The sequence below is a fragment of the Staurois parvus genome, unplaced genomic scaffold, assembly GCF_062004578.1.
Source record: "Staurois parvus isolate SC_StPar_1 unplaced genomic scaffold, SC_StPar_1.0 ptg000230l, whole genome shotgun sequence".
Classification (NCBI taxonomy): Eukaryota; Metazoa; Chordata; class Amphibia; order Anura; family Ranidae; genus Staurois; species Staurois parvus.
In genome coordinates, this window is record NW_028318026.1 from 105,055 (window position 1) to 249,233 (window position 144,179).

Sequence of the window (144,179 nt, forward strand, 5' to 3'; positions counted from 1 at the left end):
CCCGCCTGCTCAGTGGTGGATCAGTGGAGAGATCACCTACAGATCTAATCAGTATGCTCCAAGTGAAAGGGGCCTTAGCGTTGTCACCTGCACATGAATAGAGGGAAAATCTTCCAATGAGGACATTAGTTCTGGGAGAACCTGTGATTTCCCTCACTTTGGAGAAATTTCCACCCACTTCCCATTTTGCCTATGTGGCAGGAAATTAAATCTCCCCAATGGTACACAATTGGCAAAGAAAACAAAACCTGTCAAGAGTTATACCCCCCCCCCCCCCCCTTATAAATGGCACAATAAAACGTTTTGCCTTTATTCTACCTTTAAGGCAACACGCAGATGGTTCTCCCCCTACATGCGCTGTGGTGCGATGCAACATACAATGCCCATGGTACAGTGTATTCCTGCCCCAAACATATGTGGACAGAGTGGGAGGTGTTCTTGGGTGTTCCTCCCACTGGCTGATCTCACACCCCCATACTGGAAGCACTCCTGCAGGAAAACACAAGAGAAAAAAAATACACCCCCGTGACCAGCACATTCAGACACACCCTGCCCCCACACTGGAAGGACCCCCCTCCTCACTTGCCAGCACTGAGCCCCAACTCTCTCCTGCTGCACTGCCCTTCCCTCTGAATACTTAGCATGACCCCAGACAGTATTTCCTGCAGCCTCAGCGAACCGTGGTCGCCATGGAAGTGCTGTAACGGAGCTAAGGACGAACAACCTCAGTCACATTACCGGGAATATACAGAAGGCGCAGCTCCGTACTACACTGTGAGCACAGCCAACTCAGTAATGGCGGCGCAGGGAGGCGTGGTGGGCAGCACGCATGCGCCGCAAGGAAGCGTGGCAAAACAGCCCTTCCAGAGAGAAGGGTCGGGCTGCAAAATGGAGCTCCATTTTAAGACAGGAAACATGTGATCTCCACTCCCCCCCTTTTTTTTCTTTTTAGTAAACTTTATTGTAACAAACAAGCAGAGGCTGGTGAGTGGATCTCCATTTGACAGGAAACGTGACCTCCACTCCCCCCCTTTTTTTCTTTTTAGTAAACTTTAATGTAACAAACAAGCAGAGGCTGGAGAGTGGATCTCCGTTTGACAGGAAACGTGACCTCCACTGCATTTTATTTATTGAACATTAATGTAATAACCAATACACCCAACTGAAGGAAGTGGAGGTGGCGTGTCCTGTCATAAATATGCTTTTTATACTTTTCAAGGGGGGTCAGGCTGCAGACTGGAGCTCCATTTTGGTCATGAAACTTGTCCCTCCACTGCAACTTTCTTTGTTTTAGCAAACTTTATTGTAACAAACAATCTATGGTTGCAGAGTGAAGCTCCACTGAAAAAGAAATACGTGCCCTCCACTCCACTTCTTTTTGTTTAATGAACTTTTAAGTAATAACCTATGGATTCAACTCAAGAGGGGTCTGGCTGCAGACTGGAGGTGGAGTGGAGGTCACGTTTCCTGCTGAGTGGAGCTCCACTCTGCATCCTCTGCTTGTTTGTTACATTAATGCTGTAGTACAACCAAACAAAAATGAATTATTGTGGCGCCAATTGATATGTGTTAGTACATTAACCCCCTAAGAGTGTTTACAGCTGCCCCTAAAAAGTGAATGTGACACTTGCAAGTGAATTAGTGATGAATAGATAGGCGCTGTACTCAAATGGAATATGTAGCATAAAGTGTATACTGTATATGCACCTTATACTCCCCATATAATAACTAAATAATGAGTTTTGTGAATAAATATCAATAAATGAATATCAAACAATTCAGAAACCAAACACAAATAAGGAATATAAAGTGACTGAATAGTCCTAATTGTGGAAAACGTCCTTATGCTTCCACCAAGTGCTGGATGAATTCAAATTGTGACAGTCCTTCTTAGACCTCTAAACTTGGTGACATAGAAATCCATGTGTCCACACCTCAGTGCAAATGCAAACGAATGGACCACTCACCAGACGTATATGACCCCATTACAGCGGTCATATATCGCATTGATTGTTATAAATCTCTGGAGGTTCCTCCACGTGTATCACCAACACCCAAACTTCCAGGTTGGATGGCTAGAGGAACTGATGTATGGTTTCCAATAAATTCCGATTCAGATAGATAATCCTGGCTTTCTATGCCATAATACTCAAAAAGAATCACAACAATAATGATGATCTAAGTGTACTATTTAATATGCCAAGACTAGGAATACGAACAAACTGAATACACTCACATGATAAAATGCCTGAGATACTCAGATTAACCCCTTGGCGCCGACACCCCCTGGCCCTTTAGGGTTTCAGAAGCTGCAAGGCAAGGGCAGGGTTTAGGGTCACGTGACCGCCATGACACGCCGTCATGGCGGTCAAATGATCGGAAAAGGTCCCGATCAAAAGAGGAGATCGGGACATTACATCAAGTTTATATAGCGCCAAAGGGTTTGCTCAGCGCTGTACAATAGAGGGGGGGGACAATACATGAAACAGTACAGCAACTACAAACAGCACACGAGGGGTTAGAGGGCCCTACTCTTTCGAGCTTACAATCTAGGGACCTTTCCGTGTGTACCGGACATGTGTGCTGGGAGCACGCAGGGTGTGCGCTCTCAGCACATATGTTTTTCTTAATTGCACGCAAATGTGCGGCCGCTTGGCGTCAAGGCCCAGACGTCGGGAGGCCACACATTTGCGTGCGGCAGGCGCCAAGAGGTTAAGATGACCGACGTGCATTCCAAGCCTCTTCCAAAGCTGTAGTAAACCGCAAAAAAAAAAAAGTCTCCTGCAAGGTAACGTCATAATGTGCTAGTAAGCATCGCATACTAGCACATTATGTAAAACGCACCTTAAAACAAAGTCCTCCAGTGGCACGCTGTCACCGCTGTAGAGGCTTCCATCTTTACCCGGTCTTCCTTCCTGGTTTGCGATCTCCAGCTGTCTGACATGCCGGGCTGCGATGACCTCACTCCCGTACATGCGTGTGGGAGTCGCGGGCCACGGCACACAGCTCTAAAGGAACAGTACGGGTATACCATTCATTCAGAGGGTATGCACCAGCTTTAGAAAAGAGAGAATATCTCCTAAATGGTGTACATTTAGGAGATATTAATTTTACCTACAGGTAAGCTTTATTAAGGCTTACCTATAGGTACAATTTTAAAAAATGAGTTTACTACCACTTTAAAGTTCACTAGAAATAAAAAAGGGGGAGTGGAAGTCACATGTTTCCTGTAGAAAATGGAGCTCTATTCTGCAGCTTGTCCTCAAACTCCCCCCGGAGCTCCTCCTTCTCCCGGTATGTCACCGCCAGGCCTGATGTAAGGTGAGGTCCGGTCACCATGGAGATGGAGTGAGGGCCACACCGCCTGCTTCAGGGATGCTGAGAGTTGTAGTCCACCCTCCGCTCTGTACCCATATGTAAGGGGTCTCTATAGAGTGGACGGTTTGTTACTCGGTGCAGTGTAGCCCTCAGGCCCGGAGAGGGACCCTTGGTGAGCTTCTCAGGCTCTATGATGGAGTCGGGGGGGAGAGAGACCAATGAGATCTGTCCTTATATAATCCACAGAGAGTCCAGCCCATACCCATACATCCCCTGTGACCCCCCCCATATCCAGTATTGGATAGACTGGAGAGCCCCTGCCGGGTGTTTATCATCATCTGTGACCCCCTGAGTATATTTCACTTCACTTACTGTCCTGGTGACACCTTTTGAGGGGAAGACAGCTCCGTCCATGCCAAGCAATACAACCCAGGCTGGAATTCCATTATGAGGGGCTACAGAACAGGCCAAGGGCTGCATCAGGTTCTATTATTATGAGGGTTTCCATCAGGTTCTGTTATTATGAGGGTCTCCATCGGGTTCAAGTATTATGAGGATCTCCATCAGCTTCTATTACTATGAGGGTCTCCGTAAAGTTCCATTATTATTAGGGTTTCCCTCAGGTTGTAATATTATGACAGCCTTCATCAGGTTCCGTTATTATGAGGGTCTCCGTCAGGTTCTATTATTATGAGTAGAGATGAGCGAATTATTCAAAAATTCGGTTCGGCTGATTCGCCGAATTCGCTGAATAAATTCGCTTCGAGCCGAATATATTCGCTGCGAATTTAACTTATAAAAAGGGTGTTTCTAGGCTTCAGAGAGCCTTTATATTAGTGCAGAACACTGTACCTTTAATTTAAATGCCCTTGGAGTCTGCTGGGGAAGAGAAATAATACTGTCAGTCAGTATGACATGCAGATGAGTGCCGTCGATCTTAGAATCACCGCACACTTCACTTATTTGGGCAGTCACGGGGCCAAAACCAGAGTGTGGAGTCACAGTGTGGCGGTGGAGGCAGCAGCAATGGGAGGCCATACAGCACCCTATGACAAAATGGAACCCACCAGCAGTGTGAGGAGACCTGAAAGTGGCACATGGCAGAGTGTGGCGATGGAGACAGCAGCAATGGGAGGCCGTACAGGGACCCATGACACACTCTGGACCTGGCAGCAGCATGAGGAGGCGGTACAGGGGCCCATGACAGATTACGGGCCTGGCAGCAGCATGAGGAGTCGGTACGGGGGCCCATGGCAGATTACGGGCCTGGCAGCAGCATGAGGAGGCGGTACAGGGGCCCATGGCAGAGTGGCGGAGCGTAAGCAGCTAAAATTGAAGGCCATACAGAGGCCTATGTTAAAAAGTCCCCCCAGCAGCAGCGTGGGGAGACGACTATCAAGAGTCCAATGGCAGAGTGGCGGAGCAGAAGCAGCTTCAATTGAAGGCCATACACAGGCCTAGGTTTAAAAGTCCCTCACAGTTAATTCCAATAACGAACTCTACTCCTCCGTGCAATCTACTTACGAGACCCTGGGCAGGTCTGGGTCCAATTTGTGGTAGAGACTGGTTTTGTTCAGCCATGCTTGAGCGAGTAATAACAGGTCTGTGCTGCCCTTTGGTGTCTGGCTTAATGCGCACAACACTGAACGTCCCAGCGTTTGTCAACGATTTGCCGTTAAGTGATGCAAACCCGCTGAACCACGTTCATGAGGAGCCGGTACAGGGGGCCATGAATCAGTATGGACCTGGCAGCAGCGTGAGCAGACGACAGAGGCACATGGCGCAGGGTGGCGGTGTAGGCAGCATTATTCTGAAGCCATACACAGGCCTAGGTTAAAAAGCGGAAGCCGTCAGCAGCGTGAGCAGACGACAGAGACACATGGCGCAGGGTGGCGGTGGATGCAGCAGTATTCGGAAGCCAAACACAGGCCTCGGTTAAAAAGCGGAAGCCGTCAGCAGCGTGAGCAGACGACAGAGGCACATGGCGCAGGGTGGCGGTGGAGGCAGCAGCAATGGAAGGCCATACAGCACCCTATCACAAAATGGAACCCACCAACAGTGTAAGGAGACCTGAAAGTGGCACATGGCAGAGTCTGGCGATGAAGTCAGCAGCAATGGGAGGCCGTACAGGGACCCATGACACACTCTGGACCTGGCAGCAGCAAGAGGAGGCGGTACAGGGGCCCATGGCAGAGTGGCGAAGCGTAAGCAGCTTAAATTGAAGGCCATACAGAGGCCTATGTTAAAAAGTCCCCCCAGCAGCAGTGTGGGGAGACGACTATCAAGAGTCCATAGGCAGAGTGGCGGAGCAGAAGCAGCTTCAATTGAAGGCCATACACAGGCCTAGGTTAAAAAGTCCCCCCAGCAGCAGCGTGGGGAGACGACTATCAAGAGTCCAATGGCAGAGTGGCGGAGCGGAAGCAGCTTCAATTGAAGGCCATACACAGGCCTAGGTTAAAAAGTCCCCCCAGCAGCAGTGTGGGGAGACGACTATCAAGAGTCCAATGGCTGAGTGGCGATCCGGGAAGTCAGCGTTGTGATTGCAGATTCAATGCAGAAATTCTACGAAGTAATGCCGTGGGTGCGAAGAAGATCATATACTGTCGTACTTCCATTCATAAGACGGAACAACCTGCGAACCGGGAGCTTTATTGCCCTGACCCACTGAGCAGCTTCTGGGATACCCAAGAGGCCCATGGCAGAGTGGCGGAGCGTAAGCAGCTTCAATTAAAGGCCATACAGAGGCCTATGTTAAAAAGTACCCCCAGCAGCAGCGTGGGGAGACGACTATCAAGAGTCCAATGGCAGAGTGGCGGAGCGGAAGCAGCTTCAATTGAAGGCCATACACAGGCCTAGGTTAAAAAGTCCCCCCAACAGCAGTGTGGGGAGACGACTATCAAGAGTCCAATGGCTGAGTGGCGATCCGGGAAGTCAGCGTTGTGATTGCAGATGCAATGCAGAGATTCTATGAGGTGATGCCGTGGGTGCGAAGAAGATCATATACCGTCGTACTTCCATCCATAAGACGGAACAACCTGCGAACCGGGAGCTTTATTGCCCTGACCCGCTGAGCAGCTTCTGGGATACCCAAGAGGCCCATGGCAGAGTGGCGGAGCGTAAGCAGCTTCAATTAAAGGCCATACAGAGGCCTATGTTAAAAAGTCCCCCCAGCAGCAGCGTGGGGAGACGACTATCAAGAGTCCAATGGCAGAGTGGCGGAGCGGAAGCAGCTTCAATTGAAGGCCATACACAGGCCTAGGTTAAAAAGTCCCCCCAGCAGCAGTGTGGGGAGACGACTATCAAGAGTCCAATGGCTGAGTGGCGATCCGGGAAGTCAGCGTTGTGATTGCAGATGCAATGCAGAAATTTTATGAGGTAATGCCGTGGGTGCGAAGAAGATCATATACCGTCGTACTTCCATCCATAAGACGGAACAACCTGCGAACCGGGAGCTTTATTGCCCTGACCCGCTGAGCAGCTTCTGGGATACCCAAGAGTTTGGCTTCTGTGGGGAATATGGTTGAAAACTGAAACTTAAAGGCATGTTGACGGAAGGGCACCAGTGTCAGTGCTCCGGAGGGAATATAGCTTCAAAGCTGACACTTAAAGGTATATCGACGGTCAGAGACCACAGGAAGTGGAGCTTGCGTCTTAAATCGACTGAATGTGGCAGACGTGAAACGTCTACAGGCCGTATATGAAACGGGTTGTTCCTCTTTCTGGAATAAGTGTTGGAAATGGCCACTCTTTTTGGTGTGGCGTTTTGTCTATTTAATTCAGATAACGGACTCTACTCCTCCGTGCAATCTAGTTACGAGACCCTGGGCAGGTCTGGGTCCAATTTTTTGTAGAGACTGGTTTTGTTCAGCCATGCTTGAGCGAGTAATAACAGGTCTGTGCTGCCCTTTGGTGTCTGGCTTAATGCGCACAACACTGAACGTCCCAGCATTTGTCAACGATTTGCCGTTAAGTGATGCAAACCCGCTGAACCACGTTCATGAGGAGCCGGTACAGGGGGCCATGAATCAGTATGGACCTGGCAGCAGTGTGAGGAGACCCGAAAGTGGCACATGGCGCAGGGTGGCGGTGGAGGCAGCAGTATTCAGAAGACATACACAGGACTAGTTTAAAAAGCGGAAGCCGTCAGCAGCGTGAGCAGACGACAGAGGCACATGGCGCAGGGTGGCGGTGGAGGCAGCAGTATTCGGAAGCCATACACAGGCCTAGGTTAAAAAGCGGAAGCCGTCAGCAGTGTGAGCAGACGACAGAGGCACATGGCGCAGGGTGGCGGTGGAGGCAGCAGTATTCGGAAGCCATACACAGGCCTAGGTTTAAAACTGGAACCCAGCAGCGTGAGCAGACGACAAAGACGCACATGGCAGAGGATGGATCTGGCAGCAGTATGAGAAGGCGGTACAGGGGCCCGTGGCACAGTGTGGTGATGGGGGCTACAGCAACTGGATGCCAGAAAGTGGCCGATAGGGCTATATACTGCATGGAATTATAAAGTTGTAAAGACAGCGGCCTATAAGGCTATACACACTATAATAATCATGACTTGATTGACCATTGGCCTATAAGGCTATACACAGCATGAATATCATGACTTATTCTGAGAGTGGTTTGGAAGGCTATATACAAAAAGTAATTCATGAGCTGTCCGGACAGCGGACAATAAGTACATATATACAAATCAATTCATCAGCTGTCCAGCCAGCGGCCTCAAAGGCGACACTTATAGAAAGCAATTCATGAGCTGTTCAGACAGCGGCCTCTAAGGCGACAGATATACAAAGCAATTCCCGAGGTGTTCAGGGAGCGGCCTGAACGGCTAGGTTATTACTAAATATATTTTTGTGGCCAAACATCGGCCTATAAATAGATGTCTACACAGTGACAAAAAATTATGTCGCCAGACAGCGGCCCCTAAGGCGACAGATATACAAAGCAATTCCCGAGGTGTTCAGTGAGCGGCTTGAACGGCTAGGTTATTACTAAATATATCTTTCTGGCCAAACATCGGCCTATAAATAGATGTCTACACAGTGACAAAAAAATAGGTCGCCTTACAGCGGCGTATCCTACAAATTGACATTATAAGAAATGGTTTAGACCAAAAAAAAAAAAAAAAACTTTGATGCGATGCTATACCTTAGTAGATTGTGGAAAGTCGACAAGTCAAGCGTAACTGTGTACATTACAGAAAATCTTAACAAGACAACCAAACATGTGGCCAAACCGTGACCGATACAAGTTAACAATGTAAGAAACAGGAGGGGGCCAAACCGTGGCCAATAAATAAACAGTCCACCTCATTGATGAGATGGACAACACGTGTCAAATAAATATTTTAAAAAATTGCTATTCCATCGGTCTGGAACTGGTCGACTATAAATAATTAAAAAGTTTAAATTCATGTGACAGTCGTCCAGCGACGTATAAATAATTTAAAAACACCAATTCATGAGGGGCCCGACCAGCAGAGTATAAGTCATTAAAAAGGTTCAATTCATGTGACGGTCGTCCAGCGAAGTATAAATAATTTAAAAACCCCAATTCATGAGGGGCCCGACCTGCAGAGTATAAGTCATTAAAAATGTGCAAAACATGAGTCGGCCGACCAGCAGCCTCTCAATAAAATATATATACAAATGTACGGATCAGGTGGAGGTCTTCCATTTGTCCCTAATAACATGTTTGGGGCATGATTCATGGCGGATTTAGTCAGTTGTGTCAGGAACTGGTGGTTTGAAATCCAGACTAATCCACGCCTGATTCATTTTCACAAAAGTGAGTCTCTCCACACTTTGGGTGGACAGTCGTGTCCTCCGCGGAGTTACAATACCTCCTGCCGCACTAAACACGCGCTCCGATGCCACGCTACTGGCCGGGCATGACAGCCTTTCAAGGGCAAATTCAGCTAGTTGGGGCCAAAGGTCAAGTTTCGTTGCCCAGTAGTCAAGGGGATTGTCTACCTCGGTTGGCAGGGTGCTGTCCAAGTAGGCCCAAGCCTGTTGTTTGAGGTCCTGCTCCAGGTCCACCTGATGCTGCTGCTGCTGCGGCTGGTTAGTAGTTTCCTCACTGCGCTGGTGAAGAAAGCTACTCATCATCGACTGCAGACTGAGGCAGCCGCTGCTGGTGGAGCTGCCACTGCTCCTACCACCCCAACCCTCCCCTGCTGCCATGGCAGCGGACCGCGAGCGCACAGGGCCCACAGTGTCTGAGGATGGACGTTGGGGCAGAAAGGCAGAGACCAACTGACTACATAGGTGGTTTTTATAGTACTTTATTTTGGCCTCCCTCTCAGCAGGTGTGAAAAAGGCCACCATTTTTGAACGGTAGCGAGGGTCCAACAAGGTGGACAGCCAAAAGTCCTCCCTCTGTCTGATGGTTATTATTCGGCTGTCGCTACGCAAGCAACCGAGCATGCTATGGGCCATTTGTGCCAAGGAATGCGAGGGACTCCCTGCCTCCATCTCCACAGCATACTGCCACGGTGCGTCTGGGTCCTCTGTCTCCTCCTCCTCTACCAGATGCTCCTGCTCCTCCACTCCTGTCCGCTGAGTGGAAAAACCACCCATTTCACTCAATAATTCCTGAGCACCAATGTCCTCCTCTACCTCCTCCTCTTCTTCCTGTCCTGCCCCCACAGGGGTCATGTGGCGTTGAGATCTGTGTGCCACGTCTACCGCACCCTGACCAGCCATTGTTAACAGCATTTGTTCCAGGACGTGCAACAGAGGAATGACGTCGTTCATCCCATAGTCCTGCCGACTCACGAATAGCGTGGCCTCCTCAAAGGGCCTGAGCAAGCGGCAGGTGTCACGCATGAGCTGCCAATGGCTGACATCTAAGTTACACAGGGGAGTACCTTTATCCGCTTGTAACATCAGGAAATCGGTGATGGCCTTTCGCTGTTCGTAAAGGCGGTCTAACATATGTAGGGTTGAATTCCACCTTGTTGCAACGTCGCAGATCAGGCGATGCTGTGGAATTCCGTTCTGCCGCTGCAGCTCAAGGAGGGTGTACTTTGCGGTGTAGTAATGGCTGAAATGCATGCAAAGTTTACGTGACATTTTAAGGATGTCTTGCAGTGGGATGGTGGATTTTAGGAACCGCTTGACAACCAGATTGAACACGTGAGCCATGCATGGCGCATGGCACAACCTTCCTTGACGCAGAGCAGACACCATGTTCTTTCCGTTGTCGGTCAACATGGTTCCAATTTTCAGTTTGCGCGGAGACAGCCATCTGTCGATTTCTCTGTTCATTACACTCAGAAGTTCCTCCCCTGTGTGACTACATTCGCCAAGGCATACCAGGTGCAGCACAGCGTGACACCGTTGCGCCCTGCACATGTGATATGCCGGTCGGGTAATGGGACTTGGCACGGGGGTGGCGGCTGAGGACACGGCGGAAGAAGAGGTGGTAGAGGCGGACATCTTTGCTGGACCAAGGACGTGCAAATGTGGAGGCAAAAGCGGCGTGACCTGTCCAAGTTGCTGGTGCGGCTGTGCCGGCACCACGTTCACCCAGTGGGCCGTAAATGACATGTACTGTCCCTGACCGTAGTTACAGCTCCACACGTCGGCGCTGCCGTGCACTTTGGCAGAGACCAACATGCTCAAAGACTGGCCCACCATCTCTTCTACATGTGAATGCAGGGCTGGCACTGCCTTTTTGGCGAAGAAATGCCGGCTTGGCACTCTCCACCGCGGCTCGGCACAAGCCATCATTTCTCGGAAAGGTGCTGAGTCCACCAATTGGAAAGGGAGGGACTGCAGCACCAGCAACTTGGACAGGAGGACGTTCAGCTTCTGCACCGTCGGGTGCGTGCTCGCAAACTGTTGTCTCTTGGAAACGGATTCCAAGAAAGACTGCTGACGGAATCCGTGAAGAGGAGTAGCAGGAGAAGGAGCATCTGAACGAGCGGAAGATGCCAACGAGCGACAACTCCCCTCAGCAGAGGTGTTGGAGCCTTGACTGGCTGATAGAGGGCGATTGACGTCGGGTGACGGAGCAAGTAACGGAGCGGGTGATGGAGCGGGGGCTGGGGCAGGCAGAACCGCCGTATCTTTATCACGGTTTTCCCAGGCCACCGAATGGCGACGCTGCATATGCTGACGCAACGCTGTAGTCCCAACATTGGCCCCCTGGCCACGCTTGACTTTCTGGCCACATAGTCAACATACGGCTATGTTTACTTCCTCGGGCGGCTTGACGAAAAATTGCCACACCGCCGAGTAGGAAACTTTGCCCCCGCTACTCCTCACTGGCTGACTGCTACTTCCTCCGTGCACACCGGCACCACTACTGGCCGTGGTGGTAGGCTGCACTGCTGCGACCCTGCTGCCTCCTGGGCAACCCACCGACTGTTTTGCTCGCTGGCAAGCTGGCACCCTCTTCTCCTGATGATGCGGAAGCAATAGCCTGATGACGACGAGGCTGCCAAGTGCGATCAGCCTCATCATCATCAATTAGGGTCTCCGCGTCACTACTAGCCCCCTCGGCTGCGTGTGGGTCAGGAGACAGACCTGTCTCTAGACCGGCTACCGAGCCACTCTCCTCGCCACACATGTCGCCGCCATTTTTGGGAAAATTCGATTCGTGCATCCGAAGTTTGCTAATCTTCGGATTCATCGCGAATAGAATTTTTCCAAATCTTCGGAACGAATTCCACTTCGTCATGTTCGATTCGCTCATCTCTAATTATGAGGCTCTCCATCAGGTTTCAGTATTATGAGGGTCTACATCAGGTTCTATTATTATGAGGATCTCCATCAGGTTCTATTATTATGAAGGTCTCTGTGAGGTTCTATTATTATGAGGGTCTCTGTCAGGTTCTATTATTATGAGGGTCTCCGTCAGGTTCCATTATTATGAGGGTCTCCATCAGGTTCCATTATTATGAGGGTCTCCATCAGGTTTCGTTATTATGAGGGTCTCAGAGTCCACTATTATGAGGGTCTCCACAACACACCTCCCAACTTTATACTTGACAAAGAAGGACAAACCTTAAAGGGACAGAATGTAGTTTGTATAGCGCAGTGCAACGAGAAGTGGGTGTGGCCATGTGTGCGTGGTTTACGGATTCCTGCAGCAGCTGTGATATGAATCCCCCCGAGACTGGAAGATGTATAATGAGGATGGAGACCTCCGGGAAGGTAATGCACAAAAAAAATGAGCGCCAGAACACACAAAAATGTGCGTTTACATGACGTGCAGATGTGAGTGGGGCCTAAGTCTGTTTATTGTGCAGCAACCCAGCAGCCCCTGCAGAGGATACAGCGATAAAAGCCAACAAATGTACAGTATGATTTCTATCACACAGGGCTCAGTGTGTGCGTATTTACAGAATGCATTATAATGTGGATCTCTATCAGGTTCAACTAATATGAGGGTCTCCTCCAGGTTCCAGTGATATGAACGTCTCCTCCAGGTTCCAGTAATATGAGGGTTATTATAAAGATCTCCACTAGGTTCCATTATAATTAGGGTCTCCATAATGTTCCAATATTATGAGGGTCTTTATCAGATTCCCTTATTATGTAGATCTCTATCAGGGTAAAATATTATAAGGATCTCCATCAGGGTCCAATATTTTGAGGGTCTCCATTAGGTTCCAATAGTATGAGGGTCTCCATCAGGTTGTGTTATTAGGAGGATGTGCATCAGGTTTTAATATTTCGAGGGTTTCCTTAGATTCCAATATTTATGTGGATCTCTGTCACATTGTGTTATTATGAAGGTCTCCATCGGGTCTCCATCAAGTTCTAATATTTAAAGTGTCTCCCTCAGGTTCTATTATTATGTGGATCTCTATTAAGTTGTGTTATGAGGGTCTCCACGAGGATCTAATATTTGGAAGGTCTTCCTCAGGTTCTATTATTATGTAGATCTTCATCAGGTCTTGTTGTTATGAGGGTCTCCATCAATCCTGAGCCTGACTGAATGGAGTCATCATGTGTTGTTCTCTACAGAATTATTCCCATGGTGCCCCTTCTATCAGAGTGGTACAAATATCGCAGTAACACATCGTGCACATATTTATGCATCGCAGTGCCAGTCAGTATATGGCAGCCCAGCGCAATAAGGGAACACACCCACCGTGCGTTACTCGAAAATTGCACGCCTGATTTTTTGTCCATAGTGCTGCGTTGATAGCCCTTACACATACAACATAACACATGGCGATCCATCGTCTTGGTATGAGTGCCGCCTCAGGCATGTTCTATGATTACTGGGATGAATGAGGCACCACATGCCATCAATCAGTTATTGATGATTCATCCATGACACCATGGCTCTGGTGAGGACCGCTCGACAAAAAAAATGAGCACCCCATAAATAGGTGACCCAGAGTTTAAGACCCAAGTATAAAAAGTCTAATGGGAGCTCCAGACCAAAAGTCCCAAATCTTTTCACATTGTTGTTAGCCCATAACAAGACTACATGGAACAGGCAATGCCTTTTAGGGGATAAAAGTTCTCCTTCTTCAGGTCTCAGATCTTATACGTAGTTTGGAGCACTCAGAAGTGGGTGACCAGTAGGTAGGTGTGGGTGGTCAGTAAAAGTAAGAAGGTTCCCCTCTGTTGGTGGTCAATAGAAGGGATGCGGTCAGTAAGGAATGTTCCTTTATGGGGGATGTAAATAGAAGGAAGAGTGTCCTGTTACATGAGAGGTTAGTAAATGGAAGAATGTCCCTTTACATTGGTGGTCAGTAGAAGAAATGCTAACTTGTGCTGCTTGTCAGTAGAAAAAAGAATGGTGACTTACCTTGGTGGTCCATAGAAGAAAGAATGCTCCTTTAGATATGTAGTCAGTTGGAAGAAGAATGCTTCTTTACATATATGATCATTAGAATGAAAAATGCCCTCGTGGTCAGTAGGAGGAAGTAGAATGGCAGGGCAAAATCAACATTAGACTAAATGCTGACCTGGGCCCTGTCTGGTAGGATTAAAACATGGGGCTTCCTGTGGTGTATTCACCGGTCATCGAGAAACGGCACACTCATCCTAACAGCGAAGGATCAATACAAGGAGCTAGTGGAGTACTCTATTTCCCCTGATTCACATGGTACTCTTGTCCCTTGCCAGTGAACAGTGTCGCTAGTGTGACCTAGCCCTAACACACTCAAATATTTCTACACATGCACAATAAACACACTCCAGCATACACAGAAAAGAAACACATATACAAATCACACACATACATACACACACGTGACACACACATTTCTTAGAGCTCATTCACACTTGACTGTTTTACCAACGCTTGCCAAACGCCCCTATAGCGTTTGGAAAGCGTTGGTCCAGAGTTTGCGGAGCATTTTTTAACACTCAGCAAACGCTCCGCAAACACCGCATGCGCGGTTTAGCGGTGGTTGCTAGGCCTTTACCGAGCGTTAAAAACGCCCCACAAACGCCTATAATGAAGTTTGAATGGTGTTACCGCTCCGCAAACGGCTTTCTGTCGCGTGTCTCTGTGTGTCACATGGGCATGGAGCAGAGAAAGAGCAGCAAAGAATTGTCTGAGGATTTGAGAACAAAAATTGTGGTAAACCATGGACAATCTCAAGGTTACTAGTCCCTCTCCAGAGATATTAATATTCCTGTGTCTACTGTGCGCAACATTGTCAAGAAGTGTACAGCCCATGGCACTGTAGCTAATCTCCATTTAATCCCTGTAGCTAAAATTTACCCGAGGAAGCCAAAATCCTTTTGGGAGAATGTGCTATGTACAGATGAAACAAAATTACAGCTTTTTGGTAAAGCCCATCATTCTACTGTTTTCAGAAAAAGCAATGAGGCCTTTAAAGAAAAGAATATAGTCCCTACAATCAATCATGGTGGAGAGTCAGTGATGTTTTGGGGTTGCTTTGCTGCTTCAGGCACTGGATGTCTTGACCGTGTGCATGGCATTATGAAATCTGAAGACTACCAGTGACACCACTACTGGTGACCTGCTGATAGGTGTGTCCAATCACAGCCCAGAGCACTGTGTTGACAAACAACACAGGACTCTTTACAGAGGGAATGATCTTTGCAGGGATGAGAAACAAAGAGGTCTATTAGTAAAAGCAGCACATATTACGCATGTTACACATGTTAGGCACACAGTTAACTCATTGATCACCCCTAAATGTTTACCCCTTCCCAGCCAGTGTCATTAGTACAGTGACATAGTTACATAGTTAGTCTGGCTGAAAAAAGACAAAAGTCCATCCAGTTCAACCATTACAAAAAAAAAAAAGTTGGGGGCGTTAGTGAGGAGCACATGAGGAAGGCCGTTTGATAGCCACGCTCCTCCACCACCGGGCACATTAGGTCTCTTCTTTGCCTCCTGGGGAGCCCGTTCTGTTCCCCACCCTTGCCCTCATCCTCCTCTGACCCCCCTGCCACCTATGGGGAAGAAATCCGTGGTCTCCCACGCCTCAGGCGCTCGATTGCTGGGCCGGTCCGGCGATGCAGCCTACTCCAGCTCCAATCCAGGTTGAGTACGGTTGGATGGGTAAGCTTTTTTACTTTTCAGATGGCTTGATTCACTGCCGTGACTCTCCGCGTTTCTGATGGGGCGGAGACCTTGACTGGCCCTTGTTGGGCAAATGTTTTGTATGTTTTGTATGTTGCTTGTTTTTAGTTTTACAGTTTGAAATATTCTTCTATGCAATACTGGTATGTACTGGTGGTGATCCTCGTTCCCCGCTGGCTCCTCGCGGTCCAACTTTGAGTTGAATTTTTTTGTGGTGTAGGCGATATGTTTGTAAGCTTGTGTCCTATCCCCTTGTTTTTTTTTTGTTTCTGCTAATTTTACTGTTATACCAGGATTTTGTTTATGTGGATCCCTGGCTCCCGCCGGCTCCTTGGGTTTTTTTTTGGGGGGGGGGTTATTGTACCTTTTTATATATACTGGGGGTCTTCCTGGCTTGTGGTCCCTATGCCTTATATGGTTGGTGCTGGCTTCCGATCTAACAGGGCCGTGACCTGGGAATGCCTCATCTCTATTGTGCTGATATGTCTGTGTACCTGTTTACATTTTCTTCATATATTATGGTGTCATATTATGCATTTCTTAAGGTAATGTACTTGACGTCTTTTTGCCTGTTATGTCCCCCCCCCTTTTCTTTTCCTCCCTTCCCTTCCCCTTTTTTCCCTCCTTTTCCTTCTCCTTCCCCCTTTCTTCCCCTCCCCATGAAGGTTCTTTTTGTATTATGTTGTTTATGACGCACCCATGTGCCCAGTGGTAGAGCTACCCCCTATGAGTGTCCTTGCGGTTGGGATGCAATTTCCACTGATTGTGGTTTCATTACACTACCTTAGAGCGTACATTTTCTTCTTCTGTCTCTTGTTTCTTGTCTGTTTTTTTTTTTCTCCTTTCTCACGGATTCGGGGCAGCCCAGGGTAAGGTTGCATTTGAGGATTGGACTGTTATTCCTAGCATACTTTGGCAGCTGAATTCCCTTGACTTAGTATGGCTTTAAAACCTTTGAAGATTTTTTCTCAAAATATTCATGGTTTTAATTCGCCGACCAAGCGTTCTAAAGTGTTCCATCATCTTAAGTCTCAAGACGTGGATGTAGTCTCTCTGCAGGAGACAAGGTTTTCTCAATCCTCTGTGCCACGCTACCTCTCTCACCATTATCCGACCTTTTTCTCTGCTTCAGCCCTTGAGAAACATAGGGCGTGGTGATTGCTTTTAGACGCAATCTGCTGTTTACTTGCAACCTGGAAATAGCTGATCCCACCAGCAGGTATTTGCTCCTCCGGGGTACCCTTTGGGACCAGGAGGTGACCCTGGTGGATTATTACGCGCCAAATAGATTTCAACACAAATTTTTTTCTCACTTGAAGTTGATTTCGCACCACCAACGTGGTATTCTCTTATTGCTGGGTGATTCGAATGTTGCTCTTAATTCCTCTGTCGATCACCGTTACCTGACGGGAGGGACCCCTAGCCACGACCTTTCTCAGGAATCTAAATTGCGTGATACGCTGCAAGCTTATGGTTTGGTTGATGTCTGGCGGGAAATGCATCCTACGTCGCGGGAATACACTTTTTATTCGGCCCCACACCTGAGCTTTTGTAGAATAGATCTTGTTTTCATTTCCTTCCAACGTTTATCTTTAATTCAAAAGATTGTCATCTCGACCTCACCCTGGTCTGATCATGACCCATTGGTTTTTTCACTGTGTCTTTCTGGTATGGCTCGGCCCTCTTTTTCTATGGAGATTCAATGAATCTCTGCTCACCACTCAGGCTTCTTGCTCCCAGGTTCTTTCACACATTCAATCCTATTTTACGGACAATGTGGGTTCTGTATCCCACGTCTCAATGTGGGAGACTCATAAAGCCACCATTAGAGGTCACTTGATTCACATTGTCTCGTCCAGGAAACGTGCCAGAGAGAAGGGGATGTTTGAATTGACCTTGAGATTGGCCGTGGTAGACGCTACTTGGAAAGCCTACCCGACTACTGCCAATAGGACAGCTCGAGATGTGGTGGCTGCTGAACTTGATCTTCTTTCCACTACACGAGCTGAGAAGGCCTTACGTTGGGCCGGACATAGGTTTTATACATGCACCAATAAATGGGGGACAATGTTGGCAAAGAAACTTAATTTGGTAGGTCGCACGCATAAACCTGTTCAACTCCGAATGAGGGGTGGTGGCCTTCCCTCGGACCCTGTGAAGATTACACATAGATTTGCGGATTTTTTGTCCTCTCTTTACCAAAAACCGAACACCTTTGTCGCTGAACATGCTGATAGTTTTTTTGCTGAGTTGCACCTACCCTCTTTATCCGTTGCAGCCTGAGATGCCCTGAATGTGAATATCTCTGAATCTGAACTCTACCAAGCCATCAAATCTTTGAAGGCCTCCAAGGCTTCAGGCCCAAATGGGTTTTCTCTACTATACAAAATTTGCCACCGTTCTGGTTCCTCACTTGACGGCCTTCTTTGGAGTCTCTTCAGGCGCATATTACTATGTATCACAGACCGGGGGGGGGCATAGTCACAGATGGAGGCCAGTTTTCTGCGTGAGTGCTGTTTTTGATGGAGTGCAAAGCAGCAGTTGAACACAGCACCCTAATCATGGCTTCCCTGCTTTTTCACAGGTAAATCGCTGCTGTCATCTGCTCTCTCCACTCTAAACTGCAAATTCAACAACGCATGGTCTTTCTGAAAATCTCAGAACAAATAGTGTATATATTTTTGTCTGTGTTGATTCTCACCACTTGTTGCATTTTTTATGACTGTGGCCTGTGCCTGGTCTGTGTTTGAGAAACATCCCCCCCAATTCATGTGATCCTTATCAGTTCCTAATTGGGGTGGAGAAGAATCCTCATTTGACCATCTCCCTATAAATTTAGATCAGCTCATGGGGGGTGGTCACAGACCGGGGGTGGGTTAGGCATAATCACAAATGGAGTGCAGTTTTCTGCGTGAGTGCTGTTTTTGATGGAGTGCAAAGCAGCAGTTGAACACAGCAGTTTAACTAAAGCAGGATAACTCAAGCAGCAGGAAGATACAACAACAATAAACTATACTGCATGCTGGAAAGACTGCAAGCAAACACCCTGGGAAACATCTACAAGTCTGAGTCCCACACCACCTACCTTTTAATATGCCACCTCTACTCCTCCTTTTCATATTACTATCCTGCATTCCCAAAATCTCATTTCTTTACCCCTCTGCTCCACCCCAAAACTTATACATCTCACCCTCACTGCTACCATCTCCCTAATACTGCTCTCATCACTTCCTGCTAATACTTCACTCTCCTGCTGACTCAAACACCAGGACTGGAAGGCATGTACACTCGTGTACATCCCTCTCCCATGTTACTTTCCTCACCCTTCTCCTTCTCCTAACTTCTGGGGATATCTCCCCAAACCCTGGTCCTCCAGTATTTCACCAGGCATCCTCTTTCTTCTGGGAATAGCCACAATCTCCTCAATTTAATATCAGTCCCTGTGCTCCCTAAAACCACCCTCCCTTTTTCATGTGCACTCTGGAATCCCTGCTCTGTCTGTAATAAGCTCACCGCTGGCCATGACCTTTTTGTCTCCCGCTCCCTTAACCTACTAGCAATTACAGAAACCTGGCTTCAAGCAGCATATTCTTCTTCTCCCGCAGCACTTTCCTATGGAGGCCTCCTCTGGACCCACTCACCCAGACCCAGTGGTCAGAAAGGAGGTGGGGTTGGTTTGCTTCTATCCCCACTGAGCACCTTTCAAGTCCTCCCTAACTCTCCCTCTCTACCCTTCTCTTCTTTCGAGACTCACTGCATTCAGCTGTTTTCTCCCATTTCTCTGAGGATTGCAGTGATCTACCGACCTCTTGTTCCGCTTTCTTTATGATTTCTCCGCCTGGCTACCTACTTTCTCTCTTCTGAACTACCCACTATCATTCTCAGAGATTTTAACATCCCTATTAATGTCAACAACCTGGCTACATCCCAACTCTTCAACATAACCTCATCTTTTTCATTAGCACAATGTATACAGTCCTCCACTCACTCTGATGGGAATACATTAGACCTTGTTTTCTCCCATCTTTGCACTGCCTACAACCTCACAAACGCCCCCCTTTCCTCTCTCTGATCACAATCTCATCACCTTCACAGTCTCCTCATCTTCAAACACCTATCCCTCCAAGCAGCAAACAATTACCCGCAGAAACCTTCACAACTTGAACCCTGCTCCTTTCCACTCTGCAACTGACCAACTCTATGACAGAATCTCTCCCCTGTCCTGCCCTGACTTGGCCACTGCTGTCTACAACAGTTCGCTTTCATCCACATTAGACTCACTTGCTCCTCTAACAACATGAAGCATCAGGCCCCGACCATTACAACCTTGGCAGACTGACGACACCAGAAATCTTAAACGACATAGTCGTGCGCTGGAGCGATTGTGGCGTAAAACCAAATCTCAACAAGCATTCACCCTATATACATCTGCATTCTTAACATGCAATTCCTCCCTCCATGCTGCCAAACAAGCCTACTTTGTCACTCTTATTAATACCTTGTCATCCAATCTTCCTCATCTCTTCTCTACTTTTAACTCTCTACTTTCTCCAGCTCCACCCAGTACTTCACTCACTGCTCACGAGATTGCAAATCATTTCAAAAACAAGACTGACGCAATTCGTAGAGGCATGGCCACTGCACAGACATCCATCTCACTTAGCATACCTTATACTAAACCTCCCTGAACACTTTCCTCTTTTGACCTTGCTACTACCAAAGAGGTCACTAAGGTTTTCTCAGAAGTTCGTCTCACTACCTGCACCCTGGATCCTGTCCCCTCACAACTACTACGGTCACCCTCTTCTTCCATCCTATGCTCTGTCACTCACATCTTCAATCTCTGCCTCTCTAACGGTGCCTTCCCCTCCCCTCTAAAGCATGCACACATCACTCCCATACTTAAAAAGCCCGCCCTAGACCCCACCAACCTGAACAACTTAAGACCCATCTCCCTGCTGCCATTTACCTCTAATCTCCTAGAACGCTTAGTCTACAATCGCCTGAGCTACCACCTCACTGACAACAACCTTCTTGACCCTTTACAGTCTGGCTTTCGCTCACTCCACTCCACTGAAACTGCCCTACTAAAACTCACTAATGATCTACTAACTGCTAAAACCAATGGCCACTACTCCGTACTCTTACTACTTGAACTCTCTGTGGCTTTTGATACGGTTGACCATCCCCCCCTCCTCAAAAAACTCCACTCTCTTGGCCTCCGAGACTCTGCTCTCTCCTGGTTCTCCTCCTACCTATTGCAGCACTCCTCCAGCGTTACTTATAACTCTGCCTCCTCCTCTTCACTCCCTCTTTCTGTAGGGGTCCCTTAAGGTTCTGTCCTTGGACCCCTACTCTTCTCCATCTACACCTCCTCCCTTGGTCACTTGATAAACTCCCATGGCTTTAAGTACCATCTCTATGCTGATGGCACACAAATCTATCTTTCTACCCCTCACCTCACCCCTTCAGTCTCCTCTAGCATTACTAACTTACTAAGCGACATATCGGAATGGATGTCACTCCACTTTCTCAAACTTAGTCTTTCCAAAACTGAGCTCATACTATTCCCTCCAGCCCGTGCCCCCCTCCCCTGACTTCTCCATCAAGATCAATAACACAATCATCAGTCCCTCCCCTCATGCCAGGGTACTAGGTGTAATCCTGGACTCCCATCTGTCCTTTCAGTCCCAAATTCAATCACTGTCCAAATTTTGTAGGCTTCACCTCCGCAACATCTCCAAGATACGCCCGTTCCTAACCTCGGAAACCACTAAGCAACTTATTCACTCCCTTGTTATATCTCGCCTTGACTATTGTAACTTCCTCCTCATTGGCCTACCTAATCACAGGCTATCCCCTCTTCAGTCTATCATGAATGCTGCTGCCAGACTCATCCACCTTACTAACCGTTCTGTATTAGCCACCCCTCTCTGCCAATCCCTCCACTGGCTTCCCATTGCCCAACGGATAAGATTCAAAATATTAACAATAAAATATAAAGCCATTTATAACTCTGCCCCAAATTACATCACTGATCTTGTCCCCAAATACCACCCAAACCGTACTCTCCGCTCTTCGCATGACCTCCTGCTCTCTAGCTCCCTTGTCTCCTCCTCCCATGCTCATCTCCAGGGCTTCTCCAGAGCTTCCCCCATCCTCTGGAACTCTCTACCCCAATTTATCAGACTATCGCCTACTCTGCTCACTTTTAGGCGATCTCTGAAAACCTATCTCTTAAGGTAAGCCTATCCTGCCCTCAGCTAATAATGGAATCTTCTACTCTTCCAACCAGTCCATCCCCCACAGTTACTACCTTTTGTACCACTAGCCCCTCCCTCCTAGATTGTAAGCTCCAAGGAACAGGACCCTCCTATCCCTCTTGTATTGAACTGTATTGTTGCTGTATTGTCTCCTGTTATATTGTAAAGCGCTGAGCAAACTGTTGGCGCTATATAAATCCTGTATAATAATAATAATCCCTAAGAAGTCTGAAGATCCCTTTGAACCGCAAGCTTTCAGACCGATCTCGCTGCTAAATGTGGACTTGAAGATTCTGGGAAACGTTCTGAGCACCCGAATTCATAAGTATCTACTCTCACTTATTCATCGAGATCAAGTTGGCTTCGTTTCGGGGCGACAGGCTGCTGATAACATCCGTAAAGTCATCCATCTCATTCCTATCTTACATTGCCGCAGGATACCGGGGGTTTCTTTTATCCCTAGACATTTATAAAGCGTTCGATTCGCTTTCTTGGGAGTATTTGACATATACGCTGTCTAGTTGGGGGTTTGGTGACGCATTTCTGGCTTGGATCTCAGCTTTATATTCGTCTCCCTCGGCCTCTGTTAAATATGCAGGTTTTATTTCCTCATCTTTCCCTATTTTCAGGGGCACGAGACAGGGATGCCCATTATCACCTGCTCTTTTTGTTCTCGCTCTAGAACCTCTAGCTGCAGCCATTCGAAATCACCTGGATATTTCTGGTGTCCCCTATGTCGGCACTCAATACAAGGCCAACTTTTATGCGGATGATGCTCTTTTGGTTTTAACCAATCCTCTCATCATTCTCCCCAAGCTCCAGGTCATATTGGACCGTTTTTCGACTATATCTGGCTTTCGCATCAATTTGTCTAAAACCACGGCATTGAATATTACGCTCCCTGCCGACCTGGTTGAATGGTTGCAGACACAATTTCCCTACCGTTGGGCATCCCATTCCCTGGCTTATAAATAGATATTAGCAGCTGACAAGAGCAGACCTGCCATAAAAGACGGTATATAACGAATCCCATGCGGAGTAATAATTCACTATTGTGGATGCAATTATTTTTATTAAGATCACATGGATCATGGAAAGGTAGTTATTTATATCATGGTGAACACATTGTCAATCAGGAAAATAAAATCAGAAAAATAAAAACAAAAAACAAAAAAACGTTCTGCGTTTTCACTTAGCTACATGTATGGCAAAAAAAAGCCAAACTTGAGTGGGCAAAGACTGCTTCTGTATTCATTAAAGGAAGTCCATATATTGAATCCAGATATACCATATTTTTCGCTCCATAAGTCGCACCAGAAAACAGGAAAAAAAATATTCTAAACCAATGGACTGCAGACATAGTACAGGAGATGACCAGAGACTGCGGACATAGTACAGGAGATGACCAGAGACTGCGGACATAGTACAGGAGATGACCAGAGACTGCGGACATAGTACAGGAGATGACCAGAGACTGCGGACATAGTACAGGAGATGGTCAGAGACTGCGGACATAGTACAGGAATGACCAGAGACTGCAGACATAGTACAAGAGATGACCAGAGACTGCGGACAGCACAGGAGATGACCAGAGACTGCGGACAGTACAGGAGATGACTGCTAACCTTTGGGGATTGGGGGGAGCGGGTACCTGAATTTGACAGGTACCTGCTCTTACTTCCGCGGAGTTGTTCTTTGGTTAGTGTCCTCTCTGCAGTGGGACCTTACCTGTTCCTCTATCCAGCGCCGCGCTGTCTTCATATTCTAAACCAATGGACTGCAGACATAGTACAGGAGATGACCAGAGACTGCGGACATAGTACAGGAGATGACCAGAGACTGCGGACAGTACAGGAGATGACCAGAGACTGCGGACATAGTACAGGAGATGACCAGAGACTGCGGACATAGTACAGGAGATGACCAGAGACTGCGGACATAGTACAGGAGATGACCAGAGACTGCGGACATAGTACAGGAGATGACTAGAGACTGCGGACATAGTACAGGAGATGACCAGAGACTGCGGACATAGTACAGGAGATGACCAGAGACTGCGGACATAGTACAGGAGATGATCAGAGACTAAGGACAAAGTACAGGAGATGGTCAGAGACTGCAGACATAGTACAGGAATGACCAGAGACTGCAGACATAGTACAAGAGATGACCAGAGACTGCGGACAGTACAGGAGATGACCAGAGACTGCGGACAGTACAGGAGATGACCAGAGACTGCGGACAGTACAGGAGATGACTGCTGACCTTTGGGGATTGGGGGGAGCGGGTACCTGAATTTGACAGGTACCCGCTCTTACTTCCGCGGAGTTGTTCTTTGGTTAGTGTACGCTCTGCAGTGGGACCTTACCTGTTCCTCTATCCAGTGCCGCGCTGTCTTCCCGGCTTCTGTAGTGTGGGCGCTCGGCTTGACAGCCGGGTGCCCAGTGCGCATGAGCGAGAAGCGTTGCGCTTTGTGATTGGTCCGGCGGCTTCTGGGACCTGTCATGTGTCATGCGCTGGATAGAGGAACAGGTAAGGTCCCGCTGCAGAGCTGAGCGGCTGGCCCTGTATTCTGACACGGCGGCGGTGGAAATACCGGACCGGCTGCTCCATATTCGCTCCATAAGACGCACTGACATTTTCCCCCCTTTTTTGGGGGGAAAAAAGTGCGTCTTATGGAGCGAAAAATATGGTATATAAATCTTCAGTATTCTTAATCTGTATATTCTATCTTTAAAGGTATCAGAGTTATTGCTTCCATTGTTCATCAAAATGTAGTGATGTAAACATGAGTTGTAGAAATCCTGAAGAATAAATGTATAATGAATACAAAGAACCTAGAATAATTGCTAGAAGCCTGTCATGAACTTGCAGTATCAAGATAAATCCTATTTGTGAATCATATGGCCTCTAATAGAGGAATTAAACATGATAAAAAAATTTAATAAGAAATAAAAGTTTGGCTTTTTTTGCCATACATGCGGCTAAGTGAAAATGCAGAACTTTTTTTGTTTTTATTTTTCTGATTTTATTTTCATGATTGACAATGTGTTCACCATGATATAAATGTCTACCTTTCCATGATCCATGTGATCTTAATAAAAATAATTGCATCCACTACAATAGTGAATTATTACTCCGCATGGGATTCGTTATATACCGTCTTTTATGGCAGGTCTGCTCTTGTCAGCTGCTAATATCTATTTATAAGTTGTTTGGTTTAATAATCCACACCCTAACAGTGGTAAGTCGGGGAAATGCATATGCACAATGGGTGGTTACACCCTGATTTTTGGCACTTTTTCTTTTTTGTACATTTCCTGGCTTATCTTGGCGTTACACTTACTTCCTCCTACTCTGCCTTATTTTCAGCTAATTACCCCTTATTGTGAATTGGTGCCAAAAACTGAACTGCATATTCCAGATGAGGTCTTACTAATGATTTGTACATAGGTAGTATGATATCCCTCTCTCTGGAGTCTATACCCCTTTTACTGTAATACAAGAGAGGATTTTGCTCACTTTAGAAATCGCAGCTTGGCATTGCATGCCATTACTAAGCTTGTGATCTACCAGAACCCCCAGATCCTTCTCCACCATTGATTCCCCCAGTTGTACTCCCCCTAGTATGTATGATGCATGCATATTCTTAGCCCCCAAGTGCATAACCTTACATTTATCAACATTAAACCTCATTTACCACATAGTTGCCCAATTAAACAGTGCATTGAGGTCAGCTCGTAAGTTGGAGACATCCTGTAAGGACATTATTCCACTGCACAGCTTGGGGTCATCTGCAAAGACAGAAATGGTATTTTTAATCCCAGACCCTATCGTTTATAAATATATTAAAAAGTAAGGGTCCCAACACTGAACCTTGGGGTACACCACTGACAACCCTAGACCATTCAGTGTATGAATCATTAACCACTCTTTGAATACAATCCTTTAGCCAGTTTTCTATCCATTTACATACAGATTTTTCCAAGCACATAGATTGTACCTTGCGCATTAGCCGTGTGTTGGGAACTGTGTCAAACACTTTTGCAAAATCCAAGTATACCACATCCACCACCACCCCTCTGTCCAAGGTTTTGCTCACCTCCTCATAAAACAAAAACAAATTTGTTTGACAACTTCTGACTTTCATGAATGCATGCTGTCTGTTGCTTAAAATATTTTTTTTATATTAAATTCCAGTATTTTCCAACTGTAATTACTTGGTAAAGATTTTGACCCCTTTTTAAATATAGGCACCACATTGTGCTTACGCCGCCAGTCCAGTGGTACTATGCCAATCATTAAAGAGTCCCTAAAAATTAGAAACAATGGCATTGAAATGACAGAGCTCAATTCTTTAAGGACCCATGGGTGTATGCCATCCAGTCCATGTTCTTTATTCACCTTTATTCTGTCTAAATATTTTTGGATTATATCAATTGTGAGCCAATGTGAATCATCGGGAGATGTGTCAATACCATGCCAATATGGACAAGAACTCCCCCATGCTCCTTTGTATACACAGAGATACAGTATCAGTCCCCCCCCAAGTGTCAGATAGCGTCAGACTGGCCATTGTGCTATCACAGCCCCATTATAAGTCACTAATCACCACCATTACTAGTATAAAAAATAAAAAAAAATCCAGTATATATCCCATCCACTGTAGATGCTATAGCTTTCACACAAACCAATCAATATACACTTATTGCAATTCATATCCCCTGGTGGGCACACCCATGTCTACAAACATGCCCATGTGTGTCCCATGTTTCAGAGTCCACCCCATGTCTCCTAGTGCATACCCAATGTCTTCAAGTGTCCCCAAGTTACATAAGTTGAAGAAAAGACACAAATCTATTTAGTTCAACCAGCAGTGAGTGTCTAAGTACCCCTGTGTGACCCGTATCTCTGGTAAAACCCACAGTTGTCTGGCCTACTATGCTGCATCTACCCTCTGTTGCCTCCCTACCCTCAGGTACTTTCCTTAAAGTGATTGTGAAGGTTTGATTTTTTTTTTTTAAATACCAAATATGTTATACGTACCTGCTCTGTAATGGTTTTGCACAGAGCAGCCCTGATCCTCCTTTTCTGGGGCCCCCGCTGGTGCTTCTAACCCCTCCCCCCTGCTGAGTGCCCCCACAGCAAGCGGATAGCTATGGTGGCACATGTGCAGGCCCAATCCTGAGTTGTGCTCTGTGTGTACATTGACAAGCATACTGTGGCTCAACCCCGCTCTCTGCTAACTGGCTGTGACTGATAGCAGAGATAGCCAATGGGGCCCACTACTGTCTCTGAGCCTATGAGGAGGGAGAAAGCAGAGAGAGTCACTGCTCTCAGGCACAGGGATGGATCAATATTGGGCTCAGGTAAGTATTTAGGGGGTTTTCAGTTTAAGAGAATATGGATTTATAAGGGGTGTACAAAACAATCAAATCCACAAATTTTTGGAAAAAAAACTAAACAAATTATAATTTTATTTATATAGTACATCTGTGAAAAAAAGACATTAATAAAATCACTGTCTGTGTCACATGGTCTCTTTTGTCATCATTTCCATCATATTCTCCTTTAAATTTAATATTCTTGCAAAATGGGATGTGGTGCCTACTTACCCTTCCATCTGCCACCCATATAGAACAATTGTATCCTAAATAATTAGGGGGGCTGGAGGGGGTGGGGGTGGGGGTGGGAGCTTAACAAAGTTTTTTACTGTAATGCAGAGAATGCAGTAAGGTAACCTTCAGCCTTTAGAAGCACTTTCAGTCCCCAGCATTGTCCTTCCCACTGTGGGCGGGCTCCAGATTGTGACATCTGGATTCTTATGTCAGATTTCAGAGATCTCCCCACCAAAATCCCTTGTTCTTCCAAACCAGAAGTCTTTAGAAACCCAATGAAGGTGTCAGAAAATGCCTGGGAAATGTCGGAGATGTCTGTGTCACATTTTTCATCATCAAGAATACAGATAATAATTTGATTAATGATAATTGCATAAATGGTTTTCCAGTAAGTAGGAAAATAAAAGTTAGCTTCTTTGCTGCACAGAAACCTTCTTTCAGATGTCTGGACAGTGAATTGGGTTCAGGGATTGATGCGAACACCTTATTCTATAACAGTCCAGAGAATCATTAAGGGACTGTGAGAATGGCCCAGTCACCTGCAGGAACACCACAATCACAGCTCTTCTACACTAAATAACAGAAATAGAAAAACCAAGGATATAAAACCTGCACATGTACCCAAATCCTAAAGACCCATTTTAATGATTATCCCCATGAACGGCACATTATATATACCTGGGGAGATACTCCCAGAGCTGCCATCTTGTGTATTGAGAGGCCCAGCGGCTTCAGGAGAGGCGGGAGGTTCTGTGTGCTCTGTCTTGCTTGGTTTCTCTGTGGTTCTCTATGTTGCTGTCTCGCTGGTCTTTTCTTCTGTCTGAGGTTTATATTAACAGAATATTAAATGATTATTTCTAAGAAATACATAAAACCAATCAGTATCCCTGCTCAGGAAACAATGTAACAAAAAGTGGCAGTTCTGATCTAATCCACCGCTAATAGGTTCCAGATGGTGATTACATGACTTTCTGGGCAGGTATGCTTTCCAAGCTGACATGATTTAGTGCAACTAACCCAAACACCATAGGTGGTGAACCAGGTGAATGGACAACACTGTGGAGATGAGCAATGGGTGCCTGATGAAAAAAGACCACTGAGTATATTAACAATGGGTGTCTGGTAAATGGAGAATAACAAGGAGATGAGCAAAGGGTGCCTGGTGAATGGAGAACATTGAGGAGATGGGCAATGGGTGTCTGGCGAATAAAGAATACTGATGAGATTGGCAATAGGTGTCTGGCAAATACAGAATGCTAAGGAGATGACCAATGGGTGCCTGGTGAAAAGAGAACACAGAGTATATTAGCATGGGTGTCTGGTGAATGGAGAATAAAAAGGAGATGAGCAAAGGATGTCTGGTGAATGAAGAACATTGGACAATGGGTGTCTGGTGAATGAAGAACAGTGAGGAGATGGGCAATGGCTGGCTGGTGAAAGGAGAACACTGAGGAGGTTGGCAACAGGTGTCTGGTGAATGGAGAACATTGAGGAGATGAGCAATGGGTATTCTTTGAATGGAGAACACTGAGGAGATGAGCAATGGGTGTCTGGTGAATTGAGAACACTGAAAAGATGGGTAGTGGATACCTGGTGAATAGACAACACTGAGGAGATGGGCAATGGGAGTCTGGTGAATGGAGAATACAGAGACGATGAGCAATGAGTGTCTGGTGAATGGAGAACACTGAGGAAGTGAGCAATGGGTGTCTGGTGAATGGAGAACACTGAAGAGATGGGTAGAGGGTAGTATCTGGTGAATGAAGAACACAGAGGAGATGGGAAGTGCATGTCTGGTGAATGGATAATACTGAGGAGATGGGCAGTGGGTATCTAGTAAAAGGATAACACTGAGGAGAAGAAAAATGGGTGTGTCATGAATGGAGAACACTGAGGAGATGAGCAATGGGTATCTGGTGAATGGAAAACACTGAAGAGATGAGCAATGGGTGTCTGGTGAATAGAGAGCACTGAAGAGATGGGTAGTGGGTGTCTGGTGAATAGAAAGCACTGAAGAGATGGTTATTGGGTATCTGGTGAATAGACAACACTGAGGAGATGGGCAATGGGTGTCTGGTGAATGGAGAATACTGAGATGATGAGCAATGAGTGTCTGGTGAATGGGGAACACTGAAGAGATGGGTTGTGGGTATCTGGTGAATGGAGAACACTGAGGAGATGGGCAGTGGGTATCTAGTAAAAGGAGAGCACTGAGGAGAAGAACAATGGGTGTGTGATGAATGGAGAATACTGAGGAGATGAGCAATGGGTATCTGGTGAATGGTGAACACTGAAGAGATGAGCAATGGGTATCCAGTGAAAGGAGAACACTGAGAAGATGAGCAATAGGTATCTGGTGAATGGACAACACTGAGGAGATGAGCAGTGGGTGCATGGAGAAAAGGGAACACCAAATAGATTAGCAATGAATGTCTGGTGAATGGAGAATAACAAGGAGATGAGCAATGGGTGTCTGGTGAATAGAGAACACTGAAGAGATGAGTAGTGGGTATCTCGTGAATGGAGAACACTGAGGAGGTGGGCAATGGGTTTCTGCTGAATAGAGAATGCTGAGATGATGAGCAATGAGTGTCTGGTGAATGGAGAACATGGAGATGAGCAATGGGTGTCTGGTGAATAAAGTTTACCAAGTAGATTAGCAATGGGTGTATGGTGAAAGTTCAATAATAAGGAGATGAGAAAAGAGTGTCTGGTGAATGGAGAACACTGAGGAGAAGAGCAATGGGTATTTGGTGAATGGAGAATACTGAGATGAGCAATGGGTATCTGGTGAATGGAGAGCATTGAGGAGATGAGCAATGGATGTCTGGTGTATGGAGAACACTGAGAAGATGGGTGTATGGTGACTGCAGATGTGCAGTGGGTGTTTGGTGAATGGAGAACACCGAGATAAGCCATGGGCATCTGGTGGAGAGGATAGACAGTTGGGGGTTTATTTACTAAAGCTGGAGAGTCCAGAATCAGACTCCCTTCTGCATAGAAACCAATCAGCTTCCAGGTTTCATTGCCAAAGCTTCATTGAACAAGCTGAGGTTAGAAGCTGATTGGTTTCTATGCAGAAGGGAGTCTGATTTTGGACTCTCCAGCTTTAGTAAATAAACCCCATGGTGTCTGGTATATGGAGAACACTGAGGAGATGGGCAAAGGGTGTCTGGTGAATGGATAACATTGAGGACATGAGCAATGGGTGGCTGGTGAATGGATCACACTGAGGAGATGGGCAATGGGTGTCTGGTGAATGGATAACAGTGAAGACATGAGCAATGGGTGTCTGGTGAATGGATAACAGTGAAGACATGAGCAATGGGTATCTGGTGAAAGGAGAACACTGAGGAGGTGAGCAATGGATGTCTGTTGAATGGAGAAAAATGAGGAGATGAGCAATGGGTGCCTGTTGAATGGAGAAAACTGAGGAGATAAGCAAGGGGTGTCTGTTTAATGGAGAAAACTGAAGAGATGAGCTATGGATATCTGGTGAAAGGAGACTACTGAGATGAACAATGGGTGTCTGGTGAATAGAGAACAGTTCAGTTTTATCAGACAACAGCACCACTGTAGCATACATAAACAATCAGGAGGACATGAGAAGCTCATGCTTTCAAATAAAAAAAAAAAAAACGTAGAAAGAATTTTAGAATTGGCGGAGGGCGGAAGGCTCCCAGAATGTTTGCCTTGGTGGACGTTCGCAGTCATCAGCTGATTTGTCAGGAGGAATGGGCCCTCAACGTGGACGTTTTATCTTGACTTACAGATTTGTGGGGTCATTCAGAGGTGGACCTGTTCACCTTACACACAAGTACAAAGATTCCAAGATTCTTCTCTCTGAATCCAACAGGCTAGGCAATAGCCATAGATTGCTCCAGCGAGTCAATGGAATTTCAAACTAAGTTAAGCTTTTCCCCCATTCAAACTCATTCCAGTGGTCCTCCAGAAATTCAAGAAAGAGAGATTGGAAATCATTCTTCTGGCTCTTTTTTTGGCCGAAGCGAGCTTGGTTTGCCCTCCTGAACTCCTTAGCGGAAACTCTGCCAGTGTTTCTTCAGGAAATGAAAGATTTTTTTTTGTCATAGTGGCTGGTTCTTTATCCAAAAGATAAATAAAGCGAATCCCCCTGCGCTTAATATGAATCTATAAATAAAGGCAGCAGCTAACACCCAATCCTATACCTACAGGTGTAACATAAAAAATAAATAAATAAATGGTGTAGCGCTAAGCAATTTATTTATTTTTTATGGTTTTCTATCCAGATTTGGATATGTTAACCTTGGCAGCATGGTATCTGCAAAGCAGATTTTAAAAGACAAAGGTTTTTCAGATAAAGTTGTGAACACTTTGCTCAACTGCATTAAACCAGTTATCAGAGCAATTTATTTCAAGGCGTGGAGGAAGTTTAATGCATGGATAACCAAGCAGGTCAGCCAGAGCGAAACATTCAGTGTATTCTGGATGCAAATGGAGAAACAGAAAAAAGGTGCACCGACCTAGTGCATTATCGTTTAAAATATTTATTGAAGAAACAAAGTAAGTATCATACTCACAATAGACATAAAAACACAGGCATGTCAAACTGAACAAGATGTATGATCCAAACAACATCTGAGTCCATAAAATGGAACCCTGGATGACCAACTGGCTCTTCGGTTGGCTCTGAGGAAGAGGTTGTGTCCTCAAAACATGTTAGCCAGGTGGTCATCCAGGGTTCCATCTTATGGACTCAAATGTTGTTTGGATCATACATCTTGTTCAGTTTGACATGCCTGTGTTTTTATGTCTATTGTGAGTATGATACTTACTTTGTTTCTTCAATAAATATTTTAAATGATAATGCACTAGGTCGCCCTTTTTCTGTTTCTCCATTTGCATACAGTGTATTTGGACCACCCCGGTCTGTTGAGGGCAGCAAGCAGTACATATTCCAGAAAATTTCAGAACATCCCTATTGGGTCTACTGAGTCTTTTCCTAGCGCAGGAGAAAAGTGTTTGTTGTGTTGGATTCAGTATATTCTGGAGTTTTTCCAAGAGGGAGTGGACAAAGGATTGTCTCTCAGCACTTAGAAGGTACAGGCTGCGGCCTTAGGGTCCTTTATGAAGACATCACTTCTTGAAGACCCTATGGTGGCCAGATTTTTTTTTAAGCAGCAGCTAGAATGAGGCCTGTTTTGGTCAAGTCAAGCCCCACTTGGGATCTCTCTCTAGTCTTACAAGTGATGGTTTTGAGTCCTTTTGAACCCTTGAAAAAGGCCTTCAGTAAGCTGTTAACTTTGAAATCACCATTATCTCAGCTCGCAGAATAAGTGAATTGCAATTGCTCTTTCAATATGGGAGCCTTTTTGTCAATATGGAAGAAAGGATAATCCTTAAAATAGATCTTGTTTTATACCTAAGGCAGTCTTGTCATGTCATAGGTCCCAGGACATCGTGCTGTCTTATTTCTGTGCTTCTCCAATGGGAGAAAAAGAAACAAGTTTCAGTCTGCTTGACATTAGAAGATGTTTGTTCGACTATGAGATGTCAAAACAATTCAGCTAATCAGATGCCTTATTTGTCCTTTTTTCGGAAAAACAAAGATGCTCAAGTATCGAAGGCCACTATAGCCAGATGGATTACACAAGCTATTTCTGTTTGTTACCAAGCTAAGGGTTTAGCTATTCCATTTATAAATCACATTCCACAAGGGAATTATCAACACCTTGGGCAAAAGGAGCTGGTACCTCCCCTGAACAGATATGTAAGGCCGCAACATGGTCTAGTTTTTCAACCTTCATCAAGCACTATTGGTTGGTCCAACCCTAGGCTAGTAGGTTCTTGCTTATTGACTTGTGGGCTGTCCTGGAGGATGACCTGGAAGATGACTTGGGAAAACCAAGGTTAGATTTACTGGTAACTATTTTCAGGATTCCTCCAAGAAACATGGATGCCCACCCTTTACTTGCGATTATGTTCTTCATGCTTTTTTTCAGGTTGGCTGTTGGGTTTACTGAAGCAGGGGCCTGGAGGACCACCTTTCATTCTCTGAGGGGTAACATTTTTCCTGTCACAGTGGGAGGAGCTCTACATCTCATGAGCTGTCCTGGAAGACTCCTGGAAACAGAGTTACCAATAAGGCCAACTCTGTTTTTTGTTTTCCATACTGTGACCAGACCAGTAGTGTCACAATCATGACTCTGTACTACTCTGGGGAGGTGATCAGGATTTTTTTTTTTTACACTAGAATTGTTTTATACAATGATCATCACTTTATATAAGGAATTATTTTTTGAATTGCATCCATTCATGTGCCATTCTGTACTATTGTGATAGCTGTGATTGGCACCAGCTATTACATAGTAAAAGTCCACTGTGATTGGCCTCTGTACCATGTTATCACTGTGACCAATCACAGAAACCACAATAGTACACACAATGGCTATGAGAGAAAGCCATTGTTGACAACTGACGTGATTGGTTACAGTGATCACGTTATCAGGGCCACGTACAATGATCTGTGTTTCCTGAACACGGCAGGTTACCGATTGCATTGCTCCATAGCCCGTTGGGCATGCACGCAGGAGGAAGGCATTTGCTTCACTGCAAGGGAGGATTCATACTGTCCTCCAAGATGGGCTTTAAAGGGTTAGTTCACCTTTCACAAAAATCTGCCTATATAGGTGAGGGGTGCCGGCAGATGAAAAACTGTGTACTGTGATGAAAGTTGGATAATGTTCCTATTATAGGTATATGTAATATACATACCTCCTGGAGGCTGGCTGAAAAACTACCAGAGATGGCATTCCCATCCTGCCTTACTGTTAGAATGTTGCGAAGATGATACCTGTCATTACTGCTTGCCCCCACCATCACATAGAAAAGTGATGGCAGAAAAAGACAGAATGGTCCATAGAGTCCGCCCATTTTTTTTTTTTTCTTTGTCAACATTTTTGGCCGAGTATAGATCAATCAAGCTATTTAAACACTGATTAGCTGTGCTCTAGCTGTGGCAAAAGTGAAGTCTCAAAAGTAAAGTCTGTCCAATTTAAATCCCTGGGCATGTACACTCCCCTCTTCCCTGCTGCAGTAGCTCTAAACTCTGTGCTCCTCTGACAGAGGTGACAGCAAACCATGCATACACAGGGGTCATCTAGCAACAAGGTAGAATGGGGGAACTCCTCACCTGCATAGGCAGATATTGGGAAAGTGAACAAACCCTTTAAGGAAAGCAAAGGTCAGTCGATAAAAGTACACCTGCGAAGAAAGCACAATATAGATTATCACTGCTGTCCTCTGACTGAGAAAGACAGTGGTCTGGCTGTGTCTGCCTTTAAAAGCACAAAGTAAAAAAAAAAAAAAAAAATCACATTCACTGCTGCTTCACTATCCAGCCTTGCCCCTGCTGCATGTCTTTTTTTGTGTCCTCTGTGGCTTACCTGCAATGCCCCCAGTTTTTGTCTCCTACACTGGTCAAAATTACTGAATGCTATCAGCAGACCAGGACTTCATGATAACCTTTCCCTGCTCTCCTAACCCAAGATCTTCAGCATTTTTCTGATATTGTGGTTGCGATAACAAGAGAATACCTCTGGTCATCTTCTAAAGGTAAATTAACTTGCCTATTCTACTGCACAGGGATAAAGAATATATTTTGAGGCAGCCGAGCCATAGATAAAACCATAGATAAAACCAAACCTGTAGCTTATTACCTTATGTTCAGAACTGCAACTAAAAAAGAAAGACCTGCGTCGAAAAGGTTAGTGCGCGCAAGCAAAAGTTATGGTTAAAAGGAAAGAACAATAACCTCAATAGAAAGCACAAGTATAGCAAATATTTTATTATTGTGAATTTCAGGTATAATACATATACACATTAAAAAAAAAAAAAAATCACATATATATTTTCATAGAACACATACCAAATACAACTCATACAGTAATATAAATAAGTGATAAAATACATGACAAAGAGGCCAGCTGAACTACAACAGTAAAGCACGACCTCACCCAACATGCGTTACAATTTTTAGAGAGGACTGGGGCAGTGGTCGATCAGGGCCTTCCAAATTTCCTTTATGTGTGTTTTGGGCGAAAGCTAGAAAGGTTTCTTTGTACCAATGGAGAATCTAGCTTGTGGTGGACGACATCAGTTTTGCATCGGAGCATAGCAGAATAAGCGAGTTTCATCGGCATTGTAGTACTGCCAGAACTTTGTTGTTGGAACAATATGACGGGTTAATATTTTACAGTCTGACTACAGAATGCAGAAAATATGTTTATTACTATAGTTGCTTGAACCTAATCTGATGATTCGGGTATTCCCTTGTTCTTGACGGCAATGACAGTATATTCTGATACTAAGGCTACGTTCACACTAGCCTTGTGTGCAGGCGGCAGAGAGGCGTTTGGGAAGCGTTTTTACCGCTTCCCAAACGCCTCTGCCAATTCTGCACATTACAGCACATGGTGCTGTTCTAACGGGAGCGTTTGCGTCACGTCGCGGCAAAACGGACGCCTCTGGATGAGTCAGGAGGCTTTGAAGCCTCCTATTCTCGTCTATGGTGCCGCTCCGCAAACGCCCGGCTGGCGTTTGCGGTGCGGTTGCAACGCGGTTGCGGGGCGTTTGCGGAGCGGTAACACCACTCAAACTGCATTATAGGCGTTTGTGGGGCGTTATTAACGCTCGGCAAACGCCTAGCAACCGCCGCTAAACCGCGCATGCGGCGTTTGCGGAGCGTTTGCCGAGCGTTAAAAAACGCTCCGCAAACGCCGGACCAACGCTTGCCAAACGCTATAGGGGCGTTTGGCAAGCGTTGGCAAAACAGCCTAGTGTGAACGAGCCCTAACATTTCCTACGCTCTCTCTTTTCCCTTACTGTAAACCATATAAAAACAAAGGTTGATAGTACCATAGTAAATGAAATATCAGCATTTATATAGTTTCCTAATACTGACTGAACCATATGCTTTTAAATACATCCAAAGCCTATCTTTTTAGACAGAGCAAAAAAGGTTAGAACTTATGCCAGGTTTTTACTGCTCTGTTAAAGCAGAAAGTTTAATTCCCTCCCAGGCTGTATGCATATGACCAAGACCACGAGCTAGGTTAGGAAGGATCCAAAGCAGCCAGTGAGGCCAAAGACAGGGCTCCAGGGTAAAAAGTGGAGGATACACAAAAGCTAGATTGACTTACTAAAGCATCACTTTTGCTTTTTTTCACCACATTTTCAGTAGATACAGCAAACTCTCCTTAGACTCGATCTCCTAGTGCTGCCATGGTTACAGGCATACAAAATGGAGAGTGCACATTACATTTCAAAATTGTCTACCTTCATCCTTAGTAGCATAAATTAATGATTTTTTTTTCTTTACAGATGAACTCCAGCATAAAACAATCCCCGAGTCAGTGTCATGCAAGTGAAGTGATGTGCATTTCATCTGTCAACAATCCAGAACTCTTCGTGTGTCAAGTTGGTACAGCATGGAAGTTTAGTGTAATGCACATTATGACACTTTTAGACCATGTAACATGGGTAATACAGTTACAGAATTAAAACAAAAACAATCCTATTGTTCCATTGAGCTACTCTGTCACTACTCAAACTAGCATTTTGTTGCCCACTCACCATTCCCTTGCTAGTGACTGAGTTTTAGCATAATTGGCTAATGAAGGATCTGCTTCCTGGAATGAGTATTAAGCTGAATTTTAGTGAATCCGTTGCTGGAAAAGGGTTGCCATGGTCCTAACTCTGATTTAGTCTATTTAAAGTAGTTGTAAAGGCTCAAAGTTTTTTTTACCTTCATGCATTCTATGCATGAAGGTAAAAAACCTTCTGTGTGCAGCAGTGCCCCCCAGACCCTTGAATACTTAACTGCGTCTCATCGCGATCCAGCTATGTGCACAACAGCCTCAGCTGTCCCGGGTCTCTGCCTCATCATTGGCTGAGACAGCAAGTGGGAGCCATTGGCTCCCACTGCTGTCAATCACAGCCAGTCAGCCAATGAAGAGAGAGGGGGCGGGTTCAGGCCATGGCTCTGTGTGAATGGACACATAGAGCAGCGGGTGCCCACACAGCAAGCTGCTTGCTGTGGGGCCACCTGACAGGAGGGAGGGACCAGGAGAGCCTGCGAGGGACCCGAGAAGAGGAGGATCCAGGCTGCTCTGTGCAAAACCACTGCACACAGTAGGCAAGTAGAGCATGTTTGTTATTTTCCCCCCAAAAAAAGAATCTTTAGAAGGATATTTCTTACCAATGTGCAATTATGTTCAAGGGCACATTTTATAAATCATTTCAAATTTATCTGCAGCATCAGAAACAGGCATTCACCAGTGAAAAATACGATTTTAGAAAGGTTTTAGGACCTGCATGGAAACCGCAACTAGCCAGACATTTACAGAAGTGAAAGGCTCACAGCTGTTGTCTGTATAGTTCCTTTAGGACATGGAAGCAGTCCATTATTGCACACTTCTCTACGTTTTGGCAAGAAAATGTATATAGGCAATACTTATAACTCCCAAGTGTAGTTTTACACCCCCTCTGTAGGACTAGAACACTGAGGTATAAGATTTTAAGGCACAGTTGAATAATTTTCACCCAAAAATAGACAATGCAGTCTGTATACCTTCAAATAAATACTACAAAGTAGAACTTAAAGGGTAAATATTTAAAGTCCTATATCCCACCCCTCTGCTGCTGTAAGTTAAACTACAGATCTCAGATGCAGACTAGAGGCTCTTATAGCTGCATTGTCTTTCAATCTCGTAGCACCCTGTATTTCAACCAATGTGCATGAGTTGGCCCTGAGCACAGAAAATAATTATCCGCCTGCAACAACCCTAACACACCTATTATTCTATCTTGTCAAGCTTAGTGCATATGCACTAGTTGGAGTACAACCTGCAGAAGAACAAGCCATAGTAAAGGTAGAAACACTGCTCAGCATTAAGTAACTAAAGATTCTAAAAACTTGAAATCTATCATTTCCTTTACCATTTTCATAAGGGAAGTGATGTAGGAGATTTGTTTTTACAGTTTATTTCCCCTTTAAGGCTAAAGAATAATAAAAAAAAAAAAAAAAGAAAGAATCCCAGGGTCTGCACATACACAACTTTAGGATTCCTCCGAAATAATAATAAAATTAAAAAAAGCACAACAGTGAATATATTTTTCTAAACTGCACCACTCTGGACAAACACCACCATATTTTAAAGTAGAAGAGAGCCAAACGTGCCTCTAAGTGTAGACAGACAAAAGTTTAATTGCAATAAAGGTAAATTGGCAACTCACATTCATAAAAGAATGGCAAGCTCTGAGTATTAGTCTCGAGCGGGATGGCAAAAAGTCTTCACCGCTAATATCTGTGTCCTCTGCTGTGCAGCAATTCCCTCATCTGTCTCCGGTGTATGGAAGAGAAGCCAGGTGGAGGGCTGGACATGGGGCGTGGTGTAAAGCGTGATGACATCACCGGACGTAGTAGTGACATATGTTTCTGAGCATGCGCACTGCGGTGTCCTGTCAGGCGCGCTCCTTTCTCAAGCCAATTTACCTTTATTGCAATTACATTTTTGTCTACACTTAGAAGCACCTTTATCTCCTTTCTGTTTACATGTATTATCTGGAGACTGCTTCCACTCCAATCAGAGGCTTGCCCTAGGTGCTACAGATGCTCACTGCATTCTGCTGATCTCCCTCTTCCAATGGGCTTTGTTTATATGGACTTTTATTAGGAGTCATACCTATTGCACCTTTTCCGAACTCTTTTTATATTTTAAAGTAGGACTATAGGCAAAACTTTTTTTTCCCATTTTGGATAGAGTAAGGGAAGGTTATAACCCCTGTCAGTTTATTTTTTGCCATCTGTGTCCCATTGAGGAGATTTACCTTCAATTCCTGTCCCATAGCTAAAACAGGAAGTAAGAAAATCTCTGCAAATTAACAGAATTCTTTGGAGACCCCCAGGTCACCAGAACTATTGTCCCCATTGGAAAATTTGTCTCTTACTTTTGTGGGGACAACACAAAATTTAGGATTTCTTGTACTTTCACTTTCGATGATAATGGTAAACAAGACAAATAAAGAGGGGTAAATTCCCCCAACGGGGGCACAGACAGCAATTAAAACCTAACAGGTGTTGTAATCCATTTCTACTGTATCCAAAACTAAAAAGGTTTGCGTTTAGTTATACTTTAAGCAGAATGGAATGTCTATTGTTAAGCTGACCCAGAAGGTACAAGTCTGTAGTGTAGATGAAGATATGATCTCAGATCATCTGTATTGTAAATGAAGATCTCACATTTTGCCATTTTTTTTTATATACAAAACAAGCCAGCTGTCTCTCCCCCACACCTTAAAAAAAGTGTAAAAGAAAAAAAAAAAAAACATGGGATTTGGAATGATGTCAGTTTTCCTCTTCAGTTGACCCATCGTCATCATCCTCATCTATGTCATCCTCTTCTTCTTCTTTCTTTTTGTGTCGACTCACTGAAGAGTGCTGTAATTAAATGCAAACATATTCAGAAACTTTATGCAGGAAAACATGAACTTTTGGTATGGCATATAAAGGCAATGTCTGAAGTTTATTAATAGGCAACTACTGAACTTTCATGATCGACCATCTGATAAAAGTTAAAACTGTACTATATGGACTTCTCTTCTACACTGGGGACAAAGCATGCTCATGTGGTATATGCCCTGCCTACTGAACACCAAAAAGTTGCTCCTTCCTTGTGGACTATACCCCTTGGTCTCTGCATGTTCACTTTAGCCTTTGCTTAGTGTCTTTAGGATGTAGATGGTAGTAGGTCTTAGTTCTCTCCAAGTGAAAAACCATGTGTCGTTAGACTTTCATGATCAGATGGATCCAACTATAACTTCTACCATAAAAAACAAAAAACAACACACAGTATGGGTTTTACGACCAAACCTCTTAAAAAGATTCCAAGCCCAGTGAACAAATGCTCTCCTCAAACAGGCAATCAAGTTATTCAGAAGGGTTTATGTAGTTTTTTAATTTCCTAACAATACTGCTTGAATTAAAGACCACTTCATGTCTGGGGCAATTTTGTAATTTATCACACACTCTGCATTTTTTGGTAGAAAATGACTTAAAACCCCCACACAAGTCTATATTTCTGAAAGCAGAGGTTTGTAGAATAAAATATGGGTAGTTGAAATTTTTTTACATTTTTTTTTCTTAATTTTGCACGATATTTGTGCAAATGTTTATCAAACATATTTTCAGTAAAAAAACAAAAAAACATTATAATACCCAATTTTTGGTAAATCAAAAAAAGATGATGATGATGCATTAAGTAAGTAGATATTAAACAGCCTTACAGTACTGGACCCTGAGTAATGGAACCGTGTGCAGCGTTTGCTCTGACCAAGGTGCTTTCCAGCAGGGTGCTATACAGGTATAGGGAGTTGGACTCCATATGCAACGGGGACCAAACCCTTGAAGGTCTTTTATGACAGAGCCTGCCATGATGGGTGAAGGTTGTACTCCTGCTATGATTCAGTCTCGTAGTGGGTATGGTAAGGGTACATTTACAGTGTTTCTTTGAAAAGAAAAAAAAAATTCTCTCTGGTCATTTTCCTAGAGGCCACTAGGGGCAGTGTGCCATTTGGTTTGGCAGGGCCATGCTCTGTGTGTATCTGAAGGAGTGTTGGGCTGCAGTTTTCTCCTCCAACAACCAGGGGGCTCTGTATAGCCTACTCTTGTGCAGAGGAGGCAGAAAGTAAAAGGGAGTCCATTTTGCTTATAGTTGAAGTCACACATGGGCTGAAGGATCAGTGAGGCTCCTGTGAGATAGCAGGGACTCGGAGCAGTCTATGGCTGGATAATGAGGTGTGAGAATGACCTGTGGGGGAGCTGCATGACCAGAAAGGCCACGATTATACAGTGCATTAGTCTGCATAATATGGGGGGACTTGCACAAATGTTTTCTGATATACCCCTGCACAGGTTTCAGTGCACTTAAAGGAGTTATATCTCCAGAGTAGCTTGCATTTGATCTGCAGGAGTTTACATTTTAGCTGCATTCAGGCTGTGTTTGATGTGTATGTGCTTGGCTAGTTCTGCAAAACTAGTATGAGAGCAAGCAAAGTTAATTTTGACAGTTCTTTGATGAAGCAATACGCTTATAGAAAAGTGGAGTGGGGCAGGTGCAACATAGTATTATATTATTGCATGCATAGCTGCATAATTGTAGAGCTGCATAATTGTAGAACTGCATCCTTACATGAACTGCATCCTTGGATAAACTCTATTCTTACATGCATACTTGCATAAACTGCATAAACTGCATATTTATATAAACTGCATACTTACATGTACTGTATACTTGCATTGAACTGCATACCTGCATAAACTGCATTCTTGCATGCATACTTACATAAACGGCATACTTGTATAAACTGAATATTTATATAAACTGCATACTTACATGTATACTTGCATAAACTGCATACTTACATAAACTGCATACTTACATGTATACTTGCATAAACTGCATACTTACATAAACTGCATACTTACATGTATACTTGCGTGAACTGCATCCTGGCATGCACACTTGCATAACCTGCACACTTTCATAAACTACATATGGGCATAACTGGGTACGTGTATACTTGCATAAACTGCATACTTGCTTAAACTGCACAAATGCATACTTGTATAACTGCATACTTGTGTACCTGCATGGCTGCATATCTGCACGCTTGCATAGCTGTAGACCAACATGGCTATGTACCTGTATCCCTGTGGGGATGCATAATTAGGTTTTGGCAAATACAGTTGCTACATTATTTACCTGTTATACAATTTCAATGGTCCCAGAAGGGGGAGACAGCCAGGAGGCAGGTGCACTGCCCTCAGGTCCAGTTGACTAAGGGTGTAATTTGGCGGAGTTCACAATTCCAGGTAGACCAGTGGAGTTAGGTGTATCTGGGCCACTATGTTTGTCTGGCTTTGCAGCTATTCCTGAAGGTGACATTGGCAGTTGCAATGGACTGCGGTAGCATCACTCTGAACGCATATGATCTCTCCAGAGCTTGGAAGATAAGCAGGGTCGGGCCCGGTTAGTACTTGGATGGAAGACTGCCTGGGAATACTAGGTGCTGTAAGTTTTTCCTCTTCTGAGTCTGAGGCTGCTGTGTTTTGAGAAGTATCTCGGGCCAAAGGATGCTAGGGCAGTCTCTGAGGTGGTTCACTCCATCTTTAGCGGCAGAAAGCTGATAGGTTAAGGATGCCACTTTGGGACCTTTTGGGTAAGCCACAGAATTATCAGGCTTTTGCATTGCTTTTCCTCTCAGAGCAGAAGTTATGGGCTCATTATTGTAAGACACTTGACCGGTTCGGGGGCCCAAAACCAAACGGGGATGCGAGCTGTATCTTAGATCTCAAGGCACTAAACACATTTCTAAATGGCCTTATGTTTCGGATGGGATCAGTCCAATCAGTGGCGGCTTCTCCTCTGCAATAGATTTCTAGTGTCCATAGTCAATAATTATGCATATCTTCACAGGCAAATTTTTTCCAGGCTTATGAAAGGTTTCTGCAATTTGCAGCAGAGGGTTTACAAAGCTCCTAGCCCCAGTGCTGGGCTAGGTGAATACACATGCAGTGTCAATCTCAGGATATCTCAATGATCTTTTGCTCAGGTAGCAGTCTCTTCCAAGTTTAAAGTGAAATATAAGCAGCAAAAGGTATCCGTTGTTACATCTCTGCATAAGGTTGCTGGGGAAATGATTTCTACATTAAAGCGGTTCCCTATGTACAGTTCCACTCCAGGTGTTTTGTAGAGGAACATTCTGTCTGGAACAGGAAGGTCCAAACATAGGATTGCTGAAGGGCTCTGTCCCTGGGGTATTGCAGAGTTTAAATTGGTGGTTGATTGTTCAGCATCTTGAGAATGGGAAATTTCCCAAGTGAAACAGAAGTTAGCAACCACCGATGTCTGTCTCTCCGGTTGTTTTGGGAGGTGGCTACAGTTGAGGGGATTTGGTCTCCACATGAAAGAATACTGCCTATCAATATCTTGGAATTTTGAGCAGTACACCTTGCTCTGGAATATTGGATGAACCAGTGGCAGGGGTTGTGGTCAGGCCTCAGCCCAACAATGCCACGGCAGTGGCGTATATCAAACACCAGGGGGGCACCAGGAGTCGTGCGGCTGAGAAAGAGAGGAACCACAATCTGTCTGGGGAAGAACAACATGTGCTGTCTCTGTCGACAGCACATATATTCCAGGTATAGACAGCTGGCAGGGGTCTGTTTTCCCAGTCATCAGCTAATACTGACACAGTGGTCCCTGCATCCTGAGACATTCTCAGCAATCTGCCAGTGTTGGGGAACTTTAGATGTGGATCTACTGGCTTCCACGTTCTACAAGTTGGAAAGGTTGTGTTCAGGACATGAGTCCCACTGGCAATAGGGGCAGATGCACTGATAACACCTTAGGGATCACTTCTCCCTAATCTATGTCTTCCCCTTGCTCAGCATCCGGGAGGTGGTAATAATGAGAATAGTGATAGCCTGGCCTAGCCCAGGAGGGCTTGGTACACCAACATAGTGAATCTGGCGGTGGACACTCCTTGGACACTTCCAGTCCGGCCAAACCTATTGCCTTGGGTCCTGTTATCTCTGTAATGTTGAACACCAGGAAGCCGGCTTTAGGGAGCTTCCATTACAGGACCTTGATATCTTATTTTCTTGGTGTGAAGCCAGGAAGTAGCACCTGCAGAAATATGTGTTTGGGAGATTTTTGGGACACTTTCTCTAATCTGGAGGGGAAACGTTCAGTACCATTAAAAGGTCAGATTTCACCTCTATCCATTTTTTTTACAGAGACTGTTTCTCACTCCTCGATTCGTACTTTGTGCAGGGCGCAACAGGGTGAATAATCCTGCCTATCAGGCCACCCTTCTGTCCTTGGGACTTGAACTGAGTCTTGGCTGTCCTTGCCTGCCCACCATTTCAACCAGTTAGAGAGAATATGTTAGTCCTTTGACTCAGAAGGTGGCTTCCTTGGTTATGATCACTTCGGCAAGAAGAATGTCAGAGCTGGTGGTTCTTTCATGTAAGAAGCCATTCTTGGTCTTGCATCATGATAACGTGATGTTGCATCCTCATCCATATTTCTTGCCTAGAGTGGTTTATAGTTTTCCTCTGAATTAGGACAGTGTCTTGCCTTTCTTTTTTTCCATAGTCCACAGTCTACAGGGGAAAGATCGCTGCATACTCTGGTTGTAGTTCGGGTGGTCAGTTTTTACTTGACTTTGTTGGCACAGGTCAGGAATCCTGGTTTGTACAGCCAGAAGGGCCCAGGAAGGGCAGGCAGCATCCAGGTAAACTATTTCTCATTGGATCTGCTAGTTAATCATTCAAGCCTATGGTTTAAGAGGACAAGGTTCCACCCTTTCGGGTGAGAGCGCACTGAACCAGGAGTGTGGGGGCATCTTGGGCTATCCACCATCAGGTGTCAGTAACTCAGGTTTGCAAGGATGCTACATGGTCGTGGTTCATACATTCACAGGGTTTTACCAGGTGGATGTCAGAGCTGTGGAGGATATTGCCATTGGCCGCAGTGTATTATGAACGGCAGAGTAGGTCCTTTGAGAATGATGGTGGCGGTTATTGTTGTGTCCCCCACCCCTCAGCTTTTATTGCTTAATAATATAACATACCTGTTCTGGGTCAGGTACTTGCAAAATAATAAAATAAAAAGAAGGGTGACTGCCTAGCTTGCACCTTCAAAAACAAGTTACAATGTGATTTAGGTGTGTTTTAAAAACACACAAAGAATATCATGCCACATGTAAGATTTAGCAGACTCATCCAGACATATCAGAACAAATCACTACAGTACATTTACATTCTACTCCAGTTTATTAAAACACCTTAAAATCTCACCGATAAGGAAGAGGACGTTTGTTTCATGGATCCCGCTCTTGAGTTGGCACGTACAACATCAAGTCGGGACTGAAAATCTGGTGGGTGCAGAGAACTTCTGAAAACCTAAAAAAAAAAAAAAAAAACTACGTATATAAAAAAGCCAAATGCCAGAAAAGAACTGTTCTAATTATTTATCATTTTGCTATAAGTTTGCAAAATTATAAAACAAATATAAGATATTTTGTTACCTCTAGATCTTCCTCCTCATCAATATCTTCAATATGATGAAAGGCGGCAGTCAGTACCTCCAGAGCTTTCGCATGGAACACCATTTCAACAGTAACAAATTCGCCAAATATTTTCTATATAGGGGGATAAAGATACAACTATAACAATGGGTATAATTTATATAAATAAGCAGTGTACTTCAGTATTTTTGGAAGACTCATGTTTAAAAGCAAAAATTAAGTCATGCAATCTGCATACCCTGTGCAAAAAACATTAGTACCTTTTAATGGTAGATCATGTACTTAGCATAGGCTGGGCTGTACAGGGCATGTACAGTTTATACATTTTGAAGCCCTATACAGCGGTTAAAATAAAAAGTATTGAACACATCACCATTTTTCTAAGGTAAATATATTTCTAAAAGGTGCTATTGACATGAAATCTTCACCAGATGTTGGTAACAACCCATGCAATCCATACATATAAAGAAACCAAAACAAATAAGTTTAGAAATTAAGTTGTGTGTAATAAAATGGAATGACACAGGGAAAAAAGTATTGAACATGCTAACTGAAATTTATTTAATACTCTGTACAAAATCCTTTGTTGATAATGACAGCTTCAAGATGCTTCCTGTATGGAGAAACTAGTCACATGCATTCCTCAGGTGTGATTTTGGCCCATTCTTCCACACAAAAGTCTTCAAATCTTGAAGGTTCTGTGGGCTTCTTCTATGAACTCTGATCTTTAGTTCTTTCCATAGATTTTCTACTGGATTCAAGTCAGGTGATTGGCTGGCCATTCTATCAGCTTTATTTTCTTTGAAACCAATTGAGTTTCCTTGGCTTTGTGTTTGGGATCACTGTCTTGCTGAAACGTCCACCCTCATTTTATCTTCGTCATCCTGGTAAATGGCAGCAGATTTGTCCTGGTACATTTTTCCATTGATCTTTCCTTCACTGACATGAAGTTTGCCAGTACCGTATGCTGAAAAACAGCCCCACACCATGGTTTTTCCACCTCCAAATGTCATTGTTGGGATGGTGTTTTTGGGGTGATGCGCAGTGCCATGTGACCTCCAAAAATGGTCTGTATTATGTTGTGCAGCAAACTTTACACTAGCTTCGACTTTTTCTCCAGCAATGGAGTCCTGCATGGGGAGCGTGCATACAGGCTATAGTGGTTGAGTGCATTACTTATTGTTTCCTTTGAAACAATTGTACCTGCTAATTCCAAGTCTTTCTGAAGCTCTCCTCAAGTGGTCCTTGGCACATGGACAACTCTCCTAATAATTCTTTTCACTCCTCTGTCAGATATCTTGTGAGGAGCACCTAATCGTGGCTCGTTTATTGAGGAATGATGTTCTTTCCACTTCTGGATTAAGGCCCCAACAGCGCTCACTGGAACATTCAGAAGTTTAGAAATCCTCCTGTAACCAATGCTATCAGTAAGTTTTGAAACAATAAGGTTCTGGAGGTGTTGTGGAGGTCTTGAGAGAGCGCTTTGCTTTTACCCATCATGAAATGTTTCTTGTGTGACACCTTGGAAATGAGATACCTTTTTATAGGCCATCAGTTGAGACTGAACCAGCTGATATTAATTTGCACTGACAAGGGGCAGGATTGCTTTCTAATTACTGATAGATTTCAGCTGGTGTCTTGGCTTTCCATGCCTTTTTGCTCCACCCTTTCTTCATGTGTTCAACACTTTCCCTGTGTCATTCCATTCTATTACACAACTTTATTTCTGAACTTATTTGTTTTGGTTTCTTTGTATGTATCGATTGCATGGGTTGTTATCGACATGTGGTGAACATTTCATGTCAATAGCACCTTTGGAAATATATTTACTGAAAAAATGGTGACATGTTCAATACTTTTTTTTACCCACTATAAATGCAGGGTGGCAGCATACTTAAAATGGGGGAAAGGGCCTTTATCAGGCTGGCTTGTTGTGATTTACGCCAAACCTGACGCAGACTCTCTGTGTCGGTCCCTCCCAATCTATCTTCAACTACTTGACCGGTCTTTCTGCCTGCATACACATCACCAAAAGATGTAAATGCTGCCCTATACACTGATTCTCTGTAAAAAGGGGTACAACTTTTCCTTAATGCAGAGCTACAGTTTTGCTGGCTAGTATATTATCCTTTATGCATTTTTAGACTGGAGTGATTCAATGCTGTTGGGTACGCTGCTTTGGGAAGTTAAAGTGGAGTTCCACCCAAATGGGGAAGTTCCGCTTTAATGCTTTGTCCCCAGCTCCCCATTAAGGATTGGCACCTTTGGGGAGCGGGTACCCGAATTTGACAGGTACCCGCTCCCACTTTGATCGCCTAGGTGTTCGGAAGCAGAAGTTGTCCTCCCTCCCCGTAGTCTTCTTGGACACGTGACAAGTCCCAGAAGACTACGGGCCATTCAAAGCACAGGGCTTCTCGCGTAGTGGGCACCCAGTTGTGAAGCCACAAGCTGTCACAGCCGAGTGCCCACACTAAAAATGCTGGCGTCAGGGAGAGAAGATGGCTGGTGAAACCAGTGGTGGTGAGGACACCACTGAACTGAGGGACAGATAAGTGGCTGTATTTTAAAAGTCAGCAGCTACAGTTTTTGTAGCTGCTGTCTTTTTATTTTTCAGCTGGAACTCCGCTTTAAGCTGTGAGCAGTTACTTGGGACAGCTGTTATTGCTGAGAGAAAGCTGAAGAGATTCATATGAATCTTGGAACTTAGCTTTAGCTGTGGTTCATTACTCTAATTTTCTCTCAGTAGTTGGTCTCCCTTCCCTTGGTGTTTCAGAACTATGTAATATATACTTGAAATGGCTCTTGGGTTCCTATAGGAGCTACTGAGGATTAAACTGAAATATATGTTTATATGAGAACAGTTTCAGCTCCTAACTGGGTCTTTATTTCTGCCTGTAACTCTACTGGTGGGATTGTCCCTCTCCACTGGCCATATCATTCTAGCTAGGGCTATGCTGCTTGCTGAAAATCCTGCTTCTCCACTCTGGAGGGGATTCTCTATGCATTCCTCTGGCTAAACCACTAGGGAGGGGGGGAGGGGGGCAGCGAACAATGTCATGCCATGAAGAAAGCCAAGGTCTGTGCATAGTTAATCAACTTGCAACCCAGCCCCAATTAGGTAAACTGTCTTTTAACAAGGACACAGACAGGAAAGCTGAACTATGGGAAAATTTCAAATTCTTCCTTGCAATGCAACTGTGCATGCACTGCGGGGGTTAACTGCTCATTTAAGTCTAGCTAACTTGGAAAATCATAAATAAAATTGAATAAAATCAATGCTGCCCTGCTAATGTGAAATATACATACCAAATCATCAATAAATTAAATATGCATATAGCATGCATGAATCAAGACAATATAATGTCCTTAAAGACAAGTCCACGTGAAATATGAAAAAGGTGAATAAACTTTACATCAATTTTCTTCACAACTTCATATGATTCCTCACCTGCTCATATAACCAACACCATCTCTTGAAGTGCTGCAAGGCATGCAGGTTGTGCCACCTCAGTGCTCACAGAACTCTCACCTTAAGGCAATTGAAATGCGACTGTATATGGTGACTCCAAATGATTTTCAATGGCGTTTTTTTATTCTTATGTACATGTAAGTATATTTCTTTTAATAAAATCTACTTGTTATAACATACTGCACTATTGGAGTTTCCTCTGCATAAGTGTAGAAGTTTTTGACCCCAAGCCACCCTGAAAGGGATTGTTTTTCTCTGGTTGGGTGATCAAGGGCAAGGAAAGAGGGCACCCAGTGGTTCTAAATGGTGAATGACCAGGAGAGTGGAGGAACCTCTATTTATTTATCATAAAGCGCATTTCAATTGCCTTACGGTGCGAGTTCACGTGAGGAATCATGAAGAGGTGAAGACAGTTGATGTAAAGCTTTTCCACCGGTTTCATTTTTCACATGGACTTGTCTTTATGGACATTATATTGTCATGATGCATGCATGCTATATGTATATTTAATTTATTGATTTGGCGTGTATATTTCACATTAGCAGCACAGCATTGAGTTTATTCATTTTTATTTATGTTTTTGTTGTGTGAACACAATTTGTGATGCTAGCAGCAGCTCCATACATTATGATTTATTATCACATTGAAGTAGCGCAGCAGTTTATTCTTGGACAATTACTTTTACTTACCCAATCCTCTGCTCCTGCAAGCTTCTCTGTGGTGCTAGACTGGGCTCTGCAGCATCTTCTCTCCTTCACACCGGCAGTCTAAAGTCCTTTGATGTCAAGAATGATGCAGAGCACCACAGCGCTGCACTGGATGTAAGGATGCTGAGGGAAAGTCCACCGTCAAAGCATGGGGGAGCTCGGAAAAGTAAAAATGTTTTTCCACCCCCTAGACTAAACAAGCAGTTACGGTTTGCAGTGTAGGGGCAGCCCAACTACTAGGAAGGATTTTTTTATACTAAAGCTGAACTCCAGTAAAACACATTTGCTATGCACCAAAAAATTACCTCCAATAAGTAGTCCCATATGTGTGTGGCTGCTGTATTAATTAGAACCCTGCGTTTCATTCATCCCCAACGATGCAGTGAATGCCAAACTTCTGACTGACAGCTCACAGGTCCAGTTCTCATAAGGTGCATGAAGTAAAGCATAGTGGATCACTTGCACTCCTCACCCATTCATAAAGCATCTTGTATTATACAAGGTGTTTTGTGATTGGACAAGGGAACTATGTCCTCTGCCCTTTTCCACATCCAATCACAGAATGCCATGCCTTCTATGAAACGAATACAACATGTTGTATGAATATATGAGATGGAGTGAGAGCAACCCCTCTATTCTTCACTCTATGCACCATACAAGAGCTGGAACTGTAAAATTGTCAGTGCTGGAAGTTTGGGGCTTACTGCACTGTCCGGCATTAATGAAACTAGTGAGTTATAACTCAGGCAGCAGCCATCCACACACGGCCGTAAAATAAAACGTTAGTAGTTGCAATTTTTAATGTTGCACAATATTTGTTTATAAACCCATATTTTCAGGAAAATATAATAAAATACACTTTTAGTGCAAACACACACACACTCTACAAAACTAAATTTTCTTGTTAAACTAAAAAAGATAGGGTTGCATTGAGTAAATGGATAAAACGCTTTAAAAGCCTTTACTGCAGAACAGTTTAGAGATAACTGTGAGCTATGTTGCTAGAATTATTGCTCTCACGCCAATGTCCATGGCAATACCTCACATGTATGGTGCAATTGCAGTTTACATATATGTGCACACCTCATGCACGTGTTTGCACATGCAGGTGTATGCAGGGCAAGGTTACATTACATTTTTAAAAAATGTTATTAGAATTTGATTTAAATTTACCTTTATTGCTATCACAAGGGGTGAACAAACTCCCATGTGATAGCGCTGGGCAGGCGACAGGTACAGGAACCACACCAACCTCACTGTTAAAGTCAAATGAGCACAAGCTTATGGTTGCTACTGCAGCCAGAAACCCCTTCACTCTCTGGATGTGTCATGTACCTCCAAAGAGTTGAAGGGGTTAAACAGCTTCTTCAATTTAAAGCTGAAGAACATTTTCAGTTTCAGTCTTTACAAGCATGTTCATAATATGCAGATAATGGAAACTCTCCAAGATTTCCATTGTTCACACATCAACATCTTTATGGATTCCTGCCTAAACACACCATGGCCCCATACAGACGTTTCTATTGTAATGAAACCTATATAAAGTAGATTTCTCAGTTCTGGCATTCCCTGCACAGCTACTACTTTAGCTAATGGATAAAACTCAATAAGAAAAATGATTTAACTTGCCTTTATGTCTTTAATTTTCAGCTTTTCAAAATTGTCAATCGTTTCCTCAAGCTGGCGGCTTATTCGTGCAGCATCCATTGTAGCCCTCTGTAGCTCAGTCTCAGCCTTAAATTTAGAAAAAAGGTAAATTATAGGGTAGCAAGCACATATTTTGAGCTATTATCCATTAGTGGGAACTTTTTATCAACTCTTTGACAAGGTTTTACAGAGCCTCTTTGCTTAAAGTGTATGTTACCTTAAGCATTTTTTTCTGTGTGTGTGCTCACGTGTATTTTAGAAATCAGAGGTACAGGACACTGCGCATGCACACAGCATGGCTGTATTGGGTAGTTTGTTCAGTCACTATGAACCCCTGACCTACCACAGCCTGCCTCTGGCGCACGCCCCCTCCCAATTACTGCCTGTCTCTTGAACACAACCCCTACATCTTGCCTCAGGCTGGGGAGACTATGGAATACAGGCACAATGAGTGTCTGCAGTGTCCTGTTACCACGCTCCCCCACTATCAGGAAGAAGAGATGCATGGTCACATGACAGAACTTTTTCTTAAAATCCAAGGTAAAGCAGTTATAGTGCCTTCATAACTACCGGTATCAGAGAGTATTTTACATTGTATGCTCAAAACTACTTTAAAGCTGCACTCCTGACAGATAGCTGCATGCAAAATAAAATTATATATATAAGGAACAGATCTTTCTCTAATACAGTTTCACTTTCATTTACAGGTCCCCTACCCACCCTTTGAGAATTCTGTAAAATGAGAAGCAGCACACTGATGAGCTCATCTCTCTGTCACTCTTGTTTCTACTCTGTTATTAGTATGTTCATTGCACTGTAGCACAGCTGACTGCCTCCTTATACCATTACCCCCTCCCTCTCTGAGCTCTGCTGTACAGTAGACTGCAAGAAACTGCTACAAATTATTCAAATTGTATCTGCACTATTTGCATTTAGAAAAATACATTTATAAATATATTATTAGAGCTGCATTCATTTGTGTCTTTTATGTCTGCCTGGTGTTCACCTTTTTCTAGGCCCTGTCTCCTAATGACGCCATCAGTGCAATCCACTGACCAGAAGCAGGAATAGGCCAGATATGCCTCTGTTGATCCTATTAGGTACCTGTGAGGCCTTAGGAATACAAGCTGCCAAGGCTGCTACTATTCTGCTGCTAATCAAGTATATGTTCACTGTATACCACTTAGGCAACATATTTATGAGCCAGTAGGCTGACACACACACTTGCATTGAGCAGCATGACCAAACAGGAAGCAGAGCCTGGAAATATAAAAGGAACAAATATGGCTGTAACATATATATATATATAGTTTAAATCTTTGTGTAGTCTTTAAGATGAATTCCAGGTACAGATATTTTATACATCGTTACACTAGCCCAACTTGTAAGAATGAATTTACCATACCTGACTGATATCTGATCAGATAAAGGTGCAGAGCAGGACATCACTACCCCGCCCTCTCCGACTAGTCCAATCAGAGAATGCTTTACATTCCATGAGAAAATGCAAAGCATCATGAATGGCGCGTGTGCGGAGCGGCTGACCTCCTGTGTTCAGAATGCAGGTATGGGACCTGGATGCAAGTGAAGATCACTGGAGTAGCGGTGTCTACTTCAGGGATTTCCAGCTTTTAAACCTGTCATTAAAAAAATGCAAACACTCAGCTCTTTATTACAGAAGAGACATGCTATTTATCTTCTGCAATTAGACAAACTTACCAGCATGTTTGCAAACTTCTAATGAATATACAATGAGCTGCATAAACTCAGCACACATTCTCGGCATGGAGTCAGTGTGCTAGGACGGATTACTCCTATGCGCATTTATGTGAGTCACATCATCCCTGCTGGCCAATTTGGGTGGCAGTGGTGGTGGGGGGGTTGAGAATGTCAGTGGCCAGTGAGGGGTCTAATGGTCACATTGCTGGAAAGCAGAGGAGTATTCTGCAGACTTTAGTTCCGATTTAAGAGAAAAACATGTCCTGTTGATGAGGGCACAAATTGGCACAAAGTCAAGTTTTCAAAGGTTTGCGAAGATCATCTAACAACATTGTGGGACCTGAGAATTAATCCAGGGAGGGAAAATGTTTTTATGTAGGATACATAAATACACACACATTGTCTAACTATTACACTATAATGTTTTTCATGGGGGTCTGGAGCTGGTCAGTTCTAGCCATAGATCACCAGAGCAGTGATTTATTGCTGCAGGGACACACTGCATAGAGCGAAGACAGATCTGTCTCAAAGGATTGGAGAAAGGATTAGAGCTGGGTCCTTTGTCACAGCCGCTGGGATCCGCAGGAACCACTGAGACCAGCTGCCCTAATATACACTCACTAGCCACTTTATTAGATACACCTTCCTAATGCCAAGAAAATATCCCTCACACCATTACACCACCAGCAGCCTGAACCATTCATACAAGAGATGGTATTCTGCATACCATCTCTTTCTATCATCTCGAACTAGTATGCAATCAACAAGTTTTTTGCGTCCACACAACTGACGCTCACTGGATATTTTCTCTTTTTCGGACAAATCTCTGTAAACCCTACAGATGGTTGTGTGTGAAAATTCCAGTAGATCAGCAGATTTTGAAATACTCAGACCAGTCTGTCTGGCACCAACAACCATGCCACATTCAAAGTCACTTAAATCCCCTTTCTTCCCCATTCTGATGCTCGGTTTGAACTTCAGCAAGTCGTCTAAGCTCGAAAGAGCAGGGCCCTCGAACCCCTCGTGTATTGTTTTGTTACTGTACTGTCTCATGTACTGTCCCCCACTATAATGTACAGCGCTGAGCAAACCTTTTGGCGCTATATACTGTATAATAATAATAATAATTTACTTTCAGAATCAATATTTTCTATGGGACACTATACTACAAAATACTCCCACAAATGCAGGCCATTGATTGCAACCAAGATTTGTTTAACCACTTGCCCTCCAGAGGATTTACCCCCCTTCCTGCCCAGGCCATTTTTTCTGATACAGCGCTGCGATACTTTAACTGACAATTGTGCAGTCATGTAACGCTGTACATAAATGAAAAGTATGTCCTTTTTTCCCCACAAACAGAGCTTTCTTTCTGTGGTATTTGATCACCTGTGAGGTTATCTTTTTCACTATAAACAAAAAAGACCAACAATTTTGATAACTTGACTTTTTGCTATAAAACATTCAGTAAAAAAAAAAAAAAATTCATCATAAATTTAGGCCAAAATGTATTCTGCTACATGTCTTTGCTAAAAAAAAAAAAATCCCAATACATGTAAATTAATTAGTTTACGTAAAAGTTATAGCGTCTACAAATGGCGGTATAGATACTCAAATTTTTATTTTTTATATACTAGTAATGGCAGCAATCAGCGACTTATAGCAGGACTGCGGTGGGCATTCTTACACTTGGGGGAATTGACTGACTGCCACTGACATCCCAATGACACTAATACGGTGATCAGTGCTAATAAAAAGCATGGATACTGTAGTAATGACACTGGACAGGAAGGGTTTAACAGTGTGCTGTTTTATATGATGTGCTATGTGTGTGTTACTAGGGAGACGTACTGCTGTGTATTTCTCTCTCTCGTCCTTGCTGGCAGGAGAGAGACCTGTGTTGTTTACACACAGGTCTATCCCCTGTCAGTTCTACATGGTGATCACTAGGTACTGGCGGGGAATCTCTGTCTGGAACCCGGTGATTGACATGCCTAGCTGCCAATTGTGGCATGGGTATGTGGCCTGTGTGCCCCCTCTCCGGAAAAGCAAATCATGTGTATATATACACATGATTCAGCGCAGCCCTGCCGTCCTGTAGCAGTAGTTCTACTATAGGGCGGTGGGTAAGTGGTTAATTTGCACTCACAAAAAAGTATTTTTCTTAAATTCATTCAAGACCATGTTGCTAAAATGAATACACCCCAAAGAAAGTCTTAGGAGCAAAGCTAAAACTTTTAGACAACAGAATCCTAATTAACAAGAATTCAACTACAAGTGAGTCTAAGTATTCATTAAACAGGTGTCCAGCAGACAGTCGATTATAAAAGCAGCACATGGGCAGCACAGTGGATATATGGTTAGCACGTCTGCCTGGCAGTACTAGGGTCGTTGGTTCGAATCCCAGCCACGGCACACCTGCCTGGAGTTTGCATGTTCTCCCTGTGCGGGTTTCCTCCGGGTACGCTGGTTTCCTCCCACACTCCAAAGACATGCTGGTAGGTTAATTGGATCCTGTCTAAATTGTCCCTAGTAAGTGTATGTATGAATGTAAGTTAGGGACCTTAGATTGTACACCCCTTGAGGGTTAGGGACTGATGTGAATGAATATATATGTGTAAAGCGCGACGTAAATTGATGGCGCTATAGAAGTACCTGAAATAAATAAATAAAAGGGTGTTAAAGAAACCCTTTCACATTTCATGCTGTTAGCAATGGCACCACATGGAAATGTCAAGGCCTGGGAAAGAAAATAATTTCTTTACACAAGAAAGGTGAAGGCTACAAGAAAATCAGCAAAACTTTACTTATAAGTCAGAATACTGTAGCAAAAGTGATACAAAAATTTAACAAAGATGGAACTGCAACCAGAGATGTCCAGGCAATCCACGGAAGTTAACACCTCGACAGGAGCATCTTCTGATAAGGGTTGAGGAAACTTGCTATGCATGTTCACTGCAGTTAGCTAAAGAAGTAGAAAGCCAAAATGGGATGATTGTTTCCTGTGACACAATACAGCGTACACTGCAGAGGAATGGCGTGCATGGGTGTTGTTCACGAAGGAAGCCTCTCCTAAAGCTCATGCACAAAAAGCCCGCCTAGAATTTTCCAGGGCCTAAGCTGAAAAATGAAGACTACTGGGACTCTGTACACTGGAGTGATGAGACCAAAACAAATGTTTTTGGAACTGATGGCTTCAAAACTGTATGTAGTTGCAAAGGTGAGGAGTACAAAGAAAAATGCATGGTGCCTACAGTGAAACATGGTGGTGGCAGTGTTCTTCTGTGGGGCTGCAGAAGTACTGCTGGTGTCAGGGAGCTGCATTTCATTGATGGTATCATGAATTCACACATGTACTGTTCTATATTGAAAGAGAAGATGCTACCATCACTCAGTGCCCTTGGTCGTCGTGCACTTTTCCAACATAATGATGATCCAAAACACACATATAAGGCCACTGTTGCATTTCTTAAGAAGAACAGGGTGAAAGTGATTCAGTGGCCAAGTATGTCTCCTGATCTGAAATCAATTGAACACCTATGGGAAATTCTGAAGAGACAAGTTGAGCATCACTCTCCATCCAGCATCCAGGCTCTAAAAGTTCTTGAAGAATGGAAAAAGATTGCCAAAATATGTCACCAACTTGTTCATTCCATGACTAGAAGACTTGGTGCTATCCTTACAAATCATGGAGGTCATACAAAATACTAGATGGAGTAGTTTTTGTTTTGGGGTGTATTAATTTTTGCATCAACTAATTTGAGTAAAACTGAAGATTTTGTAATCTACGTTATATTATTAACCTTACTTTCATGTAATGAGCTAAACAAATGTTCTATAAAACTCACTTTTGTCATAATTTTAGAAATCGTTAATTGAGATATTGATAAAAATCTTACTGTTCAAAACCGGTGTACTCATTTATGCTGAGCAGTGTGTATATACACACACCAGGTAAAATAAGTATTGAACATGTCACCATTTTTCTTGGTAAATATATTTCTAAAGGAGCTTTTAGAAATATATTTCCATACCAGTAACAACCCATGCAATCCATACATACAAAAAAACCCAAAACAAATAAGTTCAGAAATGAAGTTATGTGTAATAAAATGGAATGACACAGGGAAAAAGTATTGAACATATTAAGAAACCCCCCCCTTGGTTTTCCGTGCAAAATGGCACGGAAAACCAAGACACCAGCTGAAACCTATCAGTAATTAGAAAGCAATCCTGCCCCTTGTCAGTGCAAATTAATATAAGCTGGTTCTGTCTCAAATGATAGCCTATAAAAAGGTGTCTCTTTACCAAGGTGTCACACAAGAAACCTCTCATGATGGATAAAAGAAAAGAGCTCTCAAGACTTTAGCAACCTTATTGTTGCAAAACATACTGATGGCATTAATTACAGAAGGATTTCTAAACTTCTGAATGTTCCAGTGAGCACTGTTGGGGCCATAATCTGGAAGTGGAAAGAACATCATATCACCATAATCTGGAAGTGGAAAGAACATCATATCACCATAAACTGGCCACAACCAGGTGCTCCTCGCAAGATTTCTGACAGAGGAATAAAAAGAATTATCAGAAGAGTTGTCCAAGAGCCAAGGATCACTTGAGGAGAGCTTCAGAAAGACCTGGAATTAGCAGGTACAATTGTTTCAAAGAAAACAATAAGTAATGCACTCAACCACCATGGCTTGTATGCACGCTCACCATGCAAAACTCCATTGCTGAAGAAAAAGCATGTTGAAGCTCGTTTAACCACTTGCCTACTGGGTACTTATACCCCCTTCCTGTCCAGGCCAATTTTAAGTGCTCTCACACTTTGAATGACGACTACTCAGTCATGCAACACTGTACCCATATAAAAATGTCATCCTTTTTTTCACACAAATAGAGCTTTCTTTTGGTGGTATTTAATCACCACAGTTTTATTTTTTGCACTATAAATGAAAAAAGACCAAAAATAAAAAAAAGTGTTTTTCTTTGTTTCGGTTATAAAATTTTGCAAATAAGCAATTTTTCTTCATAAATTTTGACCAAAGTTTATAATGTTACATTTCTTTGGTAAAAATAACACAAATTGGTGTATATTATTTGGTCTGTGTGAAAGCTATAGAGTCTACAAGCTATGGTACCACTGAAAATTGATGACACCTGATGTACCGATGGCCTATGTAATTTCTTGAGGCCCTAACAAGCCAGGACAGTACAAAAAGTAGACATTCCAAAGTATTTAGTAAGAGGCATGGTGAGTTTTTTTGAAGTTGTAATTTCTTCCAACAATTCTTTGGAAAATTAAGATTTTATAAATTTTTTTCCCCTCACAAAATTTGTTATATTAACGTTAAAGTTATTTCTCACACACAGCACAGGCATACTTTCACCCCAAAACACATTCTGCTACTCCTCCTGAATAGAACGATACCAAATGTGTGAAACCTTTCCACAGCCTGACCACATAGAGAGTCCCAATATGCAAGAAGCACCATCAGGTGTTCTAGGGACATAAATAACACATCTGATATCTTGACTACGTATTACACTTTTCAAGGCCCTGATGCACCAGGACAATGGAATTACCCACAAAATGACCCCATTTTGAGAAGCAAACACCCCAACATATATTATGTGAGGCATAATGAGTCTTTTGAACATGTCATTTATTTCCAAAAGTTTTCGGAATATGCGAGAAGAAAATGAAAACGTGTTTTTTTTTTTACACAAAGTTGTCCATTCATAAGATATTTCTAACACATAGCATGTAAATACCACAAAATACACCTCATAATACTTTCTGCTACTCCTCCTGAATATAACGATACCAAATGCGTGAGACTTTTCCACAGCCTGACCACATACAGAGTCCCAACATCCAAGTAGCACCTTTAGTCGTTCTAGGGGCAAAAAAGTTCATGATAACCGATCACAGGCCCTGGAGCACCAGGACAGAGGAAACACCCACAAAATGACCCAGTTTTGAAAAGCAAACCCTCCAATGTATTTTTTGTGAGGCATAATGAGTCTTTTGAACATGTCATTTTTTTCCACGTTTTTGGAAAATGTGGAAAAAAAAATAAAAATTTATTTTTTTGGGTGTGTAGACCAGTAGGAGTGTAATTGATTATTTTTTGTGCGGCCCATATTAAATGTGAGGCCCAAAAAGGTTCTAAATTCTTCCACTGTTAACTGCTTCCATAAATAGGGACGGGCATAACTTGAATCTGGGTTGGTGGCTATGAATTGTTGGGCATAGAGCTTGCACTGGTCCACAACTGAATTTAGCAAGTCATCGGTAAAAATTAAATTTAAAAAAATCAATGGGGGCAAAATTTTCTGTGTTCACATGGACTTCTGGCTAGACAGTAAAAAGGGGGGGATGTTAGCTGCTCCAGAGTTAGGGGAAAGACAGAAGGGGTTTTGAAGGGCATATGGAAGAGCCGCATGGGTCTTAACCCTTTGGGGCTAAGATGACACCCCACTAGTACCTGGCCTTTCTTGAGGTTCTCCATTTCTGGTGGAAGCCACTGCTCTAGTAGTGGATGCCACTGCGCTACTTGTGGTAGCCTGCTCCTCACCAGAACGCCTTCGTTTGGTGGGCACACTTTCCTCCTCCTCTGATTCTGTAGCAGACCCACTGCTCATAATCCAAATCAGAATCAGACTCGGAGAGCTCCGCACTGCTCTCGTTGGTCATGGTTAGGATTTGGTAGGCCTCCTCACAGGAAAATAATTTTTTATACATACTGGGACAGATGTGGCTGCACTGATGGGTGCTGATTAGGCTGCACTGTGGGTGCTGATGGAGGTGCCACTGATGAGACCTCACTAATGGGCACTGATGTGCACAGATGGGCACCAATGAATACTGATGAGCACCGATGAGAACACTCACAGTTTAGAAACAGATTCACTCTCCTTTCCTCACACTCAGTATTGGTGTGAGGAAAGGAGAGAGAAAACCCAGCCATGACTCTTCTGTGTTTATATTTGTGATTGCTCGTCATTGGACAGAGCGATCACAAATGTAAACAGCCTCTACAATTGGCCCTTCATCCCCCTCTTCATAATGCGCTGTATCCGAGGGACACACCCATCACTTACAGTTTCCAATGCGTGCCGCCGGGGGTGTGCGGGAAGCGCGATCACAGGAGTACGTCATATGACGCCCTCCCAGAACTGGCTGGCCGCAGTGAAGCCGTCATACGGCTATCACCAGTCAGCAAGTGGTTAAAATTGGGCAAGCCAGTGAAATATTGGGAGAATATAGTCTGGTCAGATGAGACCAAACTTGGAACTCTTTGGGTGCCATAATACACAACATGTTTGGAGGTCAAATGACACTGCACATCACCCCAAAAACACCATACCAACAGTGAAGTTTGGAGGTGGGAACATCATGGTGTGGGGCTGTTTTTCAGCGTACAGTACTGGCAAACTTCATATCGTTGAAGGAAGGATGAATGGAAAAATTTACCAAGACATTCTTAATAAAAATCTGCTGCCATCTACCAGGATGATGAAGATGAAACGAAGGTGGTCATTTCAGCAAGACAATGATCCCAAGCGCAAAGCCAAGGAAAAGCAAAGAAAATAAAGCTGCTAGAATGGCCCAGCCAATCACGTGACCTGAATCCAATAGAAAATCTATGGAAAGAACTAAAAATCAGAGTTCATAGAAGAGGCCCATGGAACCTTCAAGACTGGAAGACTGTGTGGAAGAATGGGGCAAAATTACACCTGAGCAATGCATGTGACTAGTTTCTTCATACAGGAGGCATCTTGAAGCTGTCATGATCAACAAAGGATTTTGTACAAAGTATTAAATAAATTTCAGTTAGCATGTTCAATACTTTTTCCCTGTGTCAATCCATTATATTACACACAAAATATGTGTGTGTGTACACACACACACACACACACACACACACACACACACAATTACCAGCAGGTACCATATTCAGAAGTTTGATTTAACTCTGCCTTTCCAGAACTACAAGCTTCCTTCAAGTCAATGTCTCAGGCAAGTAGAAACAGCTAAAATACTAGCAAGAATCTAGTATACTTAGGAGATTTGCAATGGCAGCTCTCAAAGTTCTCTCAACGCAGGTCCTAATTAGCGACCTACAACAATGAAAAAATTTATTCTTGTAACTGTAGGTCGTAGATTTGTAATGACCGTATTCGGTATATGAACTGAATTGCTTTTTACTTTACATGCCTTCATTTGCCTAGATTTCTGTCCGCATTTTCATGCGGACTAAGTTGACTCACAAAAGTGACAATTTTAGGGGTTGCAACAAACAAGTGTGCTTACAGTGAAGCACACTGACACAGCCCCCTAATAAAACACTCCACACAGTTAACCCTTTGATCGCCCTTCATTTTAACTCCTTCCTGCCCAGTGCCATTAGTACCGTGTCACTGCTTTTTTTTTTTTTCGTCAAAAAAAAAAAATTCCAGTATCCATACCACCATTTGTAAATGCTTTAACTTTCACGTAAACCAATTAATTTACATGTATTGGGATTTTGTTTTAGCAAAGACATGTAGAAGAATACATTTTGGCCTAAATTTATGTCGAAATTTGATTTTTTACGTTTTTTTACTGGACATGTACATGCGATCAAATACCACCAAAAGAAAACTCAATTAGTGGGAAAAAGAAAAGACGTAACTTTCATTTGGATGCAGCATTGGATGACCGCGTAATTGTCAGTTCAAGTAACGCAGCGCCGCAACGCAAAAAATGGCCTGGTCAGGAAGGGGGGTAAATCCTCAGGAGGGCAAGTGGTTAATACCAGTGGTTAATACTGTTTTACCCCCACCTGGACTTGTACACAGGGTGAAAGCTGAAAATCAACATAACTATTGGTAGGATCAAAACTAATAAATCTATGTTACGGGGGCTCAGTAAATATGGTGCTATTAGCAATGACGGATTGTATCATACATCAATTTTTCAGTGATATAATAGAATAATGTTACCAATACCCGCTCCTGTAAGTTCATTTTAAAATGGTATTCATACCTGTGACTTTTAATTGGTTAGGGAAAAAAATACTATATATTATAAACACACTTTAAAAAAATTAAAGGAACACTTTGAAAACACATCAGATCTCAATGGGGAAAATTATCATGCTGGATATCTATACTGATATGGACTGGGTAATTTGTTAGGAACGTAAGGATGCCCCATCGTTAGATGAAAATGATCAACCTACAGAGGACTGAATTCAAAGACACCACGAAAATCAAGGTGAAAAAATTATGCAGCAGGCTAGTCCATTTTGCTGAAATTTCATTGCAGCAACTCAAAATGGTACTCAGTAGTTTGTATGGCCCCCACGTGCTTGTATGCCTGACTGATGTCAGGACATGCTCCCAATGAGGCGATAGATGGTGCCCTGGGGTATTTCCTCCCAGATCTGGACCAGGGCATCACTGAGCTCCTGAACAGTCTGAAGTGCAACCTGGCAGCATCGGAAGGACCAAAACATGACATCCCAGAGGTGTTTTATTGGATTTAAGCCTGGCGAGCATGGGGAGCATTCAATGGTATCAAATCCTTCATCGTCCAGGAACTGCCTGCATACTCTCGCCACATTAGGCCGGGCATTGTCGTGCACCAGGAGGAACCCAGGACCCACTGCACCAGCGTAGGGTCTGACAATGGATCCAAAGGATTTCATCCCCAATACCTAATGGCAGTCAGGGTGCCATTGTCTAGCTTGTAGAGGTCTGTACGTCCCTCCATGGATATGCCTCCCCAGACCATCACTGACCCACCACCAAAACGGTCATGCTGAACGATGTTACAGGCAGCATAACATTCATCACGACTTCTCCAGACCCTTCCACATCGTTACATGTGCTCAGGGTGAATCTGCTCTCATCTGTGAAAAACACAGGGCGCCAGTGGCGGACCTGTCAATTCTGGTATTCAATGGCAAATGCCAATCAAGCTCTATGTTGCTGGACAGTGAGCACAGGGTCCACTAGAGGACGTCGGGCCCTCAGGCCACCCTCAAGAAGTCTGTTTCTGATTGTTTGGTCAGAGACATTCACACCAATGGCCTGCTGGAGGTCATTTTGTAGGGCTCTGGCAGTGCTCATCCTGTTCCTCCTTGCACAAAGGAGCAAATGCCGGTCCTGCTGATGGGTTAAGGACCTTCTGCGGCCCTGTCCAGCTCTACTAAAGTAAATGCCTGTCTCCTGGTATCTCCTCCATGCTCTTGAGACTGTGTTGGGAGACACAGCAACCCTTCTGGCAATGGCACGTATTGATGTGCCATCCAGGAAGAGTTGGACTGCCTGTGCAACCTCTGTAGAGTCCAGGTATCGCCTCATGTACCACCAATAGTGACACTGACCCTAGCCAAATGCAAAACCAGTGAAAAACAATAAGAAAAGATGAGTAAGCAAAAAATATCAGTGGCATCCACCTGTAAAACCATTCCTGTTTTGGGGATCGTCTCATTGTTGCCCATCTAGTGCACCTGTTAATCATTTTCAGCTGCTTTGGTGTTAATGAAATTAACAACAACCCCCTCTGCTACTTAACTGACCAGAGCATTATCCCAGGAGTTTAATTGACTTGATGCTATACTCTGATTAAAAAAAAGTTCCTTTAATTTTCTTTTAATCTTTTAATTATATTACTACCAAAGGCCACTGGTCCTTATTAAAGGATACAATAATTTGCCGATCTGATGGATTTCTCTGGCGAGTTTTCTCCAACTGAGCCATTTGCTTTGCTTCTCTATTCCGAGCAGTTAACGTCACTTTAAGGTCCTCCTGAAAAACAGAAAAAAAAAAAAAAAAAAAAAAAAAAAAAAGAGTTAAGGATGTTTAATTTCCCATTAAAGAGAACCAGTCACATCTTGTTTGGCATAAAATAATATAAATATTACACACAAGATCAAAGCCATTGTCAATCTGCACATTTCAGAAGGCTAAAAAAAAAAATAAAATAAAAAAATAATGCTCTTCATACCAACTTAAATGAAGAAGTCATAGGAAAAAGCCAGCAGTTGAATGTAGTTTATTGTCAAAAGGTTAACATCCAGTCATGCCATAGATGCGAATGTGTTTCGGCTAAAGAGGCCCTAATCATAGACATCTGTCAGACCCTCTAGGTCACAAATAAATACTATCAGCCCCCTGTGCAACAGGGGGAAATGTTACAAATCACCAACTGTATTAAATTGTAATCAAAAGAACTAAAAACAACATACAGTATAAGACAAATGCACAAATGGACAATGGACTCTCAGCCCTGTGTCATCATATAACATCAAATATACCCATAGGCGATTATGATAAAATTGCATAAATGGATAAAACTAACATTTCAGAAAGCTCTTAAAATATTAAGCTCAATATTGTCTCTGTATAACCGAAGATCAGCCATAATGCATCCATCAACTTCTTCCTGTAAATCCAATCTTCCTGTACAGTGATCCCCCCCCCCCCAAAATAAAAATTATATAAATATATATATACTTATCTCACAGAAGTGAGTACACCCCTCAAATGTTTGTAAATATTTTGTTATATCTTTTAATGTGACAGCACTGAAGAAATGACACTTTGCTACAATGTGACGTAGTGAGTGTACAGCTTGTATAACAGTGTAAATTGCTGTACCCTCAAAATAACTCAACACACAGCAATAATGTCTAAACTGCTGGCAACAACAGGGAATACACTCCTAAGTGAAAATGTCCAATATATATATTTTTTTATTATAGTATAGTATGCTCAATACACCATGCTTCAAATCCTGTCCAGTGTGCTCACATTTATAATAAATAACCATATTTGTATTTGTTCACCAGTGTTCTTCTTTATCTACCCTTACCCTTCATATACAACGTATATATCCAATCAATTATTCTCAGATCCACTTCAGCTCTGTCTCCTTGTGTCTAGTACTTCAATGGTTGTCCACATGAAGATCCACACGATTTCACCCAAAATACCAATATAGTGTGATACTGTTTTCTAAAAAATCTTACCCAGATAGAAAGTAACTCACAATATATTAACTGTGCTTTCCCATTAACACCCATAGAAGGATCCACCAAATGTTTCACTTTGGCAAAGACACTCCAAGCTCCTTACTGAACATCCAATAAACTGCTTTTAATAAACCGTTTCACCTTCTTCCTGCTCTTTACCAGCGTGACTTGTGTGAATAGTCCCCAAAAAAGTCAAAGACTAATATAGTATGATATTGCTTATAAACATCGCTTAAAACCACTCATTTCCACACCACCAAAATAGTGCATATACCTTTAAATGATACAGATCCACCGCATACAAGTGTTTAATAATGTCACTTCAGCACCTTGCCAGATTGATGACATTAAAATCACTTTGCACCAAATTCATCCACTGTCAACAGTCCCCTTCTTATCTCCAGCTTCTCTCCAGTGTTCCCATGCAAGAGATAACATACAGAGGCCATAGTGCAGTAAATCCTTATAAATTCATATATTTATTCCAATTTATGCAATGACAGTGTAAAAAATGCCTGTAACCACTTCTAAAATGGCTGCTGCGGCACTTACGGAATACACGATTACATAAATTCCGGTGTCAGACGTCACAGGAAGGGACACAATATCACACTATATTAGTCTGTTTTTTTTGGGGACTATTCGCACAAGTCACGCTGGTAAAGAGCAGGAAGAAGGTGGAATGGTTTATTAAAAGCAGTTTATTGGACGTTTCGGTAAAGAGCTTGGAGTGTCTTTGCTGAGGTGATACACTTGATGGATCCTTCTATGGGTATTAATGGGAATGCACAGTTAATATATTATAATGTGAGTGACTTTCTATCTGGGAGAGAGTATTAGAAAACAGTTTTGCACCATATCTGTATTTTGGGTGAAATCGTGTTGATCTTGATGTGAGATGACCATTGAAGTACCAGACACAAGGAGCCACAGATATGAAGTGGATCTGAGAATAAATGATTGGATATACACCAAGTATACGAAGGGTAAGGGTAGATAACGAAGAACATTGGTGAACAAATACAAATATGGTTATTTATTATAAATGTGAGCACATTGGACAGGATTTGAAGCATGGTGTATTGAGCATACTATACTATATTTCTTTTTTTGGGAGATCACTGTGTAGGAAGATTGGATTTTCAGGAAGAAGTTGATGGATGTATGACGTTTGATCTTTGGTTATACAGAGAGTGCTGGTCACTTCTATCATTACCATTTCTTTCTGTGAGGGGAACAGAATGACTCCATTGTTTACTGCATTTTGCTTGTATAAAACTCGCCATACTTCCGGGTAGATGTAGACCAGATACAAATACCTTTTTGAGTACACAAGTATGTGTTCCATAAAAACTCCTCCAAGGATTTTGATTGTAGCCAGAAGATATTGCTCAACAGGTACTCTGAGACAGAATTGAGACGGAATCCAATATAATTTAGAAAAGACTATAAGAGGAGGGGTTATTCCCACTGGCCGATTCAAATGGGGTAAAATCATTGCTTACAATAGAAAAAGCAGTCACCACTGTACAGGGACAGACAACTCTAGGACACCTTAAAGGATGGCTGTCATTTTTCTAGTAGGCGAGTACCCACCCTGGGCTCACTTTTGTCCTCTAGCCATTATAAATCATAACAGCTTATCAGTGTGCCTTTAACCACTTGCCCTCCAGAGGATTTACCCCCTTCCTCACCAGGCCTTTTTTTTTTGCTATTCAGCGCTGCACTATTTTTACTGGTAATTGCCCAGTCATGCAATGCTGTACCCAAACAAAATATATGTTCTTTTTTCCCCACACAAATAGAGCTTTCTTTTGGTGATATTTTTTGCGCTATAAACAAAAAAAGAAAAAATTATGAGGAAACCCCCCCCCCCAAAAAACAAAAAAAATGATATTTACTTTCAGCTATAAAAAATATATATAGTCAACTCAAAGCTAGTCATAAATTTAAGCCAAAAAGTGTTTGTTAAAAAATCCCAATAACTGCATATTAAATGGTTTGTGTGAAAGTTATAGCGTCCACAAATGGCCGTATAGATATTAGAATTTATGCCACTTTTTGCTATACTGTGCTGTCCTAGATTAACTGACAATTGCGCGGTCATGCAATACTGTACATAAATTAAATTTATGTCCTTTTTCACACAAATAGAGCTCTCTTTTGGTGGTATTTTATCACCTCTGGGGTTTTTTTTTTTTGCACTATAAACAAAAAAAAAAAAGACTGATAATTTAGAAACCCCCCTCAAGCCCCCGATATATTCTCATTTCGGTCATAAAAAATATCCAATAAACTCAAATTCCGTCATAAATTTAGGCCAAAATGTATTTTGCTATATGTCTCTGGTAAAAAAAATCCCAATAGGTGTATATTAATTGGCTTGTGTGAAAGTTATAGCGTCTACAAATGGTGGTATAGATATTGGAATTCACACCATTTTTTGCTATACTGTGCTACGCTAGTTTAACCATTAGCCGCCCGGCCAATGGCCGTTTGGCGGCTTCAGATGTGCTCCTCCATTCCGGGTGCACGCCATTTGGCGTGCTCCCGCACATGCGCCGTTTGCGCTAGTGCAGAGCGGCGCAGCAGTGCAATCTGTCGGCGGCCGTGCACCTCGGACACGGCCGATGACAGATCCGAGTACCGGCTCCTGTTGCTGGTACCATGTGACCTGCTATGACCAATCACAGCAGGTCACATGACAGTTGTATACATGGATGGCTTCATTCATGATGCCATCCATTGTATACTAGTGCCTAGCTGTGAATGGTCACAGCTAATCACATGCACATGTCATGTGATTAGCTGTGACCAAATCACAGCTAAGCACAAAAAAAAAAAAAAAAAAAAAAAAAAGGCTGAATGAATCAATGTCATTCAGGTAAATGCTTGCTTATAGCAAAGTAATTCTTTGCTATAAGCAAATTGTGTAAAAAAAAAAAATACTGATCACTTCCCCAAAGTAGTACAATGTTACTATGGTAACATTGTACTATTTTGGTCATAGTAAAATATGAAAAAAAATCTTAAAAATAAAAAAAAAATGTAATAAAAAATTAAATATAATAAAAAAATAAAAAAAAAAAATATTTTTTTTTTCATACTGTCACCAGTCAGTGTCCCTGTTCACCGCCATGCCAGTTATATGATGACGCTGTACTGCACTGGTGACAGTATGTAAAAAAAAAAATAGTGAAAATAATTTTTTTCATTTTCGGAAAAATTATGACAAAAAAATACAACTTCAAAAAACTCGCCATGCCTCTTATGAAGTACGTCGGACTGTCTACTCTGCAAAAAGGGGTCATTTGGGGATATCTGTACTATTCTGACATTCTTGGACCTCAAGAAATTAGATTGGCTGTCAGTACTTCAGGATTGATCAATATTCAGATCTATACCATAGTTTGTGAACTCTATAACTTTCCTACAAACTAAAAAATACATCCTAATTTGGGTTATTTTCACCAAAGACATGTAGCAGAATACATCTCGGCCTAAATTTATGAAGAACAATTATTTATTTGTAAACTTTTATAACAGAAACAAAGAAAAATGTGTTTTTTTTCCAAAATTTTTGGTCTTTTTTTGTTAATTTAGCAAAAAATAAAAACCCCAGCGGTGATTAAATACCACCAAAAGAAAGCTCTAGTTGTGTGAAGAAAATGATAAAATTTTAGTTTGGGTACAGTGTTGTATGACCGCGCAATTGTCATTCAAAGTGTGAGAGCGCTGAAACCTGAAAAATGGCCTGGGCAGGAAGGTGTAAAATTGCACGGTATTGAAACGGTTAACTGACAATTGCACCGTCATGCAATGCTGTACATAAATTAAATGTATGTCTTTTTTTTCACACAAATAGAGCTTTCTTTTGGTGGTATTAGATCACCTCTGGGGATTGTTTCTTTTTGTGCTCTATAAACAAAAAAAGACCAACACTTCCTCATTACCTATCATAGTTTCCAGTAGTTTCGGAGGCCCTGAAATGCCAGGATAGCACCAACCCCTCCCCCCCCCCCCAAATGACCCCTTTTTGGAAAGCAGACACCCCAAGGAATTTAAGAGGCATAGTGAGTATTTTTCAGATCTCATGTTTTCTCACAAGGTCTTGAAAAATAAAAAGTAAATAAAAGAAAAAATATATTTCTGTTTTCTTTCTTCATTTTCTAACAACTTGTGGCAACAAATGAGATCTGCAATATACTCATCATGCTGCTTATCAAATTCCTTGGAGTGTCTACTTTCCAAATAGGGGTAATTTGGGGGGGGGGGGGTTTCATACTGGAATTTCAGAGCCTCCGAACCTGTCATAGGTAGTCAGAAAGTGTAAAGAGGAAATAAAGCCCTTTAAAAGCCTGAAGGTGCTTATTGGATTTCGGGGTCCTGTACGTGGCTAGACTGCCAAAAAGTCTCTCACATGTGGTACCCCCATACTCGGAAGAAGTAGCAGAATGTATTTTGGGGAGTAATTCTACATACATCCATGGCATGCGTAAGCAATAAATCATTTAAATGACAATTTTGTGTAAAAAAAAAAGTTTTTATTTTTAGTTATTTTCCAAACATTTGTGGTAAAAATCTATAAAATTCTTCTATTGACTCAACATGCCTCTCAGCAAATAGTTTGGGGTGTCTACTTTTAAAAAAAAGGGTCATTAAGAGGGGGGGGGTCAAGGACGCCTCATTGCTGGGATATCAGCCTTTTCCTGACATGTTAGTTTTATCCGGTTGCCAGTTTATCATAATAGCTTATTGCTATAATTGATGTTATAAATTAATAGATATGTTCTTACATAGAGACAGAGCTGATGTAGCCTTTGTCCATTTCTTTAATATATTGTTTTTAGATATTTTGATTACAATGTAATATAGCTGGAGATCTGTAACACCTCCCACTTTTGCACAGGAGATGATGGTATTTGTGACCTAGAGGTTCTGACAGATAGCTATGATTAAGGCCTCATTGGCAGAAATGTGTTGGTGTCCCTGTCATGACTGGATTTTAGCTTTTTGGACAATAAACTACATTCAAGGACCAACATCTGACTGCTGTGTTTTTTCCTACGGTTTCTATAATAACCTGATCCATTTAAAGAAATCTGTACTAGAGAAAAACAGAGGCAGTCATTCTGGACTTACAATAGAAAATGCAAGTCACCTGGCTGTTTACAGGCTCCACAATATTTTGACAGAATGAGTTACAGAATAAGAGCATGCATTAGAAAGTCAGAACTCCTATCTGCATACTTTTTTGATGTCAGTGTCTCAGAAAGTATTGAATCGGCATGACAGTGCAAAAACTAGTATTTTCAGAAGTAGATGTCAGCAGTCTACATACTTCTGTCAGAACAAGTTTCCATTAGTATGTCTAAGATCTCTGTTTGCTCAGGGGTGCTATCTTACATTTAGTACTTCCTAACTCACCTTCACCCTCTATATTTATATTGATACTTCAGCAAAAAAAAAAAAAAAAATAAGGTACGTACCTACCCTTTTAAGTTTAATGACGGAACCATAGCTTTTCAATGGTTCAACCACTTTGGCTTCAAGTCTCTCAACCTGATAACACATTAAAAAAAAAATCATTAGCACAATCACAATACACATCATATTCCAGATGTATTTACAGAAAAGTAATGCAATACAAACTCTGTTGAAACATTTAGGCATATAGCATACTGCAAGCCTTTCATCATATAACATACTGGAAGCTGTCACTCCAGATTAACCTCCTTTGCCATCTACTGGTTTGATGTGCAATTACTACCGCTCCAGGTATACTGTATACAGAATAACTGTGACCAAGGAAAAACTTCTCAGATCAGAGTCTGTTGTTGTCTGAGATGAAACTGTGGATGCATCTAAAGCAGAATGAATTTGTTGTAAAACATTTTGAAAACCATTATTTTCCTTCCACTTCACAATCATGTGCCACTTTGTGTTGGTCTATCACATAAAATTCCAATAAAAATACAATAACGTTTTTCGTTGTAACATGACACAATGAGGAAAATTTTAAATGTTATGAATACTTTTTCAAGGAACTGTATCTGACAACAGTATACCAGGTGGCTGCAGGAGCAGGGTGCGGTTATTCGCCCTAGGGTGAATGAAGGCAGGGAAAAAGGTCTAAAAAGTAAAAATCAAAAAGCAGAAACCCATTTATTTTCCAATCATTTTTATTAAGAAACATTTTTTTCAAATAACAAATAGTGAAAATAGACAAATTTCATGTCATAATAAGTAGGTTTCAAGCAACACATAATGGTTTAACGAACATAGGACATACAGTCCTAAAGTAGTGAGTGTGCAGTGTAAATTTTCTGTCCCCTCAAGCTGTACACTCACTACTTTACATTGTAGCAAAGTGAAATTTCTTCAGTGTTGTTACATGAAAATATAATATTTACAAAAAATGTGAGTGGTGTACTCACTTCTGTGAGATACTGTACATTAGGAAACCAGAGAATCTGTATAAAAACAATTGAATAATTCAAACAGACAGTCTCCATCATTAATCCAACCATATACAGGTGACGAAGGTAATGGTGGGGTAACGGGGGAGAGGAAGGCTGGAGAGGGGCAGGAAAAGGGAGAGTCGGGGGGGGGATGTAATGGAAGGGGAAAGGAGAGAACCATTGTTCGTAAACCTAAGAATACACACAGAACGAGTGTCATTCGAAGCATGATAAATGTTTTAGAGCGAATAGGGATTAGTCTCAACTAGCCCCAGAGAACAAAAGAAAAAGGGATAGTAAAAATTAAGACAGGAAAAAGAAAAAGGAGAGGGTCGAATCGGAAGACATCAAGGCATGGTAATGTATCGAATCCACGGATCCCACGTTTTATCACATTTTTTAGTATTGTTGTGTAGAATACAAGTGAGTGTCATTAATCACGATCCAATTCAATTTATTCTTCACATATTCGAGTGGGATAATCGATTTCTTCCAATGTCTAGCAATACTAAATTGTCGCTGCCAACAGCATATAAGTGAGCAATTTAAGGGATATTTTAGGAATTGTATTTGGATATTTATGAAAGAGGGCCGTCTCCGGGGATCTATCTGCGAATATTCACCCCTGTCACCGTATAGATAAAATTAAATATGCGGATACAAAATCTGGATGCTATCATACATTGCCAACAGACGTGATACATAGAGCCCATCTGGTGGCAACGCTGAAAGCACATCGGTGAGGCAGATGGATGCATCCTTGCAGTCCGAGTTGGGACCAAATACCATCGTAATAGTATTTTATAATTTGCTTCAATTAGGGTGGTATTGATGGAAACTTTAGATAATGCCAAGGCAATATCTTGCCAATCAGATAGATCGTAAGTAACATTCAGGTCCCGTTCCCATTGATCCATATAGGGAAACCAACAACTCGGATCAGTAAGGAAAACATACACCGTAGAGATACGACCTCTAGAGAAATCTTTATTTTGGCAGGAAAGTTCAAAATTGGTAAGAATGGGTGGTCCGTCTAACATCATTTTTGAGTGGATAAAAGACGACTTGAATAAAACTAAAGATTTCGGTAGGAGGAATTTGCAATTTATCTTTAAAATGTTGGAAGGAGTAAATTCGGTCACCCTGGCGGTAGTCTATCCGCAATAACCCCTTACTGATCCACCATTGGAATGGAGCCGGAACTAAGCCAGGTATGAATTCAGGGTTACAAAAAACAGGCTCCAAAGGCGTGTGCAGGGAAGCTAGTGATTTTCGATGGCGCATGCTATCCCAGATTGTCAAGGAGTAAAACAGAGTGGGACACAATCTAGGAGGGCGAGATCAATTGGAAAGCCAAAGTAAAGAACCGACTGCTAAAGGATGGCAGGAGAGAGCTTCAATAGAAACCCAGAGGGGAGCAGATCCTTTAGCAGTGGTATAGGCCAGTTGAGCAATTTGGGCAGCTAGGAAATATGCTTGATGATTAGGAAGGCCACCTCATTTTTTTGAGGCATATAGTGTCTTCTGGTTCATCTGAGGTCTTCTATTGTTCCAAACAAAATGAAGAACCTCAGTTTGTAGGTGCTATATCTCACATCTTGGAATTGGCACCGGTAAGGTCAGAAAATAATATAGCAATCGAGGCAAAAACGTCATTTTAATTGAAATGATCCTACCAAACCAGGATATAGAGTAAGCAGCCCAACGGCAAAAATCATCTCTAAGTGGTTTAAAAAGGGGGGGGGGGGATAGTTTGCTTTATATAGGGTCTCAGTAGAAGCAGTCAGATTAATCTCTAAATAGGGCAAAGAATTGCATGCCCATTGACAGTTATATGTAGTCCTAAGCTGTTGTTCTATAAAAATAAGAGGGTAACAAAACATTAAGGGCTATTGTTTTCTGAGGATTTAAGGAAGGCCCAGAAAAGTCAGAGAAGTGGCGCAAAAGAGATAGTAGATTAGGTACGGTGGTCAAAGGGGAGGTAATATACATAAGGACTTCATCAGCAAATAGAGCACATTTATGTTCCTGTCACCCACAATGGACACCATGGATTTCGGGATGAGAACAGATCGCCATAGCAAAGGGTTCTATTGCCAATGCAAAAAGCAGTGGGGAGAGTGGACAACCTTGTCTAGTGCCGCGTCGAATTGGAAACACAGAAGATATGTAACCTCTAATGGACACTTGAGCCGAGTGGGTATTATATTGTGAATAAAATAGTGTAAGAAATGCAGGACCAAATCTGAAAGCTTGCAAGGTAGTAAACAAGTATTCCCAAGTTAAACAGTCGAAAGCTTTATGAAGGTCCAAAGAAAGATGCAAAAACTCCCGAGAGAGGGAAGCATCCCATTTAGAGCAGACAGCGGAAATCAGAACGATGGACAGATGAATGTGATCCAACGTTTGGGCGACCAGATATGAAACATGACTGGTCTTTGTGAACATACTGTGCCAAAAAGGAATTCAGATGCAAAGCCAAAAGTTTTGTTAGGATTTTCAGGTCACAATAACGAAATAAGGTGATAATTGAGGATATCAGTCCTTATTAGGTTTAGGAATGATGCTAATATATGCTTTGTTCTCATCTAAAGGGATCACACCGTCCTCTCTTAAAGAACTGAAGTAAAGTGCCATATGGGAGAGAAGTTGTTCAGAAAAGGTTTTGTAGTAAGTGTTCGGTAGGCCATTGGGGCCTGGACATTTATGTAACGATAGTGTTTTAATAACTTTGCTAAGCTCATCGCTAGTGATAGGTTGTTCCATAAGTTGCCTGTGGGCCTCGGCAAGGGATGGAAGCAGCAAGGACCCTAAAAAATCTTGAAGCAAAGAAGGCTCAACAGGCTGAGGTTGACTGTATAGAGTAGCATAGAAATTGTGCAATTCCCAAAGGATCTTCTGAGGATCCTGTGAGATATGACCCTCCAAAAGCCTGAGCTTAGGAAGCGCCGAATAGGTATGTTTATGGGCAAGTTTACGCGGGAACCTGGTTTGTCTCGCCATATGAAGAATTTATGGTTCATCCAACGCAGTTGTTTTTCCACTTTCATGGTAAGACAAAAGATTAAGTTCTAAACGAGCTTGCTCCACCTTAAGTAACAAGTCTGGAGTTGGGGCAATTTTGTGTTGGGCTGTTAAAGCCTCATACTCCTTAGTTTTGGCAGAAGTCAACTCTTCGTGAGATCATTTAAGTCTAGAGGATAGTTAGATGATAGTTAGAGGATAGTTAGATAAAAAAACCTCTAACAGAGGCTTTATGAGCTGTCCAGTTAATAGCAGGGGTTGTATCTTCCGTTTTATTAATGGTAAAGTAAGAATTTAAGTGTTCCACTACTTCTAGGCAGACGGACTCATTGCTAAGAAGGGACTCATTCAATCGCCATTGTGGCTTGGCCAGGTTGGTAGTTAAGTTAGAAAGCGTCTGCATCACAGGGTCATGGTCTGACCAGGGTGTCGATACAATTTTGGCTGAACGTAATTTGGATAGCATCTCCATAGGGAGAAAAGGTGATCTATACGCGAATAACGATTGTGAGCTCTAGAAACATGGGAATAGTCTCTTGAGGTAGGATTGGCCTCTCTCCAAGCAACTATCAAATTATAGTGACACAAAACTTGTGCAAATTAGCGACTTTGTTTGGGAGGGGATTTAAGGTTAGCTGTATGCGATTTGTCAAGTGTTTGATCCAAGGCTAGATTTGAATCCCCTGCTATAATGACATCGCCTTCCAATTCAGTAGATAAAAGATTGAAACAGGGATCGGAAAAAGGCTACCTGATTCACGTTAGGGGTATAATAAAATCAGAAAGGTCACTAGATTTCCCTCTAAATGTCCTTTGACTAATAGAAAACACCCTTGCGCGTCTCTTTAGGGGTGTGGAAATTTTTTAAAAAACTACTTGTCCAGGGACTAAATCGGTGTCCCAAGCTACTTGTCCTGATAAAAAAATCCCCATAAATTTGAACCAGAACTGTATTTAAATCTGCTTTAAGTAATGTCCGGGGCTTTTAAAAACAAAAAGGGGCTTTATGGTGACTTAAATGCTTAACATTTCGCTGTATATCTCCTCCTTCCCTCCCTGCCTCACTCCAGCCCTGCACCCAGGGACTAGCAGGGAAGAGAGAGACATTGCAGTGTAATGAGCTCGTCAGGAAAGGGGAATGTTGGGATTATCCTTTATTCATTTAGCTGCCAGAGCTGTTTTTGCATTATTTGCACACGTTTAGAAAATCATTTAAGGCCTGAAGATTACACAAAACCCCCAAAACATTATATATTTTCTGAAAGCAGAGACCCTAGAGAATAAAATAGCGGTAGTTCCAATTTTTTATGTCACACAATATTATCACAAAGGTCTACGAAATACAAAATTTCAGTAAAAAATACACTTAAAGTTAATTTTAGGGCACAAAAATCAATAAATTATAATTTTTTTTGTAAAATATAAAAGATGAGATTGCATCGAGTAAATGTATATCCAACATGTCAAACCTTAAATTTGTGTGCACTCGTGAAATGGCAACAAACTTCAGAATCCTATATTTTCTATAGAGGGCATTTTAAAGCCCCTTATAGGACATCAGTATAGTGTTACAGAGGAGGTCTAATGCTAGAATTATTGCTCTCATTCTGGCATGCGCAGCGATATGCAACGTGTAAGGCAATCAACGTTTTCACGTGTAGGCGCCAGAGCGTGTGCTTTTACATTTGTGCGTGTGTATATATGGGGGTGGGGGGCCCTGAAAAATTGGAAGGGGGGGAGTTATATGCTTGGGTGTAACTTTGATTTACAAAAAAACAAACAATTTTTACTTAACTTTTTTTTTAATCACATAGGGGACAGAAAGCCCCCATATGTGATGATTTTTTGGTGACAGGTTCTCCTTTTTGAGACATCCAGGGTCTAAAAGACCCTGGATGTCTCCCCTGTGCTCCACTGAATGCAATGCAGTGCACATCGCACCGCATTAATTCTTTTCCGGCCTTAATGACCAGGAATGTGTCAAACGGGGACCTGGAAATGATGTTACATCACTTCCGGGTCAGAAGAAGGGGAGGGGAGCAGATGTGTCCGCTCTCCTCTCTCCCCTATACCATATCCCGCTGGCACACACTGAGCCAGTCCTGGGCCCATAGACGTTGAAAGAAATCAAAGTAGCTATGAGTAGACCAACTCACCCACCTGTTTGGATTATGGAGTATCTGAGACCTGTTTGGAAATCCCGAGATGACCCTCAAGTAGAAATAGTAAAAAAAAAAGAAAAAATGAAGAAAGAAAATAATAGAAAAGAAAGAAGAGATGCTGAAGCCAAGGAATGGCCAGCATCAATCCAAGTGGCAAAATAACAATATGCAACCAAATATCCCAGACGCAAGGTCAAGGAATGGAAGAGTCTCCACCAAAGCAAAGCAGTGAGGAAAGTTTTTCGATTAGGGAGAGCGCATAGACTCTTCTCGGCACCATGGGCTCTTGTGAGACATATACATTAAAGGTTCCCAAAACCAGAAAACTAGTGTACCTGACATATAAACAATCCAACCAATAAACATTTAAAGGACAATAGGATTAAAAAGGTACAAAATATATAAAAACCAATGCAAAAACGTAAGTGGAGGCCAATACTCCATAATGGGACCACAAATAGAAAATCAAATATTAGCCAGCAGAGTCCTTAGGGGACCCGATGTGGGGTTTCAGGTTTCTTCCTGGGGGAAAAGGACCACAGAGGTGAAAATGGGGGAGGAGGTCCATCGGTTTTGGGTTGGTTCCGCAAGGAGGGGCTAAGGGAAATAAAGCCCAAATTCAGCAAGATTTTCTCCCCTTCGGGGAATGTAGAAAAGGTGTAGGATTTGCCATTATAAACAAATTGTAGATGAAATGGATAGTTCCATCTATAGCGGATATCCCTTTGGATTAGGGGTGAAAGCAATGGTTTCAACGCCCTCCTTTTCTGAATGATAGCTTGAGAAATATCGGCAAAGACTTGGATCTTGTCCCCATATACTTCCAAATCCGGATGTTCTCTGGGGTATCGCATCACCGCCTCCTTAATTCTGAAGAAGTGAGGTTTAACGATCACATCCCAAGGCGTCCCATATGGTTTAAAGGGGACCAGAGCTCTATGGATACAGTCTATTTACATGTAGATTTCATCAGTAGCCGGCACTGCTGATTGCATAAGGGAATGGGCGACGGAAGAGATGTCTTTAACCGTTTCCGGAAGACCTCTAATCCGAAAGTTGTACCGGCGGGCGCAGTTCTCAAGATCATCTATTTTATTATAAGCTTCATCTAGATGATCATGTAGGTTGGCATTCCTGTTATAATTTTGGACACTCTGTAAACTGTATCATCAACTTTAGATTCGAAGTTCTTCAGGCGATTTCCAATCTCCCCGAAATCCTGTTTCAGATCAGAGGCCAATTTTAGTGGTAGCTTTTTCCAATTCTCTCTGTAGTAAATCAGCAAAATGAGCAAGAAGAATGTAATCCCCTGAATAGTGCGGGGGCACAGATGGAAAAGCAGGAGAGTCCACTGGACAATCAGGAGCTGAATCATGGCCGCTGATTTGGCTAATAAATACAGTCAGGTCCATAAATATTGGAACATCGACACAATTCTAACATTTTTGGCTCTATACACCACCACAATGGATTTGAAATGAAACGAACAAGATGTGCTTTAACTGCAGACTGTCAGCTTTAATTTGAGGGTATTTACATCCAAATCAGGTGAACGGTATAGGAATTACAACAGTTTGCATATGTGCCTCCCACTTGTTAAGGGACCAAAAGTAATAGGACAGAATATTAATCATAAATCAAACTTTCACTTTTTAATACTTGGTTGCAAATCCTTTGCAGTCAATTACAGCCTGAAGTCTGGAACGCATAGACATCACCAGACGCTGGGTTTCATCCCTGGTGATGCTCTGCCAAGCCTCTACTGCAACTGTCTTCAGTTCCTGCTTGTTCTTGGGGCATTTTCCCTTCAGTTTTGTCTTCAGCAAGTGAAATACATGCTCAATCGGATTCAGGTCAGGTGATTGACTTGGCCATTGCATAACATTCCACTTCATTCCCTTAAAAAACTCTTTGGTTGCTTTTGCAGTATGCTTTGGGTCATTGTCCATCTGCACTGTGAAGCGGCGTCCAATGAGTTCTGAAGCATTTGGCTGAATATGAGCAGATAATATGGCCCGAAACACTTCAGAATTCATCCTGCTGCTTTTGTCAGCAGTCACATCATCAATAAATACAAGAGAACCAGTTCCATTGGCAGCTATACATGCCCACGCCATGACACTACCACCACCATGCTTCACTGATGAGGTGGTATGCTTAGGATCATGAGCAGTTCCTTTCCTTCTCCATACTCTTCTCTTCCCATCACTCTGGTACAAGTTGATCTTGGTCTCATTTGTCCATAGGATGTTGTTCCAGAACTGTGAAGGCTTTTTTACAAGTCGTTTGGCAAACTCTAATCTGGCCTTCCTGTTTTTGAGGCTCACCAATGGTTTACATCTTGTGGTAAACCCTCTGTATTCACTCTGGTGAAGTCTTCTCTTGATTGTTGACTTTGACACACATACACCTACCTCCTGGAGAGTGTTCTTGATCTGGCCAACTGTTGTGAAGGGTGTTTTCTTCACCAGGGAAAGAATTCTTCGTTCATCCACCACAGTTGTTTTCCGTGGTCTTCCGGGTCTTTTTGTGTTGCTGAGCTCACCGATGCATTCCTTCTTTTTAAGAATGTTCCAAACGGTTGTTTTGGCCACGCCTTATGTTTTTTCTATCTCTCTGATGGGTTTGTTTTGTTTTTTCAGCCTAATGATGGCTTGCTTCACTGATAGTGACAGCTCTTTGGATCTCATCTTGAGAGTTGACAGCAACAGATTCCAAATGCAAATAGCACACTTGAAATGAACTCTGGACATTTTGTCTGCTCATTGTAATTGGGATAATGAGGGAATAACACACACCTGGCCATGGAACAGCTGAGAAGCCAATTGTCCCATTACTTTTGGTCCCTTAACAAGTGGGAGGCACATATGCAAACTGTTGTAATTCCTACACCGTTCACCTGATTTGGATGTAAATACCCTCAAATTAAAGCTGACAATCTGCAGTTAAAGCACATCTTGTTCGTTTCATTTCAAATACATTGTGGTGGTGTATAGAGCCAAAATTGTTAGAATTGTGTCGATGTCCCAATATTTATGGACCTGACTGTATATCAGCCATTTCCCTATCCAGCAGGCAAAAGCCCTGGGAATCATGGCCTGGTGACAGGGCCGCAGCCTGTGAAGGAGAGCTGGCAGAAGGAGCAGAGTGATCACTCACGTGAGCCAGGGAGCCGTCCCGGGACTGGAGGAGAAAGGTTGGGCCCTCTAAGGAAGTGGCAGTGTCTTTCTGCAGCCAAGGACATCCGGGAGCCAGTGCTGGTCGCCATCTTGCCGCCCCCTCCCTTCTTCACCATGGCGGTGCAGGAGCTTCCTGCGGACTTTTTGGCAGGTCGGATTGGCATCGGGGAGATCCCCCACCTCCTCCACAGTAAGGCCAGGCAAGCGGTGGGGAGGAATGGGGTCGGGAGCCACTCTAGTTACCCCCAAAGGTACTGGGAATGTGTGGAGTGGTTATGGCTGCATCCACTCCGGCAGCCTGCGCACTCCCCAATTATTTATTTAGGCATCTGGGTAACAGAAAGGGGGGTTTGATATATTCTTTATAGAATACTCAAAAGGTCACATTGTTTTTGTATATTTTCTAATGAAAATCAATAAAATATTTGAACAGAAAGAAAAAGGTCATTTTACCAGAATGAAAAATTTAGAAAAGGCTGCAAGGACCAATACCATAAAATTATTTCCAGCAGGCTTAAAGTGGAGTTCCACTCAACCTATCAAAAAATAAAAGTCAGCAGCTACAAAAACTGTAGCTGCTGACTTTTATAAAACAGCCACTTACCTGTCCCTCGGTCCTGTGGTGTGTCCCCCACAGCTTGTTTCACTGGCCGTCCTGTATTCCAGGAGGCCGGCATCTTCAGTGTGGGCACCCAGCTGTGATAGCCTGCGGCTTCACAGCCGGGTACCCACTTCGTGGGTGGTCCTGTAGTCTTCTGGGACCTGTCACGTGTCCAAAAAGACTACAGGGAGGGAGGACACCTTCCGCTTCCGATCGCCTAGGTGATCGGACCGAAAGTGGGAGCGGGTACCTGTCAAATTCGGGTACCCGCTCCCCCCCCTGCTCCCCAAAGGTGCCAATCCTTAATGGGGAGTGGGGGAGCAGTCCTTAAAGCGGAACTTCCCCTTTTGGGTGGAGCTCCGCTTTAACCTAAACATATGTGCGACAATACATATTAAAAAAAATAAAAATTTATAAAAACTGGGGAAAAAAGTCAAAGATGAAACCTGTTTGGTTGAAACAGACAACAGCACACTTGTTTTGGGACTTTGCATGCACCCCTCTATATAACAGTCAAGGTTGTTACCTCTGCTTGCCGATAATCCTGAAGTTTGGCTAGTTCATCAGCAAAGCATTTCAACCCATGTTTAAGGTTTGGTGTTTCAGTGTCCGCATATGCGTGAACCTCTCTCACTAGGAGATCTGCCTTGTCCCGCAATCTGGCAGTTTTCCGCACATAACCAGCATAGATTTGGCACAGCTCACCAAAGTGCTTCTCCACATTGCTAACAGTTTCTTGAATTTGCCTTGTTTGATTGTCCCTAGGAGGAAATACACATATAGAGCAGATAAATAAATGTATATGTTTATGAAGATATACCAAGTGAGACATCTCTGGGGATCCTCTCAGAAAAGCAATGATGAAGTTTACCTTTACAATATAGCACAAGCATTTCATACAGATTTGGTTCTTACAGTAAAAATTGCTGTCCTAACTACAGTCAAATGCCCAACATGGAAGATCAGAGTTCATGCTGGCTCGTCTTTCTGCACAGCAGAGATCATATGAACAAATGCCTAGGATTTGGGTAATTGGATTCCCATTGTGGGGAACTCAGCAGTATTTTTGTACTTCTACAGCTCTTTATTTATCCATCAGAGGCAGACGGTGAACATAGGTTTAAGTTATTATTAAGTTAATATCTGACTATAGAAATTCTTTAAAAAAGACCACCCCCCCCAACCACTAAAGAAAAAAAAAAGGGGTTTGGTGGATGCAACTCTGCATGATGCTCTTAGAGTGGTTCTAAAGCCTAAACATTTTTACCTTAATGCATTCCTTGCATTAAGGTAAAAAAAATGTTTATGTTAAAGTACTCTTACTCCTTCACGCCCACTAATACTTACCTGAGCCAGATCTCGATGCATCGCTGTGCAGGAGACAGCAATGGCTCTCTGCTCTTCTCCCTGCTCTCACAGGTTTTGCTGAGAACAGCGGGAGCCAATGGTTCCTGCTGCTGTCAGTCAAATCCTGTAACAAGGGAGTGGAGAAAGAGGACTGGCCTTGCCATCTGTGTCAATGGACAGAGGCAGCATTGCTTGGAATCGGGCATGCAGGTGTGCCACCATAGAAAGTGGCTTTCTATGGTGGCACACCAAGAAGAGGAGGAGCCAGGAGCACTGGCAAGGAACGTGAGAAGAGGAGGATCGGAGCCACTCTGTGCAATTCCATTGCACAGAGCAGGCAAGTATAAACCTTTTTGTTATTTAACCACTTGCCTACTGACCACTTTAACCCCCTTCCTGCCCAGGCCAATTTTCAGCACTGTTGCACTTTGAATGACAATTGCGCAGTCATGCAACACTGTACCCATATGAAATTTGTATCTTTTTCACACAGAGCTTTCTTTTGGTGGTATTTAATCACCACTGGGTTTTTTTTTATTTTTTGCACTATAAACAAAAAAAAGAGCACAACATTTGAAAAAAAATGTTTTTGCTTTGTTTCTATTATAACATTTTGCAAACAGGTAAGTTTTCTTCTTCACTGATGTGCGTTGAAGAGGCTGCACTGAGAGGCAGCACTGATAATCAGTGCAGATGTCCTCAGTAACACTTGCCGCTTATTGGTAGTACTTTCCTCATGCTGTGACAGCATGAGGAAAGTGCTGCCGATAACCGAGAACTGTATTTACTTTGTGATCAGCTGTGTCATTGGACACAGCTGACCATGTGGTAAAAGGCCACTGTGATTGGCCTTTTACCTTGTCATGTGATCAGCTGTGTCCATAGGACACAGCGATCAAAGACAGCGTCAGGCGCGTGCCAGTGGGGGTGTGTTCTGGGAGGATGTCATGACGCCCTCCAAGAACTGGACAACTGCACTGTAGTCATCATGTGGCTATAGCCCAATTGTCAAGTGGTTAAAATAAAATTAAATGTAAAAAACAACATTTAGGACTTTACAAACACTTTAAAACATCTTTAATCATTTGTTATATTTTCTTATTCTCATTTAGTTCAATCCCACGTTCTAAGACATTGCGGCACTAATAACAGTCTCGCAGCTTCCTCCTGGGAAGGCAAAATCACTAGTGCTTTTCAGGGGGATCTCATCTGTAAACTGCAAAATCTCATGGAAAAAGGCTTTTTTTGCTTTTATACGTCGCCATCGTTTCAGCAATATGAGTGCTGGGTAGTCTAATGCTGCTTACTTTTGCTGTAAAATATTATAAAACAATAACAAACAGCCCCAGATCTCGTACAGCGCATACACAAGATCTGACATTGGTGGGCCAGCAGTGACACTGCGGAAGAAGAAGCTAGCCACCAATGATGTTTACTATTCAAAAGGGTGACGCGAGACTAGGAGAGAGGAAGAGCATTAGCATCAGGTAACACAGAATCCAAGGGGGCAAGTAATTATACGAAGGGCATACAAGTCAAACCGGGACTTTTGAGTTTATGTTATAAAAGAACAAAATTTCAAGGAGCGGAAGCTACATTTATACACTTATCCTAGCGTTTAAATAATGCCTGGAAAGCTTTGGCATAGACACATTTGTCAGTACGCCTGAACCATCCTAGGAGCCTGCTTTACTTCATCATCAGTGCTGAAATTCATCTCTTGTGCAATTTCACGACAGGTTATGCGTTGATTATCCAGGATCAGGAATTCCACGCACTCAATGTTCACAGGAATGACTGCTGTGGGCTGGGAACCACATCGGCCGGGACCGTATGGCCACAGTTGAAACGTTTACACCATTCAAATGCCTTAGTGGGGTGCATCTCATCACAGCACAGTGCTTGAAGTCTTCTGTAGATATTAGTGGGTTTTACGCCTTTGTTCACAAGAAACTTCATCACCACACGCTGTTCCATGCACGCACTAACACTGTTGTCTACCATCTTGATTAATGATCTCTGGACTGGCCCGCGACATGTGCGCCGCCTATCAGTAACAGGACGCACTTGTCACTTACTACTGCGTATCGTACCGCCATTCTAGCATCCCTTTTTATACCTGTAAAATTAAAAAAAGTCCCAGTTTGACCTGAATATCCCTCGTAATTAGATAAGAGTGATGGTGGCTGTTATGCCCATAAAATGTTAAAATGGTTCTAAAGGCAGAAGGGTTTTCTTTTACCTTAATGCATTCTCTGCATTAAGGTTAAAAAAACCTTCTGCATGCAGCTCCCGTCCCCAACCCTTCCATACTCACCTGAGCCCAAGCTCGATCCAGTGACGTGCACAATGGCAGCATCTCCTTACATCTTCATTGGCTCAGAGACAGCAGTGGGAGCCATTGGCTCCTACTGCTGTCAATCACATACTCTGTGTGTCTATGGACACGGGGTGGCTCAGGAGCGAGCAGGCACGAGTGCTCCCATAGCATGTGGCTTGCTATGGGGGCATTTGGTGGAAGGGAAAGAGCCTGGAGCGCCAGTGGGGGACCCCAAAAGAGAAGGATTGAGGCTGCTCTGTGCAAAACCACTGCACAGAGCAGGTAAGGATAACATGTTTATTATTTAAAAAAAAAATAATAAAAACTATCCTTTAACATCACTTTAAAGTGTTACTAAACCCAGGACCCTGCATCCACTATCTGGTCTCCAACAGTACACAGACCATGGAAGTGCAAATATTTTAGTAAATATAAACTGCTAAATACCTTTTCTCATCAGAAGTTAGAGCAGTCTTGTGGCTTCTATATGTGTCCAGCCCAGCACTAGCTAAAGCTTGTAGGAGGATTTTTCTTTTTCCGCTCTAGGAGGATGCAAAACCCCTGACCTGTCTGACCAGTGCTGATTGGCCCTGTGCTGATCACATGCACTCTCCCAAGAAACAAAAAAAACCTCTCTAGCAATACACACCAAACTAAGCATGTGCAAATGCCTACCGTTCAGTCTGTCTTATCAGGAGATAAGAGGTGGTCGCTTGAAAAAGGGGAAGAACAGAGAAGACACGATTAAACGACCATTTTACACAGTGCAGAGGATTAACCCCTTAGGTTCCACAGTGAGTATAACAAGCATGCTTTACTGCATATACAGACTGATTTTACGGTTGTAGGTTTAGTAACACTTTAAGCTCTCATAAGAACAAGGCAAACATAAACAGTATTATATAAAAGAGGTACAAATACAGTTCACAGGTGTATTTGGAAATGCTAGAAATGTCTATCAGATCTGAAGTCCTGAGATAAAGCTGTGACTGTATAGACATTCCATGGCCATTACACTGTGCTTATGCTAAGTAAAGGACTGGTTAGTTTCTTATTAATCAGAGTAATGTATCTTCCACCCTGCAAGGTCCAGAGTTGAGTTCCGCAGTCTACAGTTCAGTTTGTTTGGTTGCCAAATACATAGATGGATTCAGTTTCTCCTCTGCATTAGTAATGATTTCTATCCACCAGTGCAGAAAAGCTGCTTATGAATAATTTGTATTTCTTAGACCCTTACGGGTGGCTCACGCCAGTCCTTTATAGTGTTCTTAACCTTGGTAGGTGGACTTCCCCACCATTTAATCACTGGGATTGGCTGTCACAATAATCACAGGCCACTCCCTGGCTCTCAATCATAAACAGTAACAGTGGGTCATAGTATTGGGGTGCCAAGTGAGCACACTTCCAGCGCAACATGACTGCACTGACTGCTGTGGCACCACAGAGTTAGAGCCCCCCAATGTACTGCCATATACACACATACAGCCAAGTGGTTAACCACTTCAAGTCCCGATACTTTCACCCCCTTCAAGTCCAGGCCAATGTTCAGCTTTCAGCACTATCACACTTTGAGTGACAATTACTCAGTCATGCAACACTGTACCCATATGAAATTTTTATCCTTTTTTTGAGACCGATAGCGCTTTCTTTTGGTGGTATTTGCTGACCACTGGGTTTTTTATTTTATGCTATATAAACGAAAGAATACCAAAAATTTTGAAAAAAACATTTTTGTGCTTAGTTTTTGTTATACAATTTTGCAAATAGATAATTTTCCTAAGGATGCACCGAAATTTCAGTGGCCAAAACATTTGGCTGAAAACACCCCCATCGCTGTTTGTCTGATATGAAAATAAGCACTGATACAGGTGCTGAAAATAACCCTGTCGCCACCCCTCAGTGTTTCTCGGGGCTGGGAATAGAGATAAGTGCAGGAAAGATGGCCCCCACTCATCTCTATGCCCTTGGAGGACCGGAACGACGGCACTATGTCACTTGCGGTTACGATGCCTTATAAACAAGGCCATATCTCCTTATAAAGAGGATCTGTCACTGCTTATTTCTGATAGGAATAAGGCTAGGTTCACATATGTGCACATATGTGCGAGTGGTGCGGCTGTGGATCTGCACAAAAATCTGTGCAGCCACACCACCCGCACAGAGGAATGCGGACCCGCGGGAAGATGCCATTTGTTCTAATAGCATGACACCGGCAATGGAAAATGCACCCATACTGGGAACAGAGGCTCCCGTGCGGGCCGCGTTTTCAGAAGAAGTGCAGGGACTTCTTCCTTGCATGTCACAGGGCACGGGAGTCCATTCAAATGAATGGTCTCTTGTGTCCACGCAAAACGCAGCCCGCACAGCCGCATATATGTTAACCAGGGGTAAAAGTGATTAAAAATTTTTTTTATTTTTTTAAAAAGGGACAGTGTAAAAAAAATAAAAATAAAAAGTTTAAAGTGCCCCCATCCCCCCGCGTAGTGATGAAGGCAAACTTAGGCCTTGCCCAGATATTTACACGGTGTTCAAACCACACAAGTGAGGTATCGCCACAAACGTCAGAGCAAGAGCAATAATTCTGCCACTAGAACTCCTCTAACTTTAAACTGTAACCTGTAGAAATGTTTAAAGCGTCACCCATGGAGATGTAGTTTGATGCCATTCCAAAGCATGACATGTTGGGTATCTATTTACTCAGCGTAACATCATCTTTCACAAAAAAATTGGGGTATATATAATGTTTTTTCATCATTAACACCTTCCTGCCAGCGCCTCCCGGTCCTTTAAGAGTTTCAGAAGCCGGGACAGCGTTTAGGGATCATGTCACGATTGTGAAAGGTCCCGTTCGAAAGAGCAGACCGGGACCTTTTCGTGAGTACCAGACATGAGTGCTGGGAGCGCGCGGGGTGCGTGCTCTCAGCACATATGTTTTTTGTTAATTGCACGCAAATGTGCGGGCGCTCGGCGTCAAGGCCCAGACGCCGGGAGGCCAGACATTTGTGTGCGGCCGATGTGAAGAGGTTAAAGTGTATTTTTTTTTTTTTTAAAAGTGTTTGAAAAATATATTAATTTTTAAAAACTGTCCATTTCGGTTTTTGGCCAAGTGCATCCTGAATTTTTGGTTTCGGCACTACAATTTTCATTTTGGTGCACCACTAAATTTGTCTTCATAAATTTAGCCCAAAATGTTTTCTGCTACATTTTTGGCATAAAAATTACCCAAAACAGTTTATATTATTTAGTCTGTGTGAAAGCTATAGAGCCTACAAACTATGGGATATATATTTGAAAACTGATCAGTTGAGATCCTAAAATGCCAGATGCTGGTATGGCATATCGCAGTGATCAGGATGCTGGTATGGGGTATGGAGGTGATCAGGACGATAGCATAAGGTATGGCAGCCACTGGAATGGCTGGCACTGCAGCGTGTGAGTGTACAAGCAGCCTGACAGGACACACTGCAGGAATGCTTCCCTCTGATCTCACACAGAGCATAGAGAAGCGATCTTTACTTTCAGTTTCATTGTTTACTATGTGAGTGCTGTGACTGGTCACAGCAGTCACATGGTAAAATACCATGTGATCGCCCAAATACAGCGGTAATGTGATCTGCGGTGTCTGGGCGACACACAGATCACTGGGCTGAGTGCTCTGTGAGCCACGCAGCAGCGATCGATGCAGGCTGACGTACAGGAACGTTAGCCCGCATTGGTGCCACTTCCAGTCTGCCCTCTGTAGAATGCGGGGATGGGAAGAGGTTAATAACTGTCTGAACACCAACATAGGGAACAGACTCTTCATAACTAATCATAAGTTTATTCAACTGAATTCAGGGAAAGACCAGTGGCAACCAGATAAAGATTTTCTCAGCATTTTCTAATGTCAGTACAATCGCATGTTCCTCAATTCAGTAATGGAAACTGGTTAGAGAGACATGGGTCTTTTTTATCACATCTGAAAATGCTAGTGACCTGGCTTATACAATGAGGCAATACTAATGCCCCTTTCACGTGGGGCGGAGTCCGATTTACTAGATAGACAGATCCCCTGCCGAACAGAGCGGGCAGATGACAGGTCTGCTCAGTTTATGCAGAGTGGATACGGACCAAGCTCTTACACATGACTGCCTCTGATCCAATCTGCCTAGATGGAGAGGGACGGATCTCCTTTTGTTTGTTTTTAGTGGACTGGATTGGAGGTAGGCAGGTGTAAAGGGACACAAATCCATTTACAGGAAACCCACAGGTGAACAAATCTATTTACAACCACTGGTCCATAGGGATGAATAGACTGCTCGATCGAGTCCGCCTAAAAAACTGACAGGAGGACCTGACTGGAATAGTTGTATGAAAAGGGCCTAACTCCCTTTATTTCTAGATGACACAGCAGTACAGAAATCTATGGTGCTGTAATCTGCAGCTGATGCTAGGACAGTGAGACTTGTGGTGTTGCATGTAAACATTCACTGTAGGCGCACATCCGTAGTGTGGAAGGGCAGGATGGGGTAAGAAGGTAAGTGCACTTTATGTGTGATGTGTACTTATCCTTTAACCCAGGGGTCTTCAACCTTTCAAAGAGCGAGAGCCAATTAAGTGATTTTGTAAAAAGCTGTGGGCCACAATGAACTATGGGGTTTTACAGCCCCAAAACCACAAATGTAAATGGAGCCCTTACTGTCCTGAGCTCCCTATAAGGCTGCTTTCACACTGATGTGCTGTGGATTACCCGCACCGCAGTGGCACATGAGGCTTTCCTGTGGGTTAGCTGCACTGAGCCAAAGACTTCTATTACATCTTGCGGGTGTGGTGGACTTTCTGAAAGAGCACCAAGTCCACAGGATTTACAAGAAGTCTATGGATCAATGCAGCTGACCTGCAAAAAAAGCTGCAGGTGCATTTGGTATCACTCCTCCTGGCACAGGAGCCGGCGCTACATTGGCTTATGTGGCTCCTGTGCCCTCCATCGCCTGCTTCCGGCTCCATGCACTCCGATGCTCTGGGATGCGGGTCGGCAACCCGTTCATCTTGATCTGAGCCTGCTGACCCACCATTCCACAGTATGGATATGCGATTCCCTGGTTTGAGGTCACGGGACACATCAGAGGGCTGGCTCATGTGGCCTGTGAGCCAGGGGTTGAGTAACACTGTTTTTAACAAAAGGCAAGTTTACTGTTCTTTAGAATTTGTGGGGGAGGGGGCTGACTGTGGCCAAAGGGAGTAAAAAAAAGTCACAGCAACAGTGGGAATATACAATGCCTCAACCTTGGTGGTTAGTGGGAGTGAAAAGCTTACATGTTACCCGTGGTCAGTAGGAGGAATAGTGCCCTATTGTCAGTATCAGTGGGAGGGAAAGTGCCCTATCCATCATATCCATAGGAGGAATAGTGCCCTATTGTCAGTATCAGTGGGAGGGAAAGTGCCCTATCCATCATATCCATAGGAGAAATAGTGCCCTATTGTCTTTTTTTTTTTAAGGTTTTTTTTTTTGCAGTCTGTGTACCATTGGGGAAACGACCCTTCACTTCCTGACCCAGAGACGCAACAGGAAGGGAGAGGAATTTCCCTTTGTTGGAAGTTGTCCCCATTGGAAGATTTCACCTCATCTCCTGTTCTGGGGACAGCTTGGAGGCTCCATTCACATTTGCACATGCAAAAACATACATTTCCGGAACATATGAAAAGTGCGTGTTGTGCTCGCGGTGCCATTAACGGCTTTCAGAACGCAGGAATAAAAATGGACAACAAAGGTGGAAAGTGCAAACAAGGATAAAATATGCAAACTGAAACGCAGCAAAATCCTTTGTGAGCTACATTTGTAGCACATAGGGAGGTTAATTGAGTTCAATGGGCTGCACTATAGGGGTCTCACGAAACAAGTACAAAAAAGAGCGAACATTAGGACATTGTATCCTGGAGATCCACCTGAAGGGAATGTCCCATGGTTACGTATGGTGAATAATGAGGAGAGACTTGCAGGGAATGTCCCCATGGTTATGTACGGTGAATAATGAGGAGAGACTTGCAGGGAATGTCCCCATGGTTATGTATGGTAAATGATGAGGAGACACTTGCAGGGAATGTCCCCATGGTTACGTATGGTGAATAATAAGGAGAGACTTGCAGGGAACGTCCCCATGGGTACATATGGTGAATAATGAGGAGAGACTTGAAGGGAATGTCCCCATGGTTACGTATGGTGAATGAGGAGAGACTTGCAGGGAATGTCCCCATGGTTACGTATGCTGAATGAGGGGAGACACTTGCAGGAAATGTCCCCATGGTTATGTATGGTGAATAATGAGGAGACACTTGCAGGGAATGTCCCCATGGTTACGTATGGTGAATAATGAGGAGAGACTTGCAGGGAATGTCCCCATGGTTACGTATGGTGAATAATGAGGAGAGACTTGCAGGGAATGTCCCCATGGTTACGTATGGTGAATAATGAGGAGAGACTTGCAGGGAATGTCCCCATGGTTACGTATGGTGAATAATGAGGAGAGACTTGCAGGGAATGTCCCCATGGTTACGTATGGTGAATGAGGGGAGACACTTGCAGGGAATGTCCCCATGGTTACGTATGGTGAATAATGAGAACACTTGCAGGGAATGTCCCCATGGTTACGTATGGTGAATAATGAGGAGAGACTTGCAGGGAATGTCCCCATGGTTATCTATGGTGAATGAGGGGAGAGACTTGCAGGGAATGTCCCCATGGTTACGTATGGTGAATGAGGGGAGACACTTGCAGGGAATGTCCCCATGGTTACGTATGGTGAATAATGAGGAGACACTTGCAGGGAATGTCCCCATGGTTACGTATGGTGAACAATGAGGAGACACTTGCAGGGAATGTCCCCATGGTTACGTATGGTGAATAATGAGGAGACACTTGCAGGGAATGTCCCCATGGTTATCTATGGTGAATGAGGGGAGAGACTTGCAGGGAATGTCCCCATGGTTACGTATGGTGAATGAGGGGAGACACTTGCAGGGAATGTCCCCATGGTTACGTATGGTGAATAATGAGGAGACACTTGCAGGGAATGTCCCCATGGTTACGTATGGTGAATAATGAGGAGAGACTTGCAGGGAATGTCCCCATGGTTACGTATGGTGAATGAGGGGAGACACTTGCAGGGAATGTCCCCATGGTTACGTATGGTGAATAATGAGGAGAGACTTGCAGGGAATGTCCCCATGGTTATCTATGGTGAATGAGGGGAGAGACTTGCAGGGAATGTCCCCATGGTTACGTATGGTGAATGAGGGGAGACACTTGCAGGGAATGTCCCCATGGTTACGTATGGTGAATAATGAGGAGACACTTGCAGGGAATGTCCCCATGGTTACGTATGGTGAATGAGGGGAGAGACTTGCAGGGAATGTCCCCATGGTTATGTATGGTGAATAATGAGGAGAGACTTGCAGGGAATGTCCCCATGGTTACGTATGGTGAATAATGAGGAGAGACTTGCAGGGAATGTCCCCATGGTTACGTATGGTAAATAATGAGGACACTTGCAGGGAATGTCCCCATGGTTACGTATGGTGAATAATGAGGAGAGACTTGCAGGGAATGTCCCCATGGTTATCTATGGTGAATGAGGGGAGAGACTTGCAGGGAATGTCCCCATGGTTACGTATGGTGAATGAGGGGAGACACTTGCAGGGAATGTCCCCATGGTTACGTATGGTGAATAATGAGGAGACACTTGCAGGGAATGTCCCCATGGTTACGTATGGTGAATGAGGGGAGAGACTTGCAGGGAATGTCCCCATGGTTATGTATGGTGAATAATGAGGAGAGACTTGCAGGGAATGTCCCCATGGTTACGTATGGTGAATGAGGGGAGACACTTGCAGGGAATGTCCCCATGGTTACGTATGGTGAATGAGGGGAGACACTTGCAGGGAATGTCCCCATGGTTACGTATGGTGAATAATGAGAAGAGACTTGCAGGGAATGTCCCCATGGTTACGTATGGTGAATAATGAGGAGACACTTGCAGAGTCCAGCACACATCCCCCCAATACACACCTGGAAGGGAGGGCCATGTCTCCCTGTGTAGGATGAGATGAGCCCGCTATGAACACACAGCAAGGACCAGGCTGACCTCCTTCCCCCGGGCTGTCAGTACAGAGCCGGCTCTCCACTGCCCTCACACAGCCCTTACCATCCCCCACACACCCCTCACCTAGCCCTGGCCTCCGGCGTCTGGCTCATGTTGATGATGGCGCAGCCTCCTGCATCGCCTCTATAGCCCAACCCTCTCAAGCCCGTCACCGGGGCAACTGGTCGGTAAGGTAATCGAGCGGCGCGTCTGGACTGACGTCACCAAGATGGCGGCCGCCTGTGTTACAATGATTGGGGGCTGTGCCGGGGAAGGTTTAGTGCTCAGTCCAGGGGGTCCTTCACGGGACATAGGCTGCCAATGCAGACCCCCCCCCCCTCACATTCTTGTAGTTGTGCAGTTCTTTGTACAGACATGGCAAATCCTGGTCCCCTCTGACACAGCAGCCATTACTGCATAGCCTGGAACACGAGGGGGGATACACAGGCTGCTAATGCAGACCCCCCCCCCTCACATTCTTGGTGGTCTGTTGTACAGACATCGCACACCCCGGTCCCCTCTGTACACAGCCGCCATTACTGCATAGCCTGGAACACGAGGGGGGATACACAGGCTGCTAATGCAGACCCCCCCCCCCTCACATTCTTGGTGGTCTGTTGTACAGACATCGCACACCCCGGTCCCCTATGTACACAGCCGCCATTACTGCAGAGACTGGAACAGGAGGGGGGATACACAGGCTGCCAATGCTGAGATCCCCCTGACCTTCTTGGTAGTCTGTTGTGCAGACATGGCGCACCCTGGTCCCCTTTGTATACACAGCCGCCATTACTGCAGAGCCTGGAACACCAGGGGGGATACACAGGCTTCCAATGCTGAGGTCCCCCTGACCTTCTTGGTAGTCTTTTCTGAAGACATGGCACACCCCGGTACCCTCTGTACACAGCCGCCATTAGTGCAGAGACTGGAATATGAGGGGGGATACACAGGCTGCCAATGCTGAGCTCCCCCTGACCTTGGTAGTCTGTTTTTCAGACATGGCACACCCCAGTCCCCTCTACACACAGCCACCATCACTGCAGAGACTGGAACACAAGGGGGAATACACAGGCTGCATTTCCCTGTGATGTGTTAATGTATTAATTTTCACAAAGTCTGCTGCCTCAGTTTTTATGATGGCAATTTGCATATACTCCAGAATGTTATGAAGAGCAGATGAATTGCTATTAATTGCAAAGTCCATCTTTGTCATGAAAATGCCCCCAAAAAACAATTCCACTGCATTTCAGCCCTGCCACAAAAGGACCAACTGGCATCGTGTTAGTGATTCTCTCAATAACACAGGCCCCTTGCCAAGCTTCCTGTTGGGGATTGGCCAGGATTCATCAAGAGTAATATGGTAGGACCCAGATGTTGTAGAGTTTCCCTTTAAACTCTAATACATCTAGCAGCCTGTGTTTGTAGAAGCAAGGTTTTTGGCTCATCTTCCTGCCTCCCTTATTTCCTCTGTACAGTTCTGCAGCTGGCATTTATCTCTAGTTGCTGGCCAAGGTTATTCTGTAGAGATTAGGAAGCCTTTTGAGTGAATAGAAAGTAGGAATGGAAAGTATGCCTTGTGACATAGTCGTTGGTATATACGCTTGTAAGACGTTTTCTATAACTCACGTAACAGATGAGGGCACAAGCCATCTGTTGAGTCAAAACAGCGCTGTTTTTATTAAATTAGTTGCTTCCTTCCAAAGTCCAGAGTTTTATCTGGTTTTGTGGTAATTGCTACTACATTTTTGGTGCATTGGCCGAGAAACCAGGTGTAACTACCGAGACAGGTGGTTTTCCCACCCTGACCCGCAGGGCTCGGTCCGGAGCTGTCCCCTGGGATCTCTGTGTTGTTTCAGGCACCACTGGACATTTGTCTGTGAAATCACACAATATCCTAGTCACCCGCTCCGAGGATCGACCTGCTGGAGTCTAAAGAACCCACACTGGGGAACCAACTGCTAAATAGTGAAGCTTCACACATCGGGAACAGGTGAGATCTTTGCCTTTCGGGTTATAAGAGTCAGTCAGGACCTCTCAACAGTATTCCAGGGAAGGAGAGCTTGATCACCTCCCGAGGTGCCCCTGAATTGGATGATTGTGCATCCTTGGGCCATACCTCCAGGTAGTAATTTTGGGTTGGAAAGTCTGGTGTGTATGTGAGTGAATGAGATGTTGCTCAGCAGCGAAGCCAGAGTTGACCCTGTGTAGGTGCAGTTCTGATTACTGGGGCTGATATCGTTCTGTACAGAGTCACCAATAAGGGGAAGCATTTGTCTTTTAACCCTATTGTGTCGAGGATCCTGGATCCCTTACCAGGTTCTCAATCCAGTCCCCTATCTCTCTGTGTCTGTCTTGGTGTCTCTTAGGAAACAATATGGGTTGGTGATCAGTCAGTCCAGACCCGCTTAGAGTGCATGATCAGTACTTTCAGGAGTGGGTTTTGCAAAACCTGTAAACCGAAACTCAGTTTTAAAAGGTTAGAAACACTGTACGAGAAAGGCTGGCCACGTTATGGAAAATGTTGGCCGCCCCAGGGTATGTTTGATTTATAGAGACCATTGCCCGATTGTAAGAAACATTAGGTGTATAGAACACTAAGGAAATGTATATGTGCAGCAAAGTGGCTAAATGGTTAGCACATCCACCTGGCAGTACTAGGGTCGTTGGTTCGAATCTCAGCCATGGCACCACCTGCCTGGAGTTTGCATGTTCTCCCTGTGCCTGTGTGGGTTTCCTCCGGGTACTCTGGGTTCCTCCCACACTCCAAAGACATGCTGGTAGGTTAATTGGATCCTGTCTAAATTGGCCCTACTATATGTATGTATGAATGTAAGTTAGGGACTTTAGTTTGTACGCCCCTTGAGGGTTAGAGACTGATGTGAATGTACAATATATGTGTAAAGAGCTGCGTAAATTGACGGCGCTATATAAGTACCTGAAATAAATAAATTTATTATTATTATACAGTATTTGGCGCCAAAGGGTTTGCTCAGCGCTGTACAATAGCAAGGGGGACAGAACCTGAGACAACACAGAAACAATACAATACACGGGTTCGAGGGCCCTGCTCTTTCGAGCTTACAATCTAGGAGGGAGGGGATAGTTGTACAGGAGGAAATGGCTGTGGGGGATGGAGTGGTGGGAGGAGTGGAGGAGGTCAGTTGTTAGGTGAGGGTGGGGTAGGCTTCCCTGAAGAGGTGGGTCTTCAGGGTGCGCCTGAAGGTGATGAGGGTGGGTGACAGTCTGATGGATTGGGGTAGGGAGTTCCAGAGGATGGGGGAAGTCCTGGAGAAATCCTGCAATCGGGCGTGGGAGGAGGAGATCAGGGAGCTAGAGAGTAGGAGGTCCTGTGAGGATCGAAGGGCACGAGTAGGGTAGTATTTGGGTATCAGGTCGGTTATGTAGTTTGGGGCGGCGTTGTGAATGGCTTTGTAGGTCAGGGTTAGCAGTTTGAATTTGATGCGCTGGGCAATCGGGAGCCAGTGAAGGGATTGGCAGAGGGGGGTGGCGGATATGGAGCGGTTGGTGAGGTGGATGAGTCTTGCCGCTGAGTTCAGGATCGACTGGAGTGGGGATAGCATTCGTTTGGGTAGGCCAGTGAGAAGGGAGTTGCAATAGTCCAGGCGTGAGATGATGAGAGAGTGTATGAGTTGTTTAGTAGTGTCTGGGGTAAGGAATGTACGTATCTTGGAGATGTTGCTGAGGTGGAGCCTGCATGATCTTGATAGCAATTGGACGTGGGGTAGGAAGGAGAGGTGTGAGTCCAGGGTGACACCCAGGACTTTGGCATGTGGGGTGGGAGTGATGGTGGCGTTGTTAGTAGTGATGGAGAGGATAGGGGGGGACGCGGGGTGGGGGGAAGACCAGGAGCTCTGTTTTGGACAGGTTAAGTTTGAGGAAATGGAGTGACATCCAGTCTGATATGTTGTTCAGGAGGTGGGCGATGCGGGCGGAGAGTGAGGGGGTGAGGTGGGGGTGGAGAGGTAAATTTGTGTGTCGTCGACATAGAGGTGGTAATTGAAGCTGTGGAAGTGTATTAGTTTGCCAAGGGAGGAGGTGTAGATGGAGAAGAGGAGGGGTCCGAGGACAGAGCCTTGGGGGACTCCGACAGAGAGGGGGAGGGAGGGGGAGGTAGCAGTGTTATAGGTGATACTGAAGGAGCATTGGGAAAGGTAGGAGGAGAACCAGGAGAGAGCAGCGTCCCTGATGCCAAGGGAGTGCAGTTTAGTAAGGAGGAGAGGGTGGTCGACAGTGTCGAAGGCCGCGGAGAGGTCAAGGAGCAGGAGGACAGAATAGTGGCCATTAGCTTTGGCGGTTAGTAGGTCGTTGGTGATTTTAAGTAGGGCGGTTTCGGTGGAGTGCAGGGGACAGAAGCCAGACTGTAGAGGGTCAAGGAGGTTGTTATCAGTGAGGTGGGCGCTTAGGCGATTGTAGGCCAGGCGCTCAAGGAGCTTGGAAGTGAATGGCAGCAGGGAGATGGGTCTAAGGTTGATAAGGTCAGTGGGGTCAAGGGAGGGTTTTTTGAGTATGGGGGTGATGTGCGCGTGCTTTAGAGGGGAGGGGAAAGTGCCAGTGTAGAGATTGAAGATGTGGGTGAGAGAGCAAATGATGGAGGGGGGGGGTGACTGGAGGAGCTGTGAGGGGGTAGGGTCCAGGGGGCAGGTGGTGAGGCGGGCTTCAGTGAAGACCTTAGAGACCTCCTCTGGGGTAGTTGGGCATAATACACACATATATTGTTTTCACGGATCTCTCAGGACAAATTACCTGTATATTACATTGATGGAATGTATAGATAATATATGAGTTATGCAGGAGATGTACAGAGGATAGGAAAAGTACAGCTGAGATATACACTATGAAATGTATAGATGACAAAGGTAAGACCTACAGCCTAAAAAGTAACAAGTGTATCTTTTATCAACCTGAGGAGACTGATCTGCCTCCTCCATATATACAGGGATATACCATGGGTGAACGAGGGACAGATTCTGACACCCCTAGTTGTGACACTCTCAGTACTAGCAGTAGGATGGGAATTGGGGGCACAGCAACAACTAATGGGCTCACAGGTCAGGTGTTCACTTCCACCCGAATGACTCTAGTGCCAGAAATCAGACTCTAGTCTACACTCCCTTCACCACAACTGATTTTACTGAACTGGAAGACCTATAACCCTTTTTATAATGAGAAACCACAGGCTGTGACAGACTTTCTCCGTGTGATAATCCAAATGCATATCCCCAACTGGTCTGACTGCCAGCAATTTCTACTGACTCTCTTTAACACAGAGGAAGGACACAGGATAACCCAGGCAGCTTTAAGTATGCCGGAGAGTTGGGAAAAGACAGAGCTGACTCCCAGACCTTGGTAGAGGGACATTCTCTGAAAACCGATCCCTAGTGGGGTCCAAATACAGAGGGGGATATGGAAAAACTTGAATTTTATCAGACAGCTATTATAGAAGGGATGAAAACAGCTGGCAAGAAGCCCACAAATCTCAGTAAGACAGAAGTTCTTCAACAGCCCAATGAAAGTCCATGACGGTTTTATGAGAGACTATGTGAAGTTTTTAGGCTGAATACCTCGTTTGACCCTGAAGCAACTGACATTCAGATGTTATTTAACACTGTTTTTGTTAGTCTACGAGGGATATTAAGAAAATTGCAAGAGTAAGAAGAATTCGCTGGTATGTTAGAATTAGCTATGAAGGTGTTTGTCAATCGAGATTGAGAAACAAAAAGAGAGGAAAATCGAATGAAAAAGGAGGTGAATATGTTAGCAGAAGCTCTGACGGAGAGATCCAAAAGGACTAGGAATGTTTAGATTCAAGGAGGCTAAGAAAGTGGGGGAAAAAAAAGAGATTATGTACCGAGGCTGGGAATATTGTGTGCATTTTGCAAACAGGAAGGACATTGGAAGTGAGAGTGTCCCCAAAAAAGGACCTGGGTGGCAAGGACCGGACCCCATGAGAAGGGAGCTATGAGAGGGACAAGTTCATAATGGACGATATGAAAGGAACAGGCAAGAAGACAAAAATGCTTATTTTGTGTGGCTAGAAGGCTCTGTGTATCCAGATGAGGATCAGTACTGAAACCGACCGGGCTCCATCCCGCATGGTCCCCGGGAGCCCATGGTCACTGTTACAACACTGTGGGAGGCAGGCTATAAGGTATCCAGGAAAAAGGCTCAGTTATGCCAAGAGACTGTAAAATACTTGAAATTCAGAGTACCAAAAGGCTAGAGACAGTTGGGAGAGGGCAGGAAAGAGGTTGTTTGCCAAATCCCTACACCAAGAACCAGGCAGGAATTGCGTGAATTCCTGGGAGAAGCCAGATTCTCCCAGATCTGGATACCAGACTTTGCCACAAAAGCCAAGCTCCTCTATGAATTTACCAACGGGGGAGAGAAGGAACTGTTCCTATGGGAAAAACAACAATACCAAACATTCCTGGACATTAAGACTTCCTTAATGGAAGCCCCTGCTTTCGGCTTACCGAAATAAACTATAAACTTTAAAAAAAACCTACTATCTGTATGTCAGTGAGAAACGGGATAGCAGTGGGAGTGCTGACACAATACCTGGGTTCGTGGCAACGCCAGGTGGTGTACCTTTCCAAACAGCTGGACACTTTAGCTCAAGGTTGGCCACCTTGTCTGCGGGTTATCCCAGCAACAGCCCTCTTGGCCGAAGCTGACAAGTCACTTGGTCCCATTGATCTACGTCAGAGTTCCGCACCACATTAAGGCATTGATGGATTATAAGGGAAATCACTTGTTTATTAACAGTCAGATGGTCAAATACCAGGCCATGCTGTGTGTAAATCCTCAAATCCATTTAGAGACTTAACACTCTGAACCCTGCCACCCTGCTCCTCACCTCAAAAGAACCCCTAATACATGACTGCCTCCAGGTAATGGATGAAGTCTACATAAGTCGGCCAGACTTGAGAGACAGTCCCTTGGGAAAGCCAGATGTTCAATATTACACTGATGGCAGCAGTTTCGTAAAGGATGGAATCCGCTATGCTGGTTATTCAGTGGTCACACAGGAAACGGTGATTGAGGCAACAGCCCTACCACAGGGGACCTCTGCACAAAAAGCGGAACTGATTGCCCTTACCCAAACATTACAACTGGCTGCAGGCTTAAGACTGAATGTTTATGTGGACTCAAAGTATGCTTTCCTGACTCTTCATGCTCATGGAGCCCTGTATAAGGAAACAGGACTCATCACATTCAGGGGAAAGAGCATCAAGTATGGGACAGAAATACTAGAACTTTTGGAAGCAGTATGGGCCCCCTCTGAAGTTGCAGTAATACACTGTAGGGGTAATCAAAAGGGAGACTCCCAGGTGGCCAAAGTCAACAGAAAAGCAGATCAAGCAGCCAGAGAGGCAACACTCCAGCGGTCCCCACAACAGATTATGGCCCCTCTGTTCCCAGTACCACTCTCTGAATGGGACCCAATCTATACAAAAGCAGAGCAAGAATGGATAGAGACTGAACCTAGAAAGTACAGGGAAGACCGCAGTGGTATCAACTGCAAAATGGAAGAATTGTCATTCCAGCTGCTGTAGCAAATGAATTAGTGACATAATTCCACAAGGGAACACACACAGGCAAAACAGCCATTGAAAAGGCCCTAGAGAGGTATTTTTACATTCCTCGACTACCCACGCTAGTACAAGCAGCAGCCAGTAGATGCGTGGAATGCGCAGCGAGACAACCCAAGACAAGGGCCTGTACCAACTCCCGGAGTACAAGCAGTAGGGGCCTCACCAATGGAAGAATTAATGGTTGACTTTACTGTTATGCCCCCTTCAGGAGGTTTTAAATATTTGCTGGTGGCTGTCTGCACCTATTTGGGCTGGGTGGAAGCTTGGCCTACATGAACTGAAACTACCAGAGAAGTGGTCAAATGCCTAATACAGGATATTATCCCCAGATATGGAATTCCTTCCTCCATAGGCTCAGACAATGGTCCTGCCTTTGTTCACAAGTGCCTTCAGGAGTTAGCAACCATACTCAAAATCATTTGGAAGCTAAACACCGCATACAGGCCTTAAAGTTCTGGAAAAGTGGAGAGAATGAACCACACTCTGAAGTTACAACTGTCAAAACTCAGGAAACCCAAATGACTTTGATGCTGTCCATTGTCTTGCTAAGAATCCAGAGTACTCCAACAAAGAGGACAAATCTGTCCTCTTTTGGAGTACTATATGGTAGGCCCCCACCCATCATTAGAGGTATCAAGAGAGACTTACACCAGATAGGAAGGGTGGTGAACTGTTACAGAAATTGGGGGAGAATATGCAGGATATAGGGAAGTGGTTCAAGAGAAACTCACCATAAGCCTGTCCAACCCCGTCCATTCCTTTACACCGGGAGATACAGTGTGGGTAAAGGAGTGGAGCATAACCCCTTTAGGGCCCAAATGGAGAGGTCCTTACATTGTTCTGCTATCTACTCCCACAGCCATTAAGGATACACCATTCCAGGGCAAAGCAAGCTGCTGAGCCCACAGATTCCGGGCTGAGTAAAGCAGACTCTCAAGACCCCTTAAAGCTAAAGCTGACCAGAGAAATCAGAAGGAATACTGGCATAGAGATACCCCCCCAGTACCAAGAATTTGTTCACAGAACTGGCGGAGAGAGTAGCTGACAATTTAAAGGTGTCCAATTGGTACGTGTGTGGGGGGACTATCATGGGGGATCAGTGGCCCTGGGAAGCCTGGGAGATAGATTACAACATGCCATTTGATGTCCTCACTGAAAAACCCTCTGAGCGAGCAAAATCAGAATGGCATCTAAAAACTTCAATAATTGGAAAATACTGTATAGCCAGGTCAGGCCCCATGTATAAAACCCACGTAGGAGAAATGGCCTGCCTAGGGCAACAGTTTTATAATGACACCTCTAAAAATACATCCTGGTGGAGTAATAAAGAAGTGCCTATGCCTGACCCACATCCCTTTATGAATTTCACCAATCTAAGGGGGATATGGGAGGATCTCACAAAGGAGTCTGATTAGAAGGCCCCAGAAAATCTGGATTTGTGGGAACAAAGCTTACTCAGAGTTTCCCTGAGACTGGACAGGAGCTTGTGTTCTAGGAACATGGAAACCCTCATTCTTTCTCCTCCCCCTCAGGAGTGGAGAACAGTTGGGAGTCCCGGTATATGAAGGGCTACAGAGGAAAAGGAGGGCACCTGGTTTACAAATAGGGGACTGGAAGGATAATGAATGGCCACCAGAACGTATTGTCCAGTATTATGGTCCCGCCACCTGGGCAGCGGACGGGTCATGGGGCTACAGAACTCCTGTCTACATGCTTAACCGGATTATTAGGCTGCAAGCTGTGCTAGAAATCATTGCCAATGAGTCTGCAAATGCTTTTAACTTGCTTGCAAAACAAGGAACCCAGCTGCGCACTGGCATATATCAGAACAGACTTGCTTTAGACTACTTGTCAGATGCTGAGTGGGGGTGGAAAATTCAATTTGAGTAACTGCTGTCTGGAGATAGATGATCATGGTGAGATCACCCACAGAATGAGAAAAATAGCTCATGTTCCAGTACAGACATGGGACGGTATTAATGTGGGCAACTGATTTGGGGATTGGTTTCCAAATACAAATGGGCTAAAAGCCATATTGGGAATAGTTATGGTAATACTTGCAGCCTGCCTCTTCTTACCCTGCTTAATAACCCCTAGCTGTCCTAGATCAGCTAGACTGCCTTTAGCCCTTTATGATTTGGGTGGTCAGTGATCAATTGGTGATGCTTTATCTAACTCAAACTTTCGCTACGATAGCATCAAAGAGGGGAATATGGTAGGACCCAGATGTTGTAGAGTTCCCCTTTAAACTCTAACACTTCTAGCAGCCTGTGTTTGTAGAAGCAAGATTTTTGGCTCATCTTCCTCCCTCCCTCCCTTATTTCCTCTGTACAGGTCTGCAGCTCCATTTCTTATCTCTAGTTGCTGGCCAAGGTTATTCTGTACCATTTAAGAAGCCTTTGAGTGAATAGAAAGTATGAAAGGAATGTATGCCTTGTGACGTGATCGTTGGTATATACACTTGTAAGAAGTTTTCTATAACTCAATTAGCAGCTGAGGGCACAAGCCATCTGTTGAGGCAAAACAGCGCTATTTTTAATAAATTTTTTGCTTCCTTCCGAAGTCCGGAGTTTTATCTGGTTTTGTGGAAATTGCTACTACAGTACAAGCCAGCCACACCCCCTGGGCGGATATAGGAAGAAGCACTCTGGTGGGAAACCAGATTTGCCACATGCCCGGGACTGTCCATTTCCTAAAGCGACAGGCACCAGATCCCCTGTTCAGGGATACCTCCAGATTGCTGGGTGAAGGAAGAGGAGTTCATCTGGGGTGGTACATTAGGAGATGCTGGCTATCTCTCCAACAAAGACTGCATTGCAGTGGAGGCTTGTAAATAATTCCAGGAAGTTGTCCTCAGTTCATCAGTTTCCTTGGGCATCCTGTATACCCATAACCCTAACCCAGTTCAAACCCACTAATAAAAACAACAAAAGCAAAGCTCAAGTACTGATCTCTGACTCCTGGATGCAAGCCTGTGTGAAGATGCGTGTGGCTGTGCAATACTATAGGGGGACCCGAAATCTTCTTTGCAACTCCTAGGGGGGTAGTGCTACACTTACATTGGTCCAAGCTGGGTTAATGTAACATGCAAAAAAGCTATTCAAGCTTTAAAGCAGTAATAAACCCTGCTTCATTTATTCATTTCTTTTTTTAACGTGCTCTAGGTGGTTGTGCTAGTATGCACCACATGTTAGCACATTATGATAGACTTAGAAAACTTTACTGCCGTTTTATAGCTGATTCACATGTGTGTTGCAGATTGAAGCTCAGGTTTCACAGCTAATTGACACTATAGTTGTTCAGCGGTTCATGTCAGGTTTACATCAGGTTCAGGACAAGATTAAGTCAGGATTTTATCCTGCGCACACATATGTGGTTTAGAAAAGGTTCCCATTGAAGTCAATAGCCTGTAATCCTCACCTGAACCAGATCGCACTGCTCAGAAATCATACAGGACTCTTTAAATCTGCACTGCCAGTGCATCGGACATATGTAAACAGGCACCATAGGAAGCAATGTTGTTTTGCATGTCATAAGGATTGGATGCGGTTCCAACCGCATCCAATCTGCACACATGTGAACCAGCACTTAAGGTGACAAGCGGTTCAAAATAGAATCTGGAGAGACCCAATTGACCACATCCACAAGGCCGCAATCCTGTTTTTTAGACTATAAAGGGGGAAGATTGTAATCGTTGCTACGTGCACAGCGGCACTTTGTGGGTGTGGCCGCATTGAGGCTAAAGTGGGTGGGACCTAAAAGGGTATGGTTTAATTAAACCTGAACCTATGCTGCTATGGGTAAAGAAAGTAAAGCATAGAGTTCAAGGTCCAGATTAAAGCGGAGTTCCAGCCATTTTTTTCATGATCCTTGCCACACAATGCTTACACAATGGGATATTTTTTTTATTTATTGCTTTCTAAATACCTTTTTTTGCTGTCAGTATCCTGCACTTCCGGTCCAGTCGCCTCGGCGATTTCGTCATTAGGCGATTCCCTAGAACTCTTGGGATATCATTTTTCCCAGGTGTCTTTGGGAAGCCTAATGGTGATCGGAAGTGACTTTATTGGGAGGAATGATTGACAGGTTGCCATAACAACGGAGCAGGATCTTCCGCCGCCACTGCCATTATTATGGCAACCTACAAACAACACAGTGTGGCAGGCCATGTCCTTACAACGCAAGTGCGAGATCAGGAGGTGCATGCTGAGTAGCCAGCTGCACCAAATCAAGAAGAAAGTAGGAGCTTGCTTCAGATGCCCACACTAGTAATGGCCACTGCCTGCTTGCTGGAATCCTGCTGAAAAATGTCACATTCACAAGTAAGCAAACAACATACACATAGAACACTGTCCTAATTATATACTGCAACTGAAGAGAATAATGCAGGTGCTTTTTGTAGAAAAGTGCCGAGGAGACTGGAACTCCGCATTAAGTAACACAAAGTTCAAGGGTCATGATTATGTAATGCACAAAGTTCAGGGATCAGGGTTAAGTAACACACAGAGATCAGGGGTAAGGATTAAGTAACCCACAAAGTTCAGGGGGTCAGGATAATGTAGCACACATTGTTCAGAGGCTTAAGTAACGCTCAAGGGTCAAGATTAAGTAACACACAGAGATCAGGGGTCAGGATTAAGTAACACACACAGAGGTCAGGATTAAATAATGCACAAAGATCAGAGTTAAGGATTAAGTAATGCACAGGTTTCAGGGGTCAGTATTAACCTCCCTGGTGGTATTCCCGAGTGTAGCTCGGGGTAAAGTTTCAGCACCACAAGCGGTAACCCCGAGGTACACTTGGGAATACCTTGCAGCGTTGCTCCAGGATCTCTTCTGCACTTACCTTGTACTGCGCTCCCTCGATGTCCCTCCTGCAGTGTCCCCGGCAATGTCCTCCGGCCGATGCCGGCATCTGTCTTCCGGGTTCCGTTCCCTGCGATGTCAGGACGTACGGGGACAGAACTGGTGAAAAATTTTAAAAGTGACATTCACTAAATTCATTAAAATCACATAGTAAAACATTACTGTATCAAACCATTTCACATACATTTTGTCCCGAGTGCTTTGTCCTGTGCCCTGCCTGCATTTTTACTGTTCTTTCTGCCTGGAAACTGAGAAATGTCCATGGCGTCAAAAAAGCGTCTCTTTAGGTCAAAAGCGGTTTTAGACCAGCTAGAGAACAGCGATAGTAAACTAGAAAAGCTACAATTTCTGGGGAAATTGTGTAAAGTGTTCTTGCCTCCACCAGTAGTCTACAACTGGAGTGGGCGGAGTAACTGGGTGGAGTGGCTTGTCACTTTGCTGCCTGCTCACACACCTGGGTTCCTATGGCAACTCACTCTACAGCAAGGGCAGAGAAGAGCGGTTAAACTTGCTCACTTCACTGGGGTTGCCATCTTCAAATGGTCGTAGTTTTAAAAACTATAAATCCTACAGCGAAGAGTTTTATATTGTGAGAATCACAAGACCCAGACCTACATTTTGATGCATAGTATGTCTCTGAAATCTTAAAAATGAAGGCACAGTCGCAGTTTAGAAATTACCCTTTAAATCTGAGGTGGCTAGAGTGGAGTTTCAATGAATGTCAATGGGCAGCGTGAGTTGCAAACAAATGGTCATATTGTGAAAACTATCAGGACTATGGCTTAGCTGTGGAAATTTTTAGTGACAGCAGGGATAGCTGAACATTTTGATATAAGATTTGTGTAGGTGGGCTTGAAAATGAGGGAGTGATGGCAGTTTAGAAATCATGTCCTGATTTTTCAGCTCACACTTTAGCTTTTGTCAGCTCCCACTCTAGTTTTGAACATTCCGCCATTCATTCCTATGGGAGCAATTTCACCACAAAACGCCGATATTTCCTGAACCATTCGGTGAAACGTTCCACAAAGTAATAGCACACCAATCAAGAACAATCCGCACGTTTCAGTATATTACTGTCTATGTAGTGTAAAAACTGTGGGAGGAGTTAGGGTGGTAAATTTGGCTATAATTATAAGAATATATATGTGCGATAACAGTAAGTGGTCTTGCCATGCAAGAACACTTAATTTGAACCACTTGCAGAATTGAGTGATAATGATTCGTGGGGAAATTTGTCATCAGACACTGAAAACGATTTTGCAACTTTGCTCAGTGATGTGCGAACTGGTGCTCTATTTCACATTTCAGTGTTTTTGGTTTGATTATATTATTGAATTCAATTTATTATTATTATTTATGATTATTTATTAAATTATAATTTATGATTTCGTGTTTCAAATTTTAACATACCTGGAATGTTTACTAGACTTTTGTTTGGACAGATTTCAGTGAGTTATTCCTAAAAATGACATATTTCCATCAGAACACTAGGGAGGCTACATAACGCTCAGGGGTCAGGATTAAGTAACGCTCAGGGGTCAAAATTAAGTAACACACAATGATCAGGGGCAAGGATTAAGTAACGCTCGGGTTAGGATTAAGTAATGCACAGGGTTCAGGAGCCAAAATTAAGTAATGCACATAGATCAGATGTAAGGATTAAATAACGCACAGTATTCAGTGGTTAGAATTATGTAACGCACAGGGGTCAGGATTAAGTAACGCACAGAGATCAGAAGTAAGGATTAAGTAACACTCAGGGGTCAGGATTAAGTAAAACTCTTGTTCAGAGGTCATGAGTAACAGTTCAGGGATCTTTTCTTACAGATGTAGTTACTTACAGCTTGGAGCCACCACATGGTGTAATGTGTGCAGGCTCCAACTCACACTGCAAGTGCCAATCTAAAGCTTACAGTGTGAGCTGGAAACAGCTCAGCTGGAGCGCTCTGTGTGTCTGTGTATGGCTATCTTACAACTCCACCTCTTCTCTTTCCCACAGAGTCCTCGTAACAATACAGACTAATGACAGCCAGCAGAGACAGTGAGCACAAGTAGGGGGGATTTACTAAGACTGGAGCAGCTGGAATCTGGAACATCTGTGACGGTAGCCAATTAGCTTCTATCTTCCATTTTCAAAGCTTAACTGAACAAGCTAAAGCTAGAAGCGAATTGGTTACTACACATAACTGCTCCACATTCTGCCTGTTCTAGTTTTGGTAAATTCCACAATTAAATTAAAGACTTTTGGGCAGATATTAAAGTGATTGTAAAGGCTTTTTTTTTTTTAAATAACAAATATGTCTATACTTATCTGTTGTGTGCAATGCATTTGCACAGAGCAGCCCGGATATTCCTTTTCTCGGGTTCCCTGCTGACGCTCCTGGACCCTCCCTCATGGTAGGTGCCCCCATAGCAAGCAGCTTGCTATGGGGGCATCCGCTGCTCTGTGTATCCATTCACATACAGAGCCTTGACTCGGCCCCGCCCCTCTCTCTTCTCATTGGCTCACTGGCTGTGATTGACAGCAGAGGGAGATTGGCTCCCGCTGCTGTCTCAGCCAATGAGGAGAGGAAATCCCAGGATAGCTGAGATTTCAGTGCACAACGCTGGATCGAAAGGGGGTTTAAGTATTAGAGGGGGCTGTGGGGGGATGCTGCACAGTGAAAGTTTTTTATTCTATGCATGAAGGTAAAAAGCCTTCAGTCTTTACAACCACTTTAAAGCTCAAATTAAAATTATACTTGACATTGACATCCTGTTTACTCCAGGTTCCTAATATTATGATCAGTCATTACACATAATGGGGGAGATTTATGAAAACTGGAGAGTGCAAAATCTGGTGCAGCTCTGCAAAGAAACCAATCAGCTTCCAGGTTTTGTTGTCAAAGTTTAACTGAACAAGCTGCAGTTAGAAGCTGACTATCTTCCATGCACAGTTGCACCAGATTCTGAGTGCTTCCGTTTTAGTAAATCTCCCCCAATGTGTTTTACTACATCTTCTTATTGCTGCTAAGCACTTTATACTATACTAATTTATTGTAAAAGGCCACAAGTTACCAATAAGAACAACTGGATAAAGGAGGTGATGGACATAATGGATAGTCACCTGTAGGAATAAACGTGAATGCTTTAATAAGATTTGGACACCTGGTTACAATACACCTCAACACCAGCCTATGTACATTCTAGCTCAGCCGTAATTATCCCTTTCCCAAATGGAGACTCAAACAGACAACAACCAAATGAATCCTAATACATCTTTGTCCTCATGATTACTATTGCCAGAGCATAGGGACAGGTTAAAGATGTAATTGTTGATGAACAGGAGGTCCACATCCTAACAGGACACTTAATTTTTTTAATTTCTTGTTTAGTTGTTTTATTTCAGTACATAGGGTGGTAGTCGCATTGTGATGACTGCAAACATATGGAGCTACTGCCAACCATACACCTTGTATTGGTTATACCCTCTACTCATTTTGTTAATGTGTTTGAAGTAGACTGTTCCCCTATTTAGACAAATATACACTGCTCAAAAAAATTAAAGGAACACTTTGTAATCAGAGTATAGCATCAACTCAATTAAACTGGGATATTGATCTGGTCAGTTAAGTAGCAGAGGGGGTTGTTAATCAGTTTTCAGTGCTTTGGTGTTAATGAAATTAACAACAGGTGCACTAGATGGGCAACAATGAGATGACCCCAAACAGGAATGATTTTAGTGGAGGTCACTGACATTTTTTTCCCTACTTATCTTTTCTGACTGTTTTCCACTAGTTTTGCATTTGGCTAGGGTCAGTGTCACTACTGGTAGCATGAGGCGATACCTGGCCCCTACAGAGGTTGCACAGGCAGTCCAACTCCTCCAGGATGGCACATCAATACGTGCCATTGCCAGAAGGTTTGCTGTGTCTCCCAGCACAGTCTCAAGAGCATGAAGGAGATTCCAGGAGACAGGCAGTTACTCTAGGAGAACTGGACAGGACCGTGGAAGGTCCTTAACACATCAGTAGGACCGGTATCTGCTCCTTTGTGCAAGGAGGAACAAGATGAACACTGCCAGAGCCCTACAAAATGACCTCCAGCAGGCCACTGGTGTGAATGTTTCTGACCAAACAATCCTAAACAGACTTAATGAGGGTGGCCTGAGGGCCCGACATCCTCTAGTGGACCCTGTGCTCACTACCCGGCACAACAGAGCTCGATTGGCATTTGCCATTGAACGCCAGAATTGGCAGGTCCGCCACTGGCACCCTGTGCTTTTCACAGATGAGAGCAGGTTCACCCTGAGCACATGTGACAGACGTGGAAGGATCTGGAGAAGCCATGGAGAATGTTATGCTGCCTGTAACATCATTCAGCATGCCCATTTTGGTGGTGGGTGAGTGAGGGTCTGGGGAGGCATATCCATGGAGGGACGTGCAGACCTCTACAGGCTAGACAATGGCACCCTGACTGCCATTATTTATCGGGATGAATTCCTTGGACCCATTGTCAGACCCTATGCTGGTGCAGTGGGTCCTGTGTTCCTGCTGGTGCACGACAATGCCCGGCCTCACTTGGCGAGAGTATGTAGGCAGTTCCTGGAGGATGAAGGAGTTCATACCATTGAATGGCCCTCACGCTTGCCTAAACCCAATAGAACACCTCTGGGATATCATGTTTCGGTCCATCCGCTGCCACCAGGTTGCACCTCAGAATGTCCAGGAGCTCAGTGATGCCCTGGTCCAGTTCTGAGAGGAAATACCTCAGGACACCATCTGTCATTAGGAGTATGCCCCAACATTGTCAGGCATGCATACAAGCACGTGGGGGCCATACAAACTACTGAATACCATTTTGAGTTGCTGAAATCAAATTTCAGCAAAATGGACTAGCCTGCTACATAATTTTTTTCCACTTTGATTTTCTGGGTGTCTTTGAATTTATTCCAATGTAGGTTGACCATTTCCATTTCCATCAAACGATGGGGCATCCTTACATTCCTAACACATTACCCAGTCTATATCAGTATAGATATCCGGCATGATATTTTTTCCCATTGAGATCTGATGTGTTTTCAAAATGTTCCTTTAATTTTTTTGAGCAGTGTATATTTATTGAATATTAAAGCAAAAAGCAAGACAGGAAAAGTTACAAGTAAACAACCTTATCAACAGGGGCATACAGTGAAATAGTGGGTATAAACAGTGTCTTGGTATATGGAACAGAGCATGCACTGGGAGAAAGAAAGAATGACCCCATGAGGCACAGATACTCCAATAACCTTGGCAAGTGGGAGGGTACGGACAGACCAGGAATCTCTGCTTACAAAGAGAAGTTATGCCAGCCAATTGGGCTCAATCAAACAACTACAGAAGGACAAAGAGAAATAGAAGAGGAGAGAGAAGAAACAAGAGCTGTAGGAGTAGTAGAGGCAGAGTGGGTAGACTCAAATTGGTAATGGGTCTCGCACTGTGTGAAAAACAGCCGGGGGGGAAACCCCTGAAGTTGACACTTATAGCTGAAATAGTGATAAAACCACTTCAGTTGCACCAAAGCGCTAGATAAGCAAAGATCATCCACAAAGCCATGCAACTGGGGAGAGTCCTTAAACACTATCCATGCCAGCCAGACTGCTGGAAATTTCTCATGACTTCTAGAATGCTAGGTAAACCATTACCCTTGCTCTATCTTCGTTTCTCCCTGGCTTATGCCTCTAAGATTACCAAAACCTTTCATAAATGGCAGTCTGATCTCTCTGACCTGTCAGACAATGACTGGGGCGACTGTTTGAACTCTTATGTCACTACTATGATCTCAGCTTGAGACTGTTTCTGTCAACTCAAATTTTTGCACAGAGCCTATTATGCTCCGCAGAGGTTGGCAGTCGTCTACCCCTCTACTCCATCTTCTTGCCCCTTGTGTGGTATGCTGATGGCATCTTTTTTGCATATGGTGTGGTCTTGCACTTCTTTTCAGTCCTTCTGGATGGCGGTGCTGGCTGATATTAACCAGATTTCTGATCTAACGCTTGAATGAGACCCCAAAAGACTTTTGCTAAATAGTTTTGATGACCAAGCTATGGGACGTTATACTAAGTTTGTTTACAATGCCACCTTTTATGCATGCAGAGAGATACTTCTCCGCTGTAAATCTACTGTCCCCCCAACAGTTACCGCATGGCATTCTACTCTCAGTTCTGTTTTGCCACTGTAAAAGCTTACTTACACAAACAGAAACTGCCTGAAAAAGTTCAATAAAATATCGTCTGCTTGGATAGACTCATGGCGCTCCATGGCGGATGTTGCATCTCTCCCAAAGCTAGATAATGAGCTCTAAATTATGGTTAGCCTTCTTTTCAGAGTTGCTACCTCCCTCCCGTTTCCACCTTACATCTGGATGTTCCTTCTTTCTTCCTCCGGATGTGGCCATTTGCTTTCCCTTATTCGGATCTTGGGGCATTTTTTCTCCCACTGATAAAAGACACTATTCCTCCCACTGACACCAACAAGGGGGCATAATTCCTGCTACTGACATTATCAACAGTCAGTATTCCTCCTACTGACACCAACAAGGGGGCATAATTTCTGCTACTGACATCAACAACAGTCAGTATTCCTCCCACTGACACATACAACAGAGTACTATTCTTCCCACTGACACCAACAATGGGGCACTATTTCTCAAACCTACACCAAGAATAGGGCGCTATTCCTCTCTAATGCCAAAGATGCATTGTTTACTCCCAATGACGCAGGACAATTTCTACTCCAATGGCCGGCCCCCTAATGTCTGAAATCTAGTAAACTGGCACTTTCTTTAGAAAGTTTGGAGACCCCTGCCCTATAGCTATAGAGGCTGAAAATTGTGTCCTGTAGTGATGCAGCTGCTGGTGGGTAGAACAACAGCCTACAGCAGGGGACATGGGCACTCATAACTTTTATTCATAAATAAATAAACTTTTTTTGAATTGGTGCCAGAGCTGGCCTGATGGACCACTCCACCCAAAACTGATGTTTTAGTTACAGGTGCAGCCAGATGGGCTGGGGCAGCCCCATCTTCCTTTTTTCCCAACAACATGATCTGTGCCATATTTCCTGAATCTGTTCTCTTGGTATTTTTTGCAATACAATAGATATAACCAAACTCTTTTTTTGGAATCTTTAATAAACCAGAAGGGAGCAAATAAGAAAAATTCATTTTTAGGGTTTATATTATATCTGTCCCCACAGTACTTCTTTACTGCCACAAGATGTCCTCAGTCCTTCAGTGTCTCTAAGCCCAATGGAATGTTTCAGAAAGGGTTAGCCAAAAGCCTATACCATTGAAATAAATGGGAGCCGAATCTGTCAAATTAAAAATGCCTCTGGGGAGGTGGTGGGGTGGTCACTAACCTGGGGAACATGCACAATGCAAAAAAAAAAAAAAAGTTAAATATTTCATGTGGCTGGGAGCAGTGATTTTTTAGCACTGGCATTTAGAAAGGAAAAAAGAGTTTAAAACTGCCATCAAATGACATCCCTCTCCTGCTTCTTTTTTTTTGTAAAGAAAAAATAGCACACAGCCCCCAATGGTCCTCCAAAATATATAAGCAGACCAGTAAGGGTCTGCTATGTATTGGTGGGGAACTTTGGAGAGGTTTGTGTGATTTTTTTTTTTTAAGAAACCAGAAATTAAATTTTCTTTGCTGGCATTTTAAACTGTTGTTTTTTCTGGCTAAATGTAATTTTTGCCATAGCACATCCTACAGCAAGAATAAAAAAAAAATTGTGGAGGGCTTCCCCAAAATGCATGCTGGACCCTTTGAGTCTGGTATGGATTTTAACCACTTGCTAACTACGCTATAGCCGAGTGACAGCTACAACGCAGTTATCCAGTTCTGGGAGGGCGTTATATGACTTTCTCTCAGAACACGCCCCCAGCAGTGCGCACCTGGTGATCTCCGTGATTGCTGTGTTCTATAGACACAGCTGATCACGTGATGAAGTAAAAGGCCAGTCACAGCGGCCTTTTACAACATGATCAACTGTGTGCAATGACACAGCAGATTACAATGTAAATACAGTTGCCGATTATCGGCAGCACTTTCCTCAAGCTGTCACAGCGTGAAGAAAGTACTGCTGATAACCAGCAAACCAGCAGCTGTCACAGAGCAGATCAGCACTGATGATCAGTGCCCTACAGTGCTGCCTAGTAGTGCCTCCCACCAGTGCCCAGGAGTGCCATCCACCAGTGCCCAGCAGTGCCACACATCAGTGCCCAGCAGTGACACCCAACAGTGGTCAGCAGCGCTGCCAGTCATTGCCATCAGTCAGTGCTGCCAGTCAGTGCCGTCAGTCAGGGCCACCCATCAGTGTCACTCATCAGTGCCCATCATTGCTGCATATCAGTGCAGCATTATCAGTGTCTCCTCATCAATGCCTACCAGTGCTGCCTCATCAGTGCCAACTTATCAGTGCAGCCTATCAGTTGCCATCAGTGCTGCCTATCCGTGTCACCTCATTAGTGGCCATTAGTGCTGCCTATCAGTGCAGCCTCATCAACGCAGATCAGTGAAGGAGAAAAATTACCTGTTTGCAAAATTTTATATTAGAAACAAAGAAAAACTTTTTTCAAATTTTTTGCACTTTTTTTGTTTATAGTGCAAAAAATAAAACACCCATTGGCAATTAAATACCACCAAAAGAAATCTCTATTTGTGTGAAAAAAATGATAAAAATGTCATATGGGTACAGTGTTGCATGACAGCGCAATTGTCATTCAAAATTTGACAGCGCTGGAAAGCTGAAAATTGGCCTGGGCACAAAGCGGGTATACAGTTGTGACCAAAATTATTCAACCCCCACTGAAATTGAGTGTTTTGGCCAGTTTGACATTGCTTTTGATCATTCAGTCATCTTGCTTACATTTACATTAAAGAGGCACTTGTAGGTCAGACAAATATAACATAACAGTTATAATGAAATAACCACAAATGTCTTTTCTGTGCTCACAGCATTATCAGTTTTATTCAACCCCCAAGTGACATTCAATCTTAGTACTTAGTACAGCATCCTTTTACAGTTATAACAGCTTTTAAACGTGAAGCATAGCTTGACACAAGTGTCTTGCAGCGATCTACGGGTATCTTCGCCCATTCTTCATGGGCAAAGGCCTCCAGTTCAGTCACATTCTTAGGCTTGCGCACTGCAACTGCTTTCTTTAAGTCCCACCAGAGGTTCTCAATCGGATTTAAGTCTGGTGACTGCGATGGCCACTCCAAAATGTTCCAGCCTTTCCTCTGCAACCATGCTCTAGTGGACTTGGAGGTATGCTTGGGATCATTGTCCTGTTGAAAGGTCCAACGTCTCCCAAGCCTCAGGTGTGTGACGGACTGCATCACGTTTCCATCCAATATCTCCTGGTACTGAAGAGAATTCATGGTACCTTGCACACGCTGAAGCTTCCCTGTACCTGCAGAAGCAAAACAGCCCCAAAGCATGATTGACCCTCCACCATGCTTCACAGTAGGCAAGGTGTTCTTTTCATCATAGGCCTTGTTCTTCCTCCTCCAAACATAGCGTTGATCCATGGGCCCAAACAGTTCTAATTTTGTTTCATCAGTCCACAGAACACTATCCCACAACTTTTGTGGTTTGTCCACATGGCTTTTGGCATACTGCAGTCGACTCTTCTTATTCTTTGGAGACAGCAAGGGGGTACGCCTGGGAGTTCTGGCACGGAGGCCTTCATTACGCAGTGTGCGTCTTATTGTCTGGGCTGAAACTTCTGTACCCACATCTGACAAATCTTTTCTCAGTTCCTCAGCAGTCACACGGGGACTTATCTCCACTCTACGCTTCAGGTAGCGCACAGCAGTCGAAGTCAGCATCTTCTTTCTGCCACGACCAGGTAGCGTTTCAACAGTGCCCTTTGCCTTGAATTTGCGAATGATGCTTCCTAAGGTGTCTCTTGGTATGTTTAACATCTTTGCAATCTTCTTATAGCCATTGCCCTTCCTGTGAAGAGAAATCACCTCTTCTCTTGTCTTCCTGGACCATTCTCTTGCCTTCACCATGTTTGTAACCACACCAGTAAATGTCTAGAAGGAGCTGAGTATCACAGTCATTTTAAAGCTGCCTAATTGGTGCTTATTATGCTTGATTGCTGCTCGGTGACATCCACAGGTGTTTTCAATACCTGATGGAAAGCACCTGTATGAACCTCTGTTCTTCAGAGTGGTAGTCTTTAAGGGGTTGAATAATTGTGGCAATGAAGAAACCACATAAGAACCATTTACTACTGTATTACATAAACAATTGATGTCATTTTAGTTGCATTTGGGTAGTTACAACGTCCTTGTAGGATTTGATTCTGAATACAATTCCAAATGTACACTATAGTCCCTAAACCCCTTTACAGCATTGGGGGTTGAATAATTTTGGTCACAACTGTAAGTGCCCAGTAGGCAAGTGGTTAAGGGGGTACTGCACACAAAAAAAAGAAGAAAAAAAAGTGAGGCCTCCAATCAAATCCATACCAGAAAATCCACAAAAAATGAAAAATAAAATGCGTAAGGTCCCCCTAAAAATCCATACCAGTCCCTTAATCCAAGCGTGCAGCCTGGATGGCCAGGAAAGTGGGAGCAAGCATGTGGCCCCCCTTCTCCTGAACCACACCAGGCCACATGCCCTGAACACGGGGGAAGGGGTCCCCAGCAAAGCACCTTGTCCACATGTTCAAGAGAACAAGGGCCTCATCCCCACAACCCATGCACGATTATTGTGCAGGTCTGTGGGCAGTGGGCGTATTAAAACAAAAAAAAAGGATGTAACCTAGAAATAAAGGTACACAAACGTCCTTAATTATTAATATAGAAAATAAAAACCTCCCAAAAAATCCCTCATTGTAAATCCATCATTAATCATGATGCATGAAAAAAAATAAATCTAACGATTCACCGCAGATGAGCGATCCCTGGCGATAACACTAACAGAATGACAGCTCCCAGAGCTGTCATTGGCTATATAAGGGAAGGTGCAGGATGGTGGTAACATCATTGCCCAAATATGACCATATGTCCATATTTAGGCAATTATGTAGGGCAGGGTGACGTCAGTGATTGTTAAGGTCACAGTGGGTGCAAGCAGTCACTGCTTCCTTAACAACCAAGGACAGCCAGGATAGTGGTGACTCCAAATATGACTGTGTGACCATACGTAGGGAATGATGTAACCTGCTCTATTCCTTGCCCATTTGCTTACATGGTCAGGGATTCCTGTCCTTGTAAGTGAATGGGCCAGGTGACGTGAGTGGTTGGTAATAATGCAGTGACTGCAAGCAGCTGCTGCTTCCTTAGCAACCACTGACAGCTGGAAGCTATCACTTTCATCCACTCCCAATGCCCTAAACATTCAACCTTCAGATGACCATTCGAACAGCCAGTCTGTCAATGGATGCAGCAGTGGGGCTCCCCCATGGTAAGTGACTTCACAATGGGGGCACGTGACAGAAGGGAGGAGCCAGGAGCACTAGCAGGGGACCCAAGAAGTGGAAGTTTGGGGCTACTCTGTGCAATTCTATTACACAGACCAGATAAGTATAGACGTGTTTAAAAAGCCTTTATGGCCATTTTAACCTTCTTTTGTAGTGTTTAAAAAACAAAAACAAAACTACAGAACTGAAAAAGTGATTGGGTGGCTGTAAAGCCACCCAGATTAGTTTTATAAGAAAATAGGTCACCGATGCTGAAGAATGGTACCAGCTGCAGCCATTACCTGGTATAACCGCTTGCTGCCCAGGACGTTCATAGAACGTATGATGGGCAATAGGTAGTAAATATGGATTTACTAAAGGCAATCAGACTGTGCAATTTGCAAGTGCAATTGCACTCTGCAAGGACATTTTCTCCAGAGCTTAGTAAATGTGGGGAAGGTTTACTTTGCAAAAAATACCCAATCACATTCAAGGAAAAAAACAAAACAAAAAAAAACTGCATTTTTGCTTGCACACGAGTAGATGAGGGAAGTCAGCAGAGCTCCCCCTCATTTCCTTAGCTCTGGAACAAATGCCCTTGTAGAGTGCAACTGCACTAGTAAATCAACCCCAGCAGTTTTTTCACAGAATGCCATCTTTTTATCTATCTGGCAATAACCGCACTACCCATGGAGAACCCACAGAGCAGTTGACCTATGTTCAGTAAAAAGAAGGTTGGAAAGGTGGATGTTTTGATGTGTTAGCTGAAATAAATGTGGTAGCCTATAACATTTCTTGATGAAGTGCTCTTCTATTAGAACTGTGTGGTTTAGCACTGCTGATATCCCTCTTTATTGTACATTTTGTAAAAAAAAAGAATTGTCAGTGTTTATTCTTTTTCTTTGAACAGCAGAATTGCCATTTGAAAATACAGCATGTTTGTACCAATTCATGTTCAACGGTCCAGCCACATTTTAGGGTTGAAATGACCTTTCCCTATTGTGACAAGCTTAGGATGCCCATGCTATACCAATCTCAGTCTTGTGACATGTAGTCAAGGCTAATGCACTGGAACAAAATGTGACTTATTTACTGGTGACAATGGCATACACCAGGTGTGCTTTATGTAGAAGTCATTCACTTGACGTAATTTGTTAGGTAAGGTCTCTGTATGAAGTAATAGACCTCAGTGTGCTACAACAGATTGCCCGCTCACTAGAACACAAACTTACACCTAAAAGAGTTTATTTCTTTATTAATACGAGGTCTGCATTATTGTTTTTTAATGGACATTGATTCGAATGGACCCCAATGTGTTTATATAAATAAAGGCTACTAGCATTTTCCGAATGTGTCTGAAACAGCTAAATAACATGGTTGGCGCCATGTATCTCACTAAATGCACTTAAATGGTATGGAGGTTTGGCTGAATAGCCCTCCATTATTAAAATGACTCTGAAAAATGGTATGATTATCCTATGTTCCATAGCTTTACACATAAAAGAGCTCCATTTTATGGGCTTGAGTTTGAAGTGAATACTGGTACATATTGACAATACTCTGTTTCGTTGATAGGTGGATTGTCCTCCTTAGTAAAACCATTGACATGCAGTCTTTTTTTTTTTTCTTTTTTACATAGGCAGTCTTTTTTTTTTTACATAGCCTGAATGGGATTTTCATAAAACCTACTTACAGCCCTTTGGGGTGAATGCTATAAAAAGAGACATAAAATGCGCTGGACGTTTAGAGATTAAATATAATGGATATGCATGTAGAAAGGCTTGATGGACAATTTACTTACTGCCTTTCTGATTCTGTACGTTAGTTCTAATGACTCTGGGTAATGGCATACCTAACTGGACTATTGAAGATTTTTAGTGATGTCATTGGAAAGCATATTTATTCTAGCAGGCCTTTTGTTCAATACCACAAAAGATCCAGTGCTTTATAGGAACAGAGCAAGAATGAAAATGTCATTAAAAATGTGGGCTCCTTCTCTCATTTATGGTGTTTTTATCATAAAAAAATATTTTATAGAAAAGTAATTCTTCACATTCAGTATTTTGCTCTACAGAGGCATCTTGAGAAATAGATTTAATTGGGCTTTTCCGCCTAAGGGCCAGTCCATAGCAGTGTATTTTAAAACATACATGCATTTTGTTACAACCTGTGTGAGTTTTTAATGCATTATGGATAAATGTAATATGTTTTCTAAAGCATTTTCCTACTTTTTAAAAAAAATTCCCTTCCTGCAAACACATGCGAAATTATGAACACGTGACTCAAAACGCACTTATAAAATGTGTAATTTATTTTATTTATTACAGGTATTTATATAGACCTGACAATTGTATGCACAGAACATTCACATCAGTCCCTGTACTCCAAGAATTTACAATCTAAGGTCCCTATCTCACAGTCATACATACAAGCACACATACTAGGACCAGCTTGGACAGGAGCCAATTAGAGTGACACCAATAAAATAAAATACTCTATTCAAGTATGTATTCTTAAAAGAGAAGTATGGAAAAAAAACAAACAAACATTACTGTGCACAAGTTTTAGGCAGGTGAAAAAATGTAAATTAAGAAAGCTTTCAGAAATAGCCCGGGTTCACACTGATGTGGTATGGAATTCACACCGGTTTCTGTGCAATTTCTGCACTGCATCATGATGCACCCCGTTCATGCGCACCGCTGCGGGTGTGTATGTTAAGTTAATGACACCCGAAATCAGTTTGCAAAACGCGGTGCAATGTGCAGAATCGAATCATATGGGTGTGAATAGCCATGCAATCCTATTCTGGTGCGCACAAAAAACAGAGTCCTGCACTATTTTGGTGCGGATGCGGTGCGATCTGAGCCATACAAAAGGTATGGCTCAAATTGCACCACACAGAAATCGCATGTGATTTGCACAGGAATGCGGTGTGGTTCCTGTGTGAATCAAGTGCGACGTGCAGCACCTTTTAGTGTGAACCCAGGCTTAAAGTGGTTGTAAACGCAAATATAAAAAAATTTACTTTTTGCCATAAATTATTATATTTTAGTGTAAATATACATACAGCTGTGAGTATACAAAATGCTCCCTTAGCTTGTCTCAGCCCTCCAAAAACTGCTGGTCTGTGGGCGTGGTTTAGGACAAGGGAATAGTAGGCGGAGATGTGATATCACAGAATCCCTCAATTATGCACACTCTCCAGCCGCGGATGAAGAACGTGCACAGCTACAGTATCTGACATCTCTATGCCTGTGAGCATGTCTCCTGAGGGCATTCAGGGAAATACATAGGTGCCAGTGACTATGTCATCTCTGCTTACAGCCCAGGATCTGTACTCATTAGGAGAAAGCTGGTAGGAAGGGATTAATGTTAAAAATCCTTGGAATCCTGCAGCCTAAAGTGGCAATGTAGACCAGGAAACATTCTCATGTAAAATTCTGTAAACAGTAATTCACAAGCTAGGTGCTGTGAATAGAGCAGGACAACAATCAGCTGTCAGCAGACTTACCTAGATAACTACAGCATTACTGAAGTGATGCCGATCTATGTCATAAATCACTACTGCTGAGTTCTTGATCTTGTGAAGGCAGAGACCAGCAGGGAGATGACACCCGCTCCCCAATCCCTTTGCAGTGTATTGCTAGGAGGCTCATGCCGGTTTCGTCTTCAGCACAGCCTGTCTCTCACAGGAGAAGGGGAGTGGCGACACCATTTTTCTGCTTGTGTCAGATTTATTCTGTTCAGAAGAGCAGGGGGGATTTCTGGAAAAGGGGATTTCTTCAAGATACCAAACTAAGCTCAAGTGCTTAGTAAAGGTAAAATCTATTCAAGTTAACCAGAAGCTGACTGTGAGCAGGGCTGTCCTAGCAGCCAATAACCTGCTTGTTAATACAAAAAGTTTATCCCCGCAGCTCCCGTGCTCTTTTCAATGCTGTGCTTCCCGCATTCGATCCAGAAATGTTACGACAGTTCCCTCTCCCATGCTCTGTTCAGTACTGTGCTGTTATTCCACACTCGCTCCAGAAATGTTCTGTCTCCTTGCTGTCTGCTCTGCTTTTATTACAGCGGCGAAGGATGGGGGTAAAGAAGCAGCTCTTTTCAATGATGAGTTGTGCCTCCCACACCCGATCCAGAAATACTCCTCCTCCCGCGCTAAGGTAGGAGAGTGAAGGGGGGCCGGGGACACTATGCTGGCTGTGTGTGTGATGTAAATGGGGGCAAAATGTGAAGAGGAGCAGTTTTGTGTGCATATGGTGGTGGTGGGGGGTGATGTAAAGGGGGCAGTGCTGTGAAGGGGTCGATGTGAGGAGGGCAGAGAACACTACTGTTGGGGGGGATTTATGATGCGAGGAGGGGGACATTGCTGTGGAGGGGGAGATGTAAAGGGGGGCAGTGTTGTGGTGGGGGGATATCAAGGGGCAAAGAACAGTACTGGGGGGTAGGAATGTGAAGTGAAGTGGGGGGTGGGGTTGATGTGAGGAGGGCAGAGTATACTACTGGGGTGGGGTGCGAGGGGGTCAATGCTGTCGTGTGTGTGTGTGTGTGTGGGGGGGGGTTGATGTGAAAAGGGCAGAGAACACTACTGCTGGTGGGGGGATTTGTGATGTGAGGGGGTCGGGGCAGGGCTGTTGGGAGAGATGTAGGGGGGGCAATGATATGGAAGTAATATGTAAAGGGGGGTCAGTATTGTGGGGGGATGTGAAGGGGGCACAGTTCTGCTGGGGGTATGTGAAGCAGAAGAGGACAGTAGTGTGGGGCAGGCGCGATTATTTGAAGGGGGGTTGAGGACTGCTGAAAATAATGGGGGTGTACTGTAAAGGGGTGGGTGGGGGTGATGTGCAAGGGGCTTGAGAACACTACTGTGAAGGCAAAACTGATGTGAAGTTGGGGACCGCGATGTAAAGGGGGGAGGGGCAGCAGAGGACACTGAAATATAGGGATTGTGATACACAGTAGGAGAGGTCTGAAAAAAAAAAAAGCAGTTCGGACCTCTGTTGGAAGAAAATTTTACTGGTCAAACTTCCATGAGTTTTAATTCAGTACCCCTGCCCTATGTACTGTTGTTGTGCTAATCTGAAGGCCACACGAAGTTTGAAATCTTTAGCTATTGACTCTGCAGACATTTGTCGACTTCTGTGCCCTGTGCACTTCAGCATGCGCTGACCCCGCTCTGTCAATTTACGTGGCCTGCCACTTGGTGGCTGAGTTGCTGTTGTTCCCAGTCGCTTCCACTTTGTTATAATACCACTAACAGTTGACCGTGGAATATTTAGTAGCATTGAAATGTCACAGATGGACTTATTGCAGAGGTGGCAACCTATTACAGTACCACACTTGAATTCACTGAGCTTCTGAGAGTGACCTATTCTTTCACAAATGTTTGTAGAAGCAGTCTGCATGCCTAGGTGCTTGATTTTATACACCTCTGGCCATGGAGGTGATTGGAACACCTGAATCCAATGATTTTGAGGGGTGTCCCAATACGTCTGACAACATAGTGTACAGTAGTTCTTAATGACATTGGCTGTATGTTTGGGGTCATTGTTCTGCTACAGAATACATTTGGGGCCAATCACACACCTCCCTGATGGTATGGGATGATGGATAAGTATCTGCCTGTATTTTTCAGCATTGAGGACACCATTGAACCTGACCAAAACTCCAACTCCATTTGCAGAAGTACAGCCCCAAACCTGCTTCACTGTTGTCTGCAGAACTCATTATTGTACCGCTTTTCAGCCCTTTGCGAACAAACTGCCTCCTGCTACAGCCAAATATTTAAAATTTTGATTCATAAGTCCAGAGCACCTGCTCCCACTTTTCTGCATCCCAGTTCCTATGTTTTTGTGTGCAGCTGCGTTGCTTAGCCTTGTTTCCACAACAGAGGTATGGCTTTTTGGTTGCAGTTCTTCCATGAAGACCACTTTTGGCCAGACTTCTTCGGGCAGTAGAGGGTGACCTGGGTCCCACTGATTGCACTTCTGGACATCTTCCGGTGTCGAAGGTAATTTCATTTGCTGCATTATGTTTTCTTGGCCAGCCACTAAGTCTGTGGTCCTTAACGTTGAAGCCCGCTGTCGGCTGATGACACTCATCCCATCCAGGCTGGGGAAAGATCCTGACTTTAAAGTCAGGATCCACCGCAGAGTCAGGAGCTGCACCTGGCAAAGATTCTCAGCATGTCACTGAGAGCCTAAGCAATCTGCTCTCTCCTCCTCCATAGCCCAGTGCTCCAGTGAGTGCTGGGGAGATGGGGGGTCAGAGCAGACAGAGGTGACTGACAGTCACTGCTCTCTGCTCAGAGCAGCTGTGAGAACTCAGCGATCAGCCAGTGGGGGACAGATGCAGCATCAGACCGATGCTATACTTACCAAGGCAAGTATAACTGGGAAAAAGAAAACTCTTCTCTTTTAATTGCAGAGTTTGGCTGTGTCTTACCCAGTTTTAAACCTCCTACACAGCTGTTCCTATTTAATTTAATGACTGTGTTTCAACCTACATATGAAATTGATGATCATTAGCACCTGCTTGGTATAAAGGATTAATCATATGCCTGACTCTAAACCTACAAAATCTCGGACTTTGTGCAAGTGTACAGTGTGCAAGTGTAAAAACTGATGCTGGTTTGAAGCTGAAGGGCAGTCAGATCAAATACTTATTTGATTTAGATTTTTCTTCTGTTCGCTCACTTTACATTATGTAAATGGATAAAAATAAAGAATAAAAATATTTAGTTTTGAAAGCAATCTTACTTTACATTTCTTCACACCTGCCTAAAAGTTTTGCACAGTACTGTACATACTCATCTTCATGCTGTAGCATCTGTGTGATGCTACAGCGGCCTACCACTCAGTAGCATTACAATGGGGTGCGGGGGAGTTGAAGACCACACCCTGGTGACACCAACCGGAGGGGTGACACCAGGGCTGAAACTAGGGAGGTGGGCATTTGCTCTGGGTGCCGCATTATGAAGTGGCACCGCTGCCAGAAATTCCAGGAACGGAGTTCTGGTCTTCACCCAGCCATGCCCGGCCTTGCCACCACAACCCTGGGATCCTGTTTCCTCCTCCCCACCACCAATGCTTGACCTGCCCACAGTGTCACCACTTCTCCTGGATGGGCAGGAGTTGCGCGGCATCACCAAGAACCAGTGTCAGGGAGAGCTAGCAGCAAAGCAAGGCACCCGCCCTCCAGTGTCAGTTGTGTGAGAAGTGCCCAAAGGAGGCCACTGTCATGTGCGAGCAGTGCAACTTCTACTGTGAGCCCTGCTGCCTCCTCTGTCATCTATCGGGGCCATTGGAAAACACCGCCTGGTACCACCCACCTGACCACAAGCTGGAGAACCACAGCATGTACTGCGTTTGTGTGCAGTGCAAGACCCCCTGTGCTGAAGGAGGGTCAGCATTACAGCCACAAGTTTAAGGCTCTGTGGGCCATGTGGAAGCTGCACAGGGGGCAGGGGGAACAAAGGGGGGCATGTGTAAGTTGCACAAGGTGGCGGTTGCACAAGGTGAAAGGGGGGGCACAAGGTAAGGGGGGAGGGGAAGCTGTACAAGATGAGGGGAGAGGGGAGTACACATGTTTGAGTGGGAGGAGGACAAGGTGATTGGGGCAAGGGCTAAATGGAGAAGCTGCACATGGTGGTGTGGGTGCACAAGGTGAGGGGGGAAGGGGGTGCACAAGATGAGGTGGCAAAAGGGCATGTATAAAATATGGGAAGAAGGGAGGATGCACAACTTGAAGGGAGTGCACATGATGGGGGGAGAGAGGGAAGCTGCACAAGATTTGGGGGGGGGGGGGGGACAAGGTGAGTGAGATGAGTTACACCATGTTTTACAGCACCAGGTGACACCAACCCTAGTTACCCCACTTCCCCCACTGGCTATAAGACTAAATGATCACAGGACTGATGAATGCTCAATTTAAGGTCTTTACCAAGTGGAGAGCACTCACTACTCTCTGCCTTGTCCCTCCAGTACCCACAGGAGCACTGAGTTGGGCATGAGGTGAAAGTGGCTAGCTCTGACTCTCAGCTGCATGTTGCAAGGCAGAGTCAACTGTCTAACAGGCAGCAGGGTAGATCCCAACAATATTGCCTGGAGTGACTCTGCCTCAGTAGCTGATAGCGGGACATAGCCCAATATAAACTGACTCCTGGTCACAGGAGAATGAAAGTGAGTGTACTCCTGTGACTGACAAGAAAAGTATGGCCAAGAAAAGCTCTCACCATATGTCTCTTTTAACTCAAACACCTTCTATTACTCTTAGCCAGCTGCAAATTCCCTTTTTTTCTGTTGTGGTCTGACTTTAGAGGGTGACTTCATTCATTTCCCATGGGCCCACTGTATGCAGGAATGTAGCCACCCTCTCTTGTTCACTCCTGAAAAGGACAATGAACTATGGGATTTGTAGTGTCCATAGAGAAGCGCACATGACGGCAACTAGTGTGCACTGCTTGTTTCAAATAAACAAAAATGAGGAGAAAAAAAGAGAGGTTCAGGAGCTCACAGAGGATGTTGCATAGAGGCAGTAAAACACAATTTTAACAATTTAATGAAAAATTACTTACAGGGCCATTATGTAGTATACGTGTATGGATGAATTTTGGAGAATAAGGATACCATTAAGTGTCACTTTAACTTACCAGCATGTCTTTGGAGTATGGAAGCAAACCCATGCAAGCAAATAGAGACAAACAAACTCCATGCAGATAGTGTCTTGACTGGCATTTAAATCAGGAGCCCTGGTGTTGCAAGATAGAGGTGCTAACTGCTACCATTGGCTAAAATGTAATGTATATTTGGAACAGTATGAAATTTATATACAATATAATGAAATCTATTTTTTCTGCAGTCCTGGGGAGGAGTAAATGCACATTATAGTGCTCTTAGAATGCACTGCTGTGAACAGACCTTTAGCTTTGCAGGAAATAATCTTCCATAAATGTATGCATTCCCTGGTCTCTGCAGTCCAATGTTTTCCTGACGTTTCTGCTATGATATACCCACATATTTCAGAATCTGTATGGTATAAGTGATGGATAATGAGTATTTTTCAATTAAATATATTGAACAGAAATTTCAGTATACAGGACAATATCTGCCAATGAGTCATGAAACTATCAAACTATTACCTTCACTTTTATGTCAGATTATTATCATTAGTTTCAAAAATGCACTGTGCAAGTAGTCAAATCCTAACTTAGACTCTGCATGACATATCTTTATATTTATTAGTATCCTGTAGGGGGCAGCAAAGGATAGTGATTCCGCACCACCTCACCCTATTACCACTGATATTTACTGACATATATATTAAATGACCCTAATTCATAGTATATTATTTTAGCAGTTTTCTTTTATATCATTTTATCAATTCTAATGTTTAGTGTTGACAAACTTTATCTATTGCATGTATCATAAATAGAACATTTGCAATGTATAATAGACTACCTATGGTTTTAGGCAAGGCTTTTGTCTCTTACAATTACAGTTTTAATTGATCTGAAATTACTGTGCATTTTCTCATTTATCTTAATATAAAGATAGTTTTTTTAATGTTTGTAAGCAATATTGTTGTAAGAAGGAAGTATACATCAGAATCTCATTTGCAATGTAAATTGAGAGCTTGTTTTCATCAAGAGCATGCTACACGGCAGATTCATTGGATTTGCTTACTGAAGTGTGTGACACTTCCACAGTCACAGGAAAAAAAATATCTGCTTATTAAAGGGGAAGTATACGCATATTTAAATAGCTCTCATTAAGAAGCATTTCATGACATTTTTAGTCTTTCTATTTCTTGCCTTTATATTGACCAATTTGTATCTATTTGCAAATATGCATTATTCTATCACACTGTAGAAATATGTGTCAGCTTACACTTGTATCCCTGGAATTTGAACATTTTGTGATCACTGTTCAGACTTTATTGAGTCAGAGACCACTAATGGCAGATAAAGAGCAAGTAGGCCTTCTAGCCTGTGCATCCTATAAGGATATAAGGACAGATCCATAGGCTGTGAAGTCACTGCTGGAAGGGGTAGCTGAGCTACTTGAGAGAATGACTTGAACTACTTCAGTGATTCTGCAATGAACCTTGAGGACAAATTGCTCTGCAGTGCCTGAAGCTACAAAGGACAGCAATGGCTTGTTCCAAAGCTCATTTGCTGCTTGTTTAAATATGTTATTGAATAAATATCCATAGCGTGTCCATGAGTTCACTTTATATTAGCCAGAAACCTTAGCTTTCTCTAAACGGTGCTTATTGGGAGGCTGTAGATCACAGACATGTGACATACAGCTGGTGTTGGGACTGCAAATCCTGACATCCATTACTCCTCATGGAGGATCAGGACAGGTTTTTATGGGATGGGAAAGAAAAGAGTTTTTAGTAAGGGAAAGGTAGAAATGTTATAAATGTCTATGTGTATGAGAATTTTTTCCCCTTTATGGGTTTTTGTATTAACATGAAAAATTTAATAAATATTTAAATTAAAAAAAAAAAAAAGGACAGGTTTTTATGGGAGAACAAACTGCCTCCCATCTCCTGCCTTAGCTATATCAGGATCCCCAGATGGTGAGCTTTACTGGAAGGGTTCAGCTCCACACTTCCCTGCATTTTGGTAACACAGTAGGGCATACAAGAGGCCAGAAAGGTGAATGAGCTCGCCATGATTTATGGATCCATAATCCAGCCGATAGAAAGAAGAATGAAGGACTGTTTTTGAATATATGATTATGATTGCTGGCAAGCCACATTTAATGATGTCATAGGACATCTACACTGACACAAAACATTGTCACATAAATAATGTGCTATAGTGAATGGCAAAAAAGTGCAATAAGGAGCAGAAGAAAAAATGTCCTTAAATAACACAGCATCTTAATGCCATCATGTCAAAACTTCTGGCTTTATAGCTACTCCCATTCAAGCTAATGGAGTCAGTCTCCTGCTAGTTTATGGCCTGTGCTACACCACAATGGCAGGTGCCCAGAAAGTCTTTACTGCTGTCCATCAGCATGTGGAATTTAATGAGTCTCTGTTGTTGGAAATATTACCACAGACACAGAAGGATGCAGGACAAAACACAATGCTGGCCGCCTTTTGCCTGGAAAAGAATCATGCTTGTACCTTTCCACTAGGAGGTCCTTCATCCAACTAGAAGGCTTTGTGGCCACTTTAGGTGGTCATGCCAAGTTATGACTCACCTGGGAGAAATGCAGCACCAAAATGAGCTGCCTCCCAACTACCTCATATATGATACCCCCAATCACTAGAACGCAACATGGCTTTGCTGCAGAGGCTACACCAGCAGAAATTGGATATCATTTAGTCTCAGTGTGATTATAGTTAGGTTATGATACTTCCAGAATCCCTGCCAGGTCTTTCAAAACTCTTACTCTCAGAAAATGGCCAATCTATTGAAACCATCTTAGAAGGAACCCAAATTGTTTTGCTTTGAGGGGGTGCTGCATAAAACCCTCTGTGCTGCATTTCCTGATGGTGGTAGGATTCCCTCTGATGACCAGCTTTCCTCAGATCCTCTGATCCCCAAAAGGAGGAGCAGTGGTGCTGGTGGCTGTGTCAGTGCCAATTTTCAGAGTTTATTCAATTACAATGGCCACTGGAAGGCCTGGCTGTACGCATCTCTAACAAGCAGAGTCTGAACCATATGACTGCTGACTGATCGGATGAAGGGCTGATGCGGACACTTTGTGAGGTGAGGAAATTAGGGCTCCATGGACTATTGGGTGTTCAAGCTGGAAAATTGGGTGCCCTGCCCTGCAGCCAGTGTACCGTCTGAGAGTGAAGCAGAATGTTTTGTTACAAAGAGGCATATCCACTGTCCCTTGACAATGTAGACTGGCTAGCTACAAAACTGCTGTAGCTGATGCAGCAGTCTACTTTTAATTGTCATCTGGTCTAAAAAAAAATACCTGAAAATGTATATTATATAGGGCGTGCTTGTTAGAGCCAACCTCTGTAGCTGTAGGATAAAGGTGCCAGATCGATGGATGGATCGGAGCAGTAACACTGAGGCAGCTCTTCTTAGAGTGTAAGCAAGGCTCTAATGCAGTGACATAAAAAAGAGAGGAAGGCGCCTCTAAGTGCAGTATTGACAAGTTCTAATAAACAATAGATAAACTGAACTTACAAGATAAATAGCTAAAAATCCAGGTGGAACATCCAGCCATCCAGCAGCAAATTTCAGAGCATGCTTAGTAGGCTCCTTCTTCAGACCATGGTCTGAAGAAGGAGCCTACTGAGCATGCTCCGAAATGCATTACCGCCCCCTTCACCTCCTACATCTGACTCTGCTCTCCAAGCTTCATTTTTGATGCACAGGCACATCCTGGGCTCTACCTCGTGATCCTATAGATAGAGTTTGCTGATGGACAACTGGATGTCTCACCTGGATTTTATTACACCACACGATGAGTCTTTTTAACTATTTATCTTGTAAGTGCAATTTATCTATTGTTTATTAATAAATTGTCAATACTGCACTTAGAGGCGCCTTCCTCTCTTTTTTTTTTTTTAAATACCTGCCACCATTACCAGCTCCAGTACCTCACCTGGCCTATTCCAGTGCTCTGGCATTGTAAAAGTGTCACACAACATTTTTGTAGCAGGGCCTCAGGAGCCAAATTTCCAATGTGTGCAGCAGGGTAAACCCTGTGTTACGTCCCAAGTTTGCTACCTATCCTGGTGCTGTTGTACTGTAAAGGTTTCAATAGCTGCACCTCAGCTGGAAAATTTCTAATGTTAACTGCAGAGAAATCCTGTGTTGTGCCTTGAAGTTTGTGGCCTTGTCTGGTGTCTCATAGATAGTACACGCTAATGTTTAGTTGATTAGAAATCCTGCCTTTTCCTTCCCTGGTATATTGCTGCCTAATCAAGCTGCTTACATACTGTCCAACTATTGTACAATATTAGTGGCTATTGTCTCTTAAATAATACACTCTAATGTTTATTTCCTGATGAAACCTGTCTCATCTCTTCCTCCTATATTGTGGGCTAACCAGGCTGTTTACCTATGCCCAGCCACTGTACAATATCTGTGGCTATTGTTTCTCAAATAATACACCCTAATGTTAAAGCAAGATGAGACTTACCTCATCTCTTCCTCCTATATTGCAACCTAATCAAGCCGCTTACATACAGTTAAGCCACTGAACAATATTTGTGGCTGTTGTGTCTCAGATTTACACTCCAATGTGTATAATATGGTAAAATCTGTCTTGTCTTTCTCTTTGCTGCTTATTTAAGTGTTCACATATTTTTCTGACAATGTAGGACAATGTAGTCTGATACTCCAAAAAAAGAAGCTCATAAACTAAATACCTCATATTTTGCAGCCTTTTGCAGTACTTCAGAATATTTCCATGGCTGAACCTCAGTTTCCACATTTCTAATGTTTGATGAAAGGAAAACCCTGCATTGTGCCTTAACATTTGTGGCCCATTCAGGTGTTATTGTGGCCATTGTCTCTTAGATAATTTACTCTAACATTATTTTGCTGGCTAACCAAACTGCTTCCATACTCTCTAGCTACTGCACAATATTTGTGAATATTACCTATTAGATATTAAGTTCTCATTTTTATTGCAAGATAAAACCTGTCTCATCTTGCCCTCTTTCATTGTGATCTAATCAAACTTCTTACATACTACCCAGCCACTGTACAATATTTGCGGCATACAGTTGCAAGAAAAAGTATGTGAACCCCTTGGGATTACGTGGAGTATCATCACACTGATTGGAGTCAAGGTTGGCTCACTCCTGGCTCCAATTAGCTCTGGGAGAAGTCATTAAGCTAGGGCCTCACATACTTTTTCCTCCCTGCACTGTGAATGTTATGTGCAATTAAACCATGGCAACATCTAATGTTTGTGTAGTATTATGTTCAGCAGACTGTGTTCTTCTATTGTTGTGACTTAGATGACGTTCAGAGCACATTTTATGCCCAATTCATGCAAAACTCCACGTAATCCCAAGGGGTTCACATACTTTTTCTTGCAACTGTATGTCTCTCAAATAATACACTCCAATGTTTATTTCAAGATAAAACCTGCCTTATCTCTCCCTCTTATGTTGCGACCTAATCAAGCGTACAGTTCAGCTACTGAATAATGTTTGGTGCTATTGTGTCTGAGATTTTACACTTTAATTTGCATTGCAAGGTTAAATCTGTCTTGTCTCTTTCTATTTGCTGCCTATTCATCTACTCATGTACTCTCCTGACATTAGCCAATTTCTACCAAACACATGCCCGAAGTTTATATTAAAAATATTTTGGGATACAGGGATGGAAGGGGGTTTTGGGAATGTGGAGTTGTAGTTCTATCTATGTGACTCCTGTTTTGATATTTTATTGAAATTGTAAGACGATGCAGTGTGGTACTATGAAAGAAGGGGCTCACAAACGATAATATTAAAATGTTTTGCCACTAGCCAAATGTGAAGTCTTTACTGCTTGATATAAAATCAGGTGTCCTAGCCAAAACTACCTAAAAAAATTTTTTTGTTAAGTAGAAATGCATAAAATTGAAAGGCTGCTGTTATGTTTAAAGTGATATTAAAGTTTGGGCTTTAAAAAAACAAAAACAAAAAAAGAAACCTGCTTACCTGCTCTGTGCAGTGGTTTCACACAGAACAGCACCGATCCTCTTCTTCTCGGGTCCCCCTCCGGCTCTCCGTGACCAGTGCTGCCAATAGCAAGTTGCTTGTTATGGGGGCACTGGTGTACGCTCACTCCCGAGCCCAGCTCTATGCATCCAACAGACACATAGAGCCACAGCCCGCCCCCCCTCCACTCTCTCCTCATTGGTTCGCTGGCTGTGATTGACAGCATTGGGAGCCAATGGCTCCTGCTGCTGTCTCAGTCAATGAAGAGAGGGACAGCCAAGGCTCCCATGCATATCGCTGGATCGAGAAGGGGCTCAGGTGAGTATTAGGGAGGCAGTGGGAGGAGAAGCACACAGGTTTTACAACCATTTTAAGCCAAGCTAAATGTAAAAGTAAAAAAATTATTTGCACCTCCAAAAAATGTGATGGTAAAGTCCGATTAAAAGGACATAATCTCTGCATCAATAAATTAATAAATAGACTCTTACTATAACCACCCCCAAGAAAAGTCAACCTTGAAAGCAAAATAATAACTAAAACCTTTTCTCTTAATGAAACTCAAAAACCCCTTACACCAAAATATCAAACAATATAAATATAAATATTAATAAATAAATGAAATAAAAAAATAATAATAATAAATAAAAAAAAGTCCAAAATTTAGTGTCCAAATATTAGTGTCCAAATATAATACCCAAATATAAGTAGTCCACCAAAATGTTTCAATCCAGTGTGGCCAACTTATTTCTCCTTTCCAGACCACGTAATACCTTGAGAAAATATAACTAAAATAGTGTATTACCTTCAAAAATTCACTTAAATGTATATACCTTTAAACAAATAAGTATATACTTAATAGGTGCAAAATAAATAAATAATAAATAACCAGAGTCAACTGTGAGTGACATGTGAATCATGCAAGAAAAATCACTCTGTGTACACTCCAATAAACGTGAAACGTGTACACTCAAACAACAACAACAAAAAAAATATAATAATATAAATGATATAAATCAATAAAATCACATATAGTGAAACAAATCAATCAATCAATAAATCCATGAAGTGAGCACTCTAAATAGTGAGATTAAATGCAATTACCCTCATGGAGTAAAATCAAGCCTCATGGAGTAATATCAAGCTTAGCAGGATATATACAGCAGTCACTTCCAAGCTTCCATCCACTGTATACAGTATATAATAACCTTCAACTCTCCAAATTCCTCATAAAGGTAAAGAAGAGACCCATGTAGTATATATACAGTTGCAAGAAAAAGTATGTGAACCCCTTGGGATTACGTGGAGTTTTGCATGAATTGGGCATAAAATGTGCTCTGAACGTCATTTAAGTCAAAACAATAGAAGAACACAGTCTGCTGAACATAATACTACACAAACATTAGATGTTGCCATGGTTTAATTGCACATAACATGTAAACATTCACAGTGCAGGGAGGAAAAAGTATGTGAACCTTTGGACTTAATAACTGGTTGACCCTCCTTTGGCAGCAATAACCTCAACCAAACGTTTCCTGTAGTTGCAGATCAGACCTGCACAACGATCTGGAGTCATTTTGGACCACTCCTCTTCACAAAACTGTTTCAGTGTAGCAATATTCTTGGGATGTCTGGTGTGAATCGCACACTTAAGGTCATGCCACAGCATAGTGTTGTGTGTTCTTCCCAAACAACTCAATCTTGGTTTCCTCTGTCCACAGTATATTTTGCCAGTAGTGCTGTGGAACATCCAGGTGCTCTTTTGCAAACTTCAAACATGCTGCAATATTCTTTTTGGACAGCAATGGCTTCCTCCGTGGTGTCCTCCCATGTACTCCATTCTTGTTTAATGTTTTCCTTATTGTAGATGTGTCAACAAAAATGTTAGCATGTGCCAGAGATTTCTGTAGGTCTTTAGCTGACACTCTGGGATTCTTCTTTACCTCATGCAGCATTATGCACTGTGCTCTTGCAGTCATTTTTACAGGATGACCACTCCTAGGGAGAGTAGCAACAGTGCTAAACTTTCTCTTTTGTAACCCTTTCCAGCTTCATGCAAGTCAACAACTCTTGATCGTATGTCTTTTGAGAGCTCTTTTCTGCGAGGCATGGTTCACATCAGACAGTGCTTCTTGAAACCAGTAAACCCAAAACAGGTGTGTGTTTTTTAAGGGCAGGACAGCTGGCAGCAACACATCCAATATCATCACACTGATTGGAGTCAAGGTTGGCTCACTCCTGGCTCCAATTAGCTCTGGGAGAAGTCATTAAGCTAGGGCCTCACATACTTTTTCCTCCCTGCACTGTGAATGTTTACATGTTATATGCAATTAAACCATGGCAACATCTAATGTTTGTGTAGTATTATGTTCAGCAGACTGTGTTCTTCTATTGTTGTGACTTAGATGACGTTCAGAGCACATTTTATGCCCAATTCATGCAAAACTCCACGCATAACTCAACTCAACTTCTGGTTTAGCATATTACGTCAGACGTCACGTCACGTATTTAAAAAAAAACAACTTTTCTTTGTTAAGAGGAGTTCGGGAATGGAAACAAACAGCCATACTCACCTAGGTGGATGCAACATCGGTCCTTTGCTGAGAATTGAGCGATCAAAGACCTCTGATTGCTTAGTTCTCAGCCTTTAGTGAGCAGACAGTTGGTGACTGTCAGTCATTGGCTTTCTGTTCTTCCCCTCCAATGCTCACTGGAGTGTGGAGGGGGCAGGAGTGGCTGGCTTAGGCTCTCCGCGGCTTGCTGAGAGGCTGAGCCAGGCATCTAGGTGGATCCTGATTGTAAAGTTGGGATTTCTCCAGAGCTTGGATAGAGTGAGTGACGTCAGCCAACAGTGGCCTGTCAACTGAAAATGGGTCACAAGAGTACAAAATGACATGCACTCCTGTGACCCATAGCAGATGCAAGACCAAAAGAGCTTTGGCCCTACTTCTCTTTTAAATGTCCCACATGGCAGTGATAATAACATGCCTATTAGCCTTGATGATTACCAGAATTTTGTATCAAGATTCTACCCCTATGAACTTTAATGAGATGGTAGGTTTGGGTTTCATAAATTTCAAACAGGTTTCAAAAAACCCCTGCACCTTGAACCTGGGCAGTTTACCCCATCCCTACTAAGTATAAGTTTACTTTAACTTAATTACATTTAAATTACCAAATTGTATTTCAAGAACAAGGACATTGTCATCACTAGTACACTAAACCACCCTTCCTCACTCTTCTAAGTAATAATATATCCCTGAAGAACCCTGCTAAGGACTATTTGCATTTAATGTGTTTACAGAACACAAGTGATGCCATTTAGCTTTCACACTTCTCATCCTTTTTATGGACAATCAACTACCTTGACACATTTCATGGTGATTGGAAAAAGGCAGCTGAGTTAACTCTGTGGCTAAATATCTTGGGGTATGTTCAAAATGCTCATTAGAAACTGCTTGCATAAGTATTGACATGTCTTTTCAATTCTGGGTATACCTGGGTCAATGGAAGTGACACAGTTTCAGAAAAACAACTCATTCTGTAATAAAAACAGTTTGCTGAGTATGTGGAGACAACATTGTTAATGAGTTATAAATAGAGATCTAAACAGAAAATATAGACATTTTTTCTTTTCACTTTGTTTCTCTATGAAAATTTCCTCCGTGTGTTATCGGTGTTCCAGACATCGCCTTGACTGAGTTTATTTTAAACTGATAAGTGGATGAATCCTAAAGATGTAAAATATGTATTTGATCCTTTGTTGTGAGCTTTGACATTCACTGAATAACATTTTACCCCATTCTTCATGACATACTCTTGTGGTAGATTTACCAGCGAGATATCTTTAAGCCAATAGTATTCATCGTTGAAAGAAATATTTACATTCTCTAAATTCAAGAGAATAACACAAACATGTAAATGTCATTTATAACAGAGGCACAGCTGTGCCATTTTATCCAGAAAAAAACGGGATCTGTTGGCTTTTGATAGCTTGTCCTTGGATAATTGAAATTTCATTTTTTTTATTTTATCAAGATCTGCAGGCTTCATATGAAACAATAAGGTACTAGTCTGCTTTTCATGTGTGATTGTTTGGTGTCTGAGATAGCAGACATACATCAGGTGCCTATTCAAAATCAATTTAGTTTACATTCTTGAGTTTATTTCAAAAAATAATTATTGGAGAACTGAATACATTTATCATAGCTCTGCACTGTAATGTGGATTCTAGATTTCCTGAGTGTTGAGTTGTAAAAAGACAAAGTAAGTGTTGATCAGAGAAAACAGAGAAATTTATGGATCAAGTAAAATAGAATTACTGTGATGTAGGGAATAAAGACTTTGCAGGTGATGAGGGGCATATGTTTTGGCTTGAACAAAGACAGTTTTTTCTGTTTTGACATTGGTTCTTCAGTGTTAGCAGTTGGACTTTTCAACTGTTTGTTAAAGTGGTTGTAAACCTCAGATATTAAATATGAACAAAACACAGGGCTTTTTTTTCAGCGGGAACGCGGGAGAGCTCCGTTCCAGCACCTCCTGCACTGAATGGATGTAATGGCAAGGGGTGCTGGTGTGTGTTTGGAGTGTCTATTGCTGCTGGCTACTGGGGGGATCTATTGTTGCAGGGAGGTCTATTGTTTCTGGAAGGGGATCTATTTTTTCTGGGGGGTCTTATATTCCTGGCGGGGGGGCAATTATTGCTGGAAGGGATATACTTTTGAGGAAGGAGCCTATTGTTGCTGGCTGCTGGGAGATCTATTGTTGCTAGCAGGGGTCTATTGTTGCTGTTGTGGATCTATTGTTGCAAGTGGGTATTTTGTTGTGAAGGGATTTGTTGTAGCTTTCGGGGGGCTATTGGTTCTCGGGAGATCTATTGTTGCTGGGGGATATATTGTTGCTGGCCAAAGGGGATCTATTTTACTGCATTTCTTGTTCTAAACAAATTCCATAAAAAAGGACTTATCATCACAAAATGATACTTGGTTCTGTATTCTCTAAAAGGGGCAGTACTGGGAGGTGGGTAGGGAGTGGAACCAAGGGATGGTGCTCTGAGATGGGTAGGGGTCAGAGACAAGGGGTGACCCAGAAGAGGGAGTACCTGCACCTATTCTTTGAGAAACAAATGTCCTGACAAAGCATATACCTCTATAGTGTGTAGTTGCTTCTATTCAGAACAATAAGGCCTCATGCACATGGGTTTATTGCAAATGCTCTTTCTCCTGACATGAAAAAAATCAGTGTTAAAAACTCACCTAAGCTGCATTTTTTTCAAACCAGTTTAGGTGAGTTTAGTAGAATTTCGTGTTTGGGCGTTTATTTATTTAATTGGCTAGAATTTTAATTTATTCTGGCTATTGAAATGAATAAACGCTGAAGTGCCAAACACACCTAGTGCTTAGGAGTGTTTAGGCGAATTAGACACATTTACACATTAGCAGCATTCAGTGTTTTTGTAGTTAAAATTCCCTCTCCTGAACAGGGGAGACTGACAACTCATGGGGCCCCCTGTGTCCTTGCCCAAACTCAAAAAAGCCTATGAAAAAGGTACCAGGGGCATCTCATGGGGCCCCCTACTGACCCCGGGCCCTTGGGCAGTGCCCAAGTTTCCAAATGGTCAGTCTGCCCCTGCTCCTGAACAAGATGTTAGGGCACTCAGCAAATGTTCTCTAAACTCCTCTCCTACTAAACCACTGTAAACATCTACGCGTGCATGGACACATAGGATAACATAGAGGAGAGTTCAGGAGCAGGAAAAAAAGGCCAAAACCAACAAAAATGTGAGTTTAGCAACAGCAGTATGTATGAGGCCTAACTGTCTTTTCTGCCTGCTGCCCCATTTCTCTGCTATCTGCATGAGTCACTTCTGCTTCTGACAAGTTTTTTTGACTCAAAGAAAAAAGGTGACAGGGAAGCTATCTCCGACAAACAGCCTGTGATTGACAGCCTCAACTGTTCCTGTGTTGTGTGTGAAGGGGGATTGTCTCTTCCCTCCAATCATCTCTCAGCGCTCTCCTCACTGAGCTGTGCAGTGTGTAATTTATGCTCTCTGCCCCCTTTTTTTCACAGCTAAGAAAAACTTGATAAATTCAGGACTTTGAATTGATGTAGAGAAGAGAATACAGCAGATAAATACGTACAAATTATGTAGGAGGATTTGTTTCATCTCTGTTTATCACCTAAGGCAAGGCACTTTACTGGGTAAGTGTAGCTACTTTAAGCTAGAAGTAATAGTATACATATTCCTATGATAGATAACAAAACCACTCAACCTAACCAAAAGAGGTAAGTATAAAAAAAAATGGGACATTAATTGCACCTTAAAGAAGGAGAACAATGTACAAATGAAAACAAATGTTTATTAGTTTTAAAGATAACTGTGTTTTTAATTTTGTAATAAACAGTAGAATTCCAGATTGTTATAATCATCAATTAACACTTCAGATCAACACATTTCACAATACACATCATACACTTTATTTTATCTAATTTTTATCTTGATGTTTATTTTGCTCAGCTTGTTGTCTACTTGGAAAGTCCCTACACATGTATACTGTATGTATAGGGTTTCAAAAGTCTATCAGAATATAAAGCAGGTTACATATCAGTATCTGGGGACAGATCTAGGAGAAGCAAGCTGACTGAGGAGCACATCACTTTGCTCTCTCCTTCTTTTAGTGTGTGCCCTTGCTACCCTTGTTAGTACATGAAAACTGCAACACATCTGAATGGCTCCTTGTTCTGCTTCTGCCTCTTCTAGGCTGAGCTTTGCTGTACAGGGACTGTAAAATGCTGATACCAATTCAAATTCAGGTACCTGCACTGCTTCCAGTAGAAATTAATGTAACCCTTTGCTGCCCATGTAACGCATACGTGTGACGCCAAATAGAGTGGCCTTTGAATGCCCACACTCCACATCTATGCATCTATGGGCGGCAGAGATTTCTGTGCTAAGAGTGTGCTCACTGTGTGCTCCCAAAGACAGCTCTCGGTCTGTGCTGATTGGGAGCTGGTGGGACTACCTCTCGATAATGTGACCATTGTGGCAAGCAGTCACTGTGGTCACATGATAAGACAGACCATCCCACCCTCCAGGCATACAAGTCCAGTTAAAGTGCGCCGGGGCAGGGGGTAATAGGTTAATGATGTACTAAGGAATACAGATCTGCTGTAAATGTGGGTTTTATTTAATTTTTTTTCAGTAGTTGTAAATTACTGCCAGAGCAAAAAAATAAAATATTGCATATAAATAGTTAGCATTTAGTTTTTAATCAGCAGGTGGAGCTTTAGACATCTTTTCCAGTGTTTTGCAGGCTTGACTTATTTGTTTTTTTTGCTGAAGAAAACAGATGCTTGCAGAACTCAATAGCAAATGCTGATCTGTGTATGTACACAGACCTAAATAGTGGCAGCAGTGACTGATCACTCCTTCTGGTCTGTGCAGACAGTTCTATCTGAATTTTCATTTGAAAAGACACAATCTGAAAGCAAATGACTTCTGCTGTGGTATGTCTTAGGGCTCTTGGGGCACTTGGAAATAGTGTTTCTGAAACTGTTGTTCTCATACACCTGGATGCACTAGGCTGTTCATCATCATACACTGCTATAGGATAATTTGTGACTGGTGGCTGTGGTATAGCATTTTCTGCCTGATTCTGCCAGTGCTAAATAATCCAATGTTCTGTATTTTATAGTATACATTTCTGTATTGCTCTGATGTCAGTAGCCAGGACATAGTTCCAACCATGAATGGAGCTTTTGGCACACACTTGGCCAGAACCCAGCATTAGCACCAAGTGTCTACATCACTGGGCTCCAGGTGCTAATTTCCGGGGCAATTGTCCAAAATAGTGAATAGAGACTATGTAAAAATAATAGAATAAAAAAAGAAGTTAATAACAGGGAAAAGCAAAATGAGAATCAATAAAGAATTGAATGTATAAAACTTAATCAGGTAGAGTGAACGAATTATGAATTACTGCTTCAGAGAAAATTGGTAAAATCATACAGGGACCTGAAGAGTGGAAATTTGGTGGAACCACGGCACTACCTGTCTGGAGTTTACATGTTCTCCCTGTGCTTGCATGGGTTTCTTCCAGATACTCCGGTTTCCTCCCACACACCAAAGACATGCTGGTAGGTTAATTGGTTCCTGTCTAAATTGGCCCTAGTATGTGTATGTATGAATGTGAGTAAGGGACCTTAGATTGTACGCCCCTTGAGGGTTAGGGACTGATGTGAATGTACAATATATATGTAAAGTGCTGCGCAAATTGATGGCGCTATATAAGTACCTGTAATGAATAAATTAATAAAATCAGTTTGGTGCCAAGCAATTCTTCTTCTAGAAGTTTCAGTGACCAAATGTGTTGATACTAGTAACCTGTTTTAGCAGAGAATATGTATAAAAGCTGCCTCCTTTGTCTTTGTAAAATTGTATTTTCAAGAGTTTCAGAAGAGCAACCTGATTAGAGAGCAACATATGGTTTCTAATAGACGTGCATATTTATATATTAATGGATATGGCTTTTATGGTAATCGCAATGTCTTTGTTTTATTTCCTTATGGTACATAAAAACCTTAGATGTGTTTTGTAGACCTCTTAAATTAAATATGCTTGAGTAATAACTCTCTCACTCATGCATAAGGTTTAGACTTTATGTTGTAGCTTAAAGTGAACCCATTACTTTGCCTTGGGCAGGGTAGATTACTTTTAAATTTGCAATGGCCTTCATGTCAGTCAAAAGTGGTGTTGTTTGTTTATCTGTTTGTTTGAGATGTGTTAGCTCAATATTTTATGTCTGTGTGCTTTCTGCTTCTAGTTCTATTCTATTTTATGAATCAGAATTAGTCACTGTAGTAGAAGTCTATGAGGACACCATCTGTAGCAACTACCTCTATTCAGAAAATAGACGAAAAGTAGAAAGCACATAGACCTGAGCTGATGGTATCTCTGGGATCTTGTTTTAGGACAGATGTGTTTCCACAAAGGACAGCATGTGGATAAGAAAAGTCATAGCCAAAAATATTGGCTCCCCTGTATTTCTGTCAGATAATGCACCACTTTGTTCAGAAAATTGTTGCAATTAAAAATGTTTAGGCATTCTCAAGTTTATTTCTTTTGTTTGTATTGGTATGACACAAAAAAGATGAGAAACAAAAAGCCAAATCTGACACATTCACGCAAAACTACAAAAATGGACTGGACAAAACTATTGTCACCTTCTCAAAATTGTAAGAAATAATTGCATTCCAAGTTTGTGATGCTCCTGTAATTTGTACTTAAACTCACCTGTAACAATTAACAGATCTTAATGTTCCTGTGTCCACTGTGCGCAACATTGTCAAGAAGTTTACAGTCCATTGCACTGTAGCTAATCTCCCTGGACATGGACAAAAGAGAAAAAATTGATCAAAGATTGCAATGAAGGATTGTTCGAATGGTTGATAAAAATACTTGATCGACTTTCATACAAATTTAAGCTGACCTTCAGGCACAGGGTACAGCTCTCACTATATGTCACAATCTGAATGTACAGGGACGCTATGGTAGGAGACCCAGGAGGACCCCACTGCTGACACAGAAACATAAAAAAGCCAGATTGGTGTTTGCCAAAACTTACCTAAGGAAACCAAAATCCTTTTAGGAAAATGTGCTGTGGACAGACAAAACAAAATTACAGCTTATTGGTAAAGCCCATCATTCTACTGTTTTCAGAAAAAGAAATGAGGTCTTTAAAGAAAAGAATACAGTCCCTACAGTCAAACATGGTGGAGGTTCACTGATGTTTTGGGGTTGCTTTTCTGCTTCGGGCACTGGAGGTCTTGACTGTTTGCATGGCATTATGAAATCTGAAGACTACCATAGAATTCTGGTGTGCAATGTAGGGCCCAGTGTCTGAAAGTTGGGTCTCCGTCAGAGGTCATGGGTCTTACAGCAGGTCAATGACCCAAAGCACACATCAAAAAGCACCCAGAAATGGTTTAAGACAAAGCGATGGAGAGTACAGAACTGACCAGCAATGAGTCCAAATCTCAATGCTATAGAACACCTGTGGAGAGATCTCAAAACAGCAGTTGGGAAAATGAACCCTTCTAATCTGAGAGACCTGGAGCAGTTGGTGAAAGGAGAGTGGTCCAAAATTCTAGTAGAGAGGTGTAAGAAACTCAGTGATGGTTACATGGAGAGATTGATCTCAGTTATTTTTTCCAAGGGGTGTGCTACCAAATATTAAATTGAGGGTGCAAATAATTTTGTCCAGAAAATTTTTGGGGGCTTTGCGTGGAATGTGTTAGTTTTGGCTTTTTGTTTCTCCACTTTTTTTCTGTGTCATGCCAATACAAACAAATGAGATAAACATGAGAATACCTAAACATTTGTAATTGCAACAATTGTTTGGGCAAAGTGGGGCATTATCTGACAGATATGCAGGGGTGCCAATATTTTTTACCATGACTGTACCTCTGTACACTTACACCTACCAGCTTTTCTGGCACTATTTCATGGAACTCTCATTTTAGGTTTTAGATTAAATAGAAGTGATTATGTTTATCATATGTGACCTCTTTGCAGAGAGAGACATTTGTATGCACAATTCCTGGAGCTTACAAAATTTTTAGGACCTATGAAGATGAGAAAAATGTAAACTTAAAAAAGTTAAAACTATGACCAGTGAAGACAATGTGCTTTGGTCTCCAGTCTTCCCTCTGTGTTTACCTTGGTTATTACCATAATCAATAATAGCCAACTTTAATTGAAAAGCCCACTAAGCTGTTTGTATGATGTGTAGATATTTTTCTCCTCTACTTGTTTGAGTTTCAGAAGTCAATTTGGAGAGCCTTTTTGAGCATTGCAAGGTGTTTGATTGTTGCACAATACGGTCATTTTCAAGCAAATCTAAAGCTTGATTTCTCTTGCCTTCTTTTCCTCATTATTGGCCAGTGAAACTACCCTTCATAGTCATAGATTATGTAAATGAGGTGAGAAAAGTGAAAGGAACAGAGCAGGGCCAGGTTGTCTACCTGAAGAGCTGGTAGAAATCTACATACCATTTAGACTGTAAACTCTAAAGCCAGCCATAGATGGATCAAATCTCAGCTGGTTCAGCAGGGACCAGCTGAGATTCGATTAATCTATGAGTAACCTGGCTCTAATGAAGTCGTACCATTGATCAACTTCAATACAACCAACCTGTCAGACATTTTGTACACCGGCAATAATCATTGTGCTCTGCCAACAGGGAAGGCTCCTCACTGACAGAACACAATAACACTGCGGGAGGGATTTCCCACATCAACACTGACTGTGTTGATGGGGGAATCAAACTATTTACTTTCTTGCAACCTACAGTTGCAGGAAAGATAACCGCATCATCAATGGCTTGCAAAGCAAGCAGGGCCCCCTGATCCCTCTTGTATTGAATTATAATGTAACTGTACTGTCTGCCTTCATTTTGTAAAGCACTGCAAAAACTATTGCGACTTTATAAATCCTTTAGATTATTATTAATAATAATAATACCCAATAATAATTGACAGGAAAACTAATACAAAGTATGCCTTTTTTACTATGATAGTTTCCCTTTAGCATTTTGAAGTAGGTGTAAACCCTACCTGAATGACATTTAGTTGGATAAAGCATTGCATATCCTAAACAATTGTCTTTATTAAATTAAATATTTTCTTTCACCTTTTTGAGAAACTCAGTTCTGTTGATCTTCTGTAGATTCTTTGCAGCCATCTACCATACCAAATACATGCACTTCATGAATGGCTGCCCGGCATTTCTCAAGATGGGTTTCCCGATGGTGACAACAGTGGACCGTGCCAGCATAACATATGTTGTAAGGGCCTCTTATAGTTTCAATCATCATCATCAGCAGGGTGAACAATTGGGAGCAGGGGCGGACTGACCATTTGGAAACTCGGCACTGCCCGAGGGCCCGCGGTCAGTAGGGGGCCCCATGAGATGCCCCTGGTACCTTTTTCATAGGCTTTTTTGAGTTTGGCAAGGACACAGGGGCCCCATGATCCCCTATTGCCCGGGGGCCCCATGAGTTGTCAGTCCACCCCCTGATTGAGAGACGAGGACAGAGTGTTGTCACACTATAACAGGTAATGCCTGAAAAAGACCTTTATGACAGTATCAATAGGTACAGTTTTAAAGAAATCTGCAGATTTGAAAATGTTTTGAAAAATTACGTTTTAGTGACTAAGTTTAAATATACTTTAAATATCGCTTCTGGTTCTGCAGATCAGGTACTTACACACCACACATATTCCATCCTCTTCTTCACTCAGACCTCTCCTGTGGACCTTTGTTAAGCACCTTCTGTCCCAATATAAATGCTCAGATATCACATCTCCTATAGACCGTGCATGCAAATGGCACATCTGTACTAATCTCTGTATTAAAAACTGCTGCAATCACATTATCTCTGGTCATGTTAATAGCCCCCCATTGTCCCACATGGAACGCTGACTTAGGAATTTCACCTTATGATAACCTCAGCTGTAATGACTTCAACTCCACAGACTCATAGCAAACTACAAACAGTCAGTAATGCAGAGTTTAGCATGCCCTGGGGGCAGAGTGCTGATGTCCTGCAACTGATGTCTATATTACTGTAGTCAGGTACGTTTGTCATTAGACTTGGCAGATGTGCCCATCTAATGGCTGACAGCGGGGATGACTGTAACGGGAATTTCTTTCATGAAAATGTGTAAAATTAGGCACTGGGGTATTAATACAGGCAGTTTTATGACTTATCTGACATCTACAGCACAAACAAAGAAAGCAATCAGCAGAGTCACATAAGCAGCTGAACACAGCAGGATGGATTTACTGCAAACCTATACGTACAAATATTATAAAAAATACATCATTTAACTGTGTAAACTGGACTACTGAAGGGTTAGGCAATTCCATCATTTCACAAAAAAGGGGAAGGATTCTATGAAAAAAGATTTGTATATCCCCACTGACT

The 144,179-nt window shown here is 43.2% G+C and overlaps 2 protein-coding genes across 4 annotated transcripts in view; both read right to left on the reverse strand.

Moving 5' to 3' along the window:
* LOC149460409 (RNA-binding protein 12B-like) overlaps positions 1-819 on the reverse strand; it is a 7,393-nt gene extending 6,574 nt beyond the window's left edge. The window contains exon 1 of one of the 3 annotated variants that reach the window (XM_089679665.1): positions 739-819. The gene's annotated coding sequence lies outside the window, so the exon portion shown is untranslated. The other 2 variants (XM_089679666.1, XM_089679664.1) reach the window with 2 other exon arrangements.
* Positions 820-35,540: 34,721 nt separating this feature from the next.
* Positions 35,541-92,859, reverse strand: CIBAR1 (CBY1 interacting BAR domain containing 1). The gene is made up of 9 exons (XM_089679667.1): positions 92,729-92,859; positions 81,387-81,621; positions 70,927-70,995; positions 64,106-64,207; positions 62,439-62,444; positions 51,668-51,772; positions 45,863-45,976; positions 45,633-45,737; positions 35,541-40,208 (listed from the first exon to the last, which is right to left on the reverse strand). The coding sequence occupies exons 1-9, from the start codon at positions 92,755-92,757 to the stop codon at positions 40,116-40,118; spliced, it is 858 nt and encodes a 285-aa protein (XP_089535793.1). The 5' UTR covers positions 92,758-92,859; the 3' UTR covers positions 35,541-40,115.
* Between the last annotated feature and the right edge of the window lie 51,320 nt (positions 92,860-144,179).

Coding starts and splice junctions, on each gene's coding strand:
- CIBAR1 (XM_089679667.1), bottom strand. CDS start 92,757: ATGAGCCAGACGCCGGAGGCCAGGGCTAG. Junction 45,977..51,667: donor TGAAAATTAAAGACATAAAG/GCAAGTTAAATC, acceptor CCCCCTATATAG/AAAATATTTGGCGAATTTGT. Junction 40,209..45,632: donor AAACGTCCTCTTCCTTATCG/GTGAGATTTTAA, acceptor ATTTAATTACAG/CACTCTTCAGTGAGTCGACA.